The sequence below is a fragment of the Schistocerca americana genome, chromosome 1 (assembly GCF_021461395.2).
Source record: "Schistocerca americana isolate TAMUIC-IGC-003095 chromosome 1, iqSchAmer2.1, whole genome shotgun sequence".
Lineage (NCBI taxonomy): Eukaryota > Metazoa > Arthropoda > Insecta > Orthoptera > Acrididae > Schistocerca > Schistocerca americana.
The window spans coordinates 357023361-357167539 of record NC_060119.1 but is presented as its reverse complement, the minus strand read 5'-3'; the positions used below and the strand labels follow the sequence as shown (position 1 = coordinate 357167539).

At 39.0% G+C, this 144179-nt stretch overlaps 1 protein-coding gene across 1 annotated transcript; it reads left to right on the top strand.

The window, feature by feature from the left end:
• Positions 1 to 39932: 39932 nt before the first annotated feature.
• LOC124599848 (mitochondrial folate transporter/carrier) lies at positions 39933 to 102949 on the top strand. Its single transcript, XM_047136112.1, has 6 exons — positions 39933 to 40269; positions 40934 to 41087; positions 59448 to 59706; positions 62304 to 62417; positions 86997 to 87142; positions 100397 to 102949. Exons 1-6 carry the CDS (start codon positions 40113 to 40115, stop codon positions 100536 to 100538), a joined length of 972 nt encoding a protein of 323 aa, XP_046992068.1. The 5' UTR covers positions 39933 to 40112; the 3' UTR covers positions 100539 to 102949.
• The last annotated feature ends 41230 nt before the right edge of the window (positions 102950 to 144179 follow it).

Below are 144179 nucleotides of genomic sequence, written 5' to 3'. Positions count from 1 at the left end.
TGGCAGCATCAGTAACGTGGGGGGTAAATTCAGTAATAACCAATCAGAATGCTCCATTCATTTACAAGACATCCTTTGTGATGGGAGATTGGAGCTTCTACTGACTGGTCCGAACAAGATTTTTTTTTTTGGCGGGGGGGGGGGGGGGGGGCAGGTATCTACGGAAATATTCTGAGAGTAATTTGATGTCTCCTTTGTTCAAGTGTTCAAAGACAAGTTGCAGCAGACCATCCATCTCTGGCGGGATGCTCTTCCTCATCTGCCACTGTCGCATCAGGACATCTCCAGACCAGTAGCTGTAGGTCACCGAAAATTGCTCCCATTTTTCTATTCTGTAGGATAGTGCTTCGAATTCTATTTGTGTAATTGTTCTGATTTCCCATCTGTGCTTAGACAGTGCTCTCTTTACAAACAATAAGAATGCTTTTATGATTAACAGTGTTTCTCCACGTATTAAGGTTTTTACTGTTTCTGAGACATGTATTGAAAGCACGACATTATGATTTCCAGAAAGGGTAACACTTGATCGATGGGGTACATCATTAGGACCATCAGGGACAATGCATCGGTGTTATTCTGGGCTATTGTTGTAAAGAGGTCGTGTTGGGACAAGAATTTCTATGCAGACCAGAGGAGACATCACAAAAGCTCCTACAACATTAAAAACAACCGTTAACTATTTCTATGACACTTTACAATTTCTGAGAGTGAGACTTGGCTCTTATTTAAATAGACATGTGATGTCAATATAACACTGACAACCTTTTAGCTACACCTGTGTGGGTGAGCCACTCTGGAAACATCTCGCTTGGTGTTGGACCTGCAGCTATGAAAGCTATGGATCAGCCATAGTGGCTAGATAAACAAGTGGGGGGCCAGAGGTGTCTCATATGTGGAACGGGCTGTTCAGTTAAGATCGAAGAATGCATCTAGTCATCATTGCGTCTTGGAACTCCTCAGGGAACAGTTCACTGATACGTCACAGTCGAGTATCTTAACAACAGTTTTAAAGCATTTTTACGTGCAATGAACGTTTGTGCAATGCATTATTATCGGCTGTTTAAGCGTTTTCATCGTGTTTGCAGAGCATTATACACGCATTAATTTGCCAGTTTTACACATAGTGAACGTGTCTGTTGCTTTATTTTGTGAACATGTCTGTATGCTGTGCAAACCATTTTTTCGACAGTTTACAATTAGTGAGCCTGTTTGCAGAGCGTTTTACATGCACTATTTTGACAATTTACGATCTGTTTCATGTCTGTACGGCAGTGTACTGTATTATTTCGGTAATTTACGAACAGTCTGGATATGTTGGATATTTGTTGCGACCCCAAGCATGTCAGGGCAAGTGTTTTGTATCAGCATAATAAATAAACTACCTCAAATCCGTCTCTAAAAAATTGTTCCAACTTCTCACTGAAAATAAATAAATAAAGTACACTCCTTCCTCTCTGCAGCAGCTGGACACAGACTGATTCCTTTTCCCGCTATTTTTCCTGAGATTGCCATGGGACGACACTGCCCGTCGGCAGGAGTACTGTTTACTAGGTCAGTTGGACTCTGGACATCATGGTGAACACATTGGATGGAGGTACTGCCTATGACAAATCAAATTGTTTAAATAAATACTGTATGCATAATAAAGATTACGTCCATCCTATTCACCAGCCTAGAAAAGGCTGAGTCCCTTCCTCACCAATTCCACAGAAGAGATGGTGGTTGGATGACTTAGGTTAGTGGAGGTAGCCCAAGTGACCTATTTTCCAACTAAAATTTCCCCGCTATTTTCTGGCGGTGGGGAGGGGAGGGGAGAGGGGGGTTAGTTAGGTGGAGGTAGTCCGATTGACCTATTTTCCCACACAAATTTGAACTTCTCACCATGATGTCATTGTGACGTTGCCACATCCTTCGCTGCCATCTTGAATCCGCCATTTTGAATACATTTTGACATCAATGCAATGTGGGTTGGTGCTCTCTTTGTCACACTACTTACTCTTTTTCCAATTGCAAAGCTCATGTAGGCACACCCTACAATTGTCACTTGGAACCAGCAACAATGCATTCCCAGTCCGTGCTTCGACCTGCCCAGACTGCCATGGTTTGTGAATTATAATACAGTGAAATGGTGTGTATGTGCTAGTCAGCTGCATGGAATCACCCCAAAAAGATATGCCAACGTGTGTCAGAATCACAGAAAGAAGCTATCACGTTTGGACATGCCCCTGCCGTCACCTTGAACAAAGTTGTGTGATCTGTTGGTGCATCAATGTGGGCTTCCCAGTGTGTCTACAAAGAATGATGTACCACTCACAGACATTTAACTTAGTGTTCTAACAACGGTCGTAAATAGATCATAGTCCACTGGATTTAGAGACGAGTGTCACACCTTCTAAGTGGGCGTTAGTTTCAAATGAGACAGGAACTGCAGCTGTTAGCGATTGTATATCAATCTCAACCAGTTTCCAAGCGAACATCACAAAGGAAACTGTCTGCACTGGATATTTGGAGTCGAGTACTTCACAAAAGGCCATCGTCCCTAGCAGTACATAAAGCCCTGCTCCATCAATAGACTAAATAACATACAATCAGGACGGTAGCTGACTGGAGGCGCAAGCTTTGTTCTGACTAGTCGCAATTTTGCGTTGTTTCAAATAATGCAAGGCGCTGTGTGACAAAGGCCCAACGAACCGCTGAAGTCACCGTGTAATTCAGGCTGGAAGTAGTTCTGTGATGTGTTGTGGGTGTCTTTCGTATCATGACTTGAGTCCACAGATTCATGTCAAAGTTAACAAGAGTCAAGAAGTTTATTTTAACATTCTAGATGTTAAAGTGTGAACTTTCTGCTACATCTTCGTGATTTATTCGTTGTGGACACAACCATGTTCATGAAACTGCACACATACGTTCCTCATTTGATTAACATTCAGGCACTCTATCACTCTTCAGTGGGATGCTAAGTCACACAGTCCTAATTCCATAAAACAATGTCTGAGATTATTTGTAACAGTAAACAAAACGTAGCTATCACATCAGTGAGTGGCTACAGCTAGATATGGCGTACCTGAAGAAACGTGTCAACTCTTTTCCTCGCTGAATTGTGTTAACTATCAAGGACATAATGGAAGTCACTCTGTGGTTTCGGTTGGAAATAGAGTGAACAGCCACTCTCTGACGATTCACCTACAGTTCCCAAAGAAATTTAGGTTGTGAGAGTCATAATGCGACAGTTAGCGCCATTTTCTTGCAGGTCTTGCCTCCATCATTTTGGAAGCAATCTTGTGTTCCGTCATCCACGATCTGTCCATTATGATTTGTGTTGGGAAGCGCACCACCTTCAGAGGCTGCAACTGTGTTATCGCGAGATCTTCGCTGCAAATATACTGGCATAGCAAAACCACTGTCATAGTATAGTAAGCTTTATAGTTTGACCCCTGTTTTCAATTATAGTATTTGACACTGATGACTTTCTTTCATTACCTTGTTTTAATCTGGTTTACCCTCCACATTCTCTCTAGGGACTGGACTTTATTCTGATGGCGTAACAGCAAAAAGAAGCATGTCCATAGTTATGCTAGCTACCTCTCTTGATATACTCGAAGTGCAGCTGCAGCATTACTGTTGTTTGATAATAGAATTTCACCAATAATGCTCTGTTCCTTTTGTCCAAATGCATGGTGACACATCAACAAGTTCACTGAGATTGTCAGGTGTATGAGACTATGAATCACTTTGACTGATCACAGCACGCCGTGGCCACAGTTACAACTGGATGGTGGCGCTGTGACGCATGGAAATCATGCACCCAATACTCTGGACATTAATGCTGCCAAATTTGATACTTATATGGCTATTAGTTTCCATTTTATAACATGCTAAATAGGGAAAGTTTATTATAACCATCTGGGACGATTTCATTAGCAGAATCTGCTGACTTTCACTGTTCTCACTCTAGCTTTCCTGCTGTTGATCATTTGTTTCATTGATTGATTACTAGACAACGAAACAAATGTAGTATGAGAGGAAGTCTGACACCAGTACAGTCGAGGGACAGAAGATGTTTGTACTTCTCCAAAAAACATTTATACCCTCTTTCCATAGTCTGCACAAAATAGACAGCTGCAAGGTTTACACAGGATAGACTAGTGTGGGAAGCTACATCAAATTGGTCTTTGAACTGAAGACTACAAGAAAAACAACAATAAGAAAGAACGAGTTGGAAATGTATATCTTGCTTGTTGTCTATAAATATGGACCAGAAATGTTTTATCAGGAATGACACAAGCACAGCGAAGTTATCACTTAGTTTTGCAAATAAGAAAAAGTAAGGAGGAAGATGCTTTTCAAGCTGCTAAAGATTAAAATTCACAGGAGCTGTCTTGAGCTTTCCATCTTTTTTCGATTGAAAAAGGAAATATTGTGTAAAGTATAGTAAGCTATATAGAAAGTAGAAACAAGGAATTTAGTTGCATCATAACTTGTGTGCACTTATTGACAGTAAGTATTTTCTTATCTTACATATTTCATTTTAAGAGACAAAAAAAGAAAAAAAGAAGTTAATCAAATGGCTTTCCACATTGCATACCTATAGTAAAGTGTCACATTGAAGTCAAAGATCAAGTCACAGAATAAACAACGACGAAGAACGTTGCTATTGAGTGCAGATATTGTTTGTCCTATTGATGGTCAGCAGTTCTGTTTGCGCTGTATTCATAGAATTGCCATATTGATATGATATAATATTATGCACAAATAATATATGAAATTTTTCTTTATGGAGATGGTTATTAATTGTAACTGATAGTGATAATAGGGGACATATAGACAGCTGTGCAACATGCATTTCATAAAAAAAAGAAAGAACAATTTTGTTGTTTTGGTGTTCAGGCACTTGAAAAGTTGTCAGAATAATATTTTCCTCTGCTCAGAGAGTAATTATATTTGTATAATTTTCATAAGATAAACATTAGAAGATGTCTGTGCATATGTACATTTTCTGTCATAATAGTAAACCCCTAATTCTTTAAGGAATCAGATTTCTATATGTGAAACAGCTTCAAACGTCTGAGTACTTTGTAAATGAGTTAATGAATTAAATGTTTGGCATTAAGCACATAAGAGAGAAATAGTTCAGAAATGGTTTGAAATGAAGCTTAAAGTGTCTTGGAAGTCGCTGAGTACTCACATTATGAAACACTAGGTGAATATAACCTGGCTAACTTGCGTTCATAAGCAGAAGCAAATTTTTCACGCATCTAATGTTTAAGACTCCTGAACTATGTGTCATACAATGACACAATTTTCAGCGACATTTAGCAGTATATGTGGATACCATCTAAAAAGTGTGTTGCGATTAGAGTTAGTGGTAAAATACTATTAAATTAAAAAGTTGTGTCTGACATAGAAGTTTCACTGTGAGTCATTTTTAGTAGAGGCTAGTTTTCATTGCGTCTAAATGGGTATGATGACATATCTCCTGAACTACGTGTCTTACAATGACAGAATTTTGCAGGTACCCTGGTATATTCAGTGGTATTTGCGGATACTGTCTGCAAAGGATGTTGCAGTTACAGTAATTCGTAAAGTAGCAATAAACTAAAATGTCGTGTCTCAAGCTGAAATTTTACTGCATGAAAAAGCAGAAATGTAAGCGATAAACTTTTGCTATTTGTCATTTTCTGGTGGGTTTCAACAAGAAAAAGTTTCATAGAGATTTTATTAATATTTCTTATGTACATGGATTTACATATGAATACTGCTAGTGTATTACATGGCTATTGTAAATGATGGACCCATTTTCAAAAATTCCTATGTATTCAAGTACAAATCCAAAATGAACAAGCTTTATACCAATGAAAAGAGGAAGTTTCGAAGTTTTTGGCCAGTGGCAGAAGGCAGACGGTGATGGTTTCAGAAGCAGCCAATAGAGATCACACTGCAATATGGTTGGCATTCCGTTTTGGTCTCAATTGTGAGTGAGATGGCGACTGTGGAGTACAAGGTTTTCTGCATTCTTGAGTTCACGAAAAGTGAGTTGCAAGTTGCAGTGCAGTGGGCGTTTTATACCAAATTCAGTATCCAACCATCAGCTCACAAAAGCATTAGCTGTTGCTTTAAGGAGTTTAAACAGACTGGGAGAGTGTGTAAAGGAAAAAGCACAGGCTAATTAATTACAAATTACTACAAATTATTAAATTTATTAAATTGATATCAAACATTAAGAAAAATTTTCCTCTTTTCATCCATATAAAGCGTGTTCATTTTTGATTTGTACCTGCATACACAGGAACTGTTGAAAATGTATCCATCATTTAGAATAAACATGTAATTCTATTGAGAACATTAGTAAAAGAAATACTGTGCATTTCATTAGACCACTACCTGCTAAAACAACCTTGTGCATTATACTCCACTGACAATGGAACATTCCTGAGAGTCAATAAACAAATTTGATGAAATTTAGAGGGTGTGTAGAGGGGCAAAATAGTGTAATATTCATTTTTTGTTGTATAATTTCATTTTTAACGTGTAAAACAAACCCCAAAATGTAATTAGGCGTTTTAGGTTCAGAGGAAACATCTTAAAAATGATGACACAAAAAAAATGTTTTCCATATAGAAGTTGATATTGGATTAATGTTCTTGAAGACTTTGTAATCAACTTTTATAATAATTTGAAATTTTGTAGAATACCCTTGAATCATTTATTAATTTTGAAAAATGAAAACTTTTGTATCAATATAAATTAAACAAGCTTTCAAGCCTGTGTAATAAAGCTGGTTTCTAAAATACCGTTTTTTCAGAAAATAAGATGAACACAATGTGGTGTCTGAGTACTTTGTACCAATGTAATTAAAATATCTAAAGATACATTACTGTTCTAATTATTTATTTTACTTATATTTGTTTTATGTTTTAAATTGATATTTTACATTTTACATTCATATTTTTGGTTTTTAGAACCAGGTTTTGAATTGTAAGACATTTCCAGGGGCAGATGTGGATTCTGACCACAATCTATTGGTTATGAACTGCAGATTGAAACTGAAGAAACTGCAAAAAGGTAGGAATTTAAGGAGATGGGACCTGGATAAACTGAAAGAACCAGAGGTTGTACAGAGTTTCAGGGAGAGCATAAGGGAACAATTGACAGGAATGGGGGAAAGAAATACAGTAGAAGAAGAATGGGTAGCTCTGAGGGATGAAGTAGTGAAGGCAGCAGAGGATCAAGTAGGTAAAAAGACGAGGGCTAATAGAAATCCTTGAGTAACAGAAGAAATATTGAATTTAATTGATGAAAGGAGAAAATATAAAAATGAAGTAAATGAAGCAGGCAAAAAGGAATACAAACGTCTCAAAAATGAGATCGACAGGAAGTGCAAAATGGCTAAGCAGGGATGGCTAGAGGACAAATGTAAGGATGTAGAGGCTTGTCTCACTAGGGTTAAGATAGATACTGCCCACAGGAAAATTAAAGAGACCTTTGGAGAGAAGAGAACCACTTGTATGAATATCAAGAGCTCAGATGGCAACCCAGTTCTAAGCAAAGAAGGGAAGGCAGAAAGGTGGAAGGAGTATATAGAGGGTTTATACAAGGGCGATGTACTTGAGGACAATATTATGGAAATGGAAGAGGATGTAGATGAAGATGAAATGGGAGATAAGATACTGCGTGAAGAGTTTGACAGAGCACTGAAAGACCTGAGTCGGAACAAGGCCCCTGGAGTAGACAACATTCCATTAGAACTACTGATGGCCTTGGGAGAGCCAGTCATGACAAAACTCTACCATCTGGTGAGCAAGATGTATGAGACAGGCGAAATACCCACAGACTTCAAGAAGAATATAATAATTCCAATCCCAAAGAAAGCAGGTGTTGACAGATGTGAAAATTACCGAACTGTTGTTGTTGTTGTGGTCTTCAGTCCTGAGACTGGTTTGATGCAGCTCTCCATGCTACTCTATCCTGTGCAAGCTTCTTCATCTCCCAGTACCTACTGCAACCTACATCCTTCTGAATCTGCTTAGTGTATTCATCTCTTGGTCTCCCTCTACGATTTTTACCCTCCACGCTGCCCTCCAATACTAAATTGGTGATCCCTTGATGCCTCAGAACATGTCCTACCAACCGATCCCTTCTTCTGGTCAAGTTGCGCCACAAACTTCTCTTCTCCCCAATCCTATTCAATACTTCCTCATTAGTTATGTGATCTACCCATCTAATCTTCAGCATTCTTCTGTAGCACCACATTTCGAAAGCTTCTATTCTCTTCTTGTCCAAACTATTTATCGTCCATGTTTCACTTCCATACATGGCTACACTCCATACAAATACTTTCAGAAATGACTTCCTGACACTTAAATCAATACTGGATGTTAACAAATTTCTCTTCTTCAGAAACGCTTTCCTTGCCATTGCCAGCCTACATTTTATATCCTCTCTACTTCGACCATCATCAGTTATTTTGCTCCCCAAATAGCAAAACTCCTTTACTACTTTAAGTGCCTCATTTCCTAATCTAATTCCCTCAGCATCACCCGACTTAATTAGACTACATTCCATTATCCTTGTTTTGCTTTTGTTGATGTTCATCTTATATCTTCCTTTCAAGACACTGTCCATTCCATTCAACTGCTCTTCCAAGTCCTTTGCTGTCTCTGACAGAATTACAATGTCATCGGCGAACCTCAAAGTTTTTATTTCTTCTCCATGAATTTTAATACCTACTCCGAATTTTTCTTTTGTTTCCTTTACTGCTTGCTCAATATACAGATTGAACAACATCGGGGAGAGGCTACAACCCTGTCTTACTCCCTTCCCAACCACTGCTTCCCTTTCATGTCCCTCGACTCTTATAACTGCCATCTGGTTTCTGTACAAATTGTAAATAGCCTTTCGCTCCCTGTATTTTACCCCTGCCACCTTTAGAATTTGAAAGAGAGTATTCCAGTCAACATTGTCAAAAGCTTTCTCTAAGTCTACAAATGCTAGAAACGTAGGTTTGCCTTTCCTTAATCTTTCTTCTAAGATAAGGCGTAAGGTCAGTATTGCCTCACGTGTTCCAGTGTTTCTACGGAATCCAAACTGATCTTCCCCGAGGTTGGCTTCTACTAGTTTTTCCATTCGTCTGTAAAGAATTCGTGTTAGTATTTTGCAGCTGTGACTTATTAAGCTGATAGTTCGGTAATTTTCACATCTGTCAACACCTGCTTTCTTTAGGATTGGAATTATTATATTCTTCTTGAAGTCTGAGGGTATTTCGCCTGTCTCATACATCTTGCTCACCAGATGGTAGAGTTTTGTCAGGACTGGCTCTCCCACGGCCGTCAGTAGTTCCAATGGAATATTGTCTACTCCGGGGGCTTTGTTTCGACTCAGGTCTTTCAGTGCTCTGTCAAACTCTTCACGCAGTATCATATCTCCCATTTCATCTTCATCTACATCCTCTTCCATTTCCATAATATTGTCCTCAAGTACATCGCCCTTGTATAGACCCTCTATATACTCCTTCCACCTTTCTGCTTTCCCTTCTTTGCTTAGAACTGGGTTTCCATCTGAGCTCTTGATATTCATACAAGTCGTTCTCTTATCTCCAAAGGTCGAACTATCAGTTTAATAAGTCACAGCTGCAAAATACTAACGCGAATTCTTTACAGACGAATGGAAAAACTGGTAGAAGCGGACCTCGGGGAAGATCAGTTTGGATTCTGTAGAAATGTTGGAACACGTGAGGCAATACTAACCTTACGACTTATCTTAGAAGAAAGATTCAGAAAAGGCAAACCTACGTTTCTAGCATTTGTAGACTTAGAGAAAGCATTTGACAACGTTAACTGGAATACTCTCTTTCAAATTCTGAAGGTGGCAGGGGTAAAATACAGGGAGCGAAAGGCTATTTACAATTTGTACAGAAACCAGATGGCAGTTATAAGAGTCGAGGGGCATGAAAGGGAAGCAGTGGTTGGGAAAGGAGTGAGACAGGGTTGTAGCCTGTCCCCGATGTTATTCAATCTGTATATTGAGCAAGCAGTAAAGGAAACAAAAGAAAAATTCGGAGTAGGTATTAAAATTCATGGAGAAGAAGTAAAAACTTTGAGGTTCGCCGATGACATTGTAATTCTGTCAGAGACAGCAAAGGACTTGGAAGAGCAGTTGAACGGAATGGACAGTGTCTTGAAAGGAGGATATAAGATGAACATCAACAAAAGCAAAACGAGGATAATGGAATGTAGTCAAATTAAATCAGGTGATGCTGAGGAAATTAGATTAGGAAATGAGACACTTAAAGTAGTAAAGGAGTTTTGCTATTTAGGGAGTAAAATAACTGATGATGGTCGAAGTAGAGAGGATATAAAATGTAGACTGGCAATGGCAAGGAAAGCGTTTCTGAAGAAGAGAAATTTGTTAACATCGAGTATAGATTTAAGTGTCAGGAAGTCGTTTCTGAAAGTATTTGTATGGAGTGTAGCCATGTATGGAAGTGAAACTTGGACGATAACCAGTTTGGACAAGAAGAGAATAGAAGCTTTCGAAATGTGGTGCTACAGAAGAATGCTGAAGGTAAGGTGGGTAGATCACGTAACTAATGAGGAGGTATTGAATAGGATTGGGGAGAAGAGAAGTTTGTGGCACAACTTGACTAGAAGAAGGGATCGGTTGGTAGGACATGTTTTGAGGCATCAAGGGATCACAAATTTGGCATTGGAGGGCAGCGTGGAGGGTAAAAATCGTAGAGGGAGACCAAGAGATCAATACACTAAGCAGATTCAGAAGGATTTAGGTTGCAGTAGGTACTGGGAGATGAAGAAGCTTGCACAGGATAGAGTAGCATGGAGTGCTGCATCAAACCAGTCTCAGGACTGAAGACCACAACAACAACAACAGTTTACTATATGAAATATTTATATTTTGTTAATTGAAAATAGTAAGTAACTCATTATTACTATGTAATGAAATGCTTAAAACATAACTTTTTACTCCACGCACATAAAATGAAAGAAATTTCAACATGTTATATAAATGACGAAAAACTCAATAAGAAACAAAAGTCAATAGGATTTCAAACTGTCACAGGTGACCTTCTAAATATTCTGATTTGTATTGGGCATATTTCAGTACTTTGGTAAGCCTTGATGATGAGAATTGACTATCTACTATGCCTGCAGTTTGATTGTATTATTTCTCAAGTGGAGATTGACATCATAATCTCTCAACAGAACTACATTGGATGCTGTATACATCCGAAGTCTTTACCTGTGCCATCAAACTCTTTGGGATCACCAGATGAACAAGTTCGTTGTCCTTAGCGAAATGCCCTAAACATTCCTTTCACACTGGCCACCGGAAGAATCTAACAATAATGCAGATCTTTCTCCTGTACTGGGAAATAAACATCTTTCAAATATCTTTTGATATGTTCAGATGTTTGTTTAACAGATTCTGATACTGTCAAAAGGAGACTTGGAGATTCAAAAAATGATTCTCAAATCCTTGGTCCAGACTCACTATTAATTTTTTTGAAACTATGAAAAGGCGGATTTTCAGTGTGAAAAAAACGGTTATGATCATCATAGCTAAGGACAAAAAACATTTGGTGACCCGAAAGGGTTCTATGGCACAGGTTGGAAGAACTTACAGATCTCGTTCTATTGAGTGATTATGATGTCAATGTCACCTGGGAAACAATAATGAAGATGTATTCACTAGTACATAATCAATTTTCTTCATTAAGGCTTACCAAATGTACTGAAATAAACTTGATATGAATCACAATACTTAGATCACCTGTGACTTTTGAAATCCTGCTGGTATTTTTTTATATTGGCTTCTGAGTTGTGTATGTTACAAGAAGAAATTTCGTTCATTTTACATATATGGTGTAAAGAAACATTATGTTTTAAGTATTTCTTTACAGATTATCTTAATTATTTTCTTTTATGAAAATGAGTTATTATTTTCTTCATTAACAAAATACATGTATGTGAACTGATGAACTAAAAAACAAAAAAACTTATGAATGTAAAACATAAAATAACAAATTAAACATAAAACAAATATAAGTAAAATTAATTATTATAATAGTAATGAATGTTTAGATACTTTAACAAGATATGTAGAAATTCTCTGATAGCACATTGTGTAAGCTTATTTTCCAAAAATGATATTTCAGAAAGCAGCTTTATTACAAAGGGATGTATGTATGGTGCATGAAAGCTCCTTTAATTTACGTTGTAACAAAAGGTTTCATTTTTCGACATTAAGAAATGGTGGTGGGTCGTTTATTGACAATTGGGAATGTTCCCTTGTCAGTGTTGCATGACATAGTGTATGATGAACATGATGAACAACAAAACATGACACAGAAGAATGCTCTGGCAAGTAGACAGTCAAGCAGGCGCTTGCTCACACTAAGCAAATACACTAGTACATAAAAGCAAAGTCATACAGAGATGATGACTCTACAGATGTTCATTTGGATGCTTTTTACTAAACTTAATATACCCACTTTATAACATTCAAATGATTTTAACGAAAATACTTTGGCCCACGCAGTTCATAAATTCATAATTTTTTTGTTTTCTTAATCCTTTTGTCATTATATAATCTGTAAACACACTGCCTTTACTACTCCATTAGACACAATTTCTCTTATATAATAGTGTCTAACATCAATGTACTTTGATCTTTGGTGATCCAAAAGATCAACGTATAAATTTAAAGCACTCTGATAATCATTAAATAATGTTATACTCTTGTCATAGTCTATATGCTCATACAATAAACTTCTCAAATAAATGACCTCTCAACAATTCTCAGAAAGAGACATACACTCAATCTTAGTATTAGAAAGAACAACAGTCTTCTGCTCAGCACTTTGTCATGATACCAAGGAACCATATAATTTGAAAATAAAACCAGTGTATGACTTCCTGTCTAAGAAACAATTTTTCCTTCTGCATCTAGAAGACTACATCATTTTAAATCTCCTTTTGTCCTTCTGTAAATCTGTGACAATAGTCCTTAGCTTCCTTCAAATATTTCGAAATCCTCTTAGTACATTTTCATTTCATGTTAGAAAATTTACAGCTAACTAGCTTAAATAGCTCCCAGTTAAAAAATATCTGATCTTTTAATACAAACAAATACATTAAGCTACCTATTAGAGCTTGATAAAGAGCATCTCAACTTCATTTTCTTTTTCACTTAGAAAAATCAAGTTTAGTTTCAAGAGGAGTTTTTATGGTTTTACAGTTTGTCGTATTCAACCTTTCCAACAATTGATCAGAAGACTCCTCTTGAATAAAGTTTACATACCATTAATCCTGCCATATTTCATTTCCATTCCCAATCAATTTGTAGCTATTCCTAAATCCTGTTCTTTGATTTCCAAACTTATATTTCAAGAATTCAGTCTCAAATGTGTCATTTGAGAAAATATAAAATATCATTGACATATAAGGCTATCACTGTAATTAGGCTGTTCTTATATTTTAATAACATGCAAGGTTTTGCCTAGATATTTTGTAACCGAAACACGACAGCGTCCACGACAGCGTGGACGTGAACCGTATGTGCAGTTGACGGACCTTGAGCAAGGGCGTATAGTGGGCATGCGGGAGGCTGGGTGGACGTACCGCCGAATTGCTCAACACGTGGGGCGTGAGGTCTCCACAGTACATCGATGTTGTCGCCAGTGGTCGGCAGAAGGTGCACGTGCCCGTCGACCTGGGACCGGACCGCAGCGACGCAAGGATGCACGCCAAGACCGTAGGATCCTAAGCAGTGCCGTAGGGGACCACACCGCCACTTCCCAGCAAATTAGGGACACTGTTGCTCCTGGGGTATCGGCGAGGACCATTCGCAACCGTCTCCATGAAGCTGGGCTACGGTCCCGCACACCGTTAGGCCGTCTTCTGCTCACGCCCCAACATCGTGCAGCCCACCTCCAGTGGTGTCGTGACAGGCGTGAATGGAGGGACGAATGGAGACGTGTCGTCTTCAGCGATGAGAGTCGCTTCTGCCTTGGTGCCAATGATGGTTGTATGCGTGTTTGGCGCCGTGCAGGTGAGCGCCACAATCAGGACTGCATACGACCGAGGCACACAGGGCCAACACCCGGCATCATGGTGTGGGGAGCGATCTCCTACACTGGCCGTACACCACTGGTGATCGTCGAGGGGACACTGAATAGTGCACGGTACATCCAAACCGTCATCGAACCCATCGTTCTACCATTCCTAGACCGGCAAGGGAACTTGCTGTTGCAACAGGACAATGCACGTTCGCATGTATCCCGTGCCACCCAACGTGCTCTGGAAGGTGTACGTCAACTACCCTGGCCAGCAAGATCTCCGGATCTGTCCCCCATTGAGCATGTTTGGGACTGGATGAAGCGTCGTCTCACGCGGTCTGCACGTCCAGCACGAACGCTGGTCCAACTGAGGTGCCAGGTGGAAATGGCATGGCAAGCCGTTCCACAGGACTACATCCAGCATCTCTACGATCGTCTCCATGGGACAATAGCAGCCTGCATTGCTGCGAAAGGTGGATATACCTGTACTAGTGCCGACATTGTGCATGCTCTGTTGCCTGTGTCTATGTGCCTGTGGTTCTGTCAGTGTGATCATGTGATGTATCTGACCCCAGGAATGTGTCAATAAAGTTTCCCCTTCCTGGGACAATGAATTCACGGTGTTCTTATTTCAATTTCCAGGAGTGTATTTCCTCTTTGAGAACGCCATTTAAAAAAAAAGCTGTCTTTAAAGCAAGATGTGTGAAGTTTAAATCTAATTCGCTAGATAAACCTATTAAGAAGTTTAGATCGCCTTACCAAACGTGAGAAGATTCCCTCATAATCAATTCCTGGTTTCTGTGGGAGTTCTCTTGCTACTAACCGGGCAAGATGCTGCACTTTACTTCCACTGTTGATTTTTTCTTAAACAGCTATTTACACCACAAAACTCTAGCACTTTCTGGAAGATCGACCCCTTCCCAAACGTTGTTGTTTTCAAAAGTTTGTAGCTCTTCATCCATAGCATGTCTCCATTGTTCTGCAAGGGTTTTGGAAAGAGCATCCTTCATGCTTATTGGGTCCTTTGTCTAATCTGAAGTTCCTGCACAGAAAAGTCTCATAATCATCATTTCTCCATTTCTTTTGACCTGCCATTGTGATTTTGCTATCTTCTTCACTTTATCTTCTTGTGAAACAAGTTTTTAATCATCAGTCTTCTCCTCTGACTGAACTGAGGCTCCTGAAGAATCATGTAAGTCATTTCTTGATGTAGGATCAGTCTCATTTTCTTCTTCACCTATACCCACTGAACTCATGATTTCTTCACGATTCCTTATTTCAACTTATACATTATTGACATCTTCTATTATAGTCACAACTCTACTTATTTCTATATCATTTACTTCAGGATCTTGAAGTTTATAACGTTTTGTGGTATTCTGTATCCCACTAAAATAATTTCGTTTACTCCTTTAACTTATTTTGTTCTCTTAATTTTAGAAATACGTTTTATGATCTTGCTTCCAGTTATTCTGAGATACCATTGTTTAGTTTCTTGCTAGTCCACAGTTCATAGGATATTTTATTTTCTGAAATTGAGCTTGGTGATCTATTGCACAAATATACTGCACTATGAACAGTTTCAGCCCAAAACGTTTTATCAAGTTTACCATGAAATAATACACATCTAGCCTCTTCTGCCATAATTCTACTGAACGACTCTGTTGCAACATTTTGTTCTGGTATATAGAAATTATCGTTTGCACACTGTTAAAACTCAGAAAACAGAATTATTTACTGTTATATGTTCTGATTATTTTCATTTTCCTATCATGCTGATTTTCTACCATTTTTTTTGAAATTCTTCAAATTTTTCGCAAGTTTCGTACTTTGCCTTTAGAAAATGCACAGATCCCATTCAGCTACAATCACTTTGCGAAACGAGAAAATACTTTGCACCCATTAATGACATAACTTCCATTGGTGCACAGGGATCTACATTATAACTTCTGGTGGTTTAGTTGCTCTACTGCCTTCACATGGAAAAGGCTATCTTATGTGCATGTCCTCATTACATAACACACAATTCTGCTTACTAATACTGATGTTAACATCTTCATACACCATTCTTTTACCTATCGTTCATGTTCATAAGATCCTTTGCATTTAAATGTACCAATCTTCTATACCAACGAGACACAGTAAATATTCGAGAAAAATTACGTCTTCTGTCAATATTCAGCTGATAGACATCATTAATAAGATCTGAAGTAGCAACTAATTCTTGAGTTTTCTTAAATAAAATATTGTGAGCACTACTAAATTCAAATGAGTTTCCTTGTTCAGTCAACCTGATCACAGACAACAAATTTGTTGTCAGTTCTGGAGCACACACTATTTTTCACTGTGACACAATAGCAAGTCTTTCCAAGTACTTTTGTTAAATCAACTTCTCCAGAGCATAACACTGGAATATCAGTCTGATTTGCTAGCACAATTTTATGCATGCTAAATCGTTCGCTATATTATACATCCAATTTTTATCTACAGTGAAATCCATGGTAGCAACAGAATCAACATACCATTCACTTCTGTTAAAAGAAACACATAGATGCACTGCATAAAGATATTTGAGGTTCTGTTTTGTTCGATATCATTAACCCCATTGTCAGGGTACTTAGTTTTAAAATGTCCTGTCTTTCTGCACTTATGGCAAATAACTTCTTTCTTACCTCAATGTTGGTGTCCCACATGATTTGACAGGTTTGGCGCTGTTTCTAAATGATGACACAGAAGTCCCTTTTTGGTGAAAATTATTTTGTTTACTTTGCCTCAGATCAATTCTAGTCGCTGATTCCACCTATCAGGTTTGAGCAATGATGTCATGCCTACAGCTTAATGTACATATAAACAATCTTTGAGAGCAACTGATTATCAAGGAGAGTAGCATATGATAAAGTTACAGTTGCAGTTTATCCCACAAATTAATTACTTAGTCACAAATTATACTGCAAAGAATTGAAGGTAATGAAAATAAATGATAACAGAACAAGAGAAATATACATGTCTGATGTAAATTATTACGCTAATTTGTGGGAGTAAGAAAAACACAGAGAACCTTTAATCCCATTAGACTATAGCCATAATCATGGAGGCCTCTTCCTCTCAGTCAAGAGAAAATAACAATATAGAAATTACTGAAAATGTAACTAAATGCGGTTCATGTTATGAAATCTTCAAAAAATAAATTGTATGTAATTACTTATCAATTCTGCATTTACGTACATAGAAGCAACATTGGTATCTGATATCTTGACAGTAAGGTTTTATACTGTAATTTTATAGGAGCTGAATTCAAAAATGATACTTTGCTTCCTTTTTTAAGTTAGGAGAAATCTTAGAAAAAATCGACAGCAGAGCATATTCCTTAAAACACACTGTCAAAACTGATATTCAGACTAATTTTTTACATTTACTTATTTATTTGTGTTCCATAGATCCAGTATACAAGAGAATTGCATGGATGTGAAACGAGTCATAACTATACATGAGAACAGTAGCCAACTTATAGAAGCTAACAGTATGCGTAAAGGAAATATGTTAACAATTGCAAGCCTCAGCACCTCCTAAAGTAAAAAAGAGGTATAAAACAATACGATAATTAATTTCAATTATTCCGTATCAAGTTACAACTTTTCTAGAAGTCAAGTATATTGTTATTTTGATACAGCTCATCATGTTCAATTACAATGTGGTAACAGCAAATGTATTACAAGTCATATCTGACTTACAATATAGAAGTGTTTATGTTAAAGAACTCATCAAGAGAGTAAAAAGAGTGTTTCAGAAGATATTCTTTTAATTTACTTTTCAGTTTGGTGCTACACTAGTAAGATTTTTTTATGACTATAGGAAGTGCACTAAAGATTATTTTGCTTGAGTAGTGTACATCTTTTTCTACTAGGCTTAAGTTTTTTCCATCCATATGCAAGTCATGTTTTGATCTTGTGTCATAGGCATGATAGTCACTGTTGGGTTTGTGCATGAGTAGGTTCTTAACTAAAAAGGACATAAGGGATAGGATATATTGTGAGGTCACTTTTTATATTTTGTGTATTTTAAAAAGATTTCTGCTTGAATGATTTCTACTCACTCCACTTAGAATTCGGATAGTTATTTGCCACTGGTTGATTTATGAAAGAAAATACCCAAAATAAGCAGCCTTAACAGTGTTAGTATTTGCAGTCACTGCTATAATGTGTAGAGTGAACTAAGTTTTTTTCTCAAGTCCAGAATATGGCACAACCAATTAAATTTATTGTCGATGTGGAGGCCTAAAAATGTAGAAGAACATTCTTTATGTATGTCTTGATCATTAGAGCTTAGATGTATGTCCTACTGCACTTTCTGAGCCTTATAGAAATGAATGCACTGTTTTTTTTTTTTAAATTGTAGTAAGGCCATTGCTGGTGAACCATTTATAGATATCACTGAACACAAAGTTGGTAGATGTTGCAATGTCACTGTCAGGTGTTTTTCAACTAAAAGAGATGAATCATCTGCAAAGAGAGTAAATTTAGTAGTAGCTTTTGTACACTGTGGAAGGTCATTAATAAAAATAAGACAATGTAAGGGGCCTAGCCCAGAACCTTACGGCACTTCTGTACTTACTGTTCCCCGACCAGATGAGGCTATTGTACCATCTCTGTGATTAAGTGATACCCTCTGCTTTCTATCAGTTAGGTATGATCGAAGCCACACTCCCATTCTGGCACTTAAACCATAATAGATAGCTTTTGAAAGGAGGATTTCATGGTTCACGCAGTCGAAGGCTATTGTTAAATCACAAAATATACCAACTGAATCTAATCTCTTGTTCAGTGCTTCTAAAACATTATTGGTAAATGCAAATATAGCATAATCAGTTGACAGGCCTCCTTGAAATCCGAATTGACGATATCTAAGAACTTTGTTGATTTTGAGGTGCTCCACAATTCTCTTATGTATCATTTTCTCAAGAACTTTGAAGAAACTTATTAAAAGAGAAATCGGGTGGTAGTTAGAAGCATCAGTTTTATCCTATTTCTCCAATAGTGGTTTCACAACAGCATATTTTACTCTGTCTGGGACAATACCTTGTTGAAGTGATTCATTAAATACATGGGAAAGTATTACACAAATGGCATTATAGAATGTTTAAGTACCTTAGAGGAAATGTTATCAAAGCCACCAAATTCGTTCAGGAGGTCCATAGCCTCATTGGCCAAGCCCTCTTCCCAGTCTCAAGTGTCAGAAATATACCACTACCATAAAAGCAAAAAACGCAACAACAAATCATGTATAGAAAATAAAATATTGTTTGAAAAGCTCCATTTAAACCTTTAGGTTACGATCAGATCGATTAGTGCACCCGTAAAGGCACAAGCTGACTTTTTTATTTGCATTTACCAATAATGTTTTAGAAGCACTGAACAAGAGATTAGATTCAGTTGGTATATTTTGTGATTTAACAATAGCCTTCGACTGTGTGAACCATGAAATCCACACAATCAATGCACCAGATGCTATTTGGGACATGATCACGAAAGTCGATAGATATCGCTGACGATTAAAACTGGACATGGGCACACCAGAGTGTCGTCACAGGGAAGTATCACTTCTGCGAACCATGGACTTAAAATACCGTTAACCTAACGTTTTGAGGTATGTAAGATGGCGGACGTTGCGTTCAAGTTTCTGATCGAATGACAACTCCCTTCTTTAGATACCTCCATAGGTATAGTGCATGGTGAAATTGTGAACTTGTGGAACACAACAACTGGAAAACGAAATAAATAATAACAAACATGAAGCATGAAAGGAACAGTAACATGAAATGTGAAGAAAACGTCACAGAAATCCCGAAAGAAAAGCCAGTACAAAAGTAACGAAAAATCACAAAAGGTAACAAATACTGGAATCAGTAACTAGAATTAAGCCATATAGGTCAAACAATCCTGTTGGAAGAACATCCACAACTGTGCATTATACCAGAGGTTGAAAATACTGCTTCAGTGGTAATGTATTTTATTATCACACAACCTGTTTCAGGCTCTCATAAGCCCATCCTCAGGAGTTGCACTGGAAATTGAAAGAGAAGAGACAATTTCTACACACCGCAACACACATAAAAAACAAAAAATGTCATATAAAGTTTTAAAAACTTAAAAAAAAAGTTTCGAAACCGCCGGTCGGCCTAGGAGCTGTGAAACCTATGTCAGTGCGAAAGTGACTCCAGACAGTACTGCAAACGACTGCCTGGGTAGGGAAATATACAATTAATGACAGGACACTTACATTGTTCTAGGGCCCCCGAGCGCCACGGTAGACGTGAACTAGGCGTCGTGTACTACCTATGAGTGCAGAACAGAGAGTAGTCGATGGGAACGAGGAAGTAAATTTGTAAACCAGAGTGGCAAAAGTGCTGCCATCTATTGACAGATAGAAGTCGGGGCCACTAGCCCAGCCATTCACAAATTGAATTAGTTGTTTATATGAAGAAAAATAAAAACAATTACATAAAAAATACACAAAACAAGTGCATTATGCGTAGTAAAGGAGTGAATTGAACAGGTCGGTACAGAACTGTGGTACAGCTGAGTGGAAGCTGCGATATAAAATTATTATATAAACCGTAAAGCACAATGAGACTTTCCTTTTACATGAGTGTCAAACAAGTTTTAAGTTTAGTGGGGATATATAAGTGGCAACATAGAACAAAATGCCACAGTCATCAGTTAAAAAAAAATACCCATAGGCTACTCGTATTTGCAAGGTCTCATCACTGATAAACAGGGAAAGTAGCGAAACCTTACAGTCTATACTATCAGAGAGCAATATGCCAATTAACAGCTAGTAGCAATAGTACTAAAAGGACACATTAAAAGTGGGGTCAGTTTAAAACCTGCTAACCAACAGTTGACAGCTAATCGAGGCTTAATGAGAGAAGATCTGAGACGAATCTTACATCATGAAAGACAGGTAAATTTTTAATTAGTGAGGGTACAGATAATGCCACAGTACTATAATGCGCCTTAGTCATAGGATAAAATGAAAAACATGCAATATTTTACTAAGAGAGTACAATTTTACAGCTATGTAAAATGAACTGGGTGGACCTTGTGTGGACCTCACTATAGGAAACAGCCGTATGCAGTACATTTGTTAACCCTATTGAAGGCCACAAAAATTATGGCAAAAAAAATGCTGACTGAATTTAGAACTGGCTCCTTACGTTGAGTATGTAGAATGCTGCAACTTGTGTTTATATTTGAAATGGAATGGTTATTGTCCTTCAGGTGATTAGTGAGAGAGGATTTGAGATGCTTCTGAACCGTATTTTAAAGGAGCGGCCAGTTTGACCTATGTATGTGGAAGAGCACTCACTACACTGGATGTGATAGATTGTGCGTCTGGTATCACTTTCGCATTGACATAGGTTCCACAGCACCTAGCCCAACTGGCGATTTCGAAATGTTTTTTAAAAGTTTTTTAAAACTTTTTTATGAATTTTTTGATTTTTATGTGTGTTGTGGCATGTGAAAATTATCTCCTGTCTTTTGCTATTTCCAGTGTGACACCTGAGGATTGGCTCATGAGAAGTCAAAACCGGTTGTGTGATAATAAAAGAAATTTAAAACTGAAGCAGTATTTTCAACCTCTGCCACATAGATCAATTCTAGTTAGCAATTACAATCATATCATTGTTCATTATTTAGATCATTTTCCAGGATGTGTGTGCACTGAAATGTAATAGGATCTCTGCATTTGTAAATGCTCTTTGAACGGCTGCCAAATAGTGACAAATATTGGAATCAATATTTAGAACTGATCTATGGGTTTTAATTTTAGTTATTGATTCCAACTATTGCAGAGTTCGTTATTTAGACAGTTTCTGCAACATATGTGTGCACTACAGTGTTACAGGATTTCTATGTGAAAAATAAACTTGGATTGGGCACCTACAATAGTTGTTACTTTTTCGCTGTAATTTGGAGATCTAAGAATTCTAGGAATCCTACATGCACCGAGTCCGCATATTTACTGCAAATGTCTAACATTGTGAGCCATCGAATAGTTGGGATCAGTAACTAGAACATGCTAACAGGTCAATTCTAGTTACTAAATCCATAGTTCCTCGTTTAGACTGTTTTCCTGCAGAATTTCTGCATTTGTAATTGCTATCTAAACCATCACGATAAAAATGACAAATATTGGAATCAGTAACTAGGATTGAGCTCTATAAGAGGTCAACTCTAGTTACCAATTCCAATATATGTTACATTTTGTGAATTTTCGTTAATTATGTATTGGCTTTTTTAAGAATTTCTGTGTCAGTTTTTGCACATCTCATGCTACTGTTTTGATATATGTTAATATTTATTTCATATTACTATTGTTGTGTCACACTGTAGTTTCTCCCCACAGAAAACCAAAACTTTCCTGCAGTAGTTCTATCTGATTCTGTTCTTATTATTATAAATTAACACTATTTTATGATCTCACGACTTCACTCTCTGCTATACTGTAATAGAATTTAAAATTTCTCTGTGTTTCTCTTATGTGCATAAATTGTGAGAATAATTTATTTAATTAATATTTCGTTTCAATTTTGTTCTTATTTGTATCCATTATCTTAATTTTGTTTTGGTGTAATTTGTGGCTAATATGTAAATAAATAATCGCTAGATTTGTAATTTTAACATACCTACATTCCTTTGTTTATAGATATCATCCATTGGTTTCAATGGTTGCCTCTATGTAGTGTCCTTGATTCAGGTATTACAGCATTGCTCAAAGCTTTCAACTAAATTGGGCAATAGAATTTGTCTAACTTTTCACTCAAAAGCACTGCCAGTGGTACCCTCTTCTTTCATATTGAGAAGGTTGTTTTTAATTAATCAGTTGTAATAGCAATTCCTGAATGTTGACTGGCCATCATCATAGGGGAGTATTTTTCCAATAATCCTGCTGAGAATAATGAATCATTCATTCATCACTAATCACAAACAAGTTTTGCCCATTTCTACTCCTTGATGTATACAGCTTTTCACTGAATCACATTTTTGTAGATGTACTGAAATTAATGTGCTCAATAAGTTCATTCTTCTCGCAAAATCAAAGTCATCAGACAAAAATTTCAGTTTCTACCACAAGTCCACTGTCATCACTTTCTGCTTTATATACACATACAAAGACAGATCAATAGTAAGAATTATTTTCGTCTTGCTCTTGGCATCTTCATATACAAGTACCTCTGAGGTACATTTTGCCAATCATTCGAGAATTAGCATGTTGCCAATTGAAAATCTCTGTAGTTTTCACGTCCTTTCAACTTCTGCACATTAATCAAATAATTCGTCACCATCTTCTATTGAACAACAACATCCCTGACTGGGCCCATAACCAGTTAAGATTTCTGACAGATGTAGATATGTATGTGGATATTGCTAGCTGATTACTTCTATTGAGAATAATGATAAATATAATACTGTACACTATATTAGACCGCATCACGTAAAACAGATTTGTACATTATACTGCCATGAGGGCCACATGACATACTATATGATGAACATTATAAATGACAAGACATGACACAAAAAGTATGCACTGGCAATTGGACAGACAGTCCATTGAGCACATACTCTGACTAATGGTGTTGGCACAAAGAATGATATAGCTAATGTTGACATTGCGCTCCACGAGTTTTGTAATGTTACTTCCTGTTCTTTCACGTTGAGAAGTCGTTCTGTCACGTGAAACACAAAATAAGTTCTGTGATATTTCGGCAACATGCCTCGTAAAGTAGAACCAATAAGAAGCAAGCATGCTCTCTACATCACATACAGCTTTCTCACGCTAAGTTCAGACTTCATTTGGTTGCAACATGGCTATGGTGTGGACCAAGGAGAAAATGTGTGTCTTGATTGAAGCAATGAAAGAAGAACAATTTCTGTATAATGTAAAAAGCAGAAATTATTATAACATTGTCGTATGGAAGCACTCTCAAGTGGTTTTTTTTTTCTAAACTGAAGCATGTTAGGCCTCGACTGAGCAGCCTAAAGAGGTGCCAAACGAAATTTTATAACATGTGTAATATGTATAACGTAGAAAACAGAAGGAGGAGGAAAGAGAGTATGAGAAGTGGAATAGAGACAGATGATGTAAGTATGCACTGTTCATCTACTGGATCATTAGTAACTTAAGTATGTACTGGTATTTTATAGTACATTGTAACCAGAAAACGGAATGCAGCTTGTTTCATAAATCGTTTCGAACAAGTTTTAAGGTGTATACGCCAGCTTTGTGGTATTTCCGCAGCTGTAATTTCTGGACGAACATTATACCCTGCGAAATAGCGTGACAACACCATTATCGTCATCCAACGCATCAATAGAGCACAGTTAGTTTTCTGAAAACCACTGCTAAGTGCGTGGAAAGATTTGCTAGTTAATTCTGACGTTGTATTCAAATTATTGACTATTTGTGACTTTTGAAATTAATGTCTAGTATATTGTGTACCGATACTCCGCTATTCAGCCAGTAGCACGATGGTTAAATAGTGCATGTGTGTACATAGTATACCATAAACAATATATAATTGAAACGTTTTGTGATTTTAATTCAAACAGAGTGCAGCACTGAGGATGGGACTGTTACTTTCTCGAGAAATTTCACCTTCATATGTGAATATTCACGTGTGTGAAAGTGAAGACTTCGTTTTTCGCTACTACTGTGTATCTCTGTATTTCATTTATAAGTATGCATGGTTCTCTTTTTTCGTATTAAGTGATACTATTGTTAATTGGTTGAATTCAATACTCACCAGCAGCAGGAGTGTACAGGTTACTTCATAAGTAATCTTAATTTTGCACTTGCTGCCTCCATATTTTTCAAAATCGGATTTGGAAACATATGTAACCCATACAAATGCATTTATTGCATCTACTGGTGCAAATACTTCTACTTCTACTTACTGTTACAAGTGTGCACTGACTATCACGTGCTTATACAATGTAATTCTAACACAAAAAGCTGAATACTTTTATCTAAGCCATTATTTTATATATTCCAGATAGATGACAGCTCTGATGAAAATGATTCTGTGGAACCTTCCACAAACAGTGCAGTACATGCAGCGGATAATGATATCGACTTTACAGAAGAAACAGACATCATAGTAGAAATACTGTCACCAGCAACAATGAGTGTAGTGCAGAATGGTGCACCAAGCAAAAGAAAGAAAAGTGAAGGAGATTACTCTAGAGCACTTCGGTTGATTGCTGAAAGACTGCAGTCCAGTACCACTAATGATGTTGATACATTTGTCAAATACTTACCCACAGAAATGAAAGCCATCAGAAGCCATGAAATGAGGATGCTTGTTTAACAACAAATTTTAAAACTTCATTATGATGCAGTAATCAATCATTAAATGTGTGAATTTCATGTGCTGTTATTTTATTCTTTCATGGAAATACACAAAATCCTTATTACCTCCATGCAGTTCATTGTATCCATATGATACATAGCTTTTCAGAATGACTGTCAGTAGTAGTAATGTACCTTTGAGCTGTCATATCATTTTAAATCTTCTCATAAGAACCGTGTGATATGGAGTGGGTGTTGTCACATTCTGATCGTCATTTATGGGTACAGCTGTGTCAAGCCATACTTTCTTGAATTTTCAATCACTGGTTTGAGTTGCACTCTAAAGGTTAAAGCGATACATGTTAAATTAATATTCAGAAATGCTGTATAATTTGTATACCGTAACTATGGTATCAAGTGAAATAAGGTACCTGGATGATTAGTGTGTACATGCAACAGTACTGTATTGTGAAAAATAAATCACTGCAAAAGTGAAATGAAGTTTGGCTCTAAGATTTGTGGCTATCTGCATTAAAACTCCCCCCATATAGTGTAGATTTTAAAAGACAAATAGGTTAATTTCCTAAGTTGCTAGTTTATTAAAAGAATGTCAGTGAGTGTAGCAGTTACATATGAGTTGATTTGAAGTCATAAGTGAACCCTGTAGCGTTCAATCACAATATTTTACATTAAATATGAGTACAATCAGTACCTAGAGGCAATGTCTAACCTCAAGTTCTTTCATCTTCATAACCAGTAGCAATAACAAATTAATAAGTGCAACAGTAAATAATTTTCGATGCAGTACATGGTAAAACAATAATTAATTTAATATAATAAAGAAAAATGATGAGAAAATCTTTCAGGCCTATAACTGGCTTTAAATTCAGTCTCAAATTGTCACAAACATGGAAGAATTAAAACTTTCATAGGATTGTCAGATAACACAACTGTGCAACTGAGAAAAAAATCTACTGAACACTATGGAGCTCTTTTTATCTTTTTCTTCTAATGAAGAAAATATATCTTTAACCTAAAGCAATACTGCATGGCCACATCCTGGTGTTAGTTTAATGTTTCCTGGTTCATTTGCGCGATAAATCGTAATGATTTAGAGCAAGTCACTTCAATACACATTGCACATTCATTTTTGAAATTGACTACATACTGAAATTATATATATATATATATATATATATATATATATATATATATGTGTGTGTGTGTGTGTGTGTGTGAATATATATATCTATATATTACTGTTGATATGTAAGCACTGAAGCGCTAAAGAAACTGGTATAGGCTACATATTCAAATACAGATAAATGTAAACAGGCAGAATACAGCGCTGTGGTCGACAACGCCTATATAAGAGAAAAAGTGTCTGGCATAGTTGTTAGATCAGTTACTGCTCCTACCATGGCAGGTTATCAAGATTCAAGTGAGTTTGAACATGATGTTGTACTTGGCGCATGAGCGATGGGACACAGCATCTCGCAGGTAGCGTTAAAGTGGGGAATTTTCCCATACAACCATTTCACGAGTGTACCGTGAATATCAGAAATCAGGGAAAACATCAAACCCCCACCATCACTGTGGCTGGAAAAAGTTCCTGCAAGAGTGTGACCCACGACGACTGAAGAGAATCGTTCAACGTGAGGAAAGTGAAACCCTTCGACAAGTTGCTGCAGATTTCAATGCTGGACCATCAAGTGCCAGCGTGCTAACCATGCAATGAAACATCATCGGTTTGGGCTTTTGGAGATGAAGGCGCACTCATGTACCCTTGATGACTGCACAACACAAAGCTTTACACTTCAACACCGACATTGGAATGTTGATGACTGGAAACATGTTACCTGGTCGAACAAGGCTCGCTTCAAATTGGATCAAGCGGATGGACGTGTATGGGTATGGAGACGACCTCATGAATCCATGGACCCTGCATGTCAGCAGGGGACTGTTCAAGCTGGTGGAGGCTCTGTAATTGTATGGGGCGTTTGCTGTTGGAGTGATATGGGACCCCTGATATATCTAGATAAGTCTCTTGACAGATGACAAGTAGGAGAGGAACCTCTTTGATCACCTGCATCCATTCACATCCATTGTGCATTACTATGGACTTGGGCAATACTAGCAGGACAATGCGACACCCCACACGTCCAGAATTGCTACAAAGTGGCGCCAGGAACACTCTTCTGAGTTTAAACATTTCCACTGGCCACCAGACTTCACATACATGAACGTTGTTGAGCATATCTGGGATGCCTTGCAACGTGCTCTTCAGGAGAGAGCTGCAGCTCCTTGTACTCTTACGGATTTATGGACAGCCCTGCAGGATTCATGATGTCAGTTCCCTCCAGCACTACTTCGTACACTAGTGGAGTCCATGCCATGTTGTGTTGTGGCACTTCTGTGTGCTTGTGGGGGGCTGCACGATATTAGACCAGTGTATCAGTTTTTTTGGCTCTTCAGTGTGTATATGAGCAAAAAGTCAGTATAAATTTGAAAACATAATAAACCACAGAATAATGTAGATAGAGAGGTAAAAATTGACACACATGCTTGGAATGACATGGGGTTTTATTAGAACAAAAAAATCCCATATTGCTAGACACATGTGTTAGTAATATCTACCCACCACCTTTTACGCATTACAGAAGTTCTTGTACAGAATAAGAGTTAAGGAGAAACTTTAGTTTTCAAGTTTTACCTTGCTATGTCTCAGACATCTTAGGTCACTGGGTAAGTTACCAAAATTTTTGTTGCAGCATAGTGCACCCCTTTTTGTGCTAAAGAGAGCCTTAATACAAATGTCATTTCCTTCTTCTACTGTAATTATATACATTATAGTTCATTTTGAACTGCCATTAATTTACAACAAACTTTGTGAGGGGTTAAATATTCTGTGAAGCAGTAGTCAGAATGCCTCACTCCTTAAACAGGTGTCTACACGAAGAACATGGGTGTGCATCACATATTATTCTAACAGCATAGTTTTGAGCAATGATGACTTCCTTTCTTAAAGATGAGTTACCTTCTTGAAGCTGTGCATCGTCATCAAAACGCTGCATAGCCAACCACTTCTTCATTGCTGGGAATAAGTGGAAGTCGCTCGGTGCCAGGTCGGGACTGTACGGCGGATGAGGAAACAACTCCCACTTAAAAGATACGAGAACTTCACGAGTGGCATTTGCCGTGTGGGCCCGGGCGTTGTCGTGAATCAGCAAGATCTTTGTTTTTGAGCTCAACTTTCCCCTGCGCTTGTTTTGTATTGCTCTTCTGAGGTTGTGCAGAGTTTTGGCAATACCTCTGAGAGTTTATTGTAGTGCCTCTTTCCAGGAATTCCACAAAAATCACACCTTTTCTGTCCCAAAAGAGGTAACCACGTGGTTGAAGGTGCAGGCGGCCGAATTTTACGACGAAGGAATTTCCAAGCTCGTACATCGCTACGATAAGTGCCTTAATTTAAATTGCAACTATGTAGAAAAGTAGTATTTAAGTGTGGCTTTCATCTGTATATAATAAAAAAATTTCCAATACTTTATTTATTTTTAATTCCAAAACGTAATGTACTTTGTGTATAGCCCTCGTATTTCTCAAATCTACTTCATGAAATACATTACTAGCTACTGTTCCAAAAAATTTCGGGCGAACTGCCGGATGTTTGCAACTTCCTGCCGCAATATTTCGGCGCAGAGTCTTCTGGCCATCTCCATGTGATACTGGCTAAAACTCCCTGAGCTCTGGTATTTAAGCCCCCTGCGGTTCATGCGTGGTGGATTCACTTGTCGTTGCACGTGTGCTACTTGAGCGCGTTCGATATTGCTGCGTCGCGCGCCCTCTGTGGCGAAAACTCGCCGCATCGATGTCAATTCGATTGTCTTCCTGCTGTCCCATCACAGACCTACGCTGGCTACAGAGGACACGAAGTTTTTAGGCAACTGGATTCCATGCCGAATTCAATTGATAACCGCCGTCACGATTAATAAGAGACTCATTGTCAGACAGCCGTATTTCCACGGATTCAGTAATAATAGAACTCCAAAAGTTAGACGTATGGGCCACAATTTTTGTCTCATTGTAATTCATGGCATGACAAGTGGAAATACAGTGTTCAGCGATAGCAGACTTACAAGGCTGAAGAAAGCGAGTATGCTGCTGAAGTTCTACAAAGCGATCCTGCACGGTACGCGTAGTTTGCCCTATAAAATTTGCCACACTCACACAGAATTCTGTAAACACCTACCTTGCGCAGCTCTAGGTCGTCTTTGACAGAAACTCCAAAAAGACTCTCGGTCTCAAAATCGAAGTGATAAAACAAGTTACATTAGAGAAGTAGTTCTATAAAACTTCGAGAAAAATGTAATTATTTGTGCAAAAGCTGAAGGCTGAGACAATACTGACAACTACTGCTAGCACTTACCTCAGCTCATTGTGCAGTATATTAATTGTTCCTTTACCATTATCATGCTGCCGAATCTAGCGACGTGTTCATAAACTTCTGTGGGGTTTTCTCACTCATCTTCCACAACAGCCAACAAAGCTAATTCAGTTGAATCCATTTTCACCTATGACTATGTGTGCTTCGCACACCAAGCAGACAGCTAATGATTGACACGCCAAATTAATTGAACAACTATCGCTAGAGAACATTGAGAGCACGAAATCACGTTAACCGGCTCGTTCCGTGGACTGACGGCGCTCTATCGCGTGACATGGGATTTCTCGTACACATCCACGTCAGCGTTAGCTGACTCGAAGTAGAGAGAATATAAAATGTAGACTGGCAATGGCAAGGAAAGCGTTTCTGAAGAAGAGAAATTTGTTAGCATCGAGTATAGATTTAAGTGTTAGGAAGTCATTCCTGAAAGTATTTGTATGGAGTGTAGCCATGTATGGAAGTGAAACGTGGACAATAGTTTATACAAGAAGAGAATAGAGGTTTTCGAAATGTGGTGCTACAGAAGAATGCTGAAGATTAGATGGGTATATCACATAACTAATGAGGAGGTATTGAATAGGATTGGGGAGAAGAGAAGTTTGTGGCACAACTTGACTAGAAGAAGGGATCGGTTGGTAGGACATGTTCTGAGGCGTCAAGGGATCACCAATTTAGTATTGGAGGGCAGCATGGAGGGTAAAAATCGTTGAGGGAGACCAAGAGATGAATACACTAAGCAGATTCAGAAGGACATCCCATGAAAAACTGGTTTGTTTTAGGTGAACTTTAGTTTCTAGTCCAGTGCGATTTTTGTGCAGTAGTCACTTCTCCCTCGACACCTTTCCCTTCAAGATTTATAGGTTTTCTTTAGGTCTTGTGTTTGGCTTTTAATAGTTTAACTCCCTTATTTGTACTGGGATTAACTAGTGATACCACATAAATATTGGCCATTGATGCTTGCAAAACTGTTTCACACACAAACCAGAGAGACACTTAACAATAAATAAGTGTGCCACAACATGTAGTTAAACGACTTGCAGTGTCTGTAGGTTTCAGTCCATTACTTTATGAAACACTACAAAAGCCAGACTACATTAAAATACATTACACCTACTCATCACTCAGATTCAACCCACAGTACTATTTCCACTTCCAGTTGGAGCCATACTGCAATCCATTTCATTGTGATATACGAAATATGGTACTGGCATGTGTAAAAATTCACTTTATGAATGTAGTATAGGCGAGATGTCGTATAATTCAGATTGATACCTCACTGCTTCAATTAATGTTTTGTCATTTCTTGCAAATTTTGACAAAAGAAATAACGAAACTAAACAATTTACCTCAAATAACCAACAACAAATGACTGATATCAACACCAAAAACCACAACGAAACGAAACATGGAGATCTGCATGATGCCATGTATTGGGAGGAAATGAGCTAGGATGTCAGTGGTCATGTGATCAACAACAGATAGGTGCATTAACAGTTGAAACTTTGTTCCTGAGAAACCTTGATGGCGTCTTCACATGATGTGATGGGTCGGTATTGCCCATGTGGGTGCTGCCTTTTGAAATTCATTGCAGAATGTATTGATTGCATGAGATGTGATGTGATGTGACGGTCAGTACGAATTGGCCTTATCCCTCTTAAGGAATTAGTTATGACAGGATTTTAAATTTGGTCAATAATTAACGCAAAATATTGCAAATCATATTTTTGGAGCCCCCAAAACGTTAGACAGGCAATCTGCTATTAGTATTTGCTTTTGGGATAGTCGCTTAGTAGTATAGGTTGTACATCCTTAATGTATTTTTTTTGTGGGTTTTAATCGTATAGCCTACACTGTTGTTCTCCTTTCCACATCACTCTCTTCTGGTATCACTGGTCTGCATATGCCAGAACGAGATTTTCAATGTTATACCTGTAACTGGTGAAGTATCACATTGGCTCAAAGTATGGTTCAAAATGCTGAAAGGAATGTCTTATTAAATTTCTCAATGAACTTAATATATAGAAGAGTTATGCTTATCCATATATGTTCCACACTGAAACTATGATACTGCTTTTCCATAAAGATGATGGGCTGGCAATGGGCTCTAGTGATTCAACAGCTAATTTAATTGAACAGTTGCCTACTTGTTGTTAGATTGTCATGACAATTTTGATTATTAACTGATATTACAAATCAAGAAATTCAGTAAGCATAATCCAATCGATAAGTCAACATGTATGAAGAAGAATTTATTGAAATATGGGATGGGAGATCCAAAACCGCCATCTTTATTCTTTATCAATTGAGGCAGAGAGATAGTGGCTAAAAATCTTCGTTTAAAAATAATGAATTCTAATGAAGAATAGTTTATGGTTTGATATACTTGACACAGTGTACAAGACGAGATTTTTCATACGTCATTAATATTGGTTTAAAAGTTTAAGATTCATGAGCACATTCACATTATGAAATGCTAGAGTGAATAGATAGACGCATTAATTTAAAAATTACAGAAGATATTATGATGGATGAAAGTGGAGACACTGATAGTGAAGCTTATATTGATGCTGATCATGTTGTGGGTAAATCCTCAAGACAGTGAACGAGTGTCGTTTTGCTTTTGTTTCAAAGCTATTACATTATGTTGGAAAGTAAATTGCTGCAGTGTATCTTTCTTCCTTCAATAGAAGCAGATTTTGTGGCTGCAAGTAATGCTGTCGAGTCATCTGTGGGGTCAAATTAGATTTTGAAACAAACTACAGTTGCTGATAACACTCCAGTTCCTACTTTACATCTGTAAATCAAAGTTCTGACAGATTTGTTATTGGGCCAGGATTTTGTGATTGTCTAAAGCACACTAGAAAAGCAGATTTTGTCATATTCTTAACTAGTTAGTGGGAAGAAAATTAAGAGTAACTTGTACATTAATTGGCAGACAGGAAGTTGACACTCTACCAGTTCCAAAATCATAGGTTATAAATACTTGTTGAGAAGACCTACACTTACCAATGTAAAAAATTTGGAAGAGAACATGAAAGTATTTGTGTAAGCAGTGCTACTATAGATTAATAGTCTTTTGATACATATGAATCTCTGTTATGGAATGGCTTTTATTTCCGTAGCTGCTGCTAAAAACTGGCCATTGTACAGATAGTTAGTAATACAATGTGTTGTTGTGCTTTTGATGACTAAAATAACTGTTATACTTTAATGGACTATTACATTCTGACTGCAGTCAGTGATTGCTCCACTGGCGATGAAAGCTACCCCATTTTACATCTACGTCTAACTTTTTTAAATACCAATTTATTTTGAAAATTATTTAATATTTGAAAATGTACTGTCGACAAGGGATCTCAGATCGATTCCATATTCCTAGATTTCCAGAAGGCTTTAGACACAGTTCCTCGCAAGCGACTATTAATCAAATGGCATGCATATGGAGTATCGTCTCAGTTGTGTGACTGGATTCGTGATTTACTCTCAGAGAGGGCACTGTTCATTTGGTAGATGGTAAGTCATAGAATAGAACAGAAGTGATATCTCGCGTTTCGAAAGATAGTGTCAGAGGCCCTCTCCTGTTCCTGGGTTACATAAATGATCTAGGTGATAATCTGAGCAGTCCCCTTAGATTGTTTGCAGATGATGCTGTAATTTACCATCTAGTAAAATCATCAGACGATGAATTCCAATTCCAAAATGATCAAGAGAGAATTTCTGTATGGTGCAGAAAGTGGCAATTGGCACTAAACGAAGAAAAGTCCGAGGTCTTCCACATGACTACTAAAAGGAACCTGATAAATTTTGGGTATACGAAAAATCCCACAAATCTAAGGGCTGTCAATAAGACTAAATACCTGTTGTTGTTGGGGTCTTCATTCCTGAGACTGGTTTGATGCAGCTCTCCATGCTACTCTATCCTCTGCAATCTTCTTCATCTCCCAGTACTTACTGCAAGCTACATCCTTCTGAATCTGCTTAGTGTATTCATCTCTTGGTCTCCCTCTACGATTTTTACCCTCCACGCTGTCCTACAATGCTAAATTTGTGATCCCTTGAAGCCTCAGAATATACCCTACCAACCGATCCCTTCGTCTAGTCAGGTTGTGCCACAAATTTCTCTTCTCTCCAACTCTATTCATTACTTCTTCATTAGTTATGTGATCTACCCATCTAATCTTCAGCATTCTTCTGTAGCACAACACTTCGAAAGCTTCTATTCTCTTCTTGTCCAAACTATTTATCGTCCACCTTTTTACTTCCATACATGGCTACTCTCCATACAAATACTTTCAGAAATGACTTCCTGACACTTAAATCTATACTCGATGTTAACAAATTTCTCTTCTTCAGAAACGCTTTCCTTGCCATTGCCAGTCTACATTTTATATCCTCTCTACTTCAACCATCATCAGTTATTTTGTTCCCCAAATAGCAAAACTCCTTTACTACTTTAAGTGTGTCATTTCCTAATCTAATTCCCTCAGCATCACCCGACTTAGTTCGATTACATTCCATTATCCTCATTTTGGTTTTGTTGATGATCATCTTATATCCTCCTTTCAAGACACTGTCCATTCCATTCAACTGCTCTTCCAGGTCCTTTGCCGTCTCCGACAGAATTACAATGTCATCGGCGAACCTTAAAGTTTTTTGCTTGCTCAATATACAGATTGAATAGCATTGGGGAGAGGCTACAACCCTGTCTCACTCCCTTCCCAACCACTGCTTCCCTTTCGTGTCCCTCGACTCTTATAACTGCCATCTGGTTTCTGTACAAATTGTAAGTAGCCTTTCGCTCCCTGTATTTTACCCCTGCCACCTTTAGAATTTGAAAGAGAGTATTCCAGTCAACATTGTCAAAAGCTTTGTCTAAGTCTAGAAGTGCTAGAAATGTAGGTTTGCCTTTCCTTAATCTTTCTTCTAAGATAAGTCATAGAGTCAGTATTGCCTCACGTGTGCCAGTATTTCTACAGAGTCGAAACTGATCTTCTCCAAGGTCAGTTTCTACCAGTTTTTCCATTCGTCTGTAAGGAATTCGCATTAGTACTTTGCAGCTGTGACTTATTAAACGAATAGTTCGGTAATTTTCGCATCTGCCAACACCTGCTTTCTTTGTGATTGGAATTATTATATTCTTCTTGAAGTCTGAGGGTATTTTGCCTGTCTCATCCATCTTGCTCACTAGATGGTAGAGTTATGTCAGGACTGGCTCTCCTAAGGCCATCAGTAGTTCTAATGGAATGTTGTCTACTCCCAGGGCCATGTTTCACCTTAGGTCTTTCAGTGCTCTGTCAAACTCTTCACGCCGTATCATATCTTCCATTTCATCTTCATCTACATCCTCTTCCATTTCCATAATAGTGTCTTCAAGTACATCGCCCTTGTATAGACCCTCTATATAGTCCACCTTTCTTCTTTCCCTTCTTTGCTTAGAACTGGGTTTCCATCTGAGCTCTTGATATTCATACAAGTGGTTCTCTTTTCTCCAAAGGTCTCTTTAATTTTCCTGTAGGTAGTATCTATCTTACCCCTAGTGAAATAAGCCTCTACATCCTTACATTTGTCCTCTAGCCATCCCTGCTTAGCCATTTTGCACTACCTATCGATTTCATTTTTGAGACGTTTGTATTCCTTTTTGCCTGCTTCATTTACTGCATGTTTATATTTTCTCCTTTCTTCAATTAGATTCAATATTTCTTCAGTTACCCAAAGATTTCTACTAGCCATCGTCTTTTTACATACTTGATCCTCTGCTGCCTTCACTACTTCATCCCTCTGAGCTACCCATTCTTCTTCTACTGTATTTCTTTCCCCCATTCGTGACAATTGTTCCCTTATGCTGTCCCTGAAACTCTGTACAACTTCTGGTTTAGTCAGTTTATCCAGGTCCCATCTCCTGAAATTGCCACCTTTTTGCAGTTTCTTCAGATTTAATCTACAGTTCATAACCAATAGATTGTGGTCAGAGTCCACATCTGACCCCGGAAATGTCTTACAATTTAATACCTGGTTCCTAAATCTCTGTCTTACCATCATATAATCTATCTGATACCTTCTAGTGTCTCCAGGATTATTCCATGTATACAACCTTCTTTTATGACTCTTGAGCCAAGTGTTAGCTATGATTAAGTTATGCTCTGTGGACAATTGTACCAGACAGCTTCCTCTTTTATTTCTTCCCCCCAATCCATATTCACCTACTATGTTTCCTTCTCTCCTTTTTCCTACACTCGAATTCCAGTCACTCATGACTATTAAATTTTCGTCTCCCTTCACTACCTGAATAATTTCTTCATCATCTGCAGAGCTAATTGGCATATAAACTTGTACTACCGTAGTAGGCGTGGGCTTCGTGTCTATCTTGGCCACAATAATGCGTTTACTATGTTGTTTGTAGTAGCTTACCTGCACTCCTATTTTTTTATTCATTATTAAACCTACTCCTGCATTTCCCCTATATGATTTTGTATTTATAACCCTGTATTCACCTGACCAAAAGTCTTGTTCCTCCAGCCACCGAACTTCACTAATTCCCACTATATCTAACTTTATCCATTTCCCTTTTTAAATTTTCTAAGCTACCTGCCTGATTAAGGGATCTGACATTCCACGCTCCGATCCGTAGAAAGCCAGTTTTTTTCCCCCTGATAACGACGTCCTCTTGAGTAGTCCCCGCCCGGAGATCTGAATGGGGGACTATTTTACCTCTGGAATATTTTACCCAAGAGGACGCCGTCATCATTTAACCATACAGTAAAGCTGCATGCCCTCGGGAAAAATTACAGCTGTAGTTTCCCCTTGCTTTCAACCGTTCACAGTACCAGCACAGCAAGGCCATTTTCGTTAGTGTTACAAGGCCAGCTCATTCAATTATCCAGACTGTTGCCCCTGCAACTACTGAAAAGTCTGCTGCCCCTCTTCAGGAATCACATGTTTGTCTGGCCTCTCAACAGATACCCCTCCATTGTGGTTGCACCTATGGTATGGCCATCTGTATCGCTGAGGCACGCAAGCCTCCCCTCCAACATCAAGGTACATGGTTCATGGGGGGAGAGCAACTTAAATTGGAAAGACCACATCGATAATATTGTGGGGAAGGCGAAAGAAAGACTGCGCTTTGTTGGGAGATCACTTAGAAGATGCGAGAAACCCACTAAAGAGACAGCCTACATTACACTTGTCCGTCCTCTGCTGGAATACTGCTGCGCGGTGTGGGATCCTCACCAGGTAGGATTGATGGAGGACATCGAGAAAGCGGAAAGAAGGACAGTTCGTTTCGTGTTATCGCGCAATAGGGGTGAGAGTGTCACTGATATGATACGCGAGTTGGGGTTGCAGTCACTGAAACAAAGGCGGTTTTCTTTGTGGCGAGATCTATTTACGAAATTTTAATTACCAACTTTCTCTTCCGAATGCGAAAATATTTTGTTCACACCCACCTATGTAGGGAGAAATGATTATCATAATAAAAGAGAAATCAGAGCTCGAACAGAAAGATTTAGGTGTTCCTTTTTCCCACGCGCCATTCGAGAGTGGAATGGTAGAGAAATAGTATGAAAATGGTTCGATGAACCCTCTGCAGACACTTAAGTGTGAATTGCAGAGTAACCATGTAGATGTAGATGTAGAAGCAATGAGTAGAAAATGAGTGCAGTAAATGGCAGAGTACCGATCCACATTTTCAGCATCTAATCCCCAGTTGGTTCAACAATAAGGTGGTTGAGCTAGTCCAAAGGTCAGAAGAAGGCAATATTTATAATGTGCTGAAATATATTTTGGGAGGGAAACTTATGCTTCTCCCAGAGTATAAAATGTTCAGGTCGTTAACTACCTCTTACAGACCGAGTATAATCAAAAGAATGTTGTAGAATTGGATCCAACTGAATGAGGCAATGCAGGTATTACGATACTGGCCCTGTATTCAAGAGAGTGAGGTTTGCTCTGTCTGAGCGTTCTGATTTAGATTTTCCATCGTTTCCTTAAATCATTTCAACCAAAAACTGGAGTGGTACCTTCAGCAAGGCCATGATCGGCCACCTGACTTTGAAAAAACATACTTCTATATTCTATGTGGATGCATATTTCAGTGGACACCAGCTGTTTTCAAGGTACAAATCACATCACTGTGAATGGCAACTAAAGCCCTCAGTAAGTCGGACTATGCCAATCAGAATTCAAAAGACTGCACATGTAGAATTAGTAAACACACCATAAATAACTAGCTGCACCACAAAACCAAAGATGACCAACCTCAGGTATTAACAAGTCTTGAAATATTAATTAACAACAGTTGTGAAAGTATTATTAACTCTGTCCTCCATTTTTTGACTGCTATCATTTATTACATGATCATTGCTAGTTTACTCTCAACAGCTTCCTCCATAACACTATTGCAGTAACTGACAGTGAATCCAGAATCTACATGTCATTATTCTGCATCTGATAACACGTACCAAGCCAATATTCTGCAATTGTATATTTGCTGGCTGTTGTAGGTGTATGTAATGTATATGTTCTATACAGCAGTCCAGTGGTCCTAACCATCTAACTGATGTACAATTTGCCACAAATGCAGAGGATACTATAGACACATGCCTCACACATAAACATAGTGAATGCTTTACAGATACTAGGAAGTCCCTAATGTTATCGGGTGATCAAAAAACAATCTTCTTGGAAATACAACCTGCATGAGTCAAAAAATCTGTGGACTTAGGCAGAACCTCATTATTCTTTTGTACCTTGAAAATGACGTTGTGTACTCCTGTGGTAATACTGGAGGTTGCTGAGGATATTACTACACTATTTTGTATTATGCATGTGTGCTACTGTGGAAATAAGAAGCCAAAGGATCAGCATTATGCGAATACTAGTCACCCTACAAATCCCTTTAAACATTTTTTTAAAAAAATATCCAAATTTATTTTGTATTAGGCGAGTTATCCTTTACTGTTAAGAATGTAACACTTTGTGGGTATACTTTCATCATTAGCATAATCGAGCACTGTTTGGATCTTTTAATTCTTAAGTTGTTTACTAATACCCAGCACCGGTTTAGAAACATTTTAAGACATTTCAAGCAGGTGCTCCATTTCTTATGGATTCCAGGGATTCTTGCTGATTTCCTCTGCTGCAAGCTGCACATCGGTGAAGTTCAAGCTTCCATTTACTCCCTTCCATATTATAACAAAATTTATCTCAATTTTCGACGAAAGAAGATTCATCAGCAAATGGATCAGGTCAACAACAAAGTAATGAAATACTGTGGAGCAAAGTTACCCAAGTTTTGCCAGAAAATAGCCATCACAGCTGCTTCCGATCGTGTAGTGATAAACAATTTATTGATTACAATTTTATGGGTACAATTTAAGTAATAACCATTTAATCACCTTAAAAGAACTGTATTTGCCTTTTGTTTAAATATTTTTCTAGTAGCAAAGCATCAATTTTCTTGTCAAAAACTACCTCGAAAATACAGCACTACCAATTCGGTTAGCAGAAAATATCCAAGATAGCGAGTGGGAGAATATGAGTTAGTAGAAGCTATCAGCTATTGGGTACAATCGACAATGGTCTGAAATGTTTATTCTAATAGCTTCTAGACAGGACTGAAACTTTTTCAAAGTTGGAGCAAAGTTACCACTGTGCGTCGAAGTAGCCTGGCTTTACGAAATTCATTCTTTCCACCTCCATACGCGAGTAAAGCAGGGAGGTACCCTTTTACGGGGTGCGATGGCAAGTACCCTCCACCTTGTACTCCACACCGCATCGAAGAAGATTATGGATGCGGATCTATTACGGCGTTTGTGTCTTACAGTTCAACATTTGTGACCTGGTCATACTATATGGTCATCTTCGTCATAAGCACTATTATTCGTTGCTGTTCTTGAATTCCGAGGTTTCCGTTTCTTTTCGGTAGAGCTCTTATAGTCTTTTTTCTTCGCTTGTAAATCTTGTGCGTTGATCCCTATTTGTAGACAGATCACTGGTCTATGTACGAATTATCCGATATTTTCCTTTACGTAGTTCCCATCTTTTATTGCAGTCTTTGGAATTATGCACATTGGCATCTGTGATAAGTCGATGGAAGGAACTGCACGATAGCTTGCGTAAGATTATACTGTTCTTGGGAAGGGTAATTAGACGAGAAAACTGCTGGAGCTAAGTAGTGTGTTGCTGAAAATTTATCGAGATGATTCTTCGGCTAAACACGAAGGGAGCGAAAACGTTTCCGATATTAAAATGACGTCACTGAAAACTGCAGGAGCAACAGCTCCTAATCGAAATATAACCGTTTTTAGTCATGTGAAGTACGAGCATCTTATAGCAGGCATATCTGGTGGTGTCGCGTCAACCCTCATCCTACATCCGTTAGATCTCATTAAAATCAGATTCGCAGGTGAGTGCAATTGAACTTTGAATTGTGAACACTTCACTCTACTGGCAGGATAGTTTGTGTACTTAGATTTCTGTTGATTATTTTGTAATTCCTTTGATCTAATTCAGTATCTCATGCAGTGTACAAAGAAATAAGAATAATAATCCCCTCATTTTTCTGTACTTAGTGTTCCCAGGTTATTCATTCTTGTTTCTCTATTGTATTGTGTGAAAGTGTGCAGTGTCTATATTGTTTATATCTGGACTGTAGTGTAGCAATTTATTCGCCCAGCAATTGATATTAATAATAATAAAATGTTGGATTTGTCAGCCGAATGAAATAAGCAAACAAAAAAAGATGCAGTGTTAGCAGGTCGTGAAACAACGTGTGTGTGTGTGTGTGTGTGTGTGTGTGTGTGTTCATAATTAAATGTAATCGTGAAGTTTGTTTGGCAATTTCCTTAAATTTGTAAACATTTGGCACAGAAGTCTTAGTTAAAATGTTTTAAATGGTTGTTGATAGTGATGTTACAGAATTCGCATCAATGTAAAATACAAAATCAAATCTTTGTAACATAATAAAAGCTCTAAATAGCTATGTTCAATATTTTAGTGTAAGCTGAAATGTTAACATCATATTTTTTTTTACAAACTTGTTAGAGTGCCAACGTCTTGTTGTATTACAGTTAATGATGGACAAACCAAAACAACACCACAGTACAAGGGTTTAACAAGTGCAGTAACAACTATAGTGCAGCAAGAAGGTCCTCGTGGCTTATATAGAGGTGTGACACCAAATGTGTGGGGCTCAGGAAGTGCTTGGGGATTTTATTTCCTGTTGTAAGTATTTACCTTAATTTTTAAGCTAGTGCATTGTTTCGAAGAATGTTAAGCCATTTTAGTTTGGCATTATGATTGATGCGTGTTTATTGCACATATGAGAGGAGTATTGGAGCATGGACTTGGCATATCATACCTAATAACTTAAAATTAGAATACTTTCTCTTGAGAGATTGAAATGGAACTGACATATTGTTTTCTATCATATACATAAAATATAAAATGTGGATCTGCATTGTCTATTTCAGTATAGTCAAGCATTTACATAACATGGTTTACCCAATCATACCGTAGCTGTCGCAATTCGGAATTATTTCCTATAGGCCACTAAGTAAATATAGCATGTTCATGTAAATAATTTTGAACGTCCATACTGTTTGCAATGGGATGTTCTTCTTAAGTAACAAATGTTGTTTGTGTAGTGTAACTTGAAAATTTTTGAAATTGCAAAGCCTTAGTTTTATGAAGTGGTCTGATAATGACTTGTCTGTCTTCCCCAGAACAATAAATCTTAAAGGGGATTATTACTTTAGTGACAAGTATATTACAAAGCCCTAATGAAAGATGGAAGTCATAGTATAGATGCTATTGAAACCTCCATTTTGGTAGTTAACATGGCAAGCTTTTCCCCTCCATGTTGAAAAACCAAAGCAATGCCATTTCTGCTACAGTTCTATCACATTTTGATGGCTTTGCTCACGGTAGTAAAGCAGTATTTCCCTAACTCCATTGTTTCTCAATTGTAACTTCACACATTATTACTGGGATTACTTTCACTTTAAACACTTTCTTTTGTGGTATTGTCACTGCAAAATCACTTAACATATGAAACCACTGCTCCTGTGTGTCAAACGTGTGTGGGTGGCAGTATATCAACTGATTGAAAGGTGTATGTAGTGGTAGGTACTAAAGCCCAGTTGGGGAAGTCTGCCACCTCCACATTTGAGATGTAATGGAAAGTATTGGGGTATGGATCTGGTGTACCACATCTAATAACTTTAGGTGATATTTTCTCTTGAGAGTTGGAAATGGAACTTTTGTTTGTGGTTGTGGCCTCTCTTCGCATTTTCTTGGTCCGGGACCCATGACCACATCCCTGTGCAAGGAGCATTCTTTTATCCCACTGTTTTTCCAGTTTTTAGATTTGGTTTACTCATTTGTGCTCTCTGCTGCCGGCCAGAGTGGCCGAGCGGTTCTAGGCGCTTGAGTCTGGAATCGCGCGACCGCTACGGTCGGAGGTTCGAATCCTGCCTCGGGCATGGATGTGTGTGACGTCATTAGGTTAGTTAGGTTTAAGTAGTTCTAAGGGACTGATGACCTCCGCTGTAAAGTCCCCACCCGCTTTTAATGGACACTCTCTCTTCCGTGAGTAGCTTTGGAAGTGTGGGACTGATACCTCACTGTTTAGTCCCATAACCTACCCCAGCAAATCAATCAGTCAATGATGTCTGTGCAATGTTATTTAGCCCAAATGATATTCATAAGTATTCAAATAACCGAATGGAGTTGTTACTGTGTACAGCTCTGTGTTGCTATGCAATCAGTCTCTGCAAGCATACTAAGTGGATCAGTATTTTTTAAATTAAATCAAGGGGGGAAGGAGGTGGCTCAACGTTTGTTAATAGTCATGCGTTTGAGGCAATCATTCTTGAAAATTACTGCCCATGTGTACAGGTGCTCTTGTTATGGCTTCTTTACGTTCCATTCATGTACTGGTGTCGGAAGAATGACTTTTTAGGTGCCTCTGCATGAGCTATAAGTAATCTAATCTCCTGCTCACTTTCCCTACAGAAGTGATATGTAGAGTTGTTGTATATTCTTAATTATTAGCTAGTTGTAGAAATCTTGTTTGTAGGATTTCTCAGGACTGTTTCTCTATTTGTTGGTATTTTCAGCACTATCTCATGTTTTCTAACATATGGAAGGTAGCCCATGAAAAATTACTACACGGTTATAATTTTCCCTAACAGATAATTTTTGTTGCATATTACCACCATAAGATTTATATTATAATAAAGATGCTTAGAAATATGTCAAAAGTGCTTCCTAATTTTATTAATTCCAAACAATATACAAGGTATTCAGTTTGGAATATACTGTAATAGGGCAATGCATCAGATGAGGATATCTTTACATCCATTCCAGAATGTCACTGAATGAAAATCAAATATTTTGTTTTGTAAGTTTGCATCTCTTCAGCAGTGGTGCTGCAACTGCATCAATCAATCCCAGTAGAGGTGTCACATACATTTGTTTCTTGTGAGGTTTGTTATTTCTTCCACCAGAGGCATTGCATGTCATATTCATTCCTGACTGGCTGCTGTCAACCAGTAAGGTTATTACCTTTGCTCAAGGCACATTTTCTCAGTCTTGTTGCCAACCTATAATCTGCATTTTAGAGAATGTTGTTAGTTACTATTTAATCATAATAAATCATTGTATAAACACCATATGTTAGACTCAATATAAGGTAGAGGTATACTGCAACCAATTTCATGTTTTGTTGGGTGAAAGGTTTCTGAACAAGGATATTACCTCAAGATATTGTCACTCAAGACAATATTGGCAACTTCTTAATGTGTGCTTCTTTAGGTGATAAAAGCTCTACATAAGGAGGTGTTTTTGTGTTTGTAACAATGAAATGGGAAAAACAAGTTACACGATTGTCATTTCATCATAAGATTTTACTCTGTGCCATACAATTAATTTTGTGCACAAGCCTATGTTACAGTATCCTCAACAAAAGCCAAGTTAAGACATTGACGTACCATATCGTCATTTGAAAAAGTAATTGGTATAGTGTTTGGCATTGGTCTGCTTGAATCCAGAAATGATGTTGGATCCTGCATCCTCATTATGAAGACTGAATAGCTCTGCACATCAGTACAAAAAGTTTTAATGAGATTGTTATTTTAAGTAAAAGGAAATACAGCAGTTAGTCAAGATATAGAAATGTGTAGTTTTGGTCCGATTACCTAGACAGTTTGTTAATAAGCAGTGGCGAAGTTCTTCTCTTAATGAAATGCCTTTTGTAGTAAGATGGGTGGTTTTGGTCATGGACTTGTGAAATCTCTTTATCGCCAGCACCTGTGCAGCTTGGAAAACAGCCACATATGGGCTGCATGAAGCATTAACTCTTGGCGTTATCCCACCTTGGATATTCCATTTTTTAAAAAAATATTCCATGAGAATGTTCAAAGGCCACTTTGTCATGTAACATTAGTGGTTGTGCAACTCAACATGTTGAATGATTACTTTCGTTGATTGGATTTCATAAATGTTTCCTTGTAAATTGCAACAATGATGGCTACCAGCTGATCACATGTTTCCAACTGTTAAATTTATATGCTGCAATACCTTGTACTGTAATAATTCCCTTCTGCAGCCATAATTATAATTTTGATTTACATTAATACATTTTCATTTGCAGTATTCAAGGAGTCAGTATTTCCTTCCTGTAGTGGTACAAATAAGGAATTCTAAATTGTACAAATTTTCTTTCGGAATAACAGCTGATTAACAACATTTTAGTTGTCTACAAATTATGATAGTGTACTGGTATTAATATGCCAGTAGGATGGTGATTCTATTATGAGCTGGTTTGCAGGTGTGTGTGTGTGTGTGTGTGTGTGTGTGTGTGTGTGTGTGTGTGTGTGTGTGTGTGTTTCCTACTTCTTCGTTCTTTAGGTGTTAAGAGCATTTTATTTTAAAATTTATCATTCGCACACATTCTCTGTGCTAGTAACTGAAGGTTGACAGTGTCAATTTTGGTGAAATCATTTGTATGTTGTACATAGTGTTTGTGATCATGCTTTTCAATCTCACAGTGAATCATCTCCAATACGTAATAGAATGATTCCCATGCCCTCTCATATATTCGTAAAATTTGTCTGGTTATTTCAGTAATTGAAGAAAGAGGTTGTTGGCACTTTGATGGAATAGATTCTAAACTTTATCCTGCCAAAAACTATCGCAGATTAGGCATGCTGTGGACCAAGCTGTCGGACTATGTTAACAGGTGACCTCTTGCAACTGTTTTTGGTGCCATGGTGACTACGGCCCTCTGTGGTGTTTATGCTAGGAGAACACCTTCAGACGCGTCCGGCCATCCTGATTTAGGTTTTCCATGATTTCCCTAAATCACTCCAGGCAAAAGCCGGGATGGTTCCTCTGAAAGGGCACGGCCGACTTCCTTCCCCATCCTTCCCTAATTCGATGAGACCGATGACCACGCTGTCTGGTCTCCTTCCCCAACCATCCAACACCTTCAGAAATCTCATCATTGGCAAGTGAACTTTTTACAGTCATAGGAAGTTCAGTTTCTGAAGTTTTAATCAGATTGTTGGGCTCTAAAACAGCAAATTGATCTGATTTGTGTTCCATGGCTTTGCAGTGTGTATAGCTTTGACAGTAATCTGTTGATGCACTTTAACAGTGACCTCAATTTCTGGTTCAAAGTCAGTCTCCCTTGCAGCCTTCACTCCAGGCACCATTATTTTCCTGAATCGATGTGCTATGTCAACAAGATAATTTCTCATGTTATTCAAAAGTAATAAACATTCTAAAATTGACTCAAAGAATCTGTAAATACTTTCAGGCATGGTTGGATCCATAAACATATAAATGAGAACTCACACAATGTTTGCAAGAGCTTGAGCAGCCCCTCTGTGTTCTATAATTTCTGAAGAACCCCAGTTCTTAGTGGTGCTGATGATCTTTCTAAACAACTGATACAGACTTAATGGCTTTGTAGTGAGCACTTGATCATGTATCCTAGTCTCTTAACTGCAACTGTGTCTTTCAGAAGGTTGGTCCTCATGTGGATAGAAGCTGAGTGAAAAGCATCGAAAGTATCTAAGGTCCCAAAAAAAGTTACATGTGATGAAACTATTGTAAAAGGATGTAATTCTCCCAGATTGAGAATGGTGTGCACAGAGTTCAAACAGTGCCTTAGGATTAAGTGCACAAATTCTTTATTGAATATTTCAATGCACTCCAGTCACTGTAGAATAATTGTCTTACTCTTGTTCTTGGCACTTTTGTTATATCTAGACAATGCTGTTCAATAACCTGTAAAAGATCTTGGGTTATCTTCCCAGTTGGCTGAAAATAACTTAGAAAGAACTCTTTTAATTCAACTTTAGCTTTTGTAATTTCACTAAATTTAGTTACCTAAAAGATGCTGTTGAAAAAAGATACAAAAATACTTAGATTTTTATATGATTTTTAACAAATCCACCCTTAGTACAGTGTCGTATTTAGATACTGGTAAGTCTAAGCACTTGCAGAAAACTTCATTTTCCACTGGCATTTTTCTCTGTAGCTGTAAAATGGAAAATTCTGTTAAGCTAAAAACATAGTTATGCGTATTAATCGTTTTAAAGCAGGGGTGTCCAACCTTTGAGCGTACCAGCAGAATTTTATGGATTTTTTGTTACTGCTTGTATGAGGTGCTCACTTCTTAGGCCGCACTGAAACTTGCTTTGGGCTGCATGTTGCTGCGAGTTGGATAGTTTTCTCAATTTCTTGTTTTTCCGTTCGACATGCTGCTTCGCCAACATAGCCAATTGTGGCAGTCACACTTGCTCTTGTTTTCTGTTTGTCAAAACATACTAGATGTTTCTCTGAGGTTTCATAGTCGTAAACACTCGAACTGTGTACACCAAGCTTGAAAACTAGTAACAAATTAATAAGTATTGGTTGAACTTGGTTGTGTTAAATATCCTACAGCAAATTTTTGGTTTTTAGTTAGGCATGCCATACCAGTTCTCAGAATTTTCTCACCCCTTGGCAGCCTGGTACAGAACCATCAGATGTCAACTATTTCTTGATTTGCTCCCTTTTCATCTGGTGCACTGTCTTCGAATCTTTCCTTTATGTTACAATTATTTAAAAGATTTTCTACATTTCCTTTGAGCTCTTCAGTTTCTTCTTGAATGTCCTCCCTGATTTTTCAGTTTGGTTTTTGTGACCTGCAAATTCACTCCAAGGTAGAGAATTTTAAATTTTCTTCCCTGTCATTTTGGTCTGATGCTTTTTGAATACTTGCTGCTGATGCAGAAAGTTTAGTAAATGTCAGCATTGGGCTGGACAACAGGTGGTCTTCCAAAACATTGGCCCTGTGTCTTAAATTATATTTCTGCAGAAAGAAATAAAAATACATTTACAGTACCTGAGAAAAATGACGCACCCAGAAGACATGTTTGGATGTCAGTGTAATGTTGTAAATGCACACCATAAATGGTATGGACATGATTGTAGAGTTGCAGTTCTATGTGAAACATAGAGCAGCCATTAGTCCATTGGTGTTGTCTGTGTTTTGTGTTACCCGACCTATTAGGGTATATAAGGAATGCAAACAGTGACAGATGTTGAGTAATCACTGTTAAGGACAAAGAATATTCATACTTGCATGAGACCATCTTATCAGCACCTGGGGCAGACTTTGAAAGGGATTTAATGTGGGTCTCAAATTGGGTAGCTGTTTGAATTGTGCAATATCTAGATTTTAGGGGCATCAACCAACCAACCTGTTCACATCTGTGCCTGGTATCTAAGAACAAGTAATAGTTGTTTGTTGCAGCATTATTGCCCCACACTGTTGAAGACTAGCACCAGCACAGTGGCCTTCTTAGTCATAGATTGCCCTAATTTGACTGCTTTGAGGTGGCATCTTAATCTTCCTGGCAGGCTACCTCTGGTGCTAGCAGATGACACCAAAGTGGCTGATCTAGAGTTAAGTTCTGCCCCTGAAAGTGGTTTTTATTCATCCCTGTAGGGTAGTGCTTTTTGACCTCGTGGACTGCCTGAGGGGTTGGTGGGATACCCCCTGTCCCGACCCCCTGTGTGTCCCTTGCTCGGTGGCCCAGCCTGGCCTCTATCCTTTTCACCTTTTTATTCTCTTTATTTTTGTTCATTTCTTGGTTTCTTTGTAGTGGCTGATCTTTTAATGATATGCCTTTTTTCTGGACTTTTATCTCTTTCTTATTGTGTTAGTTACACTTGGGCTTTCCAGGTATTTCTCTCACCTCCTTCCTTCAATGACCACTCCTGGTGTGCCACTTATCAAATGAATGGGCTGATGACCTAGAAGCTTAGTCCCTATCACTTGAGGCCAACCAACTCACTCAAACCAGTCACACTAGAGAATCACTGTCCCATGTGTTGGCTGCTGTTGTTATGACATAGATGGCTGCATTTGGGGTGGTGCCATGGCCAGGAAGTGTAGAGTGCTTATGAATGGCATCACATCATGTTAAGTGATGAATCACAGTTCTGTACTACCATAGATGACCATTATAGGTGAGTATGACGACAACCTGGAGGGAGATCACATGTCAGGTCACTCAGTGATTTTAGTCCCCATCCCAGATTCGGATGAAACTTGGCACAGAGGTAGCCTATTGCAAAAAGCACCCCACCTCTATAAGTTAAAGTTGTTCTGGCAGCTCTCCTAATTAAGCTAAAATGATGGGAGAGGTGCTATTTTGCAGCATTCTTCATGAGCTTTCATAGGATATACAACAGAATGTAAGTTTGAAATGAAAATTATCAAAAAGCACACCTTCAGAATTTTTCAAACAACTGTAAACACTTCACATATCAACCAAATGATTTCAAGAGCTCCTCAGTGGCAGCGGCTGTTAGGGCAGGCATTGTCGTGCAACAAGCACTCCCCTCTCATCGGAATTCACCTCCTTTTGTTTTGAATACTCATTTAGAGTTTTGTAGAGGCTCACAGTATCATTGTGCATTGATAGTCTTTCCCCAACACAGAAATTTGACCAAAATGCCTTCTGTCCCAAAACACTGAGGTCATGTTTTCCCCCAAAATTGTGATTTTGAATTTTTTGGTAGATGGGGTATTTGTGTGGTGCCACTGTGAAGACTTTTTGTGTCAGGTGTCTGAGTCACCCATGTTTCATGTCCAGTTGTAATAGAGCTCAGAAAATTCTCGCCTTCCAATTAAGTTGCTCAACAAGCTCACACACACTATTGACCCAATTTTTATTATACTGTTTCTCAGTTGTTTTGGGACCCATCTCGTGTATCATTCGTGATATCCCAGTGTTTCTGTGAGTCTCTCATAGGAGAGTTCTGGAAACATTGCAGAAATTTCATCCACTGTCAATTGGCAGTCTTCATGAACAGTTTCCTTGATAATTAGGTTAATTTAACAACATACTTAAGTTAATATAACTACTTTTTTGTGTTTTTTATTTTTATTTTTTTATTGTTTTTATTTTTTTAATATTTTTTTTCTTAATTTATATCTAAAAATTCCTCTATGGAGTAGAAGGAGTTGTCATTCAGAAATTCTTTTAATTTCTTCATAACCAACAAGTATTTAAGAAGAAATTAAAAGAATTTCTGAATGACAACTCCTTCTACTCCATAGAGGAATTTTTAGATATAAATTAAGAAAAAAAATATTAAAAAAATAAAAACAATAAAAAAATAAAAATAAAAAACACAAAAAAGTAGTTATATTAACTTAAGTATGTTGTTAAATTAACCTAATTATGTCATGTATTGGAAAATTCGACTCGTTCCACATCATTACGAAATATCGTATTCATGATCCATGGAACTAGTATTAATCTAATCTAATCTAATCTAATCTAACCTCCCCCCCCCCCCCCCCCCCCCCCCCCCCCACCACCAGTCAAAATGGAATGTCCTACACTCCTGTCTGCCATGAACGTTTGTTCTGCCTCCACTAAACTCACTTCACCACTTAAACCCAACTTTTTTCTGTTCATCACATCTTCACCGTAAACTATTTTGATTCCTGAATAAATTTTGGTGGATGTTCCTTCCATGAGTAGGAAGCAGATCACAGCACTTAGTGGGGCTGGCATCTTTCATGCAACTGGACAGTACAGCATGAGTTTAAGTACTACCGTGTTCCTGCAATGCCTGGTCTGGTCATGGGATCACCCTCTGTCAGTGTTGCCAATCTTCCAAAAAACATAAAACCACAGCCTGTTATGGTCACAGCACACTTAATTTCTGAACATGCCTCATAACATCACATACTCCTTCTACTTGCGAAGTTTCATTTAGTTTCCTCCTCCCCTTCTGGTTGCTTCAGCTTAGTAGATGGTATATTTTAGTATATATGAAAAATTGCTCATTGATAAAAGTGAAATAAGCATAGAAAACTCTTTAAAAGTTCTTTTTGGTGATCCCTTGATGCCTCACATGTCCTACCAACCAATTCCTCTTTCTAGTCAAGTTGTGCCACAAATTTCTCTTCTCTCCATTTGTCTTAAATACCTCCTCATTAGTTATGTGATCTACCCATCTGATTTTCAGCATTCTTCTGTAGCACCATATTTTGAAAGCTTCTATTTTCTTCTTGACTAAACCATTTGTTGTCCATGTTTAACTTCCACACATAGCTACACTCCATACAAATACTTTCAGAAAAGACTTCCTGACACCTAAATCTGTACTTGGTGTTGACAAATTTCTCTTCCTCAGAAAAAGCTTTCCTTGCTATTGCCAGTCTGCATTTTAGATACTCTATACCTTACCTCATCAGTTATTTTGCTCCCCAAATTGCAACTCATCTACTATGCTGTCTCATTTCCTAATCTAATTCCCTCAGCATCACCTGATTTAGTTAGACTACATTCCATTATCCTCATTTTGCTTTTGATGATGATCATCTTATACCCTCCTTTCAAGACACTGTTCATTCCATTCAACTGCTCTCCCAAGTCCCTTGCTGTCTCTGACAGAATTACAATGTCATCGGTGAACCTCAAAGTTTTTATTTCTTCTCCATGGATTTTAATACCCACTCTGAATTTTTCTTTTGTTTCCTTTACTGCTTGCTCAATATACAGATTGAATAACATCGGGGAGAGGCTACAACCCTGTCTCACTCCCTTCCCAACCGCTGCTTCCCTTTAGTGACCCTCAACTCTAACTGCCATCTGGTTTTGTACAAATTGTAAATAGCCTTTCGCTCCCTGTATTTGACCCCTGCAGCCTTCAGAATTTGAAAGAGAGTATTCCAGTGAACATTGTCAAAATTCCTTAATCTCTCAGATAAGTCATAGGGTCAGTATTGCCTTGCGTGTTCCAACATTTCTACAGAATCCAAACTGACCTTCCCTGAGGTCAGCTTCTACCAGCTTTTCCATTCATTTGTAAAGAATTTGTTTTAGTACTTTGCAGCTGTGACTTATTAAACTGATAATTCGGTAATTTTCACATCTGTCAACACCTGCTTTCTTTGGGATTGGAATTATTATATTCTTCTTGAAGTCTAAGGGTATTTCACTTGTCTCCTACATCCTGCGCATTAGATGGTAGAGTTTTATCGTGGCTGGCTCTCCCAAGGCTAACAGTAGCTCTAATGGAATGTTGTCTACTCCCAGGACCTTGTTTCGACTTAGGTCTTTCAGTGCTTTCTCAAATTCTTCGTGCAGTATCATATCTTTAATCTTCTACGTCCTCTTCCATTTCCATAATATTGCCTTAAAGAACATCGCCCTTGTATAGACCCTCTATATACTCCTCCCACCCTTCTGCTTTCCATTCTTTGCTTAGAAGTGGTTTTCTATCTGAGCTCTTGATATTCATACAGCTGGTTCTCTCTTATCCACAGGTCTTTCCATTTTCCAGTTGGCAGCATCTATCTTACCCCCTAGTGATATATGCCTCTACACCCTTACATTTGCCCTGTAGCTAACCCTGCTTAGCCATTTTGCTTTTCTGGTCGATCTCATTTTTTAGACTTTTGTTTTCCGTTTTGCCTGCTTAATTTTCTGCATGTTTATATTTTCTCCTTTCATCAATTAAATTCAGTCTCTCTTCTAGCATTTACTTATTAGTGCTTAATGACCCAAACATAAAGTCAGATTAAAGGATATCTAACTTGGTATGCAAACAGTGTTTCAGAATTACAGCACAAACATTTTGTAGTGTTAAAATACTTCAGTTTGTAAAAAAATCCTGTGCAGATGTTGAATAGTGTTTTGCACACACTTCCCGCTGCAAATATCTCACTATGTTGAATGCTGGTTAAATTTCATACTGGTGTAGATTTGGTGTTTCTTCATTTTCTAGTGTTGCACACAGTTTCTCTTAATGATTTTGTTGTTCCTCCTATTGCTTCTGGGTTGATGGTTCTATTCCTCTGTGCATCAAACAACTTCGTTGTTCCAATAATGTGGGACATATGACTGTAACCAGTTTCCTCACAATGTATTCATTGATATGTTTTAAACTCCTTGAGAAGTACTCTTATGTTTCTTTTTACCAGTATTCAATTTGTAAATGACACTGGAGTTTAATGCACAGATGTTTAAAAATTAGAACACAGCAAGGAGCCATGTGCTTGTTTTGTACTAAACACTGTGCGTGTTGCATAAATTTTTACACCTATCTAATACTACCCTACTGCTGTTTTGGAAACACACATTTTTTTACAGGCACAAGTATCTTCATGAATGTAGTCATGATGGGTTGTTCTATAGAAGTAAACAGTGAGCCTTTCTGGGAACACAAAATGCCATACACAGTTGTCATAAAACCAAGCCAATGTATCAAACATCTCTGTCTACAGGGGAGGAGTGCAGCAAGAATCTCACATTTATATTTTGTAACATTTCCACTGAAGTTGGCTTCAAATCAATCAAATTAGTGGCAAGTGGGACACTGGTATGCCAGTTGTCAATGGTTATCTTTCTCCCCGAGTGTCTTTGGGTAACAAGATATTTAAGAACAATTGAGAGGTGATTAGATTGCCTGAATGAACCCTCAGACTGCGTTCCTGGACATATCTCAAATCTGTGCAAATAGAAATGTCTACATTCTCCTATAGAAATTACCTTTCAGTGCAGGTTTTTTGAAATTTTTAGCCAAATGCTGCTTTCATGAACAACACCCCTGAAATAGAAATAGTCAGATATTCTTTAGGGAATATACTCCTGTGAATTTTTTTCCTATAAGGGTCAGAAATTTGTGAGTAGCAAGCAGCAGGCAAGATTTGGAATCAAGATATTTTTGTGGCACAGTAGCCAATGTGTTAAATTTAGAGTGCAGTCACATAAACTCTTCTTCTTCTTCTAATATTTCAGCTGTATAGCTTTTGGCCATCTTCATTCTGTTGGCTCTCTGAAGATAGCTGAAACATTAGAAGAGGGAGAAATAGTTTGTGGCTGCACTCCTTAAATTTATTGACTCAGCAGCAAGAGTCCTTCATCTCTCATGTACTTCACATATAATAAGGTAGGTGTTTCAACTGTAGGAGGAATATTTGGGTGAAAAATACATTTGAGGGCTCATTGTAGCGCGTTGCAGTGGTGATGGTATCTTGTTGAGGAAATGCCTAGTTTTCAGGTTATAAAATTATGAGATTAGTAAACTGTTACATCGTTGCTGCACGGTACTATACCACTGCACTTAGTGCTGTATGGTACGGAGAGATTGGGCCTTCACAGTATGCTGATTCAAGCAATTACCACTGCTGCTGTTGTGCAGAAGGAACTAACTGCCGTGTACTAGTGTATATTTACACATCCTGTCTAGTAAGTCTGGGCAACTTTCCCGTAACTCTCTCCATTTCCTAACCTTGTCAATCCTTTCCCTTCCTCCCTCTTTCTTCTCCAACCCCTTCTGCCAGTAGGAGCACTGGCACATTTCCATAACTTTCACATATTGTTTTTTCCTCTGGGCACTTGGTAATTTTGTATCTGAATATTATTGCTCATTTATTCAGCTACATATTTTGCAGAAAAAACTTTTGAATAAAGGAGATGAAAACCAGGTAGCTCTAACATCACAAATTCAATTTTATTTTTTTGTACAATTAAAATACATTAACTAATAAAAGAACTGTTTTCTTTTAAAATATCAAATCTCCACTTCATCACTGTGGGGTGGTAAATTATGTTTGCATGTTGTTTTAGTGGTGGGGTGTATACAACCCGGGAATTTTTTCATCCGGGAGAAAACTGTGAAAAACCCGGGAATTATTCATTGTTTTAGTTTTTAGTTACATTTTTGTAACTTTGACTAATAAGAACCAATACTCTAACAAAGAATATTACTATATCTTGCTACTGCAGAATAATACTGCAGCAATAAAACAAACGAGAGAAAAAACAAAAATAAAACTTAAGTTGCAAAGGAAATGCACCATATACAAGAACAAAACACAGTGCTCATACAAGTGTCTGCCAACAACAAAATGTGTCAGTCTTTAGGAAGACTGTGCAGTGCTTCATAACAACAAATTGCCTCCAATGAGCGTGACATCACAACTGTTAGCAATAGATTCGTTTGAGCGGTTGCGAGCGAGCTTATGCGCATGTGCAGTGGACTCACGTATGAGTAGTACCTTCTCTTGCTTCTGGCTACAGAAGTGTGGCAGTTATCTGTACAAGCAATTGCAACAAACAGCCAGATGCTATCCGGAAAAATTTTACTGGTGCGCCTAAGCTGGCAGGTTCACGTATGCGCAACAGGCCTGGAACTAGTGGGCAGGGGCAAACCGGGGTATCTGCCCCCGGTGGCAGTTTAGGAGGGGGGGGGGGGCACCAAATTCATGTTATTGTGGAAAAAAGACCTTGTTTCACAAAGCTCCCAGCATCTGTCGCATCTAGAAATAAACTTTCTTGTAGACAAAAGGGGGCGGGTCTAAACGAGTTGAGTGAATAAAGCCGAAAGGGTGAATGACAATCGCTGTTTATGTGGTTGACTGGGTTTGCAAATGATCAGCGTTGTCATAATTACTAGCGAATTCCATAGATTCAGACTACCAGAGTGGAAATAAATGACTAACAGGAATAACAGGCAATTAAGATTACATATTGTCTTCTCCGTGTATCCAAGAAAATGAAATTTTGACAAAACATTTTTGGCCAAACCGTTGCACTATTAAGGGCCAGTTGCTAGCAGCCGTTGAAGTTCTATTCTGGGAGCAGTGCGGAAAACGCGTTGTACGAACACGTAATAACACCTAACTGGAGAACAAATGCGGGATAACTAAACCGGTGATTGTGGCAGGGTTAGTGAAGTTAACTAGAGAATAAATTTTGACACTGGCAGGAATAGTTACAGAATTAGTGATGACAAGATTGTTTGTTAGAACGAGGAAGGAGAAGAAACTGAGAATCTCACAAATCACGGAAGAATATGATGATTCCAAATTTATATAAAAATTTCGTACTACTACTACTACTATTCGATCTCGTGCTTCAGAAGCTAGAGACTATGAATGAAATGTGAAACTATTTCCTAACATACAACTTTCTGCTTGTAGTAGGCCTCATAGGCATTTGATTATATTGGTACTTCGTGAATTATATTCTGTCGTGATAATGATGATGATGATGATGATGATGATGATGATGATGATGACCATACAACACCACCCAGTCATCTCGACTCCCTGAACCTGCCGGGAATCGAACCTGGGACCCTGTGCGCGGTAAGGGAGAACGCTGCCGCAAGACCACGAGCTGTGGACCTGTCGTGTTATAAAAATGACCATTTGTGCCAAAACAGTTGTGTTTATTTGGTGTGTGTAAAAATTGTTGCAATATTAGGTAGGCATATTTTGTTTTATCTAGCACACAGTGACAAAATACACGTAATCATATCGAGAAACCGCACCAGTCTTGGGTACTATTTGTATTAACAGCTTTTCTGGTAGTAGACGGCGACATTTTGTTTTTTCATGTAGTAAAACATTGACGAACTTGGATGTGGTAATAGATTCTTTCTCTGAAAGGGAAGTATGCCAGATAAAGCCGTGGCAAGATTAGAGAGAAAAAAAGGCTAGGACTTAAGGATTGAGGAAATGTGTACTGTCTTGCTTGTCTCTTGTCTTTACTTGTTTTATGTATCCTAAATTTAATTTTATGTCACTCGAAACAGCAAGTTATTAGCTAATAGGCAGTAAAGACTGCAAATTTTCTGAAGAATTCTTGTTCTCCCAGTTACAAATTATCCCATCCACTATTAATTGCGAGATTTTTTTTTAAGAGGGGCAGGGTGTCAAACTGGCCGACTGGGAGCAGGAGAGGCACCACAGGACATTTTAATTTCCACTGGCCTGAATGTAGTTTGATGGCACCCATTACAAAATATTACACATTTGGATTTCACAGAGCGAAATACAGAGACGTGCGATGGAAGGAGGATGTATGAAGAGGCGTGGCACTGCACTTCGGCACACTTAAGACGAAATAGCATGTCTTAAGGTCCCTCGATCATATGTTTTACGTATCAGACTCATCAGAAAGATGTGCACTGCAAAATGAAGATATTTTTGAAAAGTCGATTTTTAAAATTTTTGGCGTCCTACCTCAAACGCTCGAGGGAGGGGGAGCGCCACTGTCTAATATTGCCCAAGTTCGGAAATATCCTAGATCCGGACCTGATGTGCAGAGCAGTCTGAGTTGTAGTGGTGAGGTGGTAGTCTCCACGTGATCCGTGTTTATGTTAAGTGATTTTGCTGTTTCCCTTTGTTTATTGCTCTCACGTCAAATGAAAGCAAAACTGATTTCTGTGGCCGGGAGCTATCAAGTGAATTAAAATACATTCACATAATTATGGAAAGCTAAAATATGTTATTTGTTTCAGATTTTATTTTGTTTCCACCTTTCTGACACTCAAGCGTTTATTGCCTTGCAGAACAATGAAGTTATTTTTGTTGGTTTGTTAAAGAAATTTGACTTTTATTAATCTTTTCTGCTGAGACAGTCAATTTATTTGAAACTAAGTGTTTAATTCCACACTATGGGCTAATTTCAACTGTTTGCTACATTTCAAGCTCACATTTCCACCTTCTAGCGCATATGGTATTATGCCATAATAAAGAACCAAACATGAGATAATGCAGTACTGATAATTCAAGAAAATTTACAGCTGAATCTAGACAGACGAATGTGCACTTCAAGCCGAATTATGTATTTTAGTATGGTTCACAAAATTCCCATGCTCTTAGAGTATCCTCCAATGTCTTGTTTCTTTTATGACATAATGTAAGATCTTTTAATGTTTTACATGTACAAACGTACAGGCTCCCTGCATCATCGTATCTGCGCAAGCGCAGCGACACCTGTCATCTGGCGCAACTGCTGAAAAGAATAGATTTCTAACAGGTCGCGGGAAAATATTCAGAGTGGTTGTTTGAAAAGCGTTACTTTGAAGTAAATTAAATTTCCTGTTACACAAGATGAACTGTCGCAAATGTCTGATGAATTTCTTAAATAAGAGCGTTTGACTCTCATTCAAAATTCAAATCTTTGAGAACAACCATTTAGAATATTTTCGGGCACAGATCAGACATTTGTCATTGTTAAAAACTTTACTGGCACATTTGTGTGCGCAAAAAGATCAGCATTATGTGTGAAAGCTTCTTTCCCATTCTTCTGTGTATTATTCTTGTCAGTAAGATTGATGTATGAGCTATTAAGCTGATTGTAAGATAGTTTTTACACTTGCATGCCCATGCTATCTTCGGGGTTGATGGATGATCTGCTTCTGAGGGTATGATGGTATGTGTCTAGACATACATTCTACAAACCAACTCTGTGTTTTGATTGCCACTTCCCTCATTGATTTTAGAAATTTCAAAGGAATGTTATAGTGTGTTCCTTATTGGATCTGAAATATTCCAAAGGTCTGTAAAAGTCTAATACTGGATTCCTCATACTTTGTATTTCTTTCCCTAACATGTCGTGAGGCCTTCAGTGTATGTATTCAACACGTTTCCTTTTTTTTCTTTGTTTAACTGCAGAATTTCTCTTGCAGTCTCTTGACACCTTTGCTTTCAAGTTCATTGAAAGTTGTTTAATTTTCTGTGTGCTGAATCTGCTCTTCTGATAACCCTTTCTTCTTCAATTTGTTCATATTTTTCCTGCAGTCATCGTGCATTAGCTTCCTGCACTTCCTATTTAGTTCATTCCTAAGTGATTTAGGTTGCTGTATCTCTGTCTTATTCTGAACATCTTTGTGATTCCTTTCTTTTGTTGAAATATTTCTTCTGTTACCCAAGGCTTCTTCAGTTACCTACTTTATACCAACATGTTTGCCCATCTTTGGAGATTGCCCATTTTAAAGAACTCCATATCTCTTCAATTGAACTGCCTCCAAGTGGTATTCATTATCACAATATTGACAGTATTAGAGAATTTCAAACACATGTTGTCATTCCTCAGTACTTCAGTATCCCACTTCTTTCCACATTGACTCTTCTGAATGATTTTGTTAAATTCAGCTTACTTGTTTGCACCAAATTGTGAGCTGAGCTATGTATGTGTCTGCTCTTGGGTACAGCTTACACTCCAGTATCAGATTTTGGAATCTCACCAAAATGTAACGCAGCTGAAATTTTCCCATGCCTCTAGGCCATTTTGAAGCATACTTCCTCAGCTTGTGATTTTTGAACAGTGAATTTGCTGCTACTAGTTCTCCTGTAACTTTTTTTCTATTCCCTCCCATACTACAGTGTTCCAATCTCGCATGATTATTAGATTTTCATCTCCCTTTACTTACTGTATTATCTGTTCACTTACCTCATATGCTTTCTCTTAAACTTCAGCAGCTGCTTTTGAACTATTGTTTGCTGTCGAGTCTGGATTTTCTAAAATGTGGTCTGCAGAGGGTGTAGATATTTTGTACAATCTGAAAAGTATCGGAAATAAATAGTATTGGTGTTAATCTTTGAACAGAAAGCAACAAAAAATTTCCAAAAAACGGACTGCTTGTTTCTTTGTTTATGCCGATCATACGTAGAGGATCATAGCACAGTCGATGGTGAATGATTTTCAACAATTTTTGCCAAAAGTCCTTGATGACACAAGGGGGGAAAAAACTCATAAGTTGCATTGGCCATGATGATAATGCCAGCGGTCACGCAGCAAGTAACTTAGTTATTTGCTGGAGAGAAACATCTGATTGTATTAGTCAGATTTATCACCTAATATCTTCTAGTGTGCATAGGAATTTCAATTACCTTAAACTGCTGAATCATTCCAAAACTATTTATTTTTGAGGTATCAGCATCAGAGCAGAGAGAAAGTTTACGGAATTAGTTCGAACACCTGCAAAAGTGCACACATTTGAAAGGCAAATGTGTTTAAAATAATAAAATGCTTTTTTCATTGTTATTGTAAATTGGCTTTTGTTGAGGACTGCTTAGGATTTTTCTAAAATATGTGGTCCGTGTAGGATGTGCGTTGTTGGAGTACACCTGTTTGTGTACAGGTTTTTCTCAGCATACAATGTTTGAGTCCAGATGCTTGTGCTCTCTCTCTCTCTCTAGCCCTTGCAGATTGACTCATACTTCAATTATTAACAGTACATCTTACAATGTTGAAATTACTGTTACAGCTATAACACCATTAAAACATGGATCCAAGGAGGGAACAGCAAAAAGCCCTTGGGACCATTCCTCCATATGTTGGCTGCAGCAGAGGCAGGGATTCTCACCCTCGTTATGACAAATCCTATATGGGTGGTGAAAACTCGGCTATGTCTGCAGTATAGTGAGTTGGATCTGTCGAAGCTACCAGACAGCAAAAGATATGCTGGGATGATGGATGCTCTGAGAAAAATTTACCGTACAGAAGGGATCCGGGGACTTTACAGGGTGAGTACATTTTATTTATTTCAGTTTGCAAATTTTCTACTTCTTTTTATGTATGCATACTTAAATTGTGTTCTGGTAGGAGCACGGTCATGGGTTCATTTCTGTCCAAACCCATTCCACCTTAGTTGTGGGTGGCATCATCAGTGTGTCAATAATTGTCAGAATGTCTCGGTGTTGCAGGTAGCAAGCTGCATTTATCATAAATATGTAGCTAAAATGGACAGTAATGGAAAACACGAAATATAATATGAGGTACAGTACGTAGGTACAAACATTGTGTTAAAAAGGGCCAGAGATTCCAACTGCCTCGAATTTCTAATTTTATTTCCAGAGGAAATAAAAAAAGTGCAAACTGATGCCACGGCTGTAGTGAAACAGATTTGCATATAAACATTTGTGTTTTCAGTGTTTGGACCTGTCAATCATTTTGCAAGGTTTCCTTTTTTGATTATGTTAGTTTAAAATGTTGTTGTTGTGTTTGTCAGAGACTGTCTTAAGTTTGGAATCTAATCTGGTAGCAGTGTGGCAGTTCTTAGTACGAGGGGAGGTCAAAAAGTAAAGGGACTACTGAGAAAAGGAATATGTAATCTAATGGTAGAAAACTGAAATAAACATTATTTTTCTGTATAACCTACTTGCACTTAAACACACTTCGTTGAACACTTCACAAATTTTTTGATTCCATCAGACAGTGTTTTGGTTGCATCTGTAACTAGTTGTGCACTGCACAAATGACTTCTGCATTGTTGCAAATCTTCTCCAGAGTGCTTCCTTCAGTGGTCCAAACATACGGAAATAGCTTGGAGCAAGCTCTGGACTGTACAGCAGGTGCTTGAGCAGTTTGACTCCTTATTGTTTCGGTTGTCCATTTGGCAGAATGTGGCTGAGTGTTATCTTGCTGCAGGATGATACATGTTTGCAGTTTTCTGCAATGTTTGAATCTGATTGCAGGTTTGTTTAGTTTGCGACACACTGCAATACTTCTCACTGTTCAGTTTTCTCTCTTTGGGGTGAATGAATGACCACCACACATTCCATGTCCCAGAATAGTATTACCATAATCTTGCCAGCTGATGGTTGAATTAGTTTCTTAACTTCTGGTGGTGGTGAATGTTTCCATATCGTGCTTGCAGCCTTACATTCCAGTTTGTGATGATGCACTTAATTTTGTCTACAGCGATGATGATGATTTCTTCAGTAGTGGGTGCATGTTGAGCTCTATGTCCCCTCGAAACTTGCGGGGAGAGTCAGTATTAAAGTTGAAGGAAAGGACATACATCACCTAAAACTCTCTCACATTAGTGTCAGAGTGGTAGACAGTTGTGCTTAATGTTAAATTATAGCATGAAGAGTTAGGACAAGTGAAAATTATGTTCTTGTTTCACAAATTTTGCAGCAAGAGAAATGTAAGTGAAGGACCGTGCACTAACAACAATAGGCATATTTTGAGTCCCATATCTTCCGATGCTATCGCCATTCCACATTTTATGTGCTTTTGGAAAATTTGGAACACAATGCACTGAAGGTTGAGTCCATTCAACTTATGTAGATGTAACTTCCCATTACCACATGATTTCCATCATACTGTGAATATCAAAGTTTCGTTGTTTTTTTTTTTCTAAAGTTTGGTTGGTTTTTTTATTAATTGTGTGTTTCATTATTTGCAAACTTCCATGCATTGAGTCAGTATCTCCATGACAATACCAGTAAGTCAGGTCAGCTGTTCAAATGTCTTCAGTTGCCAGTATAGAGAGGGAGAGAATTTTGCAGTACTAGATGTAAGGTGGTGGTGGTGGTGGTGGTAGTAGTAGTAGTAGTAGTAGTAGTAGTAGTAGTAGTGTGCTATATCACTACCTGTCCAATCTGTGGAATGTCCTGGTCCATTCTTATGTAACACCTACACCCAACACTTTGCCACTTGGTTCATATACCCATGGAAGACCCAGATGCAAGGTATATTCTATGTACCCATACATCACATCTTATTCCAGTTCCACCAAAAAAATATCCTCTGAGGCAGGACTGTCTTGTGAAAACAGTGTTAACCCAAATCTGTTGTTACCTACACGCAGCCTTTGAGGCACAACCACCAACAGCTGCCCACCTGAAAGAACAGCTATTCTAGACTCTTGTCTAGAGCAGAGGTGACAACTCAGTAGAACAACATGCTGCTGAGCACATGATAGAGACTGTTTCCTCACAATTTATACATATGACACCACCACCCTTCCCAAATATGAACTTCTTCAAAATCAGTATGAATTGTCCTTACAAAACAGTCATCAATCTCGCAGTCCTCATAGCCTCAATCTCCTCTAGTTGCTGTCCCACATCCACTCGTTCCACCCCAGTCTGTCAGTAGTACTACTCACATCTTGCTCTCTGCAATCTCTCTTCCTCTGTTCTCTCTCCCTCCTAGTCATTGTTAGTGAGTTTATTTATTTTCCACCAATGACCTTTTTTTGTGTATCTCTAGTTTGTTTTACTTTATTTCTCATCTTATTGTATTGTTTTGATTCTCGAATAAGTGAGTATTTAAAAAACTCCAAACTCTGCAATGTTATGTACTTAGTGTTAAATAAAATTTATTATTGCAGGGTTTTGTTCCTGGGATATTTGGTGTTTCTCATGGTGCACTCCAATTCATGACTTATGAAGAAATGAAAAATAAATACAATAATTACAGAAATGTACCTATTGATACAAAATTGGTAAGTGAACAGAATGATACATGAACTGTTTGTGCTATATGCTAATCTTCATATAGTTTGGATCTGATCCTGACTAATTTTTTGGAGAAAGCTCATAAAGTGTGGAATTAAGCTGACAGCTAAGCAAATATGAAGAGTTATTCAAATGAGCTTCCCACCTGAGAACTATATTGCAGTTAAATCATTAAAATTTGTACTTCTGTGAATTGTTAGGTGATAAAGAACATCTCCCTGTTTCTTGATATGGGGACTGCTGCTTACGTATTTTAAGCAGTGTATTTTATCTGTTGTTATTAAAATGCTGTTTCATTGTGTCATATAAATACTCGTTTTTGAAGCTTTGTGCTTATGCCATTCAATGTGTAATTAACATGACACAAAAGATAAAAGATTTTACTAACTTGGAACTGCTTTATTAACTGTTAAAATCTTAAGTAGTTCACATCCATTAAATAGACTCACTTTTGCTTTTGATGTGGGTATTTAAGTAATACTTACTTAATTTTCTCAGAAGCTGGCTCAATTCACATTGGATATAATGTTCAGTTCCATTTAAAATTACTTAGATGCTTGCAAGTGGAATTGTGTGTATAGTGTCATTAACGAATCATTTTTACCATTTGTATGCTAGTCACTAAATCAATTAAGGAATAGATACCTGGCACCCTTATTTCAGTCTTTGTGATTTAGTTCAGTTTAAATTTTTTATATATGTTCTGTTGTACACACCATACTCTTATTACACAACAATTTGGTTGAATTTTCTGTGTCAAATGCTTCTTTATAATCAACAAATGCATTTTAAAAATATTACTCAGTCATTTGTTTGGTTAAGAGTTCCCTTGAAAACACAATCTGCATATAATTTGCATTTACGGATTCCATTCTGTATAATAGTGTTGTTATCTTTTTCTTTTTTTTCTTTCCCAGGAGGGTGTTAAAATTGCATTGATCAAACTTTCCATTAATTAATTTCTTGTGGAGCTAACTACTAGTGGTTGAGTGCATTCTTGCTGAAAACAAGTCCCTTTGCCATTCTGGCATTTCTTCTCATCATCCTTGCTGCAGTCTCCTCTCCTCTCTCTCCTCTTATGTCTTTTCCACTTGACTCATAAACTGTGGTGGCTTCTTTGATGTGGATTAAATGTGCCTAAGGACTTGAGATTTTGATTGTTCTTCTACCCCCATTAGCCTGTATCTTAACATTTTTGACTGACGAAGTATGATTCCTGTTGTTGGGTTTCGCCCTCCACATATAAAAAAAAGGAGCATTCATTGTGGTCTTTGAAGGTGACAGTCCTGCAAGAGGGGGAAATAATAATATTATATATATTTTAGAGGGAAAAATTCCACATGGGAAAAATATATATAAAAATCAAAGATGCTGTGACGTACCAAATGGGAAAGTGCTGGTAGATAGACGCAATTGTCTCTTTGATTTATATATGTATGACATTTAACTATGTATACCTCCCTTTATGGAGACTGCCTGAACATTGAGTAAATGCTCTATGTGAAAAATCACCACTTAACTTTACCTTTGAGGAAGATCATTATTTCCACGCCCTCCTCCTGTGCTCTTTAATGTAGCAAATCTTTAAAGAAGATTGCAGAATACAAGTATGCAGACAATCTGACAGATTAATGTACTTTGAAACTTGGATGATAGACAAATACATATGTTCCTTGAGGACTTCAGGATTCCTTCCGAAAATAGAGCAGTGTTCTCAACATACAATACATCTTGGACAAGTGCACTCCTCAAACACAGACATATCCCACAAATAACAATGTAGGACAAGCACTCACAACAGGCAGTGGATGGAGGTGGTTTGGACAGTGGACTGTTGGAGCCATGTCCGTCAGTACCAGTAACCCCCCCCCCCCCCCCAAACATTTCCTAACTGAAACTTGATCCCTATAAGGAAAAGAGAAAACTCAAGAGAAAGACAGGTGTGGTAACTCAAGTGGACACAGATTCTGAACTTTGCCTTCTAGCTCTTACTGCTACAACCCTGCTTCCAAAAGTGCTTGTTAAAATTGTTCAGTGGAACTGTAATGGTTCCTCCCATCACTGTGCAGAACGTGAACTTCGTAGCACTCTACCCAGAAGTTGGTATAGGCTTGCAGAATAATCTATTCTCAGACATTACAAAACCTGTTACAACAGAGCTGACATTGTGAAGGCATTGGGTGGGATTTGTATGTTGGTCCATGAGACCAGTTTCACTGAACAGATGGCACTCAGTACTTCATTGAAAGCAATAGCCTTACATGCAAAGATGTTAAACTTTACATGTTCTTTCAAAGTGGATGGTGACAGGACTCCAGATAGTTACTAATTATGATCTTCCTTACCTCCACCTGACCTCATATTGGGTGGATTTTAATGCACACAATGCTTTCTGGGGGTAGTTCCGAAATTTATCAGCAAGGCTGCCTGCTGGAACATGTAATTGACAAAAAAACTTTAATTGTTGTTTTAAACTCAGGGTTTCAAACTTAAGCCCAGCAAATGACACCTTCTCAGCTATCAATCTATTCAGTTGTAGCTCCACTTTTCTCCCACCTTCATAGTAGAAAGTGCATGACGATTTATTTGGTAGCAACCATGTTCTGATTTTTTTTTCTTTCTGTGCCACGCTGACAACCAACAGGATAGACTCCATGCAGAAATCTAAAGAATAGTAATGGGTATAACTTCCATTTATTTTAAATTTGTACTTTTTCATACATCGGAAAAGTGGAATCATCCTAAGACATACCGTTATTGCAGTATAACAAGTGGCAGAAGCAGTGATCACCTTGTCATCCTTTTCCCACTTCCAGAAACCTGTGCCACAGTGGAAACATAAAATATCCATTACAAAAATTTCAGCTAGGCAACCCATGTATGAATAAGACATCCACATAAATCACCTTCAAAAGAATTTTAGCCTGGTGTGCTATCTGATTTAAAAGATTGAAAAATTTTTAACCATGATTTGGGTTTGTATTTCCTCCTCTGATATATATACTGTATGAGAACTAGTTATTCTCTAGTACTACAGGTATCTTTTACATGCTATTCAGTCTGGTCCCCCCCAGTGTTGCTAAACAACTAACAATCACTTTCCTGTGAAAGGCTCAACATCTGAAAATTATCATCTCACATCCCATCTCCATATAAGACAGGTTTATCTCTCTCTATTACTGACTCTCGTAAAGATATGTCCCCAGTGATGATATCAACTTCTTGAAACCAGATATATGAGGATGTAGGTTAAGATCCTTGGTACTATACCCTGGTGGGTCGTTATTTGTGTGCAATTGATGGAAAAATTGGGAGTTTTGTGTGTCACTCAATAGTGTTAAAAAGGTTGAATTACGTACACTGGTTGCAGGATGTAGTGGATAGGCTAAATGCTACACATGCAGGAGGTTGTGGGTTCGAATCTCATCAGGCACAATAATTTTTTTAATCTTTATCAGATTGACTTTGATCATTATTTTTATTCAGTTAATTGGTTCAGATGTAATTTTTTCTTTCTGTTCCATTGTCACAGCATTTTAATCACCACATGAACTTCATTTGTTTATTTTGTCTTAATATCTTCCTTTTCTAATCAGAATTTTTGTGAATATGAATTTAAATAATTTTATCTATTATACTACTGTTGTTTGGAAATTGCGATCAGTTAAAAAACAAAAGATAAAATAATCTATTTATATTGAATGTGCAATGCTGTGAAAAATATATTTCTCATTACCAGATGGTCAGTTTTATTTGTTGCATGGCAGTTGTCAGAGATTTAAAACATAACCTAAGTAGCTACTACACAATTTACAAAACACAGATGAAGATATAAATGAAATAAGGGATTATAAGTAAAACAAAATTTGAGTGAAATGAGAAACAGATATAATGAATGCAACAGTGTGAACGAAACAGGGAGACAAAACAAATGAAATTAAATTGAAACTTGTTCATCAGATTGATTAAAAACACATGAATAAAGATGTAAAGTGGGAAAAGGATAAATATGAAGAAATAAAAGGAGTTAATATTCTGATTAAAATTATGTGACAAAGGAATAAAAATGAAAAATTATATTTAAATAAATTAACTGAATAAAAATGATCAGTCAGTAAAGATTTAAAAATAAAAAAATGGTACTGCGCCTGACAAAATTCGACCTTGCAGCCTCCTGCATATGTAGCACTTATTCTCTCTACCACACAACCAAACTACACAAGGCAGCTTTTTAATGCTATTGAATGGCACACAAAATTCAGAATTTTTTCATCTATTTCTTGCAAGCGAGGGCCCACCAGGTTGACTAGCTGAAGTGTGCGATACCTGAGAACTTAACCTACATAATTGTATAGATATTTTCAAAAAGTCTATCCCACCCAGAAGCAGACAGTGACCATTACGTCAAATGGGTACTTGGATCAGTACTGGGGTGCAGCACCAAGTCCTTATTGCATACAAAATCAGATGCTATTTCATGGAATACGAACTTCATTTTTAACAGCTATCCAAATTTTAGATTTGAGTAAGTGGCCTCATGAAATGAACAGCTGTTACCTTATTTGTCTCACAAATGGTGAACTAATGGCCGATCCTGATTCTTCAGAGTAAGTCTACTAACAACCACTGTTAAAATATCACCCACTATCAGCATATCATTGCAGTTTTTTACCTGTGAAAAGCCTATGTCGTCATACAATAGAATCATATTTATACTACTCTACATGTTTGGGGATTTAGAGGTGCCCTCCTAATTTTTGTCTGGAATTTATCACTTCGGCCTTACCTTGTTAAAGTAGGTGCTGGCCAGTCAGTCAGCTCTGCTCCACGGTTATGCAAAGTTAGGTATTTGCTAGGCATTTAATTGTTGTGCTGGTCTTCTGTGGAATGCGCAGGATCCGAGGCTGTTCTGTCTTCTGATGTGTGATCCTGCTCTTGCATACTGGCTGTCCCCATCCTTCCTGGTACCAGTGGGTTCGAAAATGATAGCTTGTGTCTGTGCCTCATGAAATGTTTGGTAGCAACAATGATGATGCTGGTACAAAACTAGTGGTAATACAGTGGGTTATCAGCCTTCTCTGTTTGGGAGAAGAGAGGGAGCAACAGTGAGTCAATGCAACCCTGATGTCTGTCTGTCTGTATTGGGGGCTACTGTGTGGTCCCCTGGGTGTTGTAGACTGCCACCCATGGCATACACAGCAACTCCCCATCTACTGCCATTGGAGTGTAGGACCTGAATTGGCCTTATCGACAATAGCAAATGTTAAAGCCTGAGCAACTCTCCTTACCAAGCTATCCCCACTCCTTCCCTGACTAGAATCTGCGTGGCTTGCCCCACCCAGCTAACTCCATTCCATTCCAATGGCAGAAACTTGGAATATGCTTGGCTTACTTTGATGTTACGTTACAACCACACGTCACTCAAAGTGACACATTTTGTTGTACTTTCCTGTTTTTGTATTATAGCTTGCAATATACCATTCATTGGTGGAAGAAATATTTATTAGAAACAAGTCAACCTAGGGATGACATTTTATAAACAAATCTCATCAGTCTTAAAAGCCTTCAACAAATATTACCACAAAAAATAAGGAAGTTCAAATTGGCAAAGCTTTGGCACAGTGCAGTGGGCAAAGATGTAGAGTACAGAGAGAAGGGTAGCAGGTTCATGTATCCCCATGTGCAAACAAATTTGTTTCCATCTTAGTATTTTTGATACTTTTTGGGAATTTCTTATTAATGTAATAAAAGTATGTTCAGTGAAATTAAATGTTATAAAAGGTGCGACAATAAAGTAATGAGACTGATCTGAGAAAATATGTTGCATACCGTTTTAGTCAAGTTTAGTGTTGTCTCCTTCAAAGTAGTTGCCTTCTGATTGCACACACTTTTTCCAGCGCTTCTGCCATTGATGGTAACATTTCTGGAACTCATCTTCTGTCATATCCTGTAAGACCCTCATCACAGCTTTTTGGACATCTTGTGTTGTTTGAAAATGGTGTCCCTTGACTGCAGTTTTGACTCTCTGAAATAGAAAAAAATTCGTACGGATCGATATCTGGTGGAATAAGATGACTGGTAGTACTGGTATTTGTTTTGAGGTTAAAAATTGCTGTACTGACAGCAGTATGTGATGGCGCATTATCATGATGCAGAATCCAATTATCAGCAATGTTGGCACGGACACGAAGAACTCTTTTACCAAGTCTTTCTAAAATTTCTTTTTAGTAACATTGGTTAACTGTATGTCCAGGAGGCACCCATGCTTTTATGAACAATTCCCTAGGAATCAAAGAAGCACACAAGCATGCATTTCACTTTTGACTTTGACATGCGAGCTTTATTTGGTCTGGGTGATCCCTTTGAGCACCATTGCAAACTTTCATCACCAGTGATAACATGGCTAAACAATTCTGGATTGATTTCTGTTTCCTCTGACAGATCAGCTGCCACATTTTTCCGTGTTTCTCGCTGTTGTGGTGAGAGATTTTTCGGGATAATTTTTGCACAAATCTGTCTCATACCATGATCTTCATTTATTATTAGATGAACCGATTCTCAATTGATGCTCAGTTCTGCTATCATTTTCACGGATAATCTTTGATCAGATTGTACGAGTTCATGCACCACCCTGGCCAAGTTGACATTCGTCCGTGAGTTGATGGTTGTCCACTGCAGTCTTCATCTTCAACATCTGTTCTGCCTTCACTAAACATTTTATGCCAATGAAAAACTTGAGCTCTTGACATATCATCCTCTCCAAAAGCCTTCTGAAGCTTACTGTAAGTTGTCATTGTTTTCACCCAATTTAACGAAAAAGGAACGGCATACTGGGGGCGGCTGGCTGGGTGTTGGAATAGGCAACAGATGAGGATCTGTAGCAAGGGGGAGCACAGTAAGGGAGGTCGGACAAAGGGAAGAAGTTACCCCTAGAGGGGCAGGTTCCTATAGGTGAGTCGGCTTGGGAGGTGTACATTGGATCAGTGGAGGCTGATAAACAACCTGCAGGCAAAATCGGTTTTGATGGTGGGCCACCAGCCTGTCACCTGTCAACAACGTGAAGACTCGCTGATTCCACTGACCATGGACTACTGCTGCAATCAAAAACTCATGGCGACCAACACCCGAACCCAAATGGGGTTCAAGTACGTATAGCACAGTGACTGAGGTGCACAACGCAGCTGGTACTGGAGGTGCCAACATTGTCGTTTTCCATCTGTCTTGATAGTAGCAGCCTTAGGATCGAGTAGTGTCAAGCCATTGTGAGTGAGGAGTCTGCAACAGGAGGTGTAGCGCTGTGCACTGCTGGCATCTGTGGAGCAGCTGCGCCAGGCTCGTTCTCGCCATAGGAGTGCACCTGTAAGAATAGAAAACGTGTAAGTATCTCTTCCACCAAGGTATCAGCAATGCCCTTCATCAGCATTTTGGGGGCCTGTATGAGGAGCTCTGCCTTCTCATTGAACTGCAGGCTAAACAGGAGTGTTCTGATGTGTGGATGCTATGGTGCAAACAAGTTGTGAAAGATAATGAGAGGTGAAATGTGGCCAGCTATCCATCAGCAGGGTGTGCGGGAGGCTTTCAATGGAGAAGATCAGGGTGAGGGCACACACAGCAGAGTCTGCTGTCGTAGAGTGGCTGTTGACAGTGTGTGGGAAATGCGAGTAAGCATCAATGAGGAGCAAGCAAAATATATTCTGGAAAAGGACCAACAAAATTGAGGTGAATGCCTTCCCAAGGTTTTGTGGTACCAGCCAAGGCTAGTAACATAGGTGCAGGATGGCCTGATGACCTCCACATAACAATCAAATCTTAAATTTTGTTTTGTTTTGACACTTCGCCAGTACACAAAATAGTGAGCAAGCATCTTCATCTTTGAGCCACCCTCCTCTGCCCCTGTTGGTGTGATGTTAGAGCTGAAGGATATCCCATTGGAGGGAAGTCAAGAATGACCACTTGAGGCACTAAATGTTCCATTGTCAACGAGATCATCCCCATCGACAAAGTCAGTGTCACAGCACAAAATAATTATGGATGAGGTTGGACATCCACACTGGGGTTGGTCGGCCATTCCTGCTGGATGTGTTGCACTGGGTGGAGAACAGGATCCTCGCTGATGGTGTGAGTGATTTGAGAGCTCATAATATGAAAGCTGTCCACAGCCTTCTGAGCCTCCTCATAAAGATTAAAGCAAAGGATTTCAATCTAGTTGAATCCTGAGTTCAGATCCAGGTGCATTGTGTGTGTGTGTGTGTGTGTGTGTGTGTGTGTGTGTGTGTGTGTGTTTTATACTACAATACATGAAACTCCTATGTCGGTCGTACTCGTTGTTGTATACAAATTGGTTAAGAGGGTGTACGATGGATGCCACTCGTGGGATGAATTTATGATAATTCGCAACTTTGCCCAGAAAAGCCTAGTGCTGCTACAGATTATTGGGTCCAGGAAGAGCCTCAATGCCATTGATATGACTTTGTTGGTCATATCCCCTGTGGGAGATAACATGTCTGAGGTATTGTATAGTGGGTTGGAAAAAGTGAGACTTAAACAGATTGCATTTGAGACCCACACCCTGTAAGTTCGAAACAGAAGCGGAAGGTTCTGCGGGTGCTCCTTGTGTAGTGGCCTGTGAACACATTGTCATGTAGTTCATACAACAGGGAATATGTTGTGAGAGTTGCTCCGAGAAACGTTAAAAAGTGGCAGAGTACTTGCTACCACTAAAACCAACTGTTCATATGTGTAGAGATCATAAGGTTTGTTGATGACAAGTAACTTCTGAGAGTCGTCATCAAATGGGAGCTGCAGATACGTCTCCAATAAATCTTGTGCTCATGCAGGGTGTATACGACCCGGAACAACCAGGAGATCCGGGAAAAACCTGGGAATTTTTTTAGAATTCCAGGAATTGTTTGTTGTTTTAGTTTACAGTTAAATTTTTGTAGTTTTGACTAATAAGAATCGATACTCTAACAAAGGATATTACTGTATCCTGCTTCTGCAGAATAATAGTGCAACAATAAAACATGAACGAGAAAAAAAGGAAAATAAAACATAAATTGCAAAGGAAATGTGCCAAATACAACAACAAAAAAGTGTTCATACAAGCGTTTGCCAACAGCAAAATGTGTCAAAGGCTTTAGGAAGACTACGCAGTACTTCATAACAACAAATTGCCTCCGATGAGTGTGACGTCACAACTGTTTACATGAGATTTGTTTTAGCAGTTAGGAGTGGGCTCATGCGCATGCGCAGTTGAGTGGCTTATCAGTGGTACCTTCTCCTGCTTCTGGCTACATAAATGTGGCAGTCGCAGCAAGCAGCTAGATGAAACCAGGAAAAATTTTACTGCCGCACCCAAGCTGCCATATTCACATATGCGCGGTATTAACAATGAAAACAAAGATGAGGTGACTTACCGAACGAAAGCGCTGGCAGGTCGATAGACACACAAACACAAACATACACACAAAATTCAAGCTTTCGCAACAAACTGTTGCCTCATCAGGAAAGAGGGAAGGAGAGGGGAAGACGAAAGGAAGTGGGTTTTAAGGGAGAGGGTAAGGAGTCATTCCAATCCCGGGAGCGGAAAGACTTACCTTAGGGGGAAAAAATATGTCTGCTTGTGTCTGTATGTGTGGATGGATATGTGCGTGTGTGCGAGTGTATACCTGTCCTTTTTTCCCCCTAAGGTAAGTCTTTCCGCTCCCGGGATTGGAATGACTCCTTACCCTCTCCCTTAAAACCCACTTCCTTTCGTCTTCCCCTCTCCTTCCCTCTTTCCTGATGAGGCAACAGTTTGTTGCGAAAGCTTGAATTTTGTGTGTATGTTTGTGTTTGTTTGTGTGTCTATCGACCTGCCAGCGCTTTCGTTCGGTAAGTCACCTCATCTTTGTTTTTATATATAATTTTTCCCACGTGGAATGTTTCCTTCTATTATATTGGTATTAACAATGAAGTTATTTTTGTCAGTTTGCTACAGAAATTTGGTTTTTATCAATCTTTTACACTGAGGCAGTCCATATGTTTGAAATAAAGTGTTTAGTTCCACACTATTGGCTAATTTCAACTCCTCACTGCATTTCAAGTGCACATTTTCATCTTCTAGCACATATGACATTATGCCATAAGAAAGAATCAAAAATGAGTTAATACAGTACTGGTACTCCAAGAAAATTTACATCCCAAAACCCACACCGAAAAGCTTAATATCAGGTCGGGGCCTACTTCATTGCGAATCTGGACATATGAATGTGCTCTTTGAGTATGCACTTTAAATGTGCCATTTTAGTATGGTTCACAAAATTCCGATGCTCTTGGAGTATCCTCTGATGTCTTTTTTCTTTTGTGACATAATGTAAGGTCTTTTAATGTTTTACACGTACAAACATACGGGCTTCCTGTGTCATAGCAGCAGCCAAAGTGCGGTGGCGCCTGTTATCTGGCGCTTTCTGACGACTAATGAAACGAACCTATTTCTAACAGGTCACGGGAAAATATTGCAGATGGTGGTTTGAAAATCGTTAGTTTAAAAGTAATTTTCCTTTTACACAAATTGAACTATCTGCGAGAATGTACGATGAATTTCGTTAATCACAGAGCTTTTGATGACGAGCCATTTAGAAGTATTTTGAGCCTAGAAGATCAGACATTCATGTCGTTATGAGCAAATTGATGTAGTGCTATGGAAAGCTTTCTCTCCTCTGTGGTATCTAATTTATTTGTGGAAAACTTTGAGGACAAGTCACTGGACTATGCTAAAAATTTTACTGGAACATTTGTGTGATATATCCTAAAGTGTAACACGCGCAAAAAATATCAACATTATATGTGAAAGCTTAGCTTCTCTTGCAGCTTATTAACCTTAGAGACCAATATTATATATGAAAGCTTTGCGTTTCTTGTAGCAACACTATCTATATTAATTTAAAACGTCAACTTTTCCTGTTTGTGTATCCGCGCTACATAAGTGATGTTGCTATTAGCTGACTGCATCACATGTCCTGTGGTCTGAATATCCTCTGTCATCGTCTGGCAGGATCACATGACATGAGCTATGACTGGCTTACAAAAGAGCATCGCAATCTCGATTACAGTGGTTCCCTAAGTAACATGCGGTGTTTGGTGGAATTCGAATTTATACTTTCATAATGTGAAAATATGCAGTGTACATGTTGCTGCACGTCAAAAATCTTTCCAAAAGGAGTTTTCTTCCCTGACTTTAGTTTTCTAAAGTGCCGGGAAATTCTACGCCCGTGTATAAAAGCATAACCATTCAAAGGGGTGATAAGTTTTACAGTTCCGAGGGAAAATATACTGTCACTTAACACGGAAAAAGTGTGTTTTCATCCGGGAGAAAGTGTATTTTTAACCGGGAAAAATCCGGGGAATTTTTTTTCCTTGTCCACGTATACACCCTGTATGCCAGTTTAATCACCAATTCCTCTGGATGCGAGGTGGTATTTGTCACAGCCTGTGCATTAGTCATCACCTTCAAATTGCTACATAGACAGTTTGCTGAATGGTTTCTTTATAATGATGAGTGGTGTAGCCCATTGCGTGGACAAAACATATTGAGTCACCTCCAAAGCTGTGAATCTGTCACATTCTTCCTTAACCTTCCTATTGTTTTTCAAGAAACATACACATTGTGAATGGGTCAGTTACACCTGCTAATAAATATTATTACTAGGCAGTACTTCCAAATATGTTTTGTAGATTTTTATGTGGAAAAACAGGCATTGGAACTTATCAGCATAAAATTTTAGTTGAAAAATATTCTTATGTGGTACTTTAAAATACTTTTTTTGTGTAGAAAAACAGTTCAGAGCTTAAATTTCAATGTTTATTGCAAATACTATTATAAAATTGAAATTAATTCGCAAAATTTGTCTTTGCGGAACTATATTGAACTATATGCCCATTGAATTAACTTGAAAAATTCTTGCAGTAAATGATTGTGTGCACTTGGCAGAGGAATTATTGACATCTATTACAGTTAGTTTCCCTTTTGGTGTTTCATTGATCCACACTCTTCCTCCCCTCTTTTGTTCTTTTGGTCCTGAACTTGTTCCTGCAATATAACTTTGATCTTGTGAGAGAGATTTTTGGTCATTCATTCCTCTTGTATTGGTTTTGTTACCTCATTTCGAAGTTTTCTTTAGCTCATATCAAAGTTACCTTAGAAATTGCCGCCTTATGTGCAGTTTATTTTGATTGTTCTCTGGATTGATGTGTACATACAACACACAGACTTTATTGCTGCAATACCTAGCATGTTACAGAACACAGGCCATCCTTTGGTACACCTTTTGCAGGAAGAAGTGGTGGCGAGTTTACCTGTTGTCAACTCCCCCTTTCGTTTTGTTGTAATGGTATTTTTTTTTTCTTAACAAGTATGAAACTGTTACATCCCTCTGGAACCCAAAGGTGATTGAAAGTATTGGTCTGCTATTGTTTGGCTGTTTTTCCTTCAGAATCTCAGCTTTGTTCTTTCTGAGAGTTTCTGTTAATGTTTGATTCTTCTTGAAGTTCTTTGGCCAGGGTGTAGTCTATAAAGACATAATCGGTGATAACTTTTGGCCTTTTCTCAGTCGTTTCAACAAGCCTCAAAACATTTCTGCTTTGATTTGTTTCTCATGATCCATTTTGTGGCTTTTCTGTATACGCTTTTCCTGCACAAACGTGTGATGTTTTTTCGCCAGATAACAACTGTAATTTTTTCCATATCCCTCTGCGTTTTGAAGGTATATTCTCCCAGAAGGGACACCTTCCTTTGGAACTAACTCCTTATCCACTGTGACATCTTTGTAAGGAAAAACATGTTAAACAGTCCCAGAAACATTTCAAAGGGAGTCCTGATAGCAGCCAGTGTATCATGATGTTGCTTAGCTGGTTGATCTCTTTAGTCAAATCTGAGAAATCTGCGATTGCTTGGAATCGCTGAAGTGACAATGTTGCATGAAAAACTGGCTGACCGATCACGTTGTCCCATAGCTCTTAAAGAGATTCTTCAGCAGATGAGTACACACTAGCTAATATAAGAAGTCCCAAATAAGCCTTCAGTTCCTGACTTGTAATAGGAGTGAAAGTTGCATCTTTGACTTCTGATACCCATGTCATTTCTCTGTTGGTTTCATTCAAAAGCACTATCAACATTATGAACAGTGGAAATGACGATACTTTTGTTTAGTCAATCTGGTGAAGAGCAAACTGTATAGGTCCTGGAGCAGGATGGAGAATGTTTGCAGCCCTAAAATATAAATGTAAAATAAAGAAAAATAAAGCGAACTATAGTTAAATACAATACAATAAAATACAAAGTAGCACAATACAACCTAAACACAACAATACACAAAAATTTAAGATATACTGCATACAAGCTCCAAGGGGTGATGGATAATAGAGAATTCGGCCTTTCTAGACAATCCGCACCATGAGGTAAAGGGATAACACTGAGAAAGCCCGTCCCAGCACTGCGTTGCTCGCCAAAACAATCACCTACAACTGGATCGAGCTTCAAACCTGGGACTAAAAGAAAAATATAGACAAAGACTAACAAAAATACTGAAAACAGAATTGACAGCAAGAAACAAGACAAAAGCTATAAATACTTATGCCATACCAATATTGACCTACTCATTTGGAGTAGTGAAATGGAGTAACACAGACCTAGAAGCACTCAATACACTTACACGATCACAATGCCACAAATATAGAATACATCACATACATTCAGCCACAGAAAGATTCACATTAAACAGAAAGGAAGGAGGAAGGGGATTTATCAACATAAAAAACCTACATTATGGACAGGTAGACAATTTAAGAAAATTCTTTCTAGAACGAGCAGAAACTAGCAAAATACACAAAGCAATCACTCATATAAATACATCGGCTACACCACTGCAATTTCATAACCACTTCTACAACCCTTTAGATCACATAACGTCAACAGATACGAAGAAAGTAAATTGGAAAAAGAAAACACTTCATGGCAAGCACCCGTATCATCTAACACAGCCACACATCGATCAAGACGCATCCAACACATGGCTAAGAAAAGGCAATATATACAGTGAGGCGGAAGGATTCATGATTGCAATACAGGATCAAACAATAAACACCAGATATTACAGCAAGCATATTATTAAAGATCCCAATACCACAACGGATAAATGCAGACTTTGCAAACAGCAAATAGAAACAGTAGATCACATCACAAGCAGATGTACAATACTAGCAAATACAGAATACCCCAGAAGACATGACAATGTCGCAAAAATAATACATCAACAGCTTGCCTTACAACATAAACTTTTAAAACAACACGTTCCTACATACAAGTATACACCACAAAATGTACTGGAGAATGATGAATACAAATTATACTGGAACAGAACCATTATAACAGATAAAACAACGCCACATAACAAACCTGACATCATACTCACCAATAAAAAGAGGAAATTAACACAACTAATCGAAATATCCATACCCAATACAACAAATATACAAAAGAAAACAGGAGAAAAAATTGAAAAATACATCCAACTGGCTGAGGAAGTCAAAGACATGTGGCATCAGGATAAAGTTGACATCATACCAATTATACTATCAACTACAGGAGTCATACCACACAATATCCACCAGTACATCAATGCAATACAGCTACATCCAAACATATATATACAACTACAGAAATCCGTAATTATTGATACATGTTCAATTACCCGAAAGTTCCTAAATGCAATATAACACATACCGTACAGTTAAAAGGAAGTGACGCTTGATCAAGGTCCGCGTCACTCCATTTTTAACCGGACTTAACGTCTGAGAAAGTGAAGGAAATAATAATAACAACAATAACAATAATAATAATAATAATAAACCCCATGGAGGCCCGGGAAAAGAATAGGCCTCCGGTATGTTCTGCCAGTCGTAAAAGGCGACGAAAAGAACAAACCACTAATAGGGCTAACCCCCCTTTAAGTGTGATTAGTTAGTTCAGTACAGAACTAACGGAGCCTCGGACAAGCGCTGTCATGGTCGGGGACGACGTTTGAACCCTATGCCCGTCCACAGTGGCAACGACACTGCTAACCACACAGAAAATGATTTAAATCCAAATAGAGGTGTTTTGCAGGACATGCTTCCTGCAACCACCCTAGAAGGAAAACAGACAGAGGATGAGATGGTCTGATGAAGTTAACCGACACCTCATGTTCTGTTATTACCAAGCAACAAACTTACGAACCAACACAACTGGATACAGATCACAAGTATACATAACATTTATTACCAGATACCCAGAATTAAAATTTTTAACAGGACGACGACTAGCTGATCAGATCGTGTAATAATCAAAAATAACAGGATGCTGCAGTCAGAATTAGAAAACATCAGACAACAAGTACAACAAATACTGGAACAGAATAATGTACAGTCAGAAGAAGAAGAAGAAGAAGAAGAAGAAGAAGAAGAAGAAAATACAGTAATGGACTCAAACATCCCAGAGCAAACAAACCAAGAACAACACGCATCAATTAAACAATCAGAGAAAAACGAAATCTTAAGACAGCCACCAGAACAAGCACAAATAGAACACGAAGTGACACACATGTTAGGTATAGAAGAAAAATTTCAGCTGACATATATAGAATACAAAGACACAAATACAGACATTAGACCATTCTTGCATAGACCACCAAATAACCCCCAAGTCGAAACAACTACTATCAACACAATCATACACAACAAAATAAATGAAAATACAACTATGGAAGAGTTAAAACTACTGCTTTATATAGGCCCACTCTCTACACTAAATATACACACTAGGCAGAGATGAGAACCAACCAACACACAGAAGAAGCCCACAAAACCAGTATGGCAACACAGGCTACAGATCAGAATAGAAAAAATTACAAAAGACATCGGACAGCTAACACAGTTTATAAGAAATGAAATATCAGACAAAAAACGAAAAAGGTTAGGTAAAATCTCACAACAAGAAGCAATAGAGCAATTAGATGAAAAGAAGCAAAAATTACAAGCATTGGCCAAACGACTTAGAAGATAAAAAAAAGTGAAAATAGAAGGAAACAAAACCAAATATTCAACACAAACCAAAAGAGATTTTACCAGAGAGTAGATAACACACACATTAAAATAGACAATCCACCAAACATAAGACATGGAACACTTCTGGAGCAACATATGGTCAAACCCGGTACAACATAACATACAAGCAGAAACAGACACATATAAGATGATGCCACAAATGCCTGAAGTGGTAATTTTGCAACATGAAGTCACCCGAGCAATTAATTCTACGCACAATTGGAAAGCCCCTGGAAAAGATAAAATAGCAAATTTCTGGCTAAACTAGTTCACTTCAACACATTCACATCTATCTAAATTATTTAACATAATAGAGGGAAACATTCCACGCGGAAAAAATATATTTAAAAACAAAGATGATGTGACTTACCATACGAAAGTGCTGGCAGGTCGATAGAAACACAGACACATACATACACACAAAATTCAAGCTTTCGCAACAAACTGTTGCCTCATCAGGAAAGAGGGAAGGAGAGGAAAAGATGAAAGGAAGTGGGTTTTTAGGGAGAGGGTAAGGAGTCATTCCAATCCCGGGAGTGGAAAGACCTACCTTAGGGGGAAAAATGGACGGGTATACACTCACACACACACACACGTCGTCTTTCCCTCTCCTTCCCTCTTTCCTGATGAGGCAACAGTTTGTTGCGAAAGCTTGAATTTTGTGTGTATGTATGTGTCTGTTTGTTTTTCTATCGATGTGCCAGTGCTTTCGTATGGTAAGTCACATCATCTTTATATTTAAAAACAAATTAACAGTTACATTGCAGACCCATACACATTCCCTGATACACTTACACATGGAATAACCTATCTGAAACCTAAAGATCAAGCAGACACAGCAAACCCAGCTAAATATCTTCCCATAACATGCCTACCAACAATATACAAAATATTAACTTCAGTCATTACACAGAAATTAATGACACATACAACACAGAACAAAATTATAAATGAAGAACAAAAAGGCTGTTGCAAAGGGGCACGAGGATGTAAAGAGCAACTGATAATAGATGCAGAAGTGACATATAAAGCTAAAACTAAACAAAGGTCGCTACACTGCACGTGCATTGATTACCAAAAAGCTTTTGATAGTGTACCCCATTCATGGTTACTATAAATATTGGAAATATACAAAGTAGATCCTAAATTGATACAGTTCCTAAACATAGTAATGAAAAATTGGAAAACCACACTTAATATCCAAACAAATTCAAATAATATCACATCACAGCCAATACAGATTAAGCATGGAATATACCAAGGGGACTCATTAAGTCTTTTCTGGTTCTGCCTTGCTCTGAACCCACTATCCAACATGCTAAACAATACAAATTATGGATACAATATTACTGGAACATACAAACACAAAATCACACATTTGCTATACATGGATGATCTAAAACTACTGGCAGCAGCAAATCGACAACTCAACCAATTACTAAAGATAACAGAAGTATTCAGCAATGATATAAATATGGCTTTTGGAACAGACAAATGTAAGAAAAATAGCATAGTCAAGGGAAAACACACTAAACAGGAAGATTACATATTGGATAACCGCAGCGACTGCATAGAAGCGATGGAAAAAACAGGTGCCTATAAATATCTAGGATACAGACAAAAAATAGGAATAGATAAAACAAATATTAAAGAAGAACTAAAAGAAAAATATAAACAAAGACTAACAAAAATACTGAAAACGGAATTGACAGCAAGAAACAAGACAAAAGCTATAAATACTTATGCTATACCAATATTGACCTACTCATTTGGAATAGTGAAATGGAGTAACATAGACCTAGAAGCACTCAATACACTTACACGATCACAATGCCACAAATATAGAATATATCACATACATTCAGCAACAGAAAGATTCACATTAAGCAGAAAGGAAGGAGGAAGGGGATTTATCGACATAAAAAACCTATATTATGGACAGGTAGACAATTTAAGAAAATTCTTTCTAGAACGAGCAGAAACTAGCAAAATACACAAAGCAATCACTCATATAAATACATCAGCTACACCTCTGCAATTTCATAACCACTTCTACAACCCTTTAGATCACATAACATCAACAGATACGAAGAAAGTAAACTGGAAAAAGAAAACACTACATGGCAAGCACCCGTATCATCTAACACAGCCACACATCGATCAAGACGCATCCAACACATGGCTAACAAAAGGCAATATATACAGTGAGGCGGAAGGATTCATGATTGCAATACAGGATCAAACAATAAACACCAGATATTACAGCAAGCATATTATTAAAGATCCCAATACCACAACAGATAAATGCAGACTTTGCAAACAACAAATAGAAGCAGTAGATCACATAACAAGCGGATGTACAATACTAGCAAATACAGAATACCCCAGAAGACATGACAATGTAGCAAAAATAATACATCAACAGCTTGCCTTACAACATAAACTTATAAAACAACACGTTCCCACATACAAGTATGCACCACAAAATGTACTGGAGAATGATGAATACAAATTATACTGGAACAGAACCATTATAACAGATAAAACAACACCACATAACAAACCTGACATCATACTCGCCAATAAAAAGAAGAAATCAACACAACTAATCGAAATATCCATACCCAATACAACAAATATACAGAAGAAAACAGGAGAAAAAATTGAAAAATACATCCAACTGGCTGAGGAAGTCAGACATGTGGCATCAGGATAAAGTTGACATTATACCAATTATACTATCAACTACAGGAGTCATACCACACAATATCCACCAGTACATCAACGCAATACAGCTACATCCAAACTTAAATATACACCTACAGAAATCTGTAATTATTGATACATATGTCATATGACATATTGATAAATATGTCTGCTTGTGTCTGTATGTGTGGATGGATATGTGCGTGTGTGCGAGTGTATACCTGTCCTTTTTTCCCCCTAAGGTAAGTCTTTCCGCTCCCGGGATTGGAATGACTCCTTACCCTCTCCTTTAAAACCCACTTCCTTTCGTCTTCCCCTCTCCTTCCCTCTTTCCTGATGAGGCAACAGTTTGTTGCGAAAGCTTGAATTTTGTGTGTATGTTTGTGTTTGTTTGTGTGTCTATCGACCTTCCAGCGCTTTTGTTCGGTAAGTCACCTCATCTTTGTTTTTATATATAATTGATACATGTTCAATTACCCGAAAGTTCCTAAATGCAATGTAACATATACCGTACAATTAAAAGGAAGTCACGCTTGATCAAGGTCTGCGTCACTTTCCATTTTTAACCAGACCTAAGGTCTGAGAAAGGAAAGATGATGATGATGATGATGATGATGATGATAAAGTAAAATATATTTATTATGCTCACCTGGCTCTCGACTTGCTGGAGTATTTGTAGATCACTCTGTACCGTTATGCAATGTGTATACATCTCCCAACAACATTAGTTTCTTTAGACAGTGGTACTCCAGCTCAATCTCCTTCAGTCATATCACTCTCCTCACTTCCAACCAAATAAATTATCACCACTGCTTGAACCACCAAGATAATCTTGAAAATCAGGATCATTGGCAGGACCATCTAGCATTTCATTATCTAACTAATTCAAAAGCTTTTCTAATTGATCATCACTTAAAAATTGTACAGCCATTTTGACACACAAAATCAGACTAATGATGTAGTTTTTATACTTTGCCTATTCTTACAATATGAAATGCCTCAGAAGCATTGTAGACCATACGACAATCACATTTTTTCAACGAAAACTTTGTTAGAATTAAAGTGACAATTTCTGACTGGGTCTAAACCACCTATTCACAATAAATGTGTGTCAAAATTGTCTCCAAATTATTTTAGATTTTGAAATTAAATTTGAGGACAAAATAAAGTATTACGTATCAAAGGATTACCTAAGACCCTGCTAGAGTATAAATATTAATCACAGTTTTGTGTTAATTTTTTAAACTGGGTCAGTTAGACTCATTCACAATAGGAAGGTTACCATATTTACTCGAATCTAAGCCGCACATGAAAAATGAGACTCGAAATCAAGGAAAAAAAGAATTTCCTGAATCTAAGCTGCACCTGAAATTTGAGACTCGAAATTCAAGGGGAGAGAAAAGTTTAGGCCGCACCTCTGAATCGAAACAAAGTTGGTCCATTGTGATACGAGACAAAATTTAGGTCGACTGAATGACGATACAGCTACAGTAGTTTGGTTTGAGTTGTAAGCTTAGCAGTTAAGCTTTACCAGGTAGCCATTGCGATGTGTCAGGCGCTCCGTCCGTATTTATATGGGTACCAGTCCTTTTTCACATGCTTCTTCTGGTTTGAATTGATTGCTTATTTTTCTTTGATCTGATAAGTGCCGTTCTTTTTGTTGTAGGTGTTTACGTCACTCTAAGCTGAAAATGCATTATTGTACTGTGTCATGCATTGTTTGTCACATTCTGATAATGAATGTTTACTGCCTGTCGCCGCTTGCGGCATGCCTTGCTTTTGTGCGCGCTACCGCTGCTTACAATAAAAAATAGAGAAATCGTCTCATTAGCTAAACAATGGCAAGAGACTGCTATTTGTTATTACTTACACTGCTGCTTTCTTTGATAATGATCAACAGGAACTAAATAATAGACTGTGCATGATAGAAGATGTTCTGAACGAGAGTTTAGCGAAAATTTTTCTCGTTTGAAAATCCTTGCAGACGCCTCTTTAGTACATTACATTCTGCACAGAAATTAGTGATCTTAGATTTAAAAATCTAGTCAGTTGCCGTGCTTCATTTCTGACTGTATCACTATTAGGCATAAGAATAATACGGATATAAACATGACATGATATATATATTCTTCCGCGTTTGCTATTGTCTCACTCTAGTTTCGTAGTTTATTAGGCACGCAGGATTTAAATGAGATAGCAGAAAATATGATAGAATACATGGCAAAATGTTTATATTCGTATTATTCTTATGGTGAAGAGAATACTGCGTGTGATTCACAATTCAAAAAGTTCCTATTAGCAACCATCTCTTCTCACAGGTAGGAAAAAATTCAGAACGTAGAGTTGGCCATATTGACAAACATCCCAAACAGTCTTTCCAGTTGGATTTTCGTAGTACATTGAAATGCTGCTACATTCGAAGATGAAAAATACGGAATTTGTATTTACTTCGTTGGATAATGTATGACAATGTAGTGGTCGAAACTCGGGGCGGAGAAAAAAAGCTCGTCTTCCACCTTTTTTTAAAAAATTTATTTACTGATGCAGAGGTTTTGGTACCAGTATTTATCATTGTGCCAGCAGAACATTCCTTTGTAGCGCTACATATATTAGACGGCAGAAGTTAGTTGTGGCGGCACCTACCAACATTTTTCAGAACTTTCGCTTACTTTGCACCCGATTCTAAGCCACAGGTGGTTTTTTGGATTACAAAAACCGGAAAAAAGTGCAGTTTAGATTCGAGTAAATACGGTAACTGGATCACAAAGTGACAGTGGCACTGGCCACACCCAGAGAAGAGGTGTTCTCTGTCAGAGTATGTGGTAAAGCTCTTAGCCCTGCCTAGCTCCTGCAAAAAAAGTCTGAACTCTTCTTGCAAAGTTCATAGCGTTCCTAGTGCGGCACATGGTCGGAAATCAGGTTAACCACATTAGTAAATGTGAATCTAAATGCTGTGAAAGCATTAAGGCGAAACACATTTTCTGTGGAAGGACCACTGCCATATATGCCATGTCAGCTGTTAGTTATTAGGGAACAGGTATCTGTTGTCTGTAGGTAACAAGACTACATACAGGTAGAGGCAATGGTGGAGCACAGAACAGATACATATGAGAATTCATAAGCTGCTGCAGCACCCATATCAGCTTGACTAGAACAGCTTCCCATTGATGCACACATTGATGAACAACTTGTTAGAAACCACTGCAAGGTTGTAACACACAGGACTGAGACATTAATGCCCATTGGTTGAGGGCTCAGGGTGTGTCACGAGCAGACAATAAATTGACATTGCTGCAATGTTTTTTTCCTGGCATTGGGGGCAGTCTGGCCAGTCATGTTGGACTAAACAAGCAGGACATGATTTAAGTGCTTACGGGAAACAGCTCACTGTGGATGTGTTTGTGGTACAAGTGGACCATATTGCTGTGATTTTCATCTTGGAGTAGCACCCAAATAAGAGTGCCTGCTGTTGTTAAAGTTGAAAGTGGCCACATCCACCAAGGAATCCAACCACTTGAGAAACTTCCATTTGTGATACAGAAAATGTCTCATCTTAGTAGGAATTTTCCAACGGTAGCACCTGTTGACCATCCTCAGCAGGGGCTGACCTAACTTCATCCTGGACCAGAGTATGTGTTAAGACTCCTTATGTTGAGAGGTAGCAAAGCAGCAGTTCAGACTGAGACCCTGCACTTCTGCAGGCAAAGCGCAGTAAGATTGATGACATTGTTCGTGCACTGATCGAACTCCACCCTCAAAGAAATAACATGCATATGTGAGGGGCAATAAGTGACACATTTTGTCAAACGAGAGGAAAGGGTTCTGAAGAGACATGACATCACATGTTTTTTTGGTGACCTGGAAAATTTAATAATTTGTTGTATGTTCAAAGACTATCTTCACATTAGGAAATGTGGCATATATAAGATCCCATGCCAATGTGGGAACTCTTATATTGGAGGCATGCTGAACAGTGCAGAAACATTGTGCTGAACACCATTGCCACACACATCTGGGGCAACTGGTAACAGAGCATTGTCTGGACACAGGGCATTGCATATTTTATGAGAAGACCAAAGTTTCATTTTCAGTGGCATCTTCCTGGGATTGTGTTTGAGGAGGGCATATATTTCTGTATGGCAGACAGTTTTAACAGGGATTTTATTAAGTGCTGCATGGAATCCAACACTTGGCTGCCATTAAATTAAAACCAAAATGACCCGACACGACACGTTACTGACATGTAAGTGTACCTTTAACTGCAGGAGTGTCCAACAGCATAGTCGTTGCCCAGTGCACATACAGAAGGCCTTTCTGCAGCTCCTGGCAGGGGGTACTATGAGTGGTGCTTTCCCCAAACTGCGAATATCTTCCTGTGTGTATTGCCTGCTCCTGGGCTGATAAATTTGGACCCAGCCCTGTGATTATCAATTGTCTTGCAGCAGTGACAGCAGCAGCTACCCCCACCTGAAGATATCAAACAGTTGTAGTGATGAAATATTGTGGGATTTGCACATATGATCTGGCAGCAAACCTGAGAAGAGTATTTTAGAGAGAGAGAAAGGGTTCCTGAAGGGGGTCAACTTTCTAACAAGTAATGCATGGGGATGGAATCCAACAGAGAAAAAGGGCCTTAATGGTAGTGCTACCAATTACTTTCTAGATGCTGAGGTGTTGCCATAAGTGCCTCTTTTGCCTCCCAGTCCTCTGTAGTTTCATCATAGGCAGGGGAAGGAAGCAGATAGGCCAGTAGTTACTGTGGCTTTGCCACGAATCCAGTCAACTCCTTGTCCAGCACAGCTGTGTGTTCCTGTTGTAGCAATTCCAAACACCATTGGTTTTCCAACTGCTGGTGCAGTAAACTTGGAAGCACTATCTCCAAGGAGTGCTAGATGTCATCAAATCTGCAAGAAACACTTGTAGAAAGTCTAATCAGCCTTGTCGCCACTTGTGTTGTAATTCTACACACAGTTCTAAACGTTACTAGAAGCAAATACAGTAGCGAAATAGTCTGCATCACTCCAGGGTTGTATGAAGTTTGGTTGCTCGGTGTCTCCAGATGGTGCAAATTATTGGTGGAATGCACAGGCCCTGTGGCAGTGCTGTCTTGTGATGTGTGATTGTTGCTGCCTGGCAGCTGTCCTGCACTGAAGTGCAGGTGAGTTGAATTGTTATGGCTCATATCTATGCTGTGCAAAATGTTGTGGTAGTGATGGCAGTGGTGCCAGTACGAAGGGTGGTAACACGTTGGCCTTCAGCAGTATTCAAACCTGAAAATTGCATGTTACAGGTGGTGCTCTTCCGGTGGAGTCATTCTGACTGTCATTTGAACACACCTCACTTCAGTATTTGGGAAAGGGTAAAAGAAAATTAAGATTTTAACTAGAGCTTTGTGTTAGAAAAAGTATGGAGGACTAGACCAATGCATTCGGTGGTGTGTATGTATCAGTTATTTTATTTTCGCTGTTCCTGAGGACTGTTACAGCAAAGACACAGGATTGTGTTCATTTTCTTCTATGTTTTTGGAACTTCGTGCAAGCATATATGCATCACTGTGGATTTTTATGGAAGAAATATTTTGTCAGCCGAAAGTTTTTTTCCCTACAGCATCGTTTCTCAGTGATGTTATTTTTGCAGAGCATCAGATCTTCACCTAAAATATTTAAAAATGTAAAGATTTAGTAGCAGAGTGAATCTCTTTTTTATTACATCTGATGTTATATTACAAACTCCATTTTCAGGGAACTGGTGAATATTTAACATTTGCTGCAGTTTCAAAGTTGGTAGCAGCTGCTGCAACATATCCATACCAAGTAATTCGTGCAAGGCTGCAGGATCAGCATCACGACTACAAGGGCTCATGGGATTGTATCCTCCGCACTTGGAGGTATGAAGGGGCTAGAGGGTTTTATAAAGGGCTTATTCCTTATCTCTTACATGTGACACCTAATATATGTTTGGTATTTGTAATTTATGAGAAATTTACTGAAAATAGCTGAATGATTAAAAGACTTTATTGTAAAGACATTTTTGTTTTGTCCATTGTTCTGTTAACTTTATGAAGTATGAATCTGATGTATGATGGACTGCTGTGGTAAACATGTTCCTTTATACTTCATATTGTATGTGATTTATGCATTCATTGAAATTTTTGCAATACCACAGAAACTTGACCATTTCTGTCTTGCAGAAAGTATTTAGAGGAGTCTAAACCTAAGTTGTGTTGAAGTGGTATTTGACAATATAAATATGTTTTGCAGTGTGTACTTTCATAGGAGATGCCCTATTGTATTGTGCACTGTTCACCACTTTAGAAGTTTTATGAAATATAACTGAGAAATATTTTTCCACTTTTATTCTTCTTAACGTACAGTTACAATAAGAGATGGACATAACCACTTCTGGGGCAATACACAAAGCTTTCCATGACACACTAACATCAATTTTATATTTCTGCCTTTGTAATAAAAGTGGTAACTGCTGTTTAAAAATTGCGTTGAAAAGTTACAGACGAGGGAGCAAGACTGAAAATTATTGCCAAGTTGCATAGTTTTTGAGAATAATCAGACAATGTGCACCTAGTTAAAATTTTGAAACTGGCACACAGCATATGGTACTGAAATTGTTTTACATGTTTAATGTGTAAATTTAAGCCAGCAATTACAAAAATATGGCACGTTCCTCAAGTTATTTTGTGATTGTAAACTAAAGTTTTCCTTCTGCTTGTTGAGATATACCACTGATTTCATGTTGTTAGATATCATTGGACTGTTGTTCAGAGCCACAAGAAATATATTAAGTTGTAGTCTCCCTTAACTTACATTGCATAAAGAGTTAAAGTTGTCTTAACACCCTCCATAGATGACAAAATGTAAATTTGCTGTTCAAGGCTCAGAATAATTCTGTTTGTAAGGGGAGAGCTTTCTGGTATCTCTGATGGTAAAAAGTACTTGCTATTTGTGGCAGTTGGAAAATAAATTACCATTGTACTGTATTGTATACCTATTGTAGTGTGTACCTACTGCTTCTTAATTGTAAGTTAATTCGGAAGAAGGAGAAAGTATAGGATATTCTGCTTTGCTCTGTTCATGTTTCAATGCATTTCATTAGCTATTCCATAATGCAAAACGGACCCACAGTAATAGATATTTTTCAATTTAGAATCTTTTTAAAGGTGAATGTGAACACACAGTGGGGTGGCCATAAGTATCAGAAGTGAAATAAAAAATAGCACGATACAAATGAATGGAACTTAAGAGTGAATCAAAATATTAGAAGTGCTTTTTCTGGTGACAGATGGTCTCCAGTATTATTGTTAAAGGAAAAAATGTTACATGAATGAATGAATGAATGAATGAAAAGGGCAACCAAAGCAAAGCCGTGCTATTACACTGTCTTGAAATGCTATTAATACAGATCCATCTTCAAAAGTATCTTCTCAATGGCTTCTAAGAATTTAGTATTTGAAAGCATAAAACTAACAAGTTTGATCTGTTGTTAGATTTCTTACTTGAACTTGATGAGAGTGTTGAATTTATCAATTTGTTTGATGTAACTTTTGAAAATTTCCTGGTATTTATTCTAATAATTTTGAGATGTGCAGACGAATCCCATCTACTTTCTGCCAGAATATTTTAGCCCAAAATCCCATCCGGCCATCTTCAAGTGAGTAGACAACTACTGAAGAGCCATGGTGTATTCATGGTATTTAAGCTGAATCTCTCGTGCGAAATGTGCTGGCATCTTCTGGCACATGCGTCGCACGACGACATGTGCAGGAAGCAGAGTTGTGTGTATGCTGCCCTCAGTGGTGGAAGTGAGAGATGATCTAATCATTGAGTATTGAATTACTCCATTGATTCTACTGTGACTGGATAATTTTAATAATTAGATTCCAATTTTTATCAGTTGAAAGCCATTGTTATTATTTATAAGATTATTGGCAAGGTGTTTTGCTACTAATTCTGTGATTACTAAATCCCAAAAACTGAAAACTGTAGCTAAAATTTTTGTTTTATTGTATTCCATTGCGTATCCCATGGAAACAGTATTCTGCTACTGCTGATTTTAAGTTGCCGATGATGGTATGTCTTGTGTTCCTGGACAGTTCGTGTTGTCTAGCCTATATGTACAGTGCCACACTCGCAGAGAATTTTGTAAATGCTTACTTTTTCCAGTTTTAAGTCATCTTAAACTGATCCAACCATGGCCAAGCTTTTCACTAGTGGATGGAAGATAATCTTCATTTTATTTTTCCTAAGCAAGCTGCCTATTTTAGAAGACAAATTTCTGGCAAATGGAAGGAATGCAGTCTCCAGTGTATTGCTTCTTGTTACTATAGATATGCATGGACTTCCTTATTTAGAGTGAAATGTAGCCATTCTCTTTTAAAAACTGTCTCAAAGTGTTGCAGTTTTGCATGCTGGTTTTCGTCATCTGATATTATGTTTGCCCGACTGTTATGGTACTAAGAACACTGGCAGTTTTTATGGGATGTTGATAGCTAGATGCCTGGAGTTTTAGATCTGTGTGTGTGTGTGTGTGTGTGTGTGTGTGTGTGTGTGTGTGTGTGTGTGTTTTTTTTTTTTTCTGTTCTCGGAACGGTCCAGTGACCCATCATTCTTACAGTGTAAAGTCCCATCTTTCTCAATCTCCATTGCAACATTGATGTTCTTATGTAATGAGTTTAAGTGACTAAAGAATTTCTCTAGTTCTTGTCCGTCATGAGGCCATACAACGAAAGTATCATGTACATAACACCAGAAAACTGTGGGCTTAAAAAAAAGTAGACTAAAGTGCTTACTCCTTGAAGTCTTCCATAAAAAGATTAGCCGTCACAGAGGATAAAGTGCTCCACATGATGATGCCATCTGTTTGTTCAAAGAATTTATTAAATAAGAAGTAGATTGAGGAGAGTGTATGTTCAAACAGGGCCGTCAGACTAGCACTGGATAAGTTACCAAGAGATGTAATGAGTCCATTAAAGGCTTTGATAAAAAGTGAGACCAGTTCAAAGTTAAATAGTAAATCCAAGCTGCTAAGCTTAATTGTCTTAAGGTGATTGACAGAATCTGTAAATTACATATGGGGTGACAACACTTACCCATATACAGCTTCAGTAGAGGGGCCAGATGTTTTGCAGTAGAGTTGGCCGAGGGCACCAATATTACTTACTTCTAATTGTATGGGACATCATTGTTGTGAATCTTGGGAAGACCATATGGTCTTGCTGGTACTGCATTGTGTGGTCTCAGCGTCCTGATAACTTGCTTAGGTGGAAAACTATCGTTCAGAAGAGTAGCAGTTTTTCTTGATATATGGCTCATTGGGTCACTTCAGATTTTGTGGTATGCAGAATCATATTGCTGACCATACATCTTGTTGTAGGCTTCCCTTGTCAAAAGAACTGCGGCATTACCGCTATCTGCAGGCAGTATGGCTATGCTAGTATCTTCTTGGAGGCTGGAGGGAGCAGCTCTTTGAACTGGTGAGATGATATTCAGTTGTGGCACACATTTCAACAGCATTCGGCAAGATTCTTGTCGAAGTTCATTTGCAGAACCCACAGAGAGAGAGGTCTAATGGTGTCCTCAATAGAACAGGTGAGATGAACTGTCGGAGTGTTGTACAGAACACGAAAGATACACCTGACTTCAGCAAATATTAAAATCAGTAACAGAACATTGCATTTTCATGCGGCACCCAGTGGAATATAATAGAACAATAATTTTAGCTCCAGTTTCCAATTTTTGGGATTCAGTTATCAAAGAATTGATGGAAATAAGTCTTGCCGATAACCTTTTAAACCACAACAGTATCTTTCAACTGAATAAAAATTGGAGTCCTATACTTTAAAATTATCCAGTCACAGCAGAATTGATAGGTTCATTCGATAATCACTGATCAGATCATCTCTAGCTTTCACCAGGAGGGGTATAATTTAAAACTCAGCTGTCCCGCACAGGTCGTCACCTGGTGCATGCCGCGCAAGACACCAGCATGTTCCGCATGCGTGAGATTCGATGTACTTGCTGTTGGATGCACATGGGCTATTCAGTAGTTGTCTGATCATGTGAAGAAGGCCTGACGTGTCTGGGCCAAAATTTCATGGCAGAATGTTGACTGGATCCAGATGCACACCCAAAACTTACAAGAACGATTTATTTGCTGATTATAAAGTAGATACGACAGTTACACATGACTTGGAGTAAGTATTCTGCCCATTTCTGTGTACATTATAAATGATCCTACTCTTTTGCAGCAGTAAGTTTGGACATCTTTAATATCACCATTAATGTGATGTTGATGTCTTTATTCGAACTGTATATGTGGTGCATTTTTTGCAAGCTTAAACCTGTCCGCAGAAAAGCCAATTGAGACCTAATAAGGGCTGTTCTGCAGATTGTCAGAACATTAAAAATATAAATATAGTAATGTTATTGAAATAAACAACTATCTGTGGTGAAGTGATTAGTTCTTGTTCACTGATTTATAGGTCCCAGGTGAAATTCTCCATGAGCACCACAAATTGTTCTAATAAAAAACTGAAGTGGCATCCAGTTAGGTTTGTGAGCATGACAGAAGCTGCTTGAATAATAGAGCAGTGATAGTGATACGGTAGCTAGCCAAAATGGGGAAATTTTTACTTTTATGAATGAAGTGATTTGATAATTCTGAAAATGTGTTCTTTTGGGTCAGTTAAATTATTAAAGATTTCTTAACCTTAAGTAATAACTCGGCTTCAGTAAGAAAAGTCAATTAGACTTCTACTTTGTCAGAGTGCAGATTTGCTGACTGAAGCACTCCTGAGAACATTAGCTACAAGAAGAGGAATTGTTAATTATTAATTTCTTCCTTTTTTTTCTTGGATAACACACATGAGCTACTACACATGTCAGTGATCTTACCTTGTGGTGTATGGAATATTGATTATTCAAATTGCTAATGAAGCCCGGAGTGATTATAAAATATTTAACTAAGAACAGGAAGTTAATCACTTGACTGTACATTATGAAGTGAATGCCTGCCTGTATATCAAGATATTGTTGTTTTGTAAAAAAAAGGGAAATAAGTAGTTATCACTTTTACTGATGCAACACATATTTTGCTATTTTGTTAAGTTTCTTACAAACTACACCTTAGGGGACAGCGGTTTGTGTGGTTGTTCGGGCAAATAGGCTGTGACAGAAGTGGTGAAGTAAACAGATACTTCCAGTATCAACATTGTGTAATCCCATCATATTTTTATACTGGTTTTATTTGTATGTGACATGTGTAACATAAAAACAAAGCTTCAATTGTTGCTTGATGCAAAATGTCTGTGAACTAGTTTCATGTTTGTATTTTCTGATGATACCCTTTCCTGTATGTCTTCTGTTAAGTAAAAGACAACTATTCCTGTCACACCATAATGAATTTTTCCACTCTGTAGTAGTGTGTACATTTAAATATACTTTGTCAAATAAAAGTTGTGGAGCAGCATTAACTGTGGAACTAACAGAAGATGGATGCAAAAATGATTTTATACTGCTCCTCGTATTTTCCATACTTTGCAAAATACAGTAGCTTTGTTTAATGAACTGTACTTGTTTTATTCTTCAGGTATTTCTTCTTATACAGATATGTAAAGGTGATAGTCAAATTCCTCCATCTTAGAAGTAATTGCCCCTAGTTCCATGGAACACTACCATCAAAGACCTATTGTGTTAGGCAGAAGAGTGTGTGTGTGTGTGTGTGTGTGTGTGTGTGTGTGTGTGTGTGTACTTTTCTTATTGCTGTTAAATGAAAGCAAGACACTAGTTCCCTATGCATTTAAGTTTAAGACCATTATGACAATACGTAGGAAGGCTGCTGCCCAGCTATCCTGAGTGGCCGATTGTACTAAGAGTTCAGTCAGCTTAGACTCAACAATTTTCTGTTACACTATTACCAATTTATGTTTCTACTGTCTAGTGTTTCTGAATAAGCATAAACTGAACTTGTACAGGTGCTTCATTATTGTTACCTACAACAGTAGAATTGCATTGATCTAAATTGGGGATATATGAACAGATAGAAGAAAATATCTTCAAACACAATTGGGACTGATTGTGTTTTCAAACAATAAAAAGTCCAGGATGGAATAATTAAAATATTGTAGATTATCATTTTGTTAGTATTCTACTTTTTATGATATCCCACATACTATAAAAACTACTTAATTTCTCACATCAACAGAGTACAGTCTGAGATTATTACAACAGTCAGTGTATTAAGTGACAGTGTATTATGTAGTAGTATGTATATGTGGATCCATCAGGGATGTAATTTGTCGCAAATTTTGTAATTCTTGTCAGTTTGTCGATACAAAACTGTGCCACTATAAGTAATCTGTTGCATTTGCTGCCAGTAACCGTCAATAACACAAGATTTTTGGTACATCTTCATTATTGTAAAGTAATCATTTTTCCAGCAACTAAGATGGTGTATGATAAGACTCTTCTAAGTGAATCTTGATTACAAGTAATTATATAACACACAAGGTACATTGCAGATGTGAGAAGGAAAAATTGTGATCGTACTGTTGCCTTAGATATTCAGAATATTGAGAAATGTATACTTTAAACTAATGCATTGATTATGTTTGTAATCACTTTTTGAATCAACACCAGCTTCTCATGTTAACTACCGCATTAATTAAATTATAACTTTATTCATTGCATGACACTTTGATGCTGTAGTTACCTTGTAAATTTGTGCACATTAAAATTTGAGTTAAAGTAAATTTTAAGAGCTGAAAGTACTTCTGCAGGTAGATGTCGGTGATCTTGATATCACTGCTGCGACTTTGTTTTTGTGGCTTTGCTGATACATTGAAGTAAAAAGAAATATCTCTCTATATAAAAAGAAAACAGGAAAAAAATTCAAAATATGTTTAAATAAAGTAAGTCAAGTCACCCTACTTAATTGTAATAGGGTTGCAAGCTTATTTTGTTGCATGATAATATTATTACGTTCTTTTTCTTAGTTTTTGTGTTGAACAATCTGTTAAGAGACTGTTAAAAGTACAATAAAAATGAGAAGTTTGTATTCTGTATTGTTGTAATAATACATTGGATATTTTTCATGTGTACAATTTTTCATAGGTATGTTGCATAAAATTCCTTCCTCTGCTATATTCTTGGTAAGACTAAGGTTTTTGTTATGTACAGTTAATTGTTTGTCTTCATTTGCAATAGAAGTTCTTAATTACAAAATCTGGTCATCCACATCATTCCTATAGTGCTAGGAATCGGAGTAATAAAATTAACATTATTTACAGTGCAGTTTCGAACTTTTCGTCAACTGAAAACTATAGCACGCCCTCAATTACCCTGGTTAGCAAGAATGCAACACTGCACAGATAAACAAAAAATTGGATAATCCAAAATATATTATTTTGCTGGGAGCTGCTATTTATTATATTTGCAAAACATGACATATTTATTTGAAAACCCACTGTTTTATTTAAATGATGTTCACTGGAAACTGAAGGATTTTTTTTTTTTTTTTTTTTTTGCAAAATTACACTTAAAACAGTGTATTTTGTACCAATTGCTTTCTGTTCACTTCTGGGAAATAATTGCACAGTTTTTCATTTCTGTTTTTCATGAACTTTTTTCTGGCAGTGGCTCTCATTTCAAGGAGAATCAGATAATGGTGTAGTAAAATGAACTTTGCCCTGTGTGTTCTTCTACCAGGTAAAGAAAGGCATTTCTGTGCCTTGAGGTGCATAACAAAAGTCACATCATCAAAATATTTGTTCTAATGAAACAAGCCTTTCTTTCCACTCCAAAAATCCCCAGCTATGTATTGGTAATCAGCAAACTGGATAATTGGGAGCTTGCTGCAAATGTTTCATACAGTGGGATTAAAGCTAAATGTGATAAATACAAAACATGAAAATCATTTGTAGAATTTAAAATTTGAGACTATTGAACAAAGTCAGTGTGTTACCCTTAAAGATGTATACTGTCAAAAGTAAAATTGAATATCAATTGGTTATTGATCTGATCATCACTGTAGAACCTCAGTTTTAACTATTTCTGTTATTGTTAGAGGTATAGGGAGCAAAATTTTATGTAATTATCATAACTGAAAAACTTCAAATGAATACACTCAAATGTGTGTAATTTTGATGTTTCTCATGGAAGATGAAAACTGTGCATAAGATGTTGTTGATGTTGATCAATAAAATGCACACAGTCCAATCAATGTTTATGCAAATCATGACATCTGGATTCTGGAAGACTTCATAAGTAACCCCCATGCCTGCCTGCTTCCATTTGCCTTGTCCTTATTTTTATCACCCTAAAAAGAGGTGGAACATTTGTTCCCAGGACAAGTATTGAGCAATTTTTTTTGAGTCTGGATTTTTCAGATGTTAAATCTCTCCTGATGTTTGAATTGATATGGATGCTTACTGGTAACACACGAAAGGAAGGAATTTTTGTTACACTTGCATTGTGCTCGTAATAACTGCATTAAGGTATTTAATTGGAACAACATACGCTCTAATGTACGGGTTTCATAATTCAGAGATGACTTTATATTGTTTCATAATAATGAAGTAAAGTTTTGCATTATGATCAGAATGTGTAGTTCAGTTATGATTATTTGTCACAGGGTGGAACCCTTGAGTCTGCCAACAGATAAACTGGCCCATTATATAGTCATGCAAATTGTGTTTATAGCATCAGAAACTTGCACTTTTTAAATTTTGTTGTGACTTGAGTTCCTTTGTACAGGAAGCACATCTGTAATTATATACTTAATGTTTCTCATTTTTAGCATTATGTATTAATTTATTGTAATCTAATAACAGTGTACATGAACTATGAGCAAGTAAATCCCTGATCTGTTTTCATTAGCAGTGGGACTGAAATTTCAGTAGGTAATAATTCATCAGACCTTGTCTTCATAGTGACATTGTGATAAGTCACATAACACACATTTCTCTACAGAGCTGCATATGTTTTCTGTGAATGTTGCTTGGAGGTATGGGGATGGTGCATATTTATAAAACTAAAGCCAGTAAAATTATTTAATGCATGTTTATAATGAGTTCTGCCTTCACATCGTGTTGTAACTATATAGTATTGAACCATTCCTAGCTTGGTATTAATTTCTTTTGCTGCTTAGTTGTCAAATACCACTTCTTTGTTAATATTTATGAATCTGGAAAAAATTATTTTGTTTGTAAATAAAAACCTTGCAGGTTCAAGGTTTGTATATAGTTTGAAGTAATTTCATCAGTTATTTTAAATGGATCTCTCAGTGCATTTCTAAAAAAGGTGTGTGTGTGTGTGTGTGTGTGTGTGTGTGTGTGTGTGTGTGTGTGTGTGTGTGTGTGTGTGTGTTAGGGGAGGGGGAGTAGCTTCTATTCCTCACCGAGCTGCACATTTCCTAGTAAAATCTCTCGTGGATTGAATAAAGGCGAATATTTTTGTTTTATTTGGAGAATCTCATGTGCAGAATATTGTTTAGTGATGTGTCCATGAATTGTAAGTTTGATTTGTTAATTTAACAAGCTGGATCTGTACATATAACATTCAAAAGCAATACTTTTTGGTTCTAAAATACTATGTACTTAAAATAGAAGTATATCATTTTATTTCTTTAGAAATATTGTTTTGGAGAACATACTTTGATTCCTGTTAATTGTGATATATATGTAATATCTGAATATTTGCTGTTAAAGTTCTCCGTAATAAAATTTTATTTTTTTATTTCTTGTGTTTGACAATGCAGGGAATAATATCCTCATTGTAATAAATAGTGCTTACTGATGCCTAGAATATCACAATTGTCATTTTTATATGATATTTATTTCTGAAAAGTCCATAATATGCTGTATGTTATGTAAAGCAGCTAGTACTTTCATTACAACAATAAGAGAACATACTGGCAGTAGATAAACTAACTGTGCTGATGATGGAAAATAAATGCTCTTTTCTAAATGAAAAGATTTTTCCAGTATCTTGTCTTTGGTGTTGGTGTGTTCTAAAATTTTTTGCAAAAATAGAATTTTTACATCTCATAAGTGGAGTGAAGGTACAGGTTATACTAGAGAAATTGATATTTGGGTGAAAACTGTGTAAAATGCTGCTTCAGAAATGTATGTATGTGGTGGCAGTGATCATGAAGACGACGACTTAAGTAGTCTAAAAGAATATAGTCTTTGGGGAACAAAAATTAAATTGATCATTCCACTCCACATATTGTATGAGCTGCACCTTCCTTTCTATAGTTCACATATAAGCTGCTTAAGAGCATTACTTCCAGATAATGCAGCAGATCTGACAAGCTCTTTAATACCAAGTATAATTTGTGGTTTGTTTTTATTTGTGTAGTAATTTCATTTCTAATGGTGCAGCTGCACTCCATTCCTTGATATGGTCAGTGCTTCGTTGTGGCATAGGGTACTGTTTATTTTCCTTGTTTTTGAAAGACTTCACGCATAAGGAAACAGCCATACAACAAATCATGGTGTGTGTTATTAACATGAACACATTTTACATTTGTCATTTTGTTGAGTGAAGTACTCAGCCATGATGAACATGGGTTATCAGGAAATGAATGAGGATCTTACTTCCATAATATTTTTTTAATAAAGTTGCTGACCTCATCTGGGTTTGAAACCATTAACTGTAGAATGATAGGCAGGCAACTATTTACTTCACTGGCAATTACCAGTAACAAGACTTTATAGTGCGGTCTTGTCTGATGATACACACAATGTGGTGTATGATGTGGCCAGAACAAAGTTTTTCCATATTGACATATTGTTCTTTCAGAAAGTGTGCTTTGATTATATCAGTGCCAGTGGTCATAGTGTACCCATGAAAGAAGGCAAGAATAATAGTGACACAGTTGGCATTTTTAATCCAAGGTTTGCATTTTCATGAAACAAATGAAATTGAAAATCTTCTGCATTTATATTTATTTCTAAATAATTATAGCTCAGGTGCTAGTTCTTCAATGTTCATCTTCTAATTTTTTTTACAAATGGAAACACATACAGAACAGTGAACAGCAGTGTGGATGGTTTGAAAATGTGAACCAAGAAAGGAACAGCTAGTGTTTGGGGTACTCATATATGGTGTAATAGTTGTTCACTTTTATAACGACATTGTTGGTATAGTAAATTTTGAAAATTGCAAAACTATATAAACAATCTTGTTGAAACGATGTGCATTAATATAAACTTGTCTTACCCACTTAAACTTCATGATCGTAATTGGATAGTTAAAAAAAGAAAATTAAGTTGTGTTAGTTAGAATATCCATAGCTATTAAGTGCCGGCTTTGAGTGTATTGGTTTATAATGTGATTATATTTAAAATTCATAGATAACTCTCTGGATTTGTGCTGTTAAGTCTCTGGAATTTGTACACGGAGAAAATTGGTAATTGTTGAGAGAGGGGGGGGGGGGGGTTTGTAAGCACATAGCATTCCAGAACATCGCTGACATTAACCCTCACTTACAAATGCACTTTTTGCACTCTACAGCTAGCGCACGTACTATTTGACAATACTGTAATTCAGCATTATTAGTAAACTGTAAATTGTGCCATAAACATCATGAAGTATGTTTTGTGGTGTGCTATATTGAGCCTTCCCTACTGTACATTCTGCTCTTGCTTTACCAGTCCCCACTGCTTAGTTAGTTCACGGTACTGTTACCAATAATGAAACTTCAGATGGTACACAATACACAGTTCTCGACACACACGAATATGATTTACCACAGTTTTCCCATGAAATGCAGTTTCCAGTAGTTTAATCCACTCGATCAAAAAGTAATGAAAAATGTAATAATACCATGTCGTTAACATTTACTTGCCTGTGGTACTAGTTGCTAACTGTCGTGGTTTAGAAAGAAATGAATCTCTTCTGGGTGTAAAACCTTACCTTTGCAGACAAAAAGAAGAGGGAAACACAGAGTAAAAGTATGGAAGAAGGGAAAATTGGTAAATGTCATCCTGAAAGATAGTGTTGAAAGTAACTGTAGTTCATCAATAATAAATCGTGTATTTTATAGTTTCAACAAGCATTAAATTTCGAAGGTAGATTAAAATTTCAGACCAAAGAAGAATAAACATAACTGTTTGTAAAAAGACTGGAAAAGAAATAAATTACACAGAAAGAACTCCACTGCCATCTTTACAATGACTGAAACATAGTGAAAGGACATAAACATCACTATAATGGAAAATATTGAAAGTTTTAGAAGTAAGAGGGGACAAAAGATTTTAGTTTCCAACATTGTTGCTGGCTTAGTCAGTTGATAATCAAATGCAGCATTCTAAAGTTAAGTGCATGAAGTACTCTGTGGTTTGGTCCTTTTCATCTTAATGGTGTAATGTGTTGCCTGAAAAAGGCTGTCAAGGAGAGTGAATTGTTTTTATTACTTTCATACACAACTTCATGGCCCTCATAAATACCTAATATTCAGTTAAAATACTGGTTTTACTTAATCAAAATAAAACAATGGCAAATATTTGGAGACAGTAGAAAGACTACATTTTATGGTCACATTTGAAAAAAACAGAGCTGGGTCCAGTAAAAAAATACACTGTAGCTGTACTGTGTGTCTGGTAAGTATGTGAAATAAGTACAGCAGAACCCCCAGTGTTCAGGAAATTCACACAGTATCTTATCAGCAACCAAGAGGATGCCTCCAATCCAGCTTTTGTGTGTGTGTGTGTGTGTGTGTGTGTGTGTGTGTGTGTGTGGGCAGGCGCAACGCTTTATAGGGGATCGGAAGAACCAAAAAAACTAAGCTTGTCATATGCTGCTCAAGTGCGGCATGATGTGGTACGTGTTAGATGAATACTGAATCTATCATCTGATATTTTAACATACTGTAGCCATCGAGAGGATGGCATAAGTAACAACAGGTAGGATTTAGTGAGTGTTCATCCTTTAATTTTTGCATGTGTTTAAATTATTTCGAGATAATACTTGAGCTAATGTAAATACAATTTTAAAAAATTTTGTGTCATAGTGATGAAATCTATGCATTTGGCCATTATGATGTTAGTCTTCTGGGTTATTCTGCAGAATAGATAATACTGTTATATTTTAACATTGATAGTTATCTTTTCTGGGTTCCATTTCAGGTATGAGGGTGTACGGGGTTTTTACAAAGGGTTGAGTGTTAACTTGACTCGTGTAACACCAGCAACAATGATCACCTTCGTTGTATATGAGAATGTGTCGTATTTCTTGCTAAGCTTCAGACGTGAACCAACCAGCCTTTAAGAAAATTAGACAATGAATGACCCAGAAGAGTTACCAACATTCCTTGCAGTGAAATCTACAAACTATGATATTGTTAAGCTTTAAAAGTTGTTCCACGGAGCATTTAAAATGTTCACTTTAATTTACGAAAAGATCCTATGAATAAGCAGTTTAGTGGCTACTGAGAATGTAAATTTGATTGATAGGACACATTAATAAAATCTAGTAATGTGAGTTTTTAATAATATGGATTAATATTGCTATGGCTGTGATTGTGTATATTGTAATATGTTGAGATCAGTGTGAATTTGTTTCACAGAGATCAAATACAGTAATAAAATTTTGTAATTTCAAAATGTCATTCTTGTCATTTAGTTTCAGGTAATTAATACTACTAACATTGTTTTTTAAAATCCAGATTCTGCCTGAGAATTACTTAGATTTTATCTCTCTGATTAAACAATAATGACATGATTCCTGTAATGATGAACTGTTAAGAGGGGATGCTGTCAAGTACTTAAATAAGAAACAATCTGTGTAGTCTGATTTTATCACGATAATGTCATAATGCGTATCTGACTATATCATGATAATGTCGTGTGTAAGGCAGTTTATATGTCGTGATGCCAGTGCATGTGTATTTCCTTGATTAGATCCTGCAAGAGAGTTAAGGCTGTAGGTGCTAAAAGTTTCATGAACAACAATTTTAGTGGAGAAAACCTTGACATTTGGCAGGAATTTCATAGGTGTCGTAGTGAATTAAATACACAGAAAATAATCTAGCAGTGAGACTAATTGCAGTTTGATAAATGTGGTTTCAAAAGTTTGCTTCAGATGCACAAATTCTTCATACTATTAAAACTAATACCGACAGAACTGAGTCAATACTGAAGAACAATACCTTTTTGAAGTCCATATGAAATGAAAGCTGAATGCAATGTGACAAGAGTAAAATTTATCATCCTTTCAATTGGTCTACCTACATCAATGAGAAATATATATTTATTCTGTGTTGTTTATTATTCTGGCTTCTGAATGTTTGAATATTAGGTAAGAATCCATGCAAAATGGTTACCATGGTTTCTAATATTGTATCAAACTCTTAAACCTCTCTTCTAAAAATACATATCTCAATAGTTTGCCTGAGCCCTGATTGGCATCACTAGAGAAATGAGCCTCTGTACAGAGGCCACATTACTCAATACATTGTTAAAGTTTAAAAATTCATACCTGTTGTTTGTTTATATTCGAAAGCTGTTTAGTGCAAATATTTCAACAGTTGTCTAAACCCTTTATGAAGTGTTGCCAATGTAACAAATTTGTTTTTTTTATAGCTATTGCAGAGTTGAAATTACTGAATTTAAATGGTATCAAAACTCCTTTTATACTCACTGACTTTTGAGGAGATCTGAATGCAATGACTGTCAAAGCCAGCATGGATAAAAGTCAAGTCAGTAGGGGGTGGATTGAAATTGTAAAATTTACCAATATTATCCAACATGTTATACCCAGTCGTGAAGCTCATACAGCAAAATCAGTAAATCAAAGTGCCAAAACTGGAAATGGGCAATGGTAATAAACCCAGATTATACTGAGTTAGGTTGACATTGCCCTTGGCTTATAGTGACATGTTAATGTCGTGCTGCGAGTGCAGTCTCAACGCTACTGATCAGCTGCACTGAGAATTTGACACTTGAGAAATCCTTGGTGAGCTCTACACCTTGCATCTGATTCCCAAACCTGCATCTTAGAAGCACCTGAAGTATTTTTTAAATCTTAATAGAAATTGTTAATTTCTCTCCCACCTCACCTTCTGAATTGATTACGTTGTGCTTTAATTTACAAATAAGTACAACATTTCTTACTTTCGTTATACTGTAGTACATACCATATAAGTGGGGTGTTATTAAAATATTAGCTGATTGTAATTTTAAGGTACTGAGTGTGATGGTTCAGGATATTTGTTTTTTTATTTATTCTTTAGCCAAACAGTAATATGTACAGTAGTTCAGTTAGTATAGAATAGTAGTTAAGAAACATTGGTATTGGGAATCTCATTTATATAACTGTTCACATTGTGTTCTGTTTTTGAGTAAAGTATCTTTGTGTATTATAGAAATTCCTTGGGAGTAGTCTACCCAAAATTTTGTTCATTGTGTTGGAATTAGTCTTGCTATTAAAATTTTAGCAAGAATTGGGTTTTTAGTATTATAAATGTTTGGGGAAGAACACATTTCTGAGTAAAATTTGTCATGAGATATGATATAGAACTTGCCAGCATCTCCTTGTACTTGTTTGTCTAAATATTATTGTTGTATTCACTGACTTTTCTAGTCCTTTGGAATCATTTTTAAACTGTAGTGCTTAATGTAGTAAATGTAAACCCTACAAATGTCCAAAAGGTTTCCACAAATAAATTATGTTGTATTTAATTTTGTGTGTAATTTATTTAATTTTACTGTTGTCCATGGTGTAAAATTTTCAAGTTTACTTCTATATTGTGAATTCCTTCACAGGAAACTAATACATCATTTAAGAATGTACTGCTATTATACAAACTGAATGCGAACATTGGGTATGTAAAACTTGATAGTAACCCACACAGATTCTGGTCTAAAATATTTTCAGCATTGGTGAAACAGGAATTTCATTCAGTATGATGACAGCAGTGCAGACGTAGTAGATAAAAACAACTGCTCCCTTTATGAGGCATGTAATTTATTTTCAGACTTAACTTTATTCAACCTTGTGGCATTTATTCACTAGTTAAATTGGACACTTAAACTGGCTGAAGAAATTTGAGGAAATAATAGCTTAAAATTGTAGAGGCTTTCATGGCCACTTGTGGACAAATTGCTTGTTGGCTTCTGTCTCGGTTACTTCGGCAGACATTTGACGATTTTTATGATGCTACCCAGCTTGGCCGAAATGTCAGAAAAATCATCAAACAAATGTCGACCAAAGAATACAAGACAGAAGCCAACAGGCAGTTTGTCAAATTATGGTTTGTAGGATTTCAGGTGAAAAGTTTTTCTATTGCAAAGGGAAGCAAAGTACAATGTACACTGATTTTTAGGAGACCTCTATGTTCACTTAAGCTGGCAAATTCACACAAATTTAGCGCATCCCACATTCATATTGGGTGAGGTGGAAAGTATGTGTAATCGTTCACATTAGACGGCAGTACTGGAACTGTAGACATCAAGCATGCATATTACCATTGCTGAAGATACGGTAACAGTTAGTGAAAATCTGTGGCAGGTATTGCCTGGTCATACAAGGGCTGGGCAAAACACCCCAAAAAATGGAAACACCCCAAAAAATGTGCTTTGGATCATCAGGACATTTATTAATTTCCAGAGAGGATTAATGAAATGTATTTGGTCACTTTTAGTTCTGTGTAATGACTTAAGAGAGTACAATGTTAGATACATATACTTATTGCCAGGCTGAGTCAGGACTGTCTGAAAACATTTCCTCTAGTAAGGAGCCTGGGATATTTTTATGACCGTCCTGCCCTCGTATATCTAAAAAACAGAATAAGGTAATTATTGTTAAGTGCCAATGCCTTCGACATTCCTCTATCTAATCTTCTTTTGTTGTACCTGATGAAGAAGGAACATTTGTGACTGCTGTGATATTCAGCTGCAGTATTCCTGATATGTGTGAAGCACTGTCAATGGCTGAAGGGTTGAAAGAAATTGAGGGGATACAAGTGACTGCAGAAAATTGAGAGTTCCTCAGCATCCGTGGGTTCGGACTGTAGCGTGGAGGGACTTCGGTACCTTGCCAGATGTACAACTCATCCGTGCACGCAGTGAGATAGAACATTAGCCACACCTACTGAAGAGCTAATGTCAATTCCAGAAGAAAAACCAATCAGCTGGTAGTGCATGATTTCTAGGAGAAATTTACTTGCGCCTTCAGAAACATGGCTTGTGATAATAAGCCAATTTGAGCTGACTTTTCCTCAGCTTCATGACAGTGACAATTTGTCTAGAGAAAGGGGCATGATTAGTAAGTTGTGTGCAACATATGGTGAATGGTTCCCCCATATAAACAGAGAGATAATTAGAACTTATGCCTTGCACATTTATTCGTTTGTTCTGGCTTTCATTTTTAAAAGAGAGTAAGCACATTTGAGATAGATCATTGAAAAAAGGGAGAAAAAAATTGTGTATGTCATCACAATAATCAATTCAGTGCGTAGTCTGTTTTGTAAATAAAAGTTGTATATGAAGGTATGTACATTTTTGACAGAACCATTGTACAAGGGTTGGAACTGTAATAGTGGCAACTATTTATTTACAGCTTGTACAAAATAGATACGTGTTTCAAAGTTTTACTGACCTTCAAAGAAGGCACCAGCATTGCATATAACCTGTTGCCAGCAATGTGGAAGTCGTAGGATACTCTTAGCAGTGCCAGTTGTGTTGACAGTTCGAGCGGCATGGTCTATTGCCCGATTAATTTGTAAGAGTTCTGAAGCAAATGAAGTGAAGTGTTCCCTTCAGTTTAGAAATCGAGTTGAACTCACGAGGGCTTAAGTCAGGCGAGTTCAGTAGGTGGTGTAGCACTTAAGCAGCCCCATCAGTCAAACAAATCAGTAACAGCTTGCACTGTATATGCTTGAGCATTGTCCTACAAAATGATGGTCAGGTCTTGCAGAAAGTGTCATCACTTTTGTCTCTATGCTGTTCATTTTTGGAACACAACCTATGACCAGCTTAGAGACAGAAGTGATGACCCTTTCTGCAGTACCTGACTACGTACAGTGCAAGCTGTTACTGATTTGTTTGACTGATGGGGCTGCTAAGTGCTATACCACCTATTGAACTCGCTTGACTTAAGTCCGCCCAAGTTCAACTCGATTTCTAAACTAAAGGAAACACTTCACAGCATTCGCGTCAGAACTGCTACAGATTCGTTGGGAAGTAGAATGCACCGCTCGAATTGTCAACACAACTGGCACTGCTAAGAGTATCCTACGACTTCCACATTGCTGGCAACAGGTTATATGCAATGCTGGTGCCTTCTTTGAAGGTCAGTAAAACTTTGAAACATGTATCTATTTTGTACAAGCTGTAAATAAATAGTTGCCACTATTAAAGTTCCAACCCTCGAATGTAGTGTAGTTGCCTGTGATATTATGTTGTGAAAACATCTGAATTTTTTCGTGCATTACTAGACTGATATTACAAATGTTTTCACATATTTACAACATTGCTTGGCAGCTTCACTGCAGAGGAGAATAGGTAAGTAAACTTTTTTATTTATATAATTGTAACTTACACCAATTATGCTCTTATGTAAATTTATTTCAGTGTGACTAAACTAATAGTTACCAGTTTATTTGAGCCAACGTTTCGCATTTGAAGTATATGTCAGTGTTGTTGTGATCTGATATTTTACCGAGGTGTAAGGCATAAGCTACGATAGAATATAAGTCATCAATTTTTACTTTAACGTTTTAGCTGCTGAACAGCAGATGACGTCTACATTTGACGTAAACAAAATATTTTGCAAAAACTTGACATAAGCGAGCATGCGGTGTCACCTGCTCGTAAACAGCTGCTTTCACACTGACGTCATAACATCAGCCAGTGGCCGAGCAGAGCACTTACTGCACAACCTTATTATTTATTATCCTTAATTAACTCATCCCACCAACAGTTGACATGGGCAGCCTCAGAAGGATTGAAATGTTCTCGATGGATTTGTTACTCAAGTGACATCCAGTGATTAGTTCCCGTTCAAAATCACTGAGATTTCCTGGCTGACCCTTTCTGCTGTTACTGCTTCTCTAATTACAGCATAATACTTTCTGCCCCTTTTCATACTGACGAGTCTGTCACTTATGACACCTAGTGGTCAGTTTTATAATACATAGGAGTACCAGATACTTTGATGCAGTAATGTAATAGACAAACCCCACTGTTATAGACCATTGGTTCACAAGGAAAAGCAAAATGTCTGACATTGAATCAAGGACACTGTTGATAAATCTGGTGAATAATGTTTATATGATTCCCTCACATTTCTCACAGTTGGTCAAATAGCAGTCATAGAAATTATTCATCACTGACATTCCAACTGGCATCTAATTGTGGTTTTGTCCATTATAAATGGTTTTGTGAAAGCTTGTGACTGCAAAAAAGTTTTTTTTTTTTTTAAAAAAATAACTTCTGCTACCAGTCACAATTTTTTTAAATTCATCTTTTACATTATGTGTTTCGGAAAATTATTCCCATTTTCAAGCGCATATTGCTCTTTGTACTATGCCATTTTCAAGTAACCTCACACATGGGAAACAGTATGTAAAAATGGCATAGTACACAAAGAAAAACACACCTTAAATTGGGAATCATATCCCCGTAGGTGCCGTGGAAGATGTGAATAAAAGAAAGCTGTGACTGGTAACAGAAAAGTTGTTTATAAACAAACACATTGACATCCAATTATAATACACGTGCAGCTCCACTCAGTGAGTCCATGCTCATATAGCTGCTTGCACTTTTTGGTTTTGTCCTAGTTTTCAGTGGTATCACCCTGAGTATCATCTAAATAACTTCAGAGATACTTCCATTTTTCTTCCCTATGTTGCCTGGATTGTTATTTTAGTAGTTTAGAGTTTTGTAGTAGAGTGCCGCTCAGATAGTTTGATCTCTTGTTGTTGCAATCTTCTGTAATTTTTCAGTTGTCTGTGCTCCTGATAGCACCTTTTTTCATAGTATTATATTACACAGATTTGCACTGTAGGAAATGAGGTGTGTGCAAAAACAAACCACAAGGGGAAATGACAGCTGTCTAGAAACAGATGGATGTTGACTTGGCTAGGGTTAACTGGCTTCATACTGCTTCAGTGACATTGAGGCGCCTGTGGCGAAAGCTGTGACATCTCTGGTAAAACTGTAAACCCTGACGATGTCACTGTGTCTTCTGAAGCACAAAATCTAATGTCTCTCTCCACTAACTGCATTGAATAGCAGACAGTGGTGAGATTGTTGCCCTCTTACATCTTATCAAGAGAAATGAGGTGTTGCCCAGAGTTGATACACACCTTTGAATCAGCATGGGATGCCAATTTGTAGAGCCAGTGGTCAATTTTCTGTCAAGTCTGGATGTGCTCAAAAAGTGGGTTTGTTGATTATTGGGAGGTCCAAAACAGTGATAGAAAAAATAGGGCTGATAGTGGAAATAGAGAAATAATGATCTGGTTAAAGAAAGAGGCTTGTGTGCGCTTGTTAAGTTTGCCAGGAGGTCTTGTTAAGAGATGTGGAAGAAGCTATGCCACCATTTATTGAACGCACCTGATTACAGATGCCACCCTGGTTCTGAGGCTACCCTTGGCCCCTTTAAACATTTGGCTGAATTGGTGAAGGCAGCAAACGTCACACACTGGGTGCAAGTGTGAGATACAATTTGCAGCATCTTTTCAAGGTTCCCAGAAGTCCTAAACCAGATGTTCAGATGATTGTTGTAATTTAATAGGCAGAGTTCTCAACCTCTACCTCGGGTGGGGAATAGTAGCTCCCTTCTTAATTGATCAGGCCTGCGCTATACATAGGAATCAGTTCTTGAGTAAAGAGTTTGTGCGACATTCAGAGGTTTGTTTTCTTTTTAAAGTTACTTATAAAGAGATAAAGAGGGAAAGACTAGTCATGTTACTTTCAAAGAACTTATCTGCGGATTGGAAAGAGAAAATGTTACTGTGATTATTAATAAACTGCAAACCACACATAGTAATGATCCAGAATTAATCTAGTGTATTAAAGATAGTAATGTCCACATAATGTTAGGAACAGGAAGTGAGCTTAAACTGGACGTGGATAGCAGTGAAATTCTACATTGCGATTGGAATAAATACAGAACTGACTAGAGGGCAACATATTAAACCACACTGTAACTAAAAGATTTTAACTTTCTGAATCAGTTAATGTAGAGGAGGGAATTGATGATAAGACTATCATAGCATCAGTGACTACAGGTTTCAAAAGAAATGTTATGAAAGACAGGAAAATATTTTTCCTTGAAGACTGACAGGAGATACATTGTGGACTATCTGGCCAGTTAACATCAAGAAATCATCTCTGGAGCTGAGGATGTGGAGCACAAGTGGATAAAAATCTAAAACACTGCACAATAAATGTTAAACCTGTATTTGGTAAGCAGGTTTGTGAGAAATGGCAAAGGCCTGCTGTGGTTCAGTAGCTGTGTTAGAAAGCAAAGATAACTTCGTAAAATTTTTAAGCAAAATTAAAGCTTTGTTGATACACAGATGAACAAAGTCAAAACAAGCATAAGGAGAGCAATGCAAGAAGCATTCAGTTAATTATAAAGTAAACTTTTATTAACTTATGAGCGGAAAAAAATCTGAAGAAGTTCTGATCATATGAAAAGTCATCCTACTTGCACTGAAATGGGAAATGGCAGACGGCTGAGGTACTAAATTCAGTCTTCTGAAATTGTTTCTGTGGAAGATTGTAATATGGTTTTCCCTCCATGATTGCACAAGTGTCAGACTGGCAGATATTGATAAAAAAATCAATGACAATCACTCAACATATTAGGGGCAACTGGAAATGAGAAATTGTATGATTATAGATCATAGAAAAGATCTTTCTCCCCTACCAGCGGCAGTTAATCGAAGGTCGCTGGAACAATGAAGTGTCCCAAGCAGTTGTGTAGAGATGTAAGTCATCTTCCTCAATCTGTTATAGAATTATGGAATGTATTTTGTGATTGTGTATTATGATCCTATTGGAGGCACAAAATCACCTGCAGGATTCATCATGTATTCTACAAACAGTGACTTTCTAAAACACGGCTACCTCTTTTTGATTTTCTAAAATTTGACAACCCCTCTCATTCTCCACGAGATCCAGAAGGTTGTAGATAAACAGCACTGAAAATTTATACAGTATCCCTTGTTGCCTAGAAGGAATTCAGTATACGTTCACCTTATTACCTAGTGATTAAAATTTAAACTTCGAAAATACTGAACAAGCTTTGTGATTGGGCGCAGGATTAACTTAAAACACCAGTATATTAGGGAGTATTCATCAAACTTCACTTGCAGGTATTACAGGAGAGGTGTTGTGCATATGGTCAGGTTTCTGTTAAAATTTTGAGAATATATGTTCCAAGAAAATGCAGGCAACATTTTTATTGACAAAAAGGGCGAACTGTAACTCCGTGCTTGGACCCAGATCATTGCCTTTTGCATTATTACAGTGCCTAAGATCATTGTTTGTGAAAGTCAAGGATTCGGGTTCGTGAAAAAGGCAGACTGAATTTAAGACTGGTCGTTAGGAGTGTTTGATTTGTCCAGTTGGTGAAACTGAGAAGCATAGGGGTATTGGTTTGAATTCGTTTGGTGTAGAAATTTAGGTTGCTACAAAGTGTAAACTATATTACACAATGGAAGATTTATTCTGGATGTTGTAAGATCTATAATCCTCCTCATAAAAGATAACGAATACACCAACCGATTTTATTGTGATCATGTATCTTATGCAAGGATATAAGTGAGAAAGGTAGATCCTCAGATGAATGTATACTTGATTTATTTATTTTTCTTTCAAGTGGAAATGGTGCATATCATTCTATTTCTTAAATACTGACCCTCAAAATTGTAATAGTAAGCTATTTATATTATTTATCGTCCTTGGACCATTCAGTACAATAATATCGGACATGTCATGTATAATACAGAAAGAATTACACAAAACATAACATAATAGGACAGGATTAGGCGAGGATAGGGCAGAAAGTCAGTGATGGCCTAATGAATAGAAAAATCCCAACATTGACCTTAGCCAGTTAGGAAAAACACGGAAAACCCAAGTCAGGAAAGCTGGATGAGGCACAAACCTCACTCCTCCCAAATGCAAATGTTATGTTACATGTTTAAAAAATAAAAAACATATGAAAACATTATGGAACACTGCTGAAAAGTGTTAACACATGAACAGCTGCCAATACTATATCCACTACAACTAATCTTGCCCCACATCCCTTTTCTGAGGAGATATTGTCCACTGAATCTGAAACAAAGAAAACAGAAAACCAACAGCAGAAATATTCTTTTGTGCACACTACCACAGCATAGATCAAATAGTACTCAACAACAAATAAGGCTTAGTGCACATGTAAGCTAACATATCCAGTTTCGTTGTAAGAAAGCTTCTCAACAACAAATGATTTTAACTCTGCACTGAAAGTCATTTCCATCTCCCAAAATCTTTATGTATGTTGGCAGTGCATTATAAACGACGCCAAAGTAGGTCACATCTTTGAGTACAAGGTGCTTTTACTTGTTTTAATGGAGGGACCCCACAGCTGCAAGTGTTACAACTATGGTAATTGCTATTCGCTTGCAGGTCGCTAAGTTTAGGTCTTATCAACACAGATTTGTGTATGTTCAGGAAGGATACAGTAAGTGCACACAACTTTTTAAATAGATTTCAGTGCACCCTAGCACAGCTATGTGATAAGATTGAAATAGTTCTGTAATGTAAAAATTTCATTTAAGTGACTATTGGTTTTACCTCAAAAACTATTCCATAAGGTACAAGGGTCTGGAAGTAACCAAAATAAGCCATTCTAGCACCTTCTGAGGAGAGCAAACTTTAGAAATTATTCTCAGAGAAAAAAGCACACAACTGAGTCTGGAAGAGTTTAGTTACCTGGTCTTTTCAGTTTGTCTTGATCAACGAAGATACCTAAAAGTTTTGTTCATCATACTTTTTCTGACTTGTTTCCTCGCATTACTAGTGGGTGATCTTGGTTTTGATTCATTTTTCCAAACTGAATGTAATTTGTTTTGCTGGCCGGCATGGCCGAGCAGTTCTAGGCGCTTCAGTCTGAAATTGCGCGACTGCTACGGTCGCAGGTTCGAATCCTGCCTCGGGCATGGATGTGTGTGATGTCCTTAGGTTAGTTAGGTTTAAGTAGTTCTAAGTTCTAGGGGACTGATGACCTCCGATGTTAAGTCCCATAGTGCTCAGAGCCTTTTTTTTTTAAAAGGGTTACCTTGTTGGTATTGAACCATTAATGTGTGGACTTGAGGACTTGCTCAGTAGTTGTAGACAGAGATTCCTTAACATTGTTCACTATTACGCTGGAGTCATCTGCAAACCACATGATTTTAGCTGCAGTTTCTGGCAATGTCATTTATATAAATAAGGAAGAGGAAGGGGGTGTAACACACTATCCTGTAGTACCCCTATTTCCACTTTCTTTGCAACAGATACTAATCTGATTTAATGACTGGAATGAGCGTTTATGAGATCCAAACCTATGATCTATTTTGCAAATATAATCTAAACCACCTATTTCCTGTCCCTTTTGTCCCCCATTGCTTCCAACTTAATTGAAAGATTTCATGACTAACGGCATCAAAAGCTTTAGAAACACTACAACATTACTGTTGTTACCCAGGTTTCAAATTATTTCATCTGTGTAATCAATTATTGCTGTTTCCATACTTCTGCCTGATCGAAAATTATGTTTATTGCCAGTCAGTAGAGTGCAGTCGGGCAACTACTTAATAATCAACTGTTTCATGATCCTCACAATTACTTTAGAGAATGCTGAGAGGAGTGATATGGGTAAATAATCTTCTACTTTACGCATATTACCATTCTTGCAGGAAAGGTATTACTTTCGAGATATTCAATCTGTGGGGAAACACTTCCTCAGTGAATGATAAATTAACCATGTGAGTCAATGGCTTTGTAATTTGTGAAGCAGTACGAATGACAAGTGACACTAGTACTTCATCTACAACTGCTGACATTGAGGATTTGAGGCCTTCAATCATCTTTAAAACTTGTTGGAACTAACCTCATGCTGTATGCACGTGTATGATACATAAGTTTATTGTAATTTGTGAAATGCAAGCTAAGTGTTTGGGAACATTGGTGCAGTTTGGCAGGTCTTTATTGGCAATATTAATGTTATCAGCAGTTTTAAGCAATTTTCTGCTCTTCATGTGCCTTCTCAGTTTCACTTTTTACAATATTCTATACAGATTTTGATTTCTTGCCCAAAAATCTTATTATGCTATAGTTTTTAAGTAGTTTTGCCTTTGCAATTACCTGTCGATGTATTATTTTCTAATAAGTCTTCACATATTCTATGAACTAGTGATCTGTGGACTTTTCACTGAGAACTGATCCTTTTAAAGTCCTACAGGAAGTCTTAATCCCTGACACAATCCAGGAACTAGATTTAGTGACCCAACATAAGTAGACTCGGGCCAATTTCTTTGAAAAACATGTTTCATGAATACAGATGAGAAAGCATTGTTAGTAACTGATTGTGAAATGAATTAAAACCAGGATTCATAACTTACACTATCAACAAAACTGGCACATTGTTACGCAGAAAAAATTCTTCTATAAGAAACAAGTAGACTGAGGCAACAAAGGTCACGGAATATCTCCTAAAATCATGTTGGATCTCTCTTTCCCACATGCGGTACAACAACTTGACTTGGCATGGACCCAACTAGTCGCTGGATGTCCCCTACAGAAATATTGAGCCTTGCTGCCTCTATGGCTCTCCATAATTGCAAAAGTGTTGATAGTGCGGGACCTTGTGTACAAACTGACCTTTAGATTATGTCCCATAAACATTTGATGGGATTCATGTCAGGTGATATGGGTGGCCAAACTTATTTGCTCGAATCATTCAGAATGTTCTTCAGACCAATTGCGAAGAGCTGTGGCCCGGTGACAGTGCACTGTTGTCCATAAAAATTCCTTTGTTTTGGGAACATGAAGTCCATGAATGGCTGTAAATGGGTCCCAAGTAGCCGAACATAACCATGATCGGTTCAGCTGGACCAGGGGACCTAATCCATTCCATGTAAACACAGCCCACACTATTATGGAGCCACCACCAGCTTGCACTGTGCCTTGTTGACTACTTGGGTCCATGGCTTTGTTTGGCTATCCCAGACTCAAAATCTACCAATTATTCTTGCCAACCAAAATTGGGACTCATCTGACAAATACATGGTTTTCCAGTCATCTAGGGTCAACCAATATGGTCACAAGCCCAGGAGATGATGTGCCGTTAGCAAAGGCACTCGCGTCAGTTGCTTGCTGCCATAGTCCCCTAATACCAAATTTCGCTGCACTGTCCTAAAGCATACATTCGTCTTACATTCCACATCGATTCCTGTGATTATTTCATGGAGTCTTCCTTTTCTGTTACCACTGACAACACTACACAAGTGCTGGTGCTGTCAGTCATTACATAAAGGACGTCAGCTACTGAATTGTCCATGGTAAGAGATAATGCTTGAAATTTGGTGTTCTCGACACTTGATGCTGTGGAATACTGAATTCCCTAATGACTTCCAAAATGGAATGTTCCATGTATCTAGCTCCAAATACCACTCTGCATTCAGATTTTCGTAATTGCCTTTATGTGGCCACATTGGAAACCTTTTCACGTGACTCACCTGAGTACAAATGACAGCTCTGCCAATGCGGTGCCCTTTTATAACATGTGTACACTATATTACCGCCATTTGTATATGTGCATGTCACTATCTCTTGACTTTTATCACCTCAGTATATAGATCTATTTCTTTCACAGATTTAGATGGAGTTTTAAAGTTGGGTCCATTATGATCAGATAGCCCTAAAACAGTGTCAATAATGTATCTCTCTCTCTGTGGTGTCCATAGCTGAAAATATGTTGTATATAAGACTGTCTGTCCTGTTTGTTGTTCGTATTGGGGATATTTATAAGAGGAAGCATGGTGAAGCTGTGCAATACATAAGGAAATAGCATCCTTGATGCAGAATAATTCACAAGGTTTAAATTAAAACCTCCATAGACAATTATATTGTCTCTTTCAGTAAATATTATGTCCAGCAGAGACTTCAATTTATTAATGAAGGTATCTCCTTTCCGCACTTGATCTGTATACTGCTTTATTATATTACGTGATCAAAAGTATCTGGACACCCCCAAAACCATATGTTCTTCATATTAGGTGCGTTGTGCTGCGACCTAACTGCCAGGTACTCTATATACCCTACAATGATTAATGTTAAAATACTTAATTCAAAATCCCTGCAACAGTGCTCCACAATGCACATATCGTCAATATTGGCATTGTTTACAGCAAGTTCAAAAGATTTTTTCCTCAAACTCTTGGATATTATAGCTTAAAATTTAAAACCCTGTAGAACAGACAGTGGTGACAGCTGTACTCACGTTTTCTGTGTTATATCTGATTTTGAGGTGGAGTCTCAGAAATTCTTGAGCACTACAGGTTTTATGTGGCCTTGTAGGTCTTTCCTTTGGCTGCATTGTAATGCTAATTGCAGCAGCTCCTGACGAGGCTGGATCATCATCTGCTGGCATTGTTGGGCCTCCGGCTGCCAGTGCAGCCCTCTGCAGCTGCATACACTGCTGCCGATGCCAACATAGAGCCCTCTGTGCTAGAGGTGACCTGGCTTCTGCGGCAGGTGACCTTATCTCTGTAACAAATTCACAGTCTTCCTTCCAGTGTATTTTCTTGTGAAAGCGATGAGTATTGACTGTTACTCTTCTGCTGGCTACTGTTCCTGATCAGCCCAAATATTTGAACACTGTCTGAATATGAGTTTACCAGAAAGTTGCGGAGTAGTCTCCTTGTGTAAATATATCTTCAGATTTTCTCATTTACTTTCCCTACAGTTTCTGGTTTTGACAAATGCTTCTTGTGAAGCAAAATGCTTTCAAACTCCGTCTCATTTGATGGAATCTCTCATTCGTCCCCCAAGGATTTCTTTTTAGGTTGTGCGTAAAAGAAACCATATAGGACTTCAAGTGCAATAGTATCACCATCTGAAATCCGGGCGGCGGTAACTGGCTGATCTGTTGTGTGGCTTGAGGTGACAGTTTGGCAGAGTTGGTTAAGCTAAGAAATGTGAACGTAAAATAAAGTCTGAGTAGTACGGCCCAAGGTCTTTCTTTACTCTATATTTAATGTACTTTTAATCATACACAGGTAAAACTGTGAAGTAATTCAGAAAAGCTGTCTCACATAACAAAAAAAAAAACTTTGAGAAATACTTTAGTGCTTGTTACAAGTAGTGTGTGTACACCAATTGTAAAAAAAAATGTAATGGGAAGGGGAGGGGGGATGGCACCATGTACCGTGACTTACTAAACAATGGCACTTGGCTGAACTAATTGTAATGAATATTGGATCTCATTACAAAGGCAATACATAAATAATAAAATCTCTACTTACAAAATGCTGGATGATCTTTTATATACAGGGTGTAAATTTTAAGTTTACAAACCAGAATAACTCGAAAAATAAGCTTCTCACGAAAAAATGTGTAGAATCCAAAGTTTATTTTTTTCGAGGGGGACATCTGCCGGTGCTAAAATTAGCCCGCCACCCCAGCCCCGTGGGGGTGATACGGGAGGCAACTTTAAAATTTCAAATGGGAACCCCCATTTTTATTGCAGAATCAGATTCTACATAAAAAAAACTACGTACATTTTGTCTTAAACATTTGTTTTAATTCTTGGTAGTTGGCGCTGTAATTCAAGAAAATCCATCTTCTCATTTTTGTGTGGAAAATGGTTACAGATAAATAAAAAATACTAATTTACTTCGTAAATTTTGATTCGCTAAAACTACAAATCTCTCTCTCTCTCCCTATAGGGTGGGGTTTGAGAGAGAGGAATTAGGGTTTTACAAATGTTGACAAACAAAACTTATCCGAATCTACGGAAAAAGTAATATGTGAGTCAACATTTGTAAAACTCTTATGGTTTGCTGTCGAAGAAGGTGGTGGTGTTGCATGACAGTGCACAGCACACGGCCCGTCACATTATTGAAACCATCAACAAGATGAAATTTGTGGTAATTGGAACACCCTCGCTACAACCCAGACCTTGCTCCAAGTGACTTTCACTTGTTTGGGCCGCATAAGGATACTTTGCATGGTCGCCGATTTGCCTCAGATGTGGACGTGCGAAATGTGGTGTAAAAGTGGCTTCACGACCAACCGAGAACCATTTATTTGATAGGATTGCGCAAGCTTGTTGACCGGTGGGCCAAGTGAATTGAGGAGGAGGGAGATTACATAGAATAATGATGAGCATTGTATGCTCCTAGCTTCATGTTAATAAACGGTAGAATGAAAATTGTAGATAATTTTTGACTTGCCCTCGTAAAAAAAGTACTATACATATAAAACTGGGTTTCCACATGCAACTAAAATGATACCCCAGCAAATCACATGACGGCTTACATGGCAGTGGTGCCGTGTGCTGCTGTTTCCGCACGCTGCCGTAAAATTCTAGTTGGGCTGCCTTGAATGTAGCATCAGCTGGGATTATTCGGACGAACATCGGTGTTGTCATTCAGGTTATGGCATTGGAATTGAGACGAGAATCCAATAAGAAGAAGAGAAAGCATAACTATTGGATTTTAAAGTGGATTTTGCGTAGATATAACGCAGAGGCATCAAAGACAGTTACAAAGGAAATAGCACTCGTAAAGGAAAATCCATTCTTGAGCCAATTTTGAATTTAAAAAAAAAAAAATTCGAGTAACTGTTGATATGCGTATTAAAAAATCCAGTACTCACATTAGATATCCAGAATGAGCGAAACTACAAGTGACACTTCGATATTTTGCATCTACATGTACATCTACACACTGCAAACATCGTGAAGTGCGTGCCAGAGGGTACATCCCATCTTACGTCATTAAGGTTTTTCCCCCTTCCATTCACGTATGCAGTGCAGGAAGAATGATTGTTTAAATGCCTGCGTGCGTACCTGTACTGTAATTAATGAAATCTTATCCTTACAATCCCTGCGGAAGCGATATTTAGGAGGTTGTAGTATATTCTTAGAGTCATCATTTAAAGCTAGCTCTTGGCACACAGTAAGTAGGCTTTCTCGGAATGATTTACGTATATCTTTGAGTCTGCCAGTTTCTGTGACGTCTCTGTGACACACTCACATGTATCAAATAAATCTGAGACCATTCGCTTGCCCTTCTCTGTATACGTTCAATATCGCCCGATAAAAGTGTTACACCAAGGTATTTGTACGAATAAACAGATTCCAAGTGTGGCTCAATAATATTCTAATCACATGTTTCTTTCGTATTTTGTAGTGCACAATTTTCTATTTCGGAACATTTACAGCAAATTGCCAAACTTTGCATCACTTTGAAATCTTATCGACATCTGACGGAATATTTATATAGCTTATTTCAATTAGTACTTCATTATAGATTACTGCATCATGTGTAAGAGGCCGGGGAGATTATTATTAATATTTTATACAAGGTCATCAATATACAATGTGAACAGAACGCGCCTGAAGTAAATTATACATCTGCTGTGATTCTCCATCCAAGAAAACTTGTTGCGGCCTCCCTACCAAACAATTCTCAGTCAAATCACAAATTTCGCCTCGATATCATATACGATCATAATTTCGATTGTAAGTGAAATGCGATACTGTGTCAAATGTTTTTCGAAAAAATCAAGAAATATTAAATATAATTCATTTCCTTGATACAATGTTTTGGAAGTTAGCCAGTGGTGCTTCCAGTTTAGAACTGAGTGATTTACATTCGTCAATATCAAAAGCTAGAGAATTTCGATAGCCACCACCCTCAAGAGGATGCACACTGTTGTGCAAGGGTTACTGAACGCTAATTTACTATGGCCCTCGTACATGTACTAATGAGGTGGCTATTTCCACATAAATTCAATTGCTGTAGAAATTGTGTGATAACATCTCCAAAATACGTGAGCTGGGAAAGGAAGTTGGGTTATGAACACGAATAAAGAAGAAAATGTGCTAAGCTATAATAAATAGATTTATTCGCGTGAGGCCAGAATTATAACTTGGATCTTGACACGGAATATTAGAGTAGCTTGTTGTTCAAAAATCATGAACATGAGCAAGAACTGTTGCTAGTTTGCTAACAATACATGCCCGTATTCTTAGTTTGATTACACTAAACATGCTGTGGACTCTACTGTGAATAGAGATCTATTAATACACACATCAAAAAAAGTTTTGCATCACCTCAGTTCCGAGAGTTCCGGAACCTGTACAGAAAACTGGAATTGAGATCAACATAAACATCATTTCCGTCCTTTTTATTGCACATGAAAACCACACATTGCAAATTGTACCACAATACAGCGAGACCTTCAGAGGTGGTGGTCCAGACTGCTATACACACCGGTACCTCTAATACCCAATAGCACGTCCTCTTGCATTGATGCATGCCTGTGTTCGTCGTGACATACCATCCACAAATTCATCAACGCACTCCTCAGCAGTGATCCGGCCTAGATCCCTCAGAGTGGTTGTTGGGTCACGTCGTCCATAAACAGTCCTTTTAAATCCATCCCAGACATGTTGGATAGTGTTCATTTCTGGATAACATGCTGGCCACTCTAGTCGAGCGATGTCGTTATCCTGATGGAAGTCATTCACAAGATGTGCACGATGGGAGCGTGAATCGTCGTCCATGAAGACGAATGCCTCTCCAATATGCTACTGATATGGCTGCACTATCGGTCGGAGGGTGGCATTCACGTATCCTACAGCCGTTACGGCGCCTTCCATGACCACCAGCGGCGTACATCGGCCCCACATAATGCCACCCCAAAACGGAACCTCCACCTTGCTGCACAGTGTGTCTAAGGCGTTCAGCCTGACTGGGTTGCCTCCAAACACGTTTCCGACGATTGTCTGGTTGAAGGTATATGGGACACTCATCGGTGATGAGAACGTGATGACAATTCTGAGCGGTCCATTCGGCATGTTGTTGGGCTCATCTGTATCGCGCTGCAAGGTGTCGTGGTTGCAAAGATGGACCTCGCCATGGACGTAGGAGTGAAGTTGCGCATCATGCAGCCTATTGAGCACAGTTTGCGTCGTAACACGACGTCCTGTGGCTGCACGAAAAGCGTTATTCAAAATGGTGGCGTTGCTGTTAGGATCCCTCCAAGCCATAATCCATAGGTAGCGGTCATCCACTGCAGTAGAAGCCCTTGGGCGGCATGAGCAAGGCATCTCATCGACAGTTCCTGTCTCTCTGTATCTCCTCCATGTCTGAACAACATCGCTTTGGTTCACTCTGAGGCGCCTGGACACTTCCCTTGCTGAGAGCCCTTCCTGGCACAAAGTAACAATGCGGACGCGATCGAACCGCGGTATTAACCGTCTAAGCGTGGTTGAACTACAGACAACGCGAGCCGTGTACATCCTTTCCTTGTGAAATGACTGAAACTTACCGGCTGTCGAACCCCCCCCCCCCCCCCCCCCCCCCACCCTGTCTAATAGGCGCTGCTCATGCATGGTTGTTTACATCAAAGGGACTGTGTCTGTTATACAGTATCCACAGTCAATGTCTATCTTCAGAAGTTCTGGGAACTGGGATGCTGCAAACTTTATTTGATGTGTGTACTAACGTGGAATTTATTCTAATCGGTGATGGGACACTTTACCGAAACCACAGACGTATGACGTGAAGCCGACGGGTGCAGGGTGATGATGTCGAAGCTGCAAAAGCACATCATACCGTTTTCCGTAATTCGGAGTGGAACACAATTAATTCGCGGCCGGGTGAAAAGTTCATTTTCGACCAGGCTTCCAGACGAGTACAACTCAGCACGAATTTCTCCATGGATACAGAAGAGATAAAGCGACATTATTCTACGACCGTCCACAAGCTAGTCATGCTTTTCTATCTCTTGCGCCACCACACGGGCACCCATCCTGTTGTTCTCAAAAATTGCTAATCCCGCCATGGCAACAAAACCGTTGCCAATCATGACCCCGAAATGGACGCTCTATGCTCCCACTATAAAAACAGAAAAATGCCCTGCGCCAATCTTAAGGGTTTGCACCAAAACCAAAAGGCGGCTTTGAAAGTGAGCATTCGTTACTGTCCTCCCACCAAGCATAGGCCTCACTAAGTCCGCGAGCGGGCCTATTCGAGTGTGGAATGCAGTGATAGAACATGTAAATTTGCTGATCTACGATGCGCGTCCCGCAGAGCCAGAATTCTAACACACCAAGCAGTATGGTCACAGCAGCCCAGCACGCTGTCGTATGGCTACAAAACAAGGCTTCCAGGAACACGAAGAGAGCGAGCTGCAAACCGACGTGGCCGGCGCCGACTCGGGGCGACCCGGCGACTACATAAAAGACGAACTGTGATTGTGAGGCCCTTCGCCACTCTCACATATTGTCCTCGCTTCCTTCCCGGAATGTCCCCGAATGGGCACATTCACGGAACCCCTGGCTACCTTACCCCGGCTGAATGCAGCCGCTGCTTACAGCGGGCGGAACGTATTATTAAGAAATGAAATCCATCCGCTCACCGATGAAATTCCCCAGACATGTAAGTACAGTGAGCTCAGTCGCCGATTCATGCCCCGTATTCCATAACAGAAATAAAATGACAACATTTAAATTATAACCTGTTTTCATGTTGAATTACTAAAAGAAAAAAAAGGACTGGGAAAGGACCCGATAAGCTTTCCAACGAGAGTGGAAGGGACAGAAGGGCCCGTCACCTTTTAGCTTGCAGTATGTCATATGAGAAAATTTCTAGCTGGGTTTCACGTGATAGATGTTTTCGGAATCCACGCTGACTGGCACAGAGGAGGTTGTTCTGTTAGAGGTACGTCTTTATGATTGAGCTCAGAATGTGTTCTAATATTTTACAACAAATTAGTGTAAATGATGTAGGACGGTAGTTTTGTGGATCACTTCTACCATCCTCCTTGTTATTGGGCGTGATCGGTGCTTACTTCCAACTACTGGGCATGGCTTTTTTTTTAAGGGATCTGTGACAGATTACGGTTAACAGAAGGGGTAACTGGCATTACAAACTGGCGATTATTTGCCATCTCTCCAATATTTGTACCACTTCCTCACTTTCAGTGTTCTTGTGTGATATTCTGGATTCTATTTACAGTGGCATGGAAACTCATATTCTAGATATATGTTTTCACTATTGCACCACAGCCGCGCGGGGTAGCTGAGCGGTCTAGGGCGCCTTTTCACGGTCCGTGCGGCTCTCCCCGTCGGAGGTTCGAGTCCTCCCTCGGGCATGAGTGTGTTATCCTTAGCGTAAGTGAAAGTTAGATTAGGTAGTGTGTAAGCTTAGGGACCGATGACCTCAGCAGTTTGGTCCCATAAGACCTTACCACAAATTTCCAGTTATTGCACCACACATCAGTTAAATACGACGTAGTATTAAAGATATTCTATACCGAATTTTTTACTTATGCTTAGTGCAAATGCGTAACAGACACTGTAATATACAATAAAGTGACGAAATTAGTGGGAAAGTGATAAGCACATATAGATGGCGGCAGCCTGGCGCGCACGAAGTATAAAGGGCAGTGCATTGGCGGGGCTGTCATTTGTACTCAGGTGTGAAAAGGTTTCCGACGTCATTATTGCTGAAAGAACAGGAACTAAGAGACTTTGAACAAGGGATGGTAGTTGGAGCTAGACGCATGCGACATTCCTTTCGGATACTGTTAGGGAATTCAATATTCCGAGATCCACAGTGTCAAGAGTGTGCCGAGGATAGTAGATTTCAAGACATTACCTCTCAACACAGACAACACAGTCGCTGACAGCCTTCGCTTAACGACAGAGAGCAGCAGCGTTTGAGTAGAGCTGTCAGCACTTGAAGACAAGTAACAGTGGGTGAAATAAGTGCAGAAACTAGTATTGGATAACTGCAGAAATCAATATGGGACGAAGGACGGACGTATCCTTTAGGAGATTGCGCCAAAATGTGACGTTAATGGGCTATGGCAGCAGACGACCGATGCGGTACCTTTGCTAACAAAACGGCAGCGCCTCTCTTGACCATATCGGTTGGACCCTAAACGATAGCAAAAGCGTTGCCTGGTCAAATGAGCCCCGATTTCAGTTGGTAAGAATTGATGGGGGGTTCGAGTCTGGTGCAGACCACCTGAAGCCATAGACCCAAGTTGTCAACAAGACACTGTGCAAGCTGGTAGTTGCTCCATAGCTGTGTGAACCGATCGTTGACTGGAAATAATACGTTTGGCTACTCGGTGACCATTTGCAGCCATTTATGGATTTCACATTCCCAAACTACGATGGAATTTTTATGAATGGCAATGCGCTATGTCACTGGGCCACAGTTGTTCACGATTGGTTTGTGGAACATTCTGGACAATTCCAGCGATTGATTTGGCCACCCAGACCACCCGGCATGAATCCCATTGAATATTTATGTAACGTAATCGAGAGACCAGTTTGCGCAGAAAATCCTGCACCGTCAAAAGTTCCGCAGCGTGACTCAGTATTTCTGTAGATGACTTCCAACGACTTTTTGAGCCCATGCCACGTCGAGTTGCTGCACTGTGCCCGAGAAATAGAGGTCCAGTACGACATTAGGATGTATCCTATTACTTTTATCACCTGAGTGTAGTTGATTTCCTGTATGAAGAGCTACACTCAGTCTAAAATTATACTGTTACCAGAAAAATCCTTTCTCAAATCCACTGGGCGAGTGTTTAAGAACATTGAAGATGCCAATGTACTAGACTCCGAATATACTGGCAGCACTGCAATAATTTTTACCATTTGAAGAATTAAGTGAGCTGTTGTGCAGTTACATATCACCTTTCGCTAATCACTCACTAATACTTGTTTGCTCACACACAGATCTTATCTACATATCACATACACACATCAAAAAAAGTTTTGCATCACCCCGGTTCCCAGAACTCCTGAAGATAGATGTTGACTGTGGATATTGTATCACGGACTCAATCCCTTTGGCTGTTCAGAGATGTCACTAAACCCGCTCAAAGATGTAAACAACCATGCATGGGCAGCGCCTATTAGACGGAGGGGGTTTGATAGCCGATCAGTTCCAGTCATTCCTCCAGGACGGATGTTCATGGCTCGTGGTGTCTGTAGTTCAACCATGTGTTTTTGACACGGGTTTTAAGGCTGCTGAAATCATTACTACTGTGAGGAAATGTTGTATTGTCTGCATATATTACTGTGCTGGATTAAATAAGTCATGGCACATCACTGATCTTTTTTAATAACAAGAAAGGGTCTAATACAGATCCTTATGGACGTTTGCCTTAACTTGTTCTGTATTGGACACTTCTTAGTTACTCTGTCATCAAACTGTTGAAGTAGGTATTTGAATACGGTGTGTATAGCGTCAACAGTTCACAATTTTTTCCTAAAAACGTATTGTTATACACTAACTATTCCTAGATTTTCATATTCAAATACTTTAGAAAAATCTGGGCAATTGGCCTGTAACTTGTAGGCGAGTCTTTGTCTCCCTTTTCATATACTGGAAATACACTAGACACTTTAAGGTCACCAGGAAACATCCCTCGGATATACATTTGGTTGTTGTCGTTTGTTGTCTTCAGTCCAGGGACTGGTTTGATGCAGCTCTCCATGCTACTCAATCCTGGGCAACCTACATCCTTCTGAATCTCCCCCTGAGGGTCCGGGGTAAGAATAGGCCCAAGGTATTCCTGCCTGTCATAAGAGGCGACTAAAAGGGGTTTCAACCATTTTGGCCTTCAATGTGATGGTCCCCATTGGGGTTTGACCTCCATTTTTCAAAATTCTACAGAAGTATGAGCCTTTTGGGGAAGGACACCTTACGTGGTGTATCACCAGTCCTCAGTGCACTAAGACCTCGGCACTCATCATCGTAACGGCGTCGTAACTGCACCCACTGTTCATCCATTTGGGCCTAAACACCTGATGGGTTGCACAAGTTACTGCACCTACGATCAAGATGGACTTTCCATGGCACCCGAAATCCAGCACAGTAGCCAGCCCGTGGTGGGGTCGTCATGTACCCTCTAGGTTGTAGCCCCCTGACAACACAGGGATCGTACTGCCAATACCTGAGCTGCACCCTCCCCACGTAAGCCAAGGAGTAGATGCCCGTCTACCTGGGGCAACAAGACTCCCAGCAACGGTCATCCTGCCAGGTCGCCCTTGCTGAGGCTGGGTCGCGCCTGTGGGGAGAGCCCCTGGTCAGAGTGGGTGATATCAGGGTGGACGTTTTGCAGATGAAACGTCAATATGCATCAGATCGCTCTGCGGCCGCGTCTTCTAAGAGGAAAGGTTCTGTCTCTGTCTCTGATTCTGGTACTTCTGCCTTTCCCCCCTTGGCCACTCCCTGGGAGGAAGGACAGGCCCGCCGGCTTGGGGCGAAATACTTCCCCCGCTATTTGGTCTGTTCTTGGACCGATGGGGGGACGTTCGCTACCTCGAAGCCCATGTTCTTTGTACAGCATATCAAGGATATCTTCGGAGAAATCGAGGCTCTTAGTAAAATGCGTTCAGGGTCCATTCTCATATAGACCACCTCCGCTAGACAGTCGGCGGCGCTCCAGGCATGCGACTGACTAGGGGACATCCCAGTGTCCATTGTCCCACATCTGGCACTAAATAGGATGCAGGGGATTATTTTCCATCAGGACCTCCTGCTGCAATCTGATGAGGAGCTCAGGGCCAACCTGGAGCGCCGTGGTGCGCATTTCGTCCGGCGAGTCCAGCGTGGACCCAAAGATCGTCACGTCAACACTGGGGCCTTTATCCTCACCTTCGAGGAGGATGTTTTCCTGGAGAAGGTAAAGGTGATGTGCTACCGGTGCGATGTACGACCTTACGTCCCGCCTCCTATGCGATGGTTTCGATGTTTGCGCTTCGGGCACATGTCGTCACAGTGTGAAGCTGAGCCCCTTTGTGGCGATTGTGGACGTCCTCTTCGTGAGGGACATACATGCACCCCACCACCTCGGTGCGTCAGTTGTCCTGGCCTCCACTCGCCTAGATCTTTCGACTGCCCCACATATCACAAGGAGAAGAAGATACAAGAATTGAAAACCTTGGACCGTCTGTCTTATTCTGAGGCCAGGAAGAAATATGACTGCCTCCATCCCGTGATGTTGACAATGTCGTTTGCTTCGGTCGTTTCCACTCCTTCCGCAGTATCCTTACCCCTATCCTGTCCCCCCTTCACCTCCTCACCCCATCCGGGGTCTATGCCTCCGCCTCCCAAATCCCTCCCTCCCAACTCCTCCTCCCTCACAGCCCCTGCCCCCTCTGCCCCAGGGGCTGCCCTCCCTCCTCCTCCTCCTCCTCCTCCTCCGCCACCTGAGAAGTGACCCTCTTCTGAGGCGTCCATCTGGGAAACATTACGGACCCCGGCTTCCGAGGTCCAGCGTTCGAGCGTGAGGACTTTCTTCGGGTCCAGCCCCCACAGCCCACCATCCCTGTGACTCATTGATCTTCCAAGAAGGCCTCAAAGAAGAAGTCTTTATCCCCCTCTCCACCCCGGCGCGTTTCGTCTGATGCTCCTTCCAACAGTCGCTGCTCCCGGCCATCCTCAATTTCGCCGGGATGCTCTGCTGCCAGGCGCTCAGCTGGCCTGTCGTCGGCAGAAGCTGCTGCCCCTCCTGCGCAACCCAGGAATCTGGCCGCAGCTGGCGACGACTCAATGAAACAGGATCTGCCTCCCGACGGCTGTAGCGATGTTCCCTCGAAGCCCGGCCCTCCGCAGCCGTCAAGGTGACCAGCTCTTCACCCGCTTCGTTCACCCTTTCTCTGATTCGCGATGGCTCTGTTACATTGGAACATAAGAGGTATTTGATCTAATCGGGAGGAATTACAACTGCTCCTCCGCCTACACTGTCAGCTCGTCATTGGTCTCCAGGAAACGAAGTTACACCCAATTTACTTTACCCACTATACCTCCAAGTGATCTGACCTAACCCCTGTGGACGGTATTCCAGTTCATGGTGGGGTCATGTTGCTCGTTCAGGACGATGTCTATTACCATCCCATCCCATTGACCACCCCACTCCAAGCAATAGCTGTCCGTATTACTCTTTCTGCCTTTACTTTTTCTGTTTGTACTGTCTACACTCCATCGTCATCCGCAGTTAGTCGGGCTGACATGATGCACCTCATTGCTCAGCTTCCTCCACCGTTTTTATTGTTTGGCGACTTCAATGCCCATCATCCCCTTTGTGATTCTCGTGCATCCTGTCAGAGAGGCTCCCTCTTGGTGGATGTTTTCAACCATCTCAATCTTGTCTGCCTCAATACTGGCGCCCCGACTTTCCTCTCGGACTCTACTCATACCTACTCCCACTTGGACCTCTCGATCTGTTCTACCACTCTTGCCCATCGGTTCCAGTGGTATGTCCTTTCTGACACCTATTCGAGCGACCATTTCCCCTGTGTCGTTCGTCTCCTGCACCACACCCCATCCCCACGTCCCTCGAGCTGGAACATACCGAAAGCTAACTAGGGACTTTACTCCTCCCTGGCGACCTTTCCGGTCTCTACTCATACCTACTCCCACTTGGACCTCTCGATCTGTTCTACCACTCTTGCCCGTCGGTTCGAGTGGTATGTCCTTTCTGACACCTATTCGAGCGACCATTTCCCCTGTGTCGTTCGTCTCCTGCACCACACCCCATCCCCACGTCCCTCGAGCCGGAACATACCGAAAGCTGACTAGGGACTTTACTCCTCCCTGGCGACCTTTCCGGACCAAGTTTTTCTCAGCTGTGACAGTCAGATCGAATACCTCACGGCTGTTATCGTCAATGCGGCCGAACGTTCTATTCCTCATACTACCTCTTCTTTACATCGCATTTCAGTTCCCTGGTGGAATGAGGCTTGCAGAGACTCTATCCGTGCTCGACGACGTGGTTTACACACCTTTCGCCGCCATCCTACGCTGGCGAATTGTATTCATTACAAACGACTCCGAGCACAATGTCGTCGAGTCATCAAAGACAGCAAAAAAGCTTGTTGGGCCTCTTTCACAAGCTCCTTTAACAGTTTTACTGCCTCTTCTGTCGTCTGGGGTGGCCTGCGCCGGATGTCGGGCATTAAGGACCACTCCTCGATACCTGGCCTGACTTTCGGTAATAAGGTACTTGTGGACCCTGTGGATGTCTCCAACGCCTTCGGCCACTTTTTCGCGGAGGTTTCAAGCTCCGCCCATTACAACCCTGCCTTCCTTCCCAGAAAAGAGGCAGGAGAGGCTCGGCGATCTTCCTTCCACTCGCTGAATCTGGAAGATTATAATGCCCCCTTCACCATGCGGGAACTCAAACGTGCTCTTGCACTGTCCCGGTCCTCTGCTCCGGGGCCAGATGCCATTCACGTTCAGATGGTGACACACCTTTCTCTGGCAGGCAAATGCTTTCTTCTTCGTACCTATAATCGTGTCAGGACCGAAGGTCAGGTCCCCATGTGTTGGCGTGATGCCGTCGTTGTTCCTATACCCAAACCCGGGAAGGATAGACACCTTCCTTCTAGTTACCGCCCCATTTCTCTTACAAGCTGTGTCTGTAAGGTCATGGAATGCATGGTTAACGCTCGGTTGGTTTGGATTCTTGAATCTCGACAGCTACTTACCAATGTTCAATGCGGCTTCTGTCGACGCTGCTCCGCTGTTTACCACCTCGTGACCTTGTCGACATTCATCACGAACAACTTTTTGCGAAAGCGCCAAACGGTAACTGTGTTCTTCAATTTGGAGAAGGCTTACGATACCTGTTGGAGAGGAGGTATCCTCCGCACTATGCATAGGTGGGGCCTACATGGTCGCCTGCCCCTTTATATTGATTCATTTTTAACAGGTCGAATGTTTAGGGTACGTGTGGGTTCCGTATTGTCCAACGTCGTCCTGCAGGAGAACGGAGTGCCTCAGGGCTCCGTTTTGAGCATAGCCCTTTTTGCCATAGCGATCAATCCAATTATGGATTGCATTCCACCTAATGTCTCTGGCTCTTTTTTCGTCGATGACTGCGCGATCTACTGCAGTGCTCAGAGAACATGCCTCCTGGAGCGCTGCCTTCAGCGTTGTCTTGACAGTCTATACTCATGGAGTGTGGCGAATGGCTTCCGGTTCTCTGAAGAGAAGACGGTTTGCATCAACTTTTGGCGATATAAAGCATTCCTTCCACCATCCTTACAACTCGGTCGCGTTGTTCTCCCATTCGTGGAGACAATGAAGTTTTTAGGGCTCACACTGGACAGGAAACTTTGTTGGTCTCCGCATGTCTCTTATTTGGCTGCTCGTTGTACACATTCCCTTAACGTCCTCCGTGTTCTTAGCGGTTCATCTTGGGGAGCGGATCGCAGTGTCCTGCTTCGCTTATATCGGTCCATAGTCCGATCAAAGCTGGATTATGGGAGCCTCGTCTACTCGTCTGCTCGGCCTCCCCTCTTACGCCGTCTCAACTCCATCCATAATCGGGGGTTACGTCTTGCGACCGGAGCATTCTATACTAGTCCCATCGAGAGTCTTTATGCTGAAGCTGCCAAATTACCATTTACCTACCGGCGCGACATACTGCTTTGTCGGTATGCCTGCCGGCTGTTGTCAATGCCCGACCACACCTCTTATCAGTCCTTCTTCGACGATTCTCTCGACCATCAGTATGGGTTGTATGTGTCTGTCCTGCTGCCCCCTGGAGTCTGCTTTCGTCGCCTGTTTCAACAATCGGATTTTGCCCTCCCTACCATCTTCAGAGTGGGTGAGAGCCAGACACCACCTTGGCTCCAGGCTCTGGTTCACATTCATCTTGACCTCAGCTCGCTCCCGAAGGAGGGTACTCTGGATGCAGTGTATTGCTCACGGTTTGTCGAACTTCGTGCGCGACTCGCCAGCAACACCTTTATTTACACTGATGGCTCCAAAACTGACGATGGTGCTGGCTGTGCCTTTGCCGTCGGGGATGTCACCTTTAAATATCGGCTCCTCGACAAGTGTTCCAGCTTTACGGCCGAGCATTTGCTTTCTCTCAGGCCGTTCAGTATGTCCGCCGCCACTGCCATTCTCCGTATGTACTCTGCTCTGATTCACTCAGTGCTCGTCAGAGCCTTGGAGCTCCATATCCGGTCTATCCCTTGGTGCAACGGATCCAGCAGTCCCTCCATTCTTTTGCTGATGATGGCTCTCCTGTTAGCTTTATGTGGGTTCCAGGCCATGTAGGAGTGCCTGGGAATGAGGCTGCTGATGCTGCGGCCAAGGCTGCAGTCCTCCTGCCTCGGCCAGCCTCCCTTTGTGTCCCATCATCTGACATTATTGGTGTTGTTTGTAAGAGGTTTGTGTCACTATGGTGGGATACTTGATCGTCACTTCAACAAAATAAGCTCCGGGCCGTAAAACCGTTCCCAACAGCTTGGATAACCTCCTCCTGACCCTCTCAGCGAGAGGAGGTTTGGCCAGGTTGCGGATTGGGCATTGCCGGTTAAGCCACCGCTACCTGCTATCTGGTGACCCCACCCCGCAGTGCCCTTGTGGTCATGCATTGACAGTGCGCCATGTTTTATTGTCGTGTCCCCGTTTTAATCAATCTCGTGTTGTCCTGTCTCTGCCATCTACCCTACAGGAAATTTTAGCTGATGACGCTCGAGCAGCTGCTCGTGTTCTTCGTTTTATTGCTTTGACGGACTTGTCCAAAGACATCTAACTCTTTTAATTATTTTATCTGCGTCTTTGTAAGAACTTTCTGGTGCCCCCCCCCCCCCCCCTTGAGTTTTACCAGATTCTATGTGCACTTACATTTGTGACTGGGCGTTAATGACCGTAGTAGTTGAGCGGTCTAAAACCCCACCAAAAAAAAAAAAAAAAAAAAAAAAAAAAGAAAATCCTTCTGTATCTGCTTACTGTATTCGCCTCTTGGTCTCCCTCTACCTCTGCCTCAGAACGTGACCTACCAACCGATCTCTTCTTTTAGTTACGTTGTGCCACAAATTCCTCTTCTCCCTTATTCTGTTCAGTACCTCATTAGTTACGTGATCTAACCTTCTAATTTTCAGCATTCTTCTGTTGCAACACATATAGAAAGCATCTATTCTCTTCTTGTCTAAACTATTTATCGTCCATGTTTCTCTTTCGTACACACCATACAAATATTTTCAGAAATGACTTCCTGACACTTAGATCTATACTTGATGTTAACAAATTTCTCCGAGCGAGGTGGCGCAGTGGTTAGACACTGGACTCGCATTCGGGAGGACGACGGTTCAATCCCGCGTCCGGCCATCCTGATTTAGGTTTTCCGTGATTTCCCTAAATCACTCCAGGCAAATGCCGGGATGGTTCCTCTGAAAGGGCACGGCCGACTTCCTTCCCCGTCCTTCCCTAATCCGATGAGACCGATGACCACGCTGTCTGGTCTCCTTCCCCAAAACAACTAACCAACCAACAAATTTCTCTTCTTCAGAAACGCTTTCCTTGACAGAAACATTCAACATTTTATATCCTCTCTACTTCGATCGTCATCAGTTATTTTGCTCTCAAGATAGCAAAATACATCTACTTCTTTAAGTGTCTCATTTCCTAATCAAATTCCATCAGCAATACCTGATTTAATTCGACTACGTTCCATTACCTTCGTTTTGCTTTTGTTGATGTTCATCTCATATGCTCCTTTCAAGACACTGTCCATTCTGTTCATCTGCTCTTCCAGGTCTTTTGCTGTCTCTGACAGAATTACAATGTCATCGGCAAACTTCAATTTCTTAAATTTTTTCTCCATGGATTTTAATTCCTACCCCAAATCTTTCTTTTATTAAATTTACTGCTTGCTCTCTACACAGATCGAATAACATCGAAGATTGGCTACAGCCCTGTCTCATTCCCTTTTCAGTCACTGCATCCCTTTCGTGCCCCTCGACTCTTATAACTACCATCTGCTTTCTGTAGCCGCGCGATTTGAGGCGTCATGTCACAGACTGCGCGGCCACTCCCGCCGGAGGCTCGAGTCCTCCCTCGGGAATGTGTGTGTGTGTTGTTCTTAGCATACGTTAGTTTAAGTAGTGTGTAAGTCTAGGGACCGATGACCGAAGTAGTTTGGTCCCTTAGGAATTCACACACATTTGAACATTTTTTTGATATCTGTACAAGTTGTAAATAGCCTTTTGCTCCCTGTATTTTACACCTGCCACCTTCAGAATTTGAAAGAGAGCATTCCAGTCAACATTGTCAAACGCTTTTTCTAAGTCTAGAAATGATAGAAACATAGGTTTGCCTTTCCTGAATCCATCTTCTAAGATAAGTCGTAGGGTCAGTATTGCCTCACATGTTCCAGCATTTCTATGGAATCCAAACAAATCTTCCCCGAAGTCAGCTTCCACCAGTTTTTCCATTATATAAAGAATTCCTGTTAGTATTTTGCAGCCATGACTTATTAAACTGATATTCCGTAATTTTCACACCTGTCGACACCTGCTTTCTTTGGGATTGGAATCATTCTTGAAGTCTGAGGGTATTTCACCTGCCTCATACATCTTGCTCACCAGATGGTAGAGTTTCGTCATGGCTGGCTCTCCCAAGGCTGCCAGTGGCTGTAATTGAATGTTGTCTACTCCCAGGGCCTTTTTTTTTTTACTTAGGTCTGTCAGTGCTCTGTCAAATTCTTCATGCAGTATCATATCTCACACTTCATTCTCATCTACATCCTCTTCCATTTCTGTAATATTGTCCTCAAATACATCGCCCTTGTAGAGACCCTCTATATACTCCTTTCACCTTTCTGCTTTCCCTTCTTTGCTTAGAAATGGTTTTCCATCGGAGCTCTTGATGTTCATACAAGTGGTTCTCGTTTCTCCAAAGGTCTCTTAAATTTTCCTGTAGGCAGTATCTATCTTACTCCTAGTGAGATATGCATTTACATCCTTACATTTGTCCTCTAACCACCCCTGTTTAGCCATTTTGCTCTTCCTGTCGATCTCATTTTTGAGACGTTTGTATTCCTTTTCGCCTGCTTCATTTACTGCATTTTTATATTTTCCCCTTTCATCAATTAAATTCAGTATTTCTTGAGTTACCCAAGGATTTCTACTAGCCCTCGTCTTTTTACCTGCTTGATCCTTTGCTGCCTTCAGTAATTCATCTCTGAAAGCTACCCGTTCTTCTTCTACTGTATTCCTTTCCACTTTATTTGTCAATCTTTCCCTAATGCTCGCGCCGAAAATCTCTACAACCTCTGGTTCTTTCAGTTTATCTATGTCCCATGTCCTTAAATTCCTTCCTTTTTGCAGTTTCTTCAACTTCAGTCTACAGTTTATTACCAATAAATTGTAGTCAGGGTCTACATCTGCCCCTGGCAATGTCTTATAATTTAAAACCTAGTTCCTAAATCTTTGTCTTCCCATTATGTAATCTATCTGAAACTTTGCAATGTCTGCAGGCCTATACAGTGCATTAATTGGTACAGAATAAATCTGTTACTTTCTTCACTAGTTGCACGTTATATATGTAACTACACTGTCTGATGATTTCAACTCTTCTTAGAATGAAACTAGGTGAGAGGTCAGAGGAGGTAAAAATACTCATATTTGTTGACAAGCTACAGATATTTTTTGAAAGAAATTCTGATGAACTGACACCAGCTTTGACACCACCATTTCCTACTTCTTCAATTGATGTATTAAAAAAATAATTGAAGTTTTGGGGGACAGATATTAATTTTTTGTTTTATTGCTTCTTTAGCAACACTTCTTATTAGTTCCCATGTAGCTTTGTGCTTATTGGTGGAATTCTCAATACTACATGTGCTTTTTTGGCTTCCACGATGGTTATTTTATACCCATTCATACATTTAACATAGTTTAATCTGGCATGGTCGATCATCATACTATACATACTGTATATAGCACAACAACATAACTAGGTTTTTAAAAGTTGTCAGTTGTTAGTATATCATGGAGTTTGTCTGTCTGGAACCCTGGTTTCTAAAGCCTTTGTCAATTACTTTGCATTTCTTTATGGGGATTCTGTCCATAAATTGTATCAAAAATGCTTCAAAAAACGTATTAAATATTGTCTTCAATGAAAAATCATTAATTAAAGTGCGATATGTGTCACTATGACATTGGCCAAACCAATCGCTGTCAGCAAGAGACATACAAAAGCTTACAATTTTGTTATCAGTGACTGGTCTTGTGATTATAACTTTAGGGGCAGGCCTAGTTCCAGTACTCTTATCATGAGGAAACCTACTTCTGTAACTTAGAGATATGTAATTATGATCTGAAAATGGAAACACAGTCACACCACGATTCTTCTGTAGTCGTAAAATGGAAAAATATTGTCAAGACATGCTTAATGCCTTGTGGCCCCATTATTGATAGAGTGTAAATTACCCTGTCTCAGTAGATTTTTCAGTTCAGCAACACTACATTTATATATTGTTATATAAAAATCTGTAGTTAGATCTCCAGGTATTACAGTGTCATGATGCATCCAATTAGTCTCTTTAAATTCATGCACAGCATATCCATTTTAAAAAATGCGTATTCTTAAGTGATCTTTGAGGATATTATTACTACCTTAAAACTGACAATAACTATACCAGCAGCTTTGGAGCTCTGTTATTCATAGAAAAAAATCTAGATCCACTCCAATAACAGAACAAATGGGTGACTGGGTAGCATAGATTTTCACACTAGCTCTTAAGTGCAATTTTGTGCAGTAACTATTTGCTATATTGTAGTTATCAAATTTAATAACTGTAAGTTCACTCTCAGTGCCCAAAGTTGACTCAGATAAGAATATCGAATTCATTGTGTAGCACAAAACTGTTTACAAAAAAATATTTACTCATTGCATGTTTAGGTAGCAAATTTTAAGACCAAAACTGTTATTCCTTTTACATTGAACATACTGGCGAGAGGTATAAAATCTTTTACACTGCTTATCTTATGGGCTTCTCTTGTTAATGACTTAGACTAAAAAACATTTAGACAGAGAGAGGAAACTCTTTTCCTCCTACTCACAACACTTAACAATGGTTCTTCTACTACAGCTTTCTCCCTTCCTTGTGATGATAGTGTTATTGCTGTTACTGATACTGCTGTTTGTGAAACTTAAGTTTGTCTGTACTTCCATTGTTGACTCTGCGCCTACTGCTGGAATTGATGTTGATTCTGATGTTCATCCTGGAACCACTTGAGTCTTTGGCATATCCTCAATTGTTTCTCCTTAAGTCCCTAATTTGGATGATCATGTATCAGCTGCAGGATTTCGATAGTGACATTCCTCATTTGAATCCAATGATGATTCTTCTGCTGCTGCAGCTGATTATGATGTTGGTAATATTCTTACTGCTATTGTTCTTGATATAGCTGCTTTTACTGTTGTTGTAACGATATTAGAAATTCATTTGACTATGAGTGCTTATCCGGTCTGTTAAGATGTAAGCCTTACCCAGTATGAAATCTGTGAACAGTTCAGCTGATGTGTGCTATCTATACCTTTAATGAAATCACTGCAAATATAAGAGCACTGTTTATTAGCTATAGTGATTTTTTTTGTTTATACAGGGTCATTATGGTAAGTTGTACATGTGTGGTAAGTTGCAGACAGTGACATTCCTGTGGGCGAGATGGCTGCAGCATCTTTTCAGACATTTCGTGACCATTTGAGATTCATTTTTAAATATGTCATTTGACCCCCTATTAACACAACAAAATAAATTTCGGTTTAAACTGTCACAGTCAGTAGATTCCAGAGGCTTCCTTACTTCTGGCAATGGGGCATTTTGTTTCACAACAATGGTTGCTTTAAGATGTGTTCACTGATTAATAATTTTAGCTAGTGGATGCCCATAGCCATCTGATAAAATTAATATTTTAGTTATATTATCTGAATTTCTGGTTCAATGCTGTTTTGAAATTTATTCACATGGTTAACTGACACATATTTATAACTATGCACTTGGTTTCTATTGTCATACCTTTTTATTTTACCATTACAGTATATGATTCATTGTTGTAATTTGTTTGGTTGTTGCATTCGTAATATTGGTTTATATTTAAAGCAAGAATTTCGTAGTACTTTTCCTTACTTTTTGGCCCAGCTAGTGAGATTTTGTGCAAAGAAGATGTGGTTTTTCTCTTTTTGCAGCTGAACTGCTGCTTTTGTCTGCCGCTATTTTGGTACTATAACATGTCGTACGTACACTTTCACAGTATATGACGTTATTTTTCCAAGATGAACACTTTGGTACGTTTTTTGTAATTTATTTACAAGGCTTATACATTTCTGACTTCATTTATCACTAGGGTTGCCAAACGTTCTCTGTACTCTACGACAACAATAAAGTTCATGAAAATACTGTATTTTACATGATTTGATTTATTCTAGGAATTATGTTATATGAATAATTAAAAGAACACAAAACTAGTTCGTAATTTTGTGTATAATGGATTGGATGAGTAACTGAGCAATTAACTGAGTACTTGTTGTTTTAATACAAGCTAACCTTAACTATCAGTATTGTCAGTGTCAAAATTTCTTGTGAAAGTTTCATCTGACAGTGAGGGTGATCTCTTTTGAAACGCCCGATAAATCGCGCAGTGCTAACAGGTAATTAGGGTTGTGGAAAGGGCCAAGGGAGTTGCAGTCGGATTCATTTCACAATTGTAATTTATTATCATTTAGTTCACAAATACACTTTTGAAAGAATTAAATTTGCTTCGTGGCGGAAGGCATCCAAACAGATGCTACAGAATAAGTTCAATTTTGAAAAGAAGTGACACACAGTTAAATTTACGAACAAAATAAATCATATACATATAAGAGATCAGCGTGCGGAGCGGCTGAAGGTCGCCGGATTAAATCTTCAAATTCCAAATATACTATGATGATTACTGAAGGCAGAAGGCCACCATGTTTTAAGATGCTAAAAGGGCAGATGGCCCGTAAGGTACACAGAAAGAGATAAACAAGCGCAATAAGAAGGCTGGAGGCCACAAAGTTAAATTCAGAAAATTAAGGAAATATATATATTATAACAATCGGTAAAACTATACATTAAGTTTACAAATTTCCTTTTGCAACACCAACGGCAGAAGGCCCACAATAAATTGAAAAATCTTTCAGAGGAAATTACAATAACCTTTCAAGAACAGAAGGCAATAATGTTTGGACTTGAAGGAAAATCTGAGAACATGTTTCCAGGGCTGAAGACCCTCAATTAACTTCGCCCAATTGAAAACATAAAATAAAACCCCAAAAAACCTTTTAAAATAAATTACAACAGCATTAACACTGCCAAAGAATAATTAAGGGAACAACAATCAGGAACCTTCAGGGAATCGGTCTGCCCTCCTTCACTTAGGCGAGACAGGCGGTGAGCCCAACTACACTCGATTCGTCCAAACCCAACCAAGGGACAGTCACAGACCGACCGACGACCAACCGTTTGCTAGCCACGATGGAGTACGCTAGAATTCAGGGCTGCAAATAGGTGACAAGTATCACTTTCCTCAAACAAACGCGTATGTGAACTGAGCTGCCAAAACTACACACATTGGGCAGCAACAACAGATGAGGAAAAGACACTGCTTAAAAAAAAGTACGTTAGCGGCCAGTGCAGGTAACAAGTACACTAACGTCCACAAGGCAGAAAATTCCACTGGTTCACTTAACTGTGGATAAATTAATTTAATCAATTCCACTTGACGGTGGCTATCCCGAATACTTCACTCATTGTTGCTCACAGGAAAACCTCCACAACAGCAACGTCGGAACCAACAACATAAAGCTCAAAACCAGTCAACCTTCACGTCCTGGGTCGGCGAGCGACGATGCCCGTACTGGTCGGACAGCTCCAGGCAGACTCCGACATTGCGCAGAGACCGCCAGCGGGCCCAGTTGACTGTGTCGCACGGAGATGTTCTCAGACCAACCGACCGACCGACAATCCACTAAAAGTCAGGCCCAGCTTAAGTGATGCGTGGTGGTAACGGTCGGGCGGGCGGGCGATGTCCACGCAGGGCTCAGTGCTGCTGCAAGCCGGCGACTGTCTGGCCCGAAATGCACTCCAGACACGTTGCAACTGACTGCCAGGGCCCAACTCATGACCCGAACCGCCGCCGTGTACTCCCCACCTCGCACGTTCTGACTCACTCCACGACAGATGACAACCGGGATGTCATAGCAGCCAAGCAAAGATCCTATCGGGGGAATATATCGATACGCATTACTAGCGCCGATGACGGTCAGGCAAAACAGCAACTCAGTAACGCCAGTAATTTAAATCAACGTGGTGTGATGGAAATACGTTAAAACTGGGTGTAAAATATCAAATGGTGGGACCGCGAGCCATGCATGACTCAACCTCCCCCCTTAAACTTAACCCAGGATTCCTAACCAAGAGTTGACCGGGCCTAATACACGTATAATAGTGCACGGCCCCCGAAAACGAGGAGTAAATTTACTAAGGTTGCTTCCGTGCACCTGCCTCCCAAGGAAATTGCGGACATAAACTTGGTCCCCTGGCCTACCCTTAAAGGTTTTGCGATTACGATTGTAACGCTAGGCTTGCCTATGATGAGCTCTCAGTTTATTACACCTGGCCTGGTTCCAATTTTCCTTGATGATCCGCGGATTAACCTGAGGTGGAATAAGATCCTGAATTTCCCACAAGTTAACTGGGTTGGAAAAAATGAAGGATGCAGGCGTAACTCGCGAGGCTTCATGAATGGCTGTATTAAAAGCAAAACTGAGCCAGGGAAGACTGGAATCCCATGTCCTGGGCGTTTTCTGATGATAAATAATCAAAGCGGATTTGAGATTGCGATTAACCCATTCCTTAAAGGACCGTTGGGGATAATACAGGGTGATGGTAATATGTTTAACACCGTTCTGGAAGCAGAACGTCTTATAAAGGCCAGAAAGAAAGGCAGGAGCGTTATCACTAATCAGCTGCTTAGGTGTCCCGAAAACAATAAAAACACTAGTCAAGTGGTTAATCGTGGTGGCAGCGGTAACGTTTCGGCAAGGAATAAGCCAAGTAAACCTAGAAAATGCATCAATTACCACGAATACATATCGATGACCCCTTTTAGTGCGAGCTAAAGGCCCCAAATAATCTATGTAGAGTTTCTGCATAGGAGAGGACTCTCGTTCGGAACTCAACCAGTCTTGTTAGCTTTGGCTACGTTACATAAGTGACACTGAGCTACCATCTGTCCAACATCTTGGTCCATGGAGGGCCAAGTTAAATGCTCCTTGATCTTTTGGAGCGTGTTATAAGTGCCCAAATGATCACCCACCAAGGAATCATGAAAATAACTGAAAACTGGACGGACCAAGGTAGCAGGCAAACAGATTTTGGACTGCCGAGCATCGCCGACCTTCCTGCACAGAATACCCCTCTTAATCTCATATTCTTGCGCGAGCTCTCCCGCCAACACACGCTGCTGAATGCCAGCCCACACAGGATCCTGATCCTGATGGTGTGCAATGTCCTGAAACAGAAGTTGAAATTGACCTAATGCGCTGCAACTAAGATTGTCACGACCCACATGCTTCCCTCCAGCACTAGGCACTTCTTCAGTAAACATCCTGCTGAGAACATCCGCCAAGACATTTTCGGAACCTTTAATATGCTTAACTTCGAACTGAAATGTTGAAATACGCACTGCCCACCTGGCAATACGCCCAGTCTTACGCGGCCTCGCCAATAACCAGCTCAAAGCTTGATTGTCGGTTTCCAATTGGAAAACCCGATGCTCGAGGTAGAATCGATACTTCTCTAACGCAAATAAAACGGCTAAGGCCTCGCACTCGTAGACCGAGTACTTAAACTCGGCATCTGTTAACCGCCGAGACGTGTAAGCTAATGGTTGTCTCTGCCCCTCGAATTCCTGTAAAAGAACAGCTGAATTGCCGGCATTAGAGGCATTGTCTGCACAATAAACCTTTTACTAAATCCAGTACCCCAAGAACCGGCGGATAAGCCATGGCTGTTTTAATATGCTCTAAGGCAGCCTCCTGGGTAGGTCCCCACTCAAAACGCACATCCTTACGGCGTAACTGATTTAAGGGTGCCGCCAGCTGAGCAAAATTGGGGACAAAACGCCTAAAGTAATTTGCCATGCCTATAAATTTTCCAATTCTCCGCTTATCAACTGGAGGAGGCAACGCCCGCAGGGCTTTCGTTCGCTCTTGATCAATACGAATATTCTGACGGAGCCTATATGCCCTAAGAACGATACCTCCCGCTTAGCCAGCGTGATTTTACTAGGTTTGACCGTCGGACCAGCTTGCTGCAATCTCAAAAGAACTTGCGGAATACGCTCCAAATGATCCTCGAAAGTACGACTGTAGATAACCAAGTCGTCCAAATAATTGTAGACGCAAACTAATTTCAAGTCCCCAAGAATATTGTCCAATAAACGAATAAGCACTGCCACTCTGCCGGCTGGAGTGGCCGAGCGGTTCTAGGCGCTACAGTCTGGAACCGCGCGACCGCTACAGTCGCAGGTTCGAATCCTGCCTTGGGCATGGATGTGTGTGATGTTCTTAGGTTAGTTAGGTTTAAGTAGTTCTAAGTTCTAGGGGACTGATGACCTCCGATGTTAAGACCCACAGTGCTCAGAGCTATTTGAACTTCCGCTCTGGTGGCTAACCCAAAGGGAACTCTGTTAAACTGGAACAAGTTCCAATCCGTGCAAAAGGCGTTGACATGTTTACATTCTTCAGCCAAAGCAATTTGATAATATGCCTGATTCAAATCGGGAACAGTAAACCAATTATCCCCGGCAAACCAAGTAAAAGAATTATGCATATCGGGCAAGGGTACTAAGTCGAGTACAACCTTGGTGTTCAAACGCCGGTAATCAAAAAGCGGTCTGAAATCGCGTCCCTGATCCTTAGGCACCAGAAAGATTGGAGAGGCATAAGCGGAAGTAGAGGGTCTGATAACTCCCTCTTACAGCATCCGAGATATCTTAGCCCTGAATATCTTAACCTTCGGGGGTGAGAAGCGATAAGCAGATTGCCTAACGGGGGTGTCATCAGACAAACATATATGATATTCAAGAACGCTGGTAACCCCCAGGTTATCGCTGAGGAGTTCAGAAAAACTGTGTAACAAGTTGCGCGACTGGGACGCCCCATTGGGCGAAAGGTGGTCTAGATCAAATTGATTAGCAGCAACCTCCACGCCGAAAGTCTCGGCGGTTCGGTCTACTCCTTGCGCACTCACAAAGGCCAAACTTCTCACTAGAAGCAAATCTAAAGGAAAAGGTGCGTCCAGAATAATTCTAGATCAGCCCGGTTTTATAAATGAAATCACACCCCAATATTAGATTAACAGGGAGACCCTTAACCAAGGCTAAGGATACAGGCCAGGAAAAATCGGCAACTGATACGCTGCCCTGGACCCAACCCTGCAAAGACAGCACCTGGCCATTGATCACCTGACATATCTGCACCAGGGATGGGACCGAACAAAGTCTAGTAAGATGCCCAAATTCCAAAAACCATTCAAGACTCAATAATAACAAAGAACTGCCGGAATCCAGGAGAGCGCAAAAGGGCTCGCCACCTACCGGAGCACAAACATAAGGCAAAAGGGACGAAGTGGGGATGATCATGCTGGTACACCATGGCCTAAAGGTTGGAACACAGGTTCGTGGGGCAACCCGGCGTCATCTATTAGCTCTAGAAGCGCGAGGCTGACCACAAGAGCGTACCAAATGAGCTGAACTTCCACATCTGAAACAACGCCAGGGTTTGCCTTTTACTAATTTCTACAGATGTGGGCAATCCGGAATCGACACCCATGTCGCACCTCGCAACCTCCCGACGTCTGTGGCTCTCAAGGGGTAATGCGGATGCTGCTATAACGGCATCACAAAGTTCTCCCCAGGTTTCAGGCTGCTTACCAAAAACGAAATGCGACTTATCCGCTGCACGCATTCCCTTGAGGCCAATAGAAACTGATTCACTTTCCGGTAGCTCAATCAACAAGGCCAAAGATGCAGAGTACTTGTTTTAATACGACATAACCTTAACTATCCGCTGTGTGAGATGTCCTTAGGTTAGTTAGGTTTAATTAGTTCTAAGTTCTAGGGGACTGATGACCTCAGATGTTAAGTGCCATAGTGCTCAGAGCCATTTGAACCATTTTTGAACCTTTACTATCAGTACTGTCAGTGTCAAAATTTCTTGTTAAAGTTTCATCTGACAGTGTGGGTGATCTCTTTTGAAACGCCCGATAAATCACGCAGTGCTAACAGCTAATTAGGGTTGTGAAAAGGGCCAAGGGAATTGGGGTCAGATTCATTTCACAATTGTCATTTATTATCATTTGGTTCACAAATACACTTTTGAAAGAAATAAATTTGCTTCGCGGCTGAAGGCCTCCAAACAGATGCTTTAGAATAAGTTCAGTTTTGAACAGACGTGACACACAGTTAAATTTACGAATAAGATATATCATATACATATATGACATCAGCATGTGGAGTGGCTGAAGGTCGCCGGATTAAATCTTCAAATTCCAAATATACTATGATGATTACTGAAGGCAGAAGGCCACCATGTTTTAAGATGATAAAAGGGCTGATGGCCCGCAAGGTACACAGAAAGAGATAAACAAGCGAAATAAGATGGCTGGAGGCCACAAAGTTAAATTCTGAAAATTAAGGAAATATATACATTGCAACAATCGGTAAAACAATACATTAAGTTTACAAATTTCCTTTTGCAACACCAACGGCGGAAGGCCCACAATAAATTGTAAATCTTTCAGAGGAAATTACAATAAACTTTCAAGAGCAGAAGGCAATAATGTTTGGACCTGAAGGAAACTCTGAGAACATGTTTCCAGGGCTGAAGACCCTCAATTAACTTTACCCAATTGAAAATATAAAATAAAGCCCCAAAAAACCTTTTAAAATAAATTACAACAGCATTAACACTGCCAAAGAATAATTAAGGAAACAACAATCAGGAACCTTCAGGGAATCGGTCTGCCCTCCTTCACTTAGGCGAGACAGGCGGTGAGCCCAACTACACTCGATTCGTCGAAACCCAACCAAGGGACAGTCACAGACCGACCGACGACCAACCGTTTGCTAGCCACGATGGAGTACGCTAGAATTCAGGGCTGCAAATAGGTGACAAGTATCACTTTCCCCAAACAAACGCGTATGTGAACTGAGCTGCCAAAACTACACACTACATTTGGAAGCAACAACAGGTGAGGAAAAGATACTGCCTAAAAAAAAGTACGTTAGCGGCCAGTGCAGGTAACAAGAACACTAACGGCCACAAGGCCGAAAATTCCACTGGTTCACTTAACTATGGATAAATTAATTTAATAAAATCCACTTGATGGCGACTATCTCGAACACTTCACTTGTTGTTGCTCACAGGAAAACCTCCACAACAGCAACGTCGGAACCAACAACATAATTCTCAAAACCACTTAACCTTCACGTTTCGGTCGGCGAGCGACGATGCTATTACCGATCGGACAGCTCCAGACAGACTCCGACACTGCGCAGAGACCGCCAGCGGGTCCAATGGACAACGCCGCACGGAGATGTCCTCGGACCAACCGACCGACCAACAATCCACTAAAAGTCAGGTCCAGCTTAAGTGATGCGTGGTGGTAACGGTCGGGCGGGCGGGCGTAGTCCAAGCAGGGCTCAGTGCTGCACCCAAGACACGTTGCAACTGACTGGCAGGGCCCAACTCACGACCCGAACTGCCGACGTGAACTCTCTGCCTCACACGTTCTGACTCACTCCACGACAGATGACAACCGGGAAGTCATACTAGCCAAGCAAAGATCCTATCAGAGTGTATATATCGATACGCGCTACCAGCGCCGATGGCGGTCAGGCAAAACAGCAACTCAGTAACGCCAGTAATTTAAATCAACGTGGTGTGATGGTAATACGTTTAAAGAGGGTGTAAAATACCAAATGGTGGCACGGCAAGCCATGCACGGCTTACCTTTAATTTCATATTCTTTGCAAATAGTAAGTACGGCATATGAGTCTGCTAGACTGTGTGTAGAAAGTAAATATTTCTCTGTGGGTTATTGATTTCTCGAAAGGTTAGCCGACAACCTCTGAAGTATTATTTGTCACATTTCTTGTCCCTGTGGCACGACTGCTGCCAACCTCTGCGGTTTAACAGCTGTGGCACTATCTAGAGTGTTAAAGTCTGTGATGTGTGCTTCAGTTTGTTTTGTGTCAGACAGGTTGAGTGCAATAAAGATCTATTATTCGGTTTTACAGCTTTATGAAATAATGAATCAATGGTAAAGGCAGCTTTAGTGAACTGAGTACTCTCTTTGCGCTTATAAAACGTAATATTGGTCATGAAACGGATGAGATAGATGATGAATACATTAGAGAGAAAAAATGAGCCAGAAAGATTGATACGACAGTGCAGAAGAAAAAACGGGTGCATAAGTAGCAAAGTCAGTGGCAAATCGAACATGATGCTTGATTAACTGATGATCTGCGAAATGAATGTAACAGGAAATTAATTATGTGGAGTTACATTTACAATTTCCTTGGCTATATATATATATATATATATATATATATATATATATATATATATATATATATATATATATATATATATATCCATCAAGTACACAGATGTGCCAATATTGATTCAAACCACTAACTGACTCGAATCAAGATAAAATTTACACCGAAGAAAATCCATCAGAAAAACAACGCACATAGAAAAGCTAGACACATAAAAGATCATGGAATCCACCGTAAAATGGGAAAAACAACTGGCATACATATGGG

What these genes read in the sequence shown, in the direction of transcription:
- LOC124599848 (XM_047136112.1), top strand. Translation starts at nt 40,113, where the DNA reads ATGACGTCACTGAAAACTGCAGGAGCAACAGCTCCTAATCGAAATATA. An exon ending in TACCTATTGATACAAAATTG is followed by an intron (nt 62,418 to 86,996) that starts GTAAGTGAACAG and finishes CTCCATTTTCAG; the next exon opens with GGAACTGGTGAATATTTAAC. An exon ending in TGTATCCTCCGCACTTGGAG is followed by an intron (nt 87,143 to 100,396) that starts GTATGAAGGGGC and finishes GTTCCATTTCAG; the next exon opens with GTATGAGGGTGTACGGGGTT.